Raw genomic sequence first — 144,179 nt, forward strand, 5'->3', positions numbered from 1 at the left:
TTACATAACGGTTCACCATACGTGCATGCTACGGGACTTGCAAACCTCAACACAAGTATTTCTCAATTTCACAATTACTCGACTAGCATGACTCTAATATCACCATCTTTATATCGCAAAACTATTGCAAGGAATCAAACATATCATATTCAGCGATCTACAAGTTTATGTAGGATTTTATGACTAACCATGTGAATGACCAGTTCCTGTCATCTCTCTAAATAGATATAAGTGAAGCACGAGAGTTTAATTCTTTCTACAAAAGATATGCCCCGCTCTAACAAGTATAAGTGAAGCAAAAGAGCATTCTACAAATGGCGGTTGTCTAAGTGAAGAGAAACAGGCAATCCAAACTTCAAATGATATAAGTGAAGCACATGAAGCATTCTATAAAGCCATACTCAAAAGATATAAGTGAATTGTAAAGAGCATTCTATAAATCAACCGAGGGACATATCATACCATCATGGTGCATAAAAAAACCTAAATGCAAAAGACGCTCCAAGACTTGCACATATCGCATGAACGAAACGAATCCGAAAACATACCGATATTTGTTGAAGAAAGAGGGGATGCCTCCCCAGCATCCCCAAGCTTAGACGCTTGAGTCTCCTTGAATATTTACTTGGGGTGCCTCGGGCATCCCCAAGCTTGAGCTCTTGCCTCTCTTCCTTCTTCTCACATCGAAACCTTCTCAATCATCGAACACTTCATCCACACAAAACTTCAACAGAAAACTCGGTAAGATCCGTTAGTATAATAAAGCAAATCACTACTCTAAGTACTGTTGCAAACCAATTCATATTTTGTTTTTGCATTGTGTCTACTGTAATATAACTTTTTCATGGCTTAATCCACTAATATAAATTGATAGTTTCATCAAAACAAGCAAACTATGCATCAAAAACAGAATCTGTCTAAAACAGAACAGTCTGTAATAATTTGAACATTCACCATACTTCTGATACTTGAAAAATTATACCAAAATTAGGGAAAAAAATGTATAGGAAGACAGTGCAAAAAGAATCAGAACCATTTGACGTTCCAGCTAAAAATGTAAAATCGTGCACTACAGCCAAAGTTTCTGTCCTGCACCGTACAAACCATCAAGCAAATGTAAACATCCTAAAGGCAAACCTTGGCACATTATTTTTATAATACAATGAAATTGTACAAGGGGGTAATTATTTTTGTTGAAAGGTTTCTGTAATTAAGATTCACAAAGTTCCCATGGGCATGAACAAAGTTCAAGGACGTCCCCCACTTTCACAATGCTCGTCTCTCTCACTTTCACTTTTCTTTTTGAAAAAGCTTTGGGTTCCCCTCTTTATTTTTGTTGTTTTTAAACTATATGAAAGCACTCAACAGTAATAAATGACTCTCTAAAACTTCCGGGTTGTCTCCCTGGCAGCGCTTTCTTTAAAGCCATTAAGCTGGGCATATAGTGCTCAAGTAATGGATCCACCCGGATCCCAAGGTATATCAAAGCCAATTTTAATTAGCAATGATTTGTAATTTAGTAGTGAGCACAAAGTAACATATATCAAGAAATGACGAAGTCTAACTCTCTTCCTATGCATCGGCATGTCATAAAAGAACAATTCATGCACACATAGTAAAGGCCAATGCATAGTATAAACAGTTTCTTGCAATTTTATCGTATTGGAAACATAGAGAGGTGGAGATATAGTTCCTCTCTCATAATAATTGCAAGTAGGAGCAGCAAGCACATGCATATTATATTCATCAAAATCATCATGTGCAACGGTAAAAGGCAACCCATCAATATAATCCTTAATAAGTGCAAACTTCTCCGATATAGTGTAGTCGGGAGAATTCAAAAAGATAATAGGACTATCATGCGTGGGTGCAATAGCAACAATTTCATGTTTAACATAAGGAACTATAGCAAGTTCATCTCCATAAGCATAATTCATATTGGCATCTTGGCCACAAGCATAGCAAGCATCATCAAAAAGGGATATTTCAAGAGAATCAATGGGATCATAACAGTCATCATAGCAATCATCCTTCGGTAAGCACGAAGGGGAATTAAACAATGTATGAGTTGAAGAGTTACTCTCATTAGAAGGTGGGCACGGGTGATCAATCCGCTCTTCCTCCTTTTGTTCTTCGCTCTCCTCATCATCTTTTTCATCCAATGAGCTCACAGTTTCATCAATTTCTTCTTCCATAGACTCCTGCAAAATATTAGTCTCTTCTTGGACAGCGGAGTATTCCTCAATATATTGTTTAACATAGGCATTAGAAGCATAATTATCATAGCAATATTTAAGTATAGCAAAATTTTCAGATTTGTGAAAGAGTAGCATCATACTTTTCAATCAAAGAAGCAATTTCAAAAGCACCCTTAAAAGCAACAAATTCTTCAATTTGTTGAACATCATAGTAATTATAAACACCCTTAGCATAAGAAGATACGATTCCATTATCAATAAACTCACATTGGTAGGGAAGGTGTTTCTTAGGGTTTTCAGAACAACAAGTAAAATCATATATTTCACATAAATTCCAAGCATAGCATTGCAAACGTTGAATTTGACCCCATAATAGTTTCCCTTTTTCAGATATACGGTGTCGCACATAACAAGCATGCTCATCTAAGGATTTGCCCTCAACTAAGCTAGTTGGGGTTTCAGCACGAGCACATAGGGATCGAAGATGATCCAAGTAATAAGCTTCAGCAGTGTGATAGATTTTGATTGGTTCTTCAACCATTGGTTCAGTAGGTACAACTAATTTTTTTGGTATTTTGCGTTTCCTACCCATAACTAAAGATAGAAAACAACTAAGAACAACAAATAAAAATTACTTAGTGATAAAGCAAACAAGCACACACGAGAATATTCACCCCACGCTATTGCTCCCCGGCAACGGCGCCAGAAAAAGGTCTTGATAACCCACAAGTATAGGGGATCAATTGTAGCCTCTTTCGATAAGTAAGAGTGTCGAACCCAACGAGGAGCTAAAGGTAGAACAAATATTCCCTCAAGTTCTATCGACCACCGATACAACTCTACGCACACTTGACGTTCGCTTTACCGGAAACAAGTATGAAACTAGAAGTACTTTGTAGGTGTTGTTGGATAGGTATGCAAGATAATAAAGAGCAAGTAAATATAAAGTAGGGGCTGTTTAGATGAAGACACAACTAAATTAGTTTTAGTAAAGAGCTTTTGTCAACAAGAAGGTTATTTGTCCCTAGGCAATCGATAACTAGACCGGTAATCATTATTGCAATTTTATTTGAGGGAGAGGCATAAGCTAACATACTTTCTCTACTTGGATTATATGCACTTATGATTGGAATTCTAGCAAGCATCCGCAACTACTAAAGATTCATTAAGGTAAAACTCAACCATAGCATTAAAGCATCAAGTCCCCTTTATCCCATACGCAAACAACCTACTTACTCGGGTCTGTGCTTCTGTCACTCACGCCACCCACCATAAGCAAATCATAAACATATTGCAAACCCTACAGCGGGAATCCCTCACGCTTGCGCGACACGAAGAGCACCATAGGACAGCACCAATAATAAAACATATAACTCAAACCAATCACGATCATCGAATAGCCATTAGGACAAAACAGATCTACTCACACATCATAGGATAGCCATACATCATTGGGAAATAATATATAGCGTTGAGCACCATGCTTAAGTAGAGATTACAGCGGGTAAGAGAGAGGTTACACCGCTGCATAGAGGGGGGAAGAGTTGGTGATGATCGCGGTGAAGTTGTTGGTGAAGATCGCGGTGATGATGATGGCCCCCGTGGCACTCCGGTGCCACCGGAAGCGAGGGGGAGAGAGCCCCCCTCCTCCTTCTTCTTCGCTGACCTCCTCCCTAGATGGGAGAAGGGTTTCCCCTCTGGTCCATGGCCTCCATGGCGTGGGAGGGGTGAGAGCCCCTCTGAGATTGGATCTATCTCCCTGTCTCTCTCTGGTTCTGCGTTCTGTTTTGGCTCTGTTTCACCGTTCCGTGTATATATGGAGATCCGTAACTCCGATTGGCCTGAAACCTTCGCCGTGATTTTTTTCCGAATATTAGCTTTCTTGCGGCAAAAGAAGAGCGTCAACCGCCTTACGGTGGGCTCACGAGGGTAGGGGGCGCGCCCCTGTCTCGTGACCACCTCGGGCACTGGTTCGCGTTGATTTTCCTTCCGAATTTTCCATATTTTCCAAATAAGCTCCGTCCATTTTTATCCTGTTTGGACTCCATTTGATATGGATATTCTGCGAAACCAAAAACATGCAACAGACATGAACTGGCACTGGGCACTGGATCAATATGTTAATCCTAAAAATAATATAAAAAGTTGCCAAAAAGTGTATGAAAGTTGACTAATATTTGCATGGAACAATCAAAAATTATAGATACGACGGAGACGTATCACTGTACTGCTGCACTTAATTCATATGTTGTTGCTTGTGACAGTAGACAACCGGACAAGAATGTGTTTGTGTTGCTTGATTGTTTTGTAGTGCTATTTGCCTCAATAATGAATAATGATTGTTGCTTCACCGATGCAAAACTAACACTATCGCACTAGCCAAATTCAGATACTTGGAAATTTGGATATTAATGGTGCATCATGGACAAAACGTGGTTGTCTAAGCCTAGGTACATCAAAGTTTCCTTTTCCCCCAACTCATAAGCGGTATAATTATGTCATGAATTGTTCTGATATCTCTGTTTGTGGTGATTGGGTAGATGAGTCGACAACGAAGCTCAGCGACGTGATATGGCGCTCGGTGTAGGTGGCCATGGTGGACCTGAAGCTGGCTGAGATAAGCGATGGGGTCAGTGTTGTGCTCCTCCCGTTCTCATTAACCAAATAGTGCAGACTGTGGTTGTATGACTCGTGTATATATCCACTTGGACCACCAAAATCAAACTGATAGCAAGAACTTGATATGGTGCTAAGTTATAGTTCGTAAACAGATCCATATTAGTTTAGAGATCCGCACAAAAAATTTATACATTCAGAATGACCACCAAAATCCAGCAGTACAATTAACTAGATTGGAACAATTTATTTGATTAATATGTGCACATGAAACAACAAATTAACCCGTGTGAACTATCCACATCGGTCTGAGTTATGATGAACTTTTTGATCTTTTTATTAACCACATCAGTGGTCTAAAAGAATTAATGAGTAGCAACACAGACTAAGAAATTGCTATTTATCTTATCTATGCTAAGAAATCGGAGACTGGATTTACCAACATGGAAGGATTCCTCAAGAGCACATTAGCACCTGAAGCTGCTGCTGTCGCAGCTCTACAATTTTTCTTCTTTCTAGACGCCCGACAGCCCGAGCATGCAAGAGCAGCAGCACAAGCAGGTCGTGCTGTGCAACATCAGCAGAGCGCTCTCAGTGCAGCGGAACTACTCGGGCGTCTCTGACGACAGCATATTTGATACTGAAGTTGAAGATTGTAGTGCGGCATTCGTAATAGTAATAATTACATGTAGGCCTATTTTTGAATGCCTATTTTTCAGTTGTTTTGCGAATTAGACCAAAGAGTAATGATTGTTGTTATCTTGTTGTAGATCAAAGATGCCAAGAAGACAACTAATGTGCCAGGAGGTGCAGGTACTAACAGCAGTTGCCTCTACTTGTTGAAGCTTTAGATTTTTATTTCCTCTTTAAATAGATCATAGATGGTAACCTCAGCTTCATCCTCAATGGCTCGTGATATTGTAGTATCTCTTCATCTAATTTATACATTAGAAGTAAACTGAATGTGTCAAGACAATGTACAAAGAAGTGCAACATAACTACATAAGGCCCAGCCATGTTTCCTCTATAGCATATAAAAGTTCAGTACAATCTACTACTGCCAGTTCTTAAATATTATTACAACCTACAACTCTTAATATCTGACAAGCCCATCTCTTTATAAACTACTACGGTCTGTTCTTAAATATAACAAGCTACAACTACTACTATGAGTTGTTAACAGATAATATTGCTGATCAGGAATCCTATCTTATGGTATTTATTGCCAAGTTTGTAGGCATCATCTTATCCTTTATAACCTGTTTCAGACTCACAGAGCTGCCATGTTAGCTTATTAACTTGCCACCAGTCTGAACTTTTGAGCTCCAGAATAGAATATTGTAATTCCGATGGTGTCGTGCGGCTCAATTAAGAAACGATTCTGCGGAAACATATTGATAATCCATGTCCTGATCTTGGTCAAATATGTTACATACTTGAAAATAGCCACATCCTAATTCTGCATCCTTTCCCCTTGCATTAGTTTAGTTTGTTTGTTGCCATACTAAGCTTATTTTTGAGAACGTGTTTTACTCGTCATAAGCATTTCTGTAGCATATATGCACAAGTAGATTTTCTGGGAATGCTCTTGCTAATAATTCTGGGACATGAAACCAATAGGAACTCAAGTGTGTTGATCAAATGATGTTGACAAAAATAGCAGAACATTGTTTCCTGTGGTGATTGATTCCTGTGGAGAAGGAAGCCCGCAACACTACACTTCACCGCATAGGAACAAATATATTTGTGTGTATTCATGGTCATATAATAATGTTACTCTCACATGAACAATCAAGTATAAGCTAGCATGTGCCGCTCTAGCCTAACAATCTTCATATGAGCTTTGAACAACTTTTGGAATGATTGCACTTTCGTGACAAATTCATATGGAATATTTTCAGGTACTTAGCCACACCTAGCATTGGATGTGAGGAGGACTTGGAGTGTCATGGAACACATATGGCTGTTCACAGTATTTTGGACCAACCAACTTCAATCATTTTTCTTGAATCTTATGTGTGTTCTGGACCATTTGGTGTTTCAAGTGTTTTGGAGTAGAAACTTTGTGCTCATGTATGTGATTTGTGTGTTCTGGACCATTGTTTGAATTAGTTCAGACTAGCAAATAGTGGCCCTTTTTATGTGACTTGTGTGTTCTGGATGGTCAAACTATGCTTGTGAACCTGTGTGAATATATATTTATGTATGGTTGTGAACCTATCATCATTGTCCAATATGTGTTCATCTTGATGTTGTTTGTTGATCGCATTTGACATTGTATATAGTATATGTATCAAATCATTGGTTTGACTGTACACTACCTTTCCAACAATTTATCTGCTGGTAAACAGATTCTTGCAGAGTAATTGTCAGCCATGGTTACTACCTAGCTAGACAGAGTAAGTGTAGGCAATTGTACGTACCTAGCTAGACAGAGTATGTGTGGTCCAAGGTATGTACCTATCTAGACAACATAAGTGTCGGCGAAGGTATAGATCTGTCCAAACAGAACAAGTGTCGGCAAAGGTATATACCTAGCAGGACAACTTATGTGTCGCCAAAAGTGGGGTCTATGTTCACACCCTCGCCGTAGCTAGGGTGTATGCCCACAAATCATGTGTCGGGGTAGGTAGGTGTATGTGCACAGGGAAACTGTCGGCACAGGGGAATCCCCGCCTGGGCCGGCCCATACAATAGGAACCTTTTATACTGCGTGTTGTGCTGGGAGAAGAACAACGCACCTATTTGGGCCGGCATGTGTTCGGGCGATCAGTCTTTTAATTTTGTTTCTTTTTCTTTTTCTTTTCCGTCTTTGTATTTTTAAAATAATTTGGGACTTCAAAAAGTTTCAGAAAATAAAAAACTAGAGAATTTTGAAATATTTTTTAATAATTTATAAATATTTGTGGATTGAGAAAATGTTTGTGATTTAAAAAAAATCTCATGTCCAATAAATATTCACAGTTTTGCAAAAAAAAATTTGGGAAACCAAAATAAGTTAATATTTTTTAAGTGTTCGTGTATTAAAAATGTTAATGAAATTGAATAAAATTTCGCCAATTCAAAAAATATTTACGAAATGAAAATACCCAAAAAATTCAAAAACAGATCATGACTTACAAAATAGTTTATTTATTCATAGAATGTTCGCTGATTTATAAAATTATCATGCATTTAAAAAAAGTTTGTCAAATTAAAAAATGTTCATGAATTTCAAAAATTGTTACATCAAACAGTTTCCAAAAAAATGTTCATCGAATCTAGAAATGTTCGTCTATTCGAGAAAATATTTTTAAAAAAGTTTCACAATTAAATAAAATGTTTGCAAATAGTATAAATTTTCATGAATTAAAAAATATTCATGATTTTAGAAAATGTTCGAAAATCTATAGAAGGGTATGCGAATTTGAAAAAAAATCATGATTTCAGATATGTTTATGAATTTTAAAAAAAATGTTCATAATTTTAAAAATTGTTCATGATTTGATGTAAATGAGAGTGATTGTGTATCTCTGTGATAAAGCAAAATATGATCATGGTCATTGAAGATTATGATTATTTTTCTCCCGTTGCAACGCACGGGCCATTTTGCTAGTCATGTTTAAAAGGAGCAAATGCTAATTTATTTTACTACTCCCAAAGTGAAATAAACTAAAATCTCCCAAAGTGGTGCCATATGTCAAGGGACTATTTTACCTTTTCTTTGGTCGCTCACTTTATTACTGATTAAAAGTATCCATCAAGATACAATGTAGATCGGAGGACTTTCTTTTAGCACAGTACAGACGCAAGCACTCATATACACGCGCATACATTCACCCTCATGAATGCACACACGCACACTCTACCCCTATGAGCACCTTCAAAAGACTGAGCCGGCATATCATCTTGAAATTTACGAAGTCACCGTAGGCACCTCGTCATCGATGACGGCCCGCATGAATACCTAGAGCGTACTTAGGGAGGCTTTTTTTCTAATCGATTTAGCGAGTCTACTATGTGACTCGAAATTAGAAAAAAAAATAGTGGGCCGCATTTCAGTGTTCTTCATAGCCTTACTCTGTTGTGTTGAAATGGGCCTATGGGCTCAATTGTGTACCTTAGCTGGAGCCCAATCTTAATAGGTCCACCAGAGGAGAGAGATACACATACATCGTCTGCCCTAACGCTGTCCCCTCCCCACCCACCCTCCGGCGGCGGACACCGATCTCCTCGCCGGACTTGTCCCCTAAACCAGCTCCGCTCCAGATGCTACCTTCCAGATGAAGAAGGAAGATGAAATTCATTCAGCAGTCGGATTCGAAGAAGGAAGGGACAGGTGCCAATTTCGTTCTGTCTTGGGATTCCAAGAGGAAAAAGGAGCTGTTTTTGTATGTCTGCGTCGCGTGAGATAATAGTTAATCCGTCGGCTTACGGATTCTACACCGGCTTGAAGAGGATTCGAAAACCTCCTCCGTCTCCGTCTCTTCTTTTGGGATTGGGATCCGAGGAGGCTATATAATAAGATCAGGCTGGGCGCCGGCGATTGTCGCACACGGAGGGGTCATCCGTTCAAGATTCGTTTTTGTTTGTGTTCTGTTTATCCTCGCAAGTTGGTCTCTTTTGTCATCGCATCAAGATGAAGTTTAACAGGGGTCGCCGCCACCGACGGAACGTAAGTCGTTGCTTATGTTCTGTTATTGTTAATTACTCTATGTTTCATTCATTTTATGAAAGCCAATTTATCGATCTATCACCGATGACTAATCTTCCACCTCGCAAAATGCAGTCGAAGGCAGAAGTTGATAGTGGAGACATGCTAAGCAAGCTGCCTGGCAATATACAAGCTTGTAATGGGGACAGGCTAAGTGAGCTGCCCGCCGATGTGCTGCTCAACATTCTCGAGAGGGTGGGCACACTTGATGCTGTAAGAACCTGCATCCTTTCGAAGAAAATGCATAGGCTGCCAACTATGCTCTCGCAGATCGTCATTGATCTCAGCCCTCGTGATTTGTTTCAAAAAAGTGATGTCGTGGCTGATGTGACCAACAAGATTCTTAGTAGGAGGCCTCCACAAATCACCATTCGCAAGCTGAAGCTCAAATTTGTCTTGAGTCCTCCTTGCTGTCATTCCATAGGCAAATCCGTTGGCCTGGCCATGGCAACACATAAATTTGATGCAGCTGAGTTTGAGATCTTGACACCGAAGGATTCCCATATTTGCACTGATGACCATCGTGTGCTCTTTGCTGACCAGTTCAATAATTTTGTTCGTGATTATCCAGATGCATTTGCTGGTCTCACGCGTCTGCATCTACGGAACATGAGCTTTGGTGAATCAGACATACCCAACATTCTTCGCTATTGCAAGGTGCTGGAGTCACTGTCTTTCTTCATGTGTGGCGCGGGGATCAGTTCGGTGCTGCATGTGGAACATACTCGTCTCACCGAACTTGTTATCTCCTATTGTGAATTCAAAAGAGTGGAGCTCAGCTGTCTACCAAAGCTCCAACGGGTGACCTTTGGTAATTGGACCTGTGGTTGCTCAAAAAAAAGTAATTGGCCCTGTGATGAAAGTCCGCTGATTCTTGGTTTTGTCCCGCAACTTTCGAAGCTAAGCCTTCCTCAAGCTTGTCTTTCACGGAAGACCCTCAACCTAAGCCAGTTGCTTGCTAATGTCCCCACTGTAAGCGATTTGTATTTGGAGTTTCGAAGCGAAAAGGTACTCACTCCAATATCTCTACCACATTATCATTGTATGATGCTTATATGCAATGGTAGTAACTTATGCATCATTCGAGGATTTAATTTATGCACAACTTCTTTTTGTCTGTACCAGGTTTGGATTCGACCAGAATGCCCAAAAGTGCTTGCTCCGGTGCTCACCCAACTACGGTCTGTGAGTCTGGACAATCTTCCCGAAGAATGTGACATCTCTTGGACAATGTTCCTTCTTGAAGCTGCACCATCCGTAGAGGACCTTTGCATCACAGTATGGGATCATAAGTGCCGGAAGGAGTCACAAAAGAGTCGCTCCAGGAAAATGGATGTGCATTGGGAGCCATCTGATCCTGATTTTAAGCACAAGAATCTGGCTAGGCTAACTATCTACGGTTTCCAGTCCGATGACAATTTCATCGGATACGTTAGACGAGTCATTCAAGCTGCGGCGAACATCAGGGAGGTATCCCTGCACGACAGGAAGGTATGCCGATTGTGTTCTGAAAAGTTTCCTCATCTTGGTGTTCGTCCTTCGAGTTATCCACGGACCAGCAAGGAAGTGGATTTGTTGATGAAGAATATGACAGCGGCGGCAACGACTTCTCCTGATATTCACTTCTGCTCATAAGGTGGAGTTCAGCATGTCGTATGTGGTTGGAAGGATTCCCCTATCTCGAAGCCCCCATTAGTAGCTACTACATCGGCGCTATTGCATATTTTGCAGAATGTATCTTGGCTACCAATTTGTTGGAATGACTCATTTAGCTATTTTCGACAAATGAATCGGATAAAATAAGCACGTCTATGCTGTGGTTGTGCAGTAACGTGCTTATGTGAATACAGTCAATATTCAGTTCGAATGGTGCTCTGTTATTTTTCCTATCTTGTATTTTTATGAGAGCCACGTCAGTCGGCACTCGCTGTTTTTCGTGGACGCGCAAACACAAACTCGCTGCTCAGTTCCGGCGCGACGAGGCTAAATTTCGTGTTTTGACCCTTTTCTGAAACCTATTCAAGATCTGACCCTAGGTTGAAAAATTTTCAAGATCTGACCCTTTTGCTACCGCCAGAGTCCATGGCGGTAGGGTCTAACAGCCTACCGCCAGAGACTTTTGGCGGTAGGAAACATCGCTACCGCCAAAGTCTCTGGAGGTAGTCTGCATAACCCTACCGCCAAGGTGCTTGGCGGTAGGCACAAGCACGCCTGTGTTTAATACTTAGGAGGTTTTTGGCGGTAGGGTATGCAACCCTACCGCCAGGGTCCTTGGCGGTTATACCCTACCGTCATGGTCCCTGGCGGTAGCAAAAGGGTCAGATCTCGAAATTTTTTCAAACTAGGATCAGATCTCGAATAGGTTTGGGAAAAGGGTCAAAACATGAAATTTAGCCGCGCGACGATGCACCCCTGAGCGCGTGCTGGCTGGTGTGGGGAGCGGGTATTCTTGGTGCTATGCTTTTGTTGTTTGCATAAAGAAAAATACTGGATCTGGATGCCTCTCCTGCCGCCACCTTCCTCAAGCTCGAGGTTGCGACTGCCGGTTGAGCTCCACCACCTACATTGCTCTGCGCTGCCTCCCACGGCCCCAACGCCGTCTTCCATGACTATGGCACTGTGGCCCCGTCGTCACCTCCCCTCGCCCCCTCCTCTTTGTTTCGGCTCATTTGCCGTCACCACAAGCCTCGCGCCGCCACCATCCCTGAAGTACTGTGTTTGTATTTTTTGAAGGGATTAAGTTTTAGGCGACCCGGTAGATGAACAAAAGTTCAAACCACCCCCCCCCCCCCCAACCCGGACCCTCCAAAATAATCCCCCCCCCCCCCCCGGCCGATCCTCTGCAATCATATGCATGTGAGCGGACAATTTAGGAGGTCACGACTGAGTACATAGACAAATGAGGGCTTGAAGCGGACACGCTTGAACAACGTCTGAATGTGTCCATGTATAAGGAGTCAAATTAGCCTAGTCCGGTTGGAGATGCTCTAAGGGCCCTTTGGAACGCATGATTCTAGAAACGTTCAAATTGAATAAATGTGAAAAGCCATGTCATGTTTCTACAATAATAAGGATTGGATGTTGCACCCGCAAAACGTAGATTTATAGGACACCTTCATTTATTCAAAGAACAGTTGCATTATTAGAATATTAGAAATTTTCCTATGTAGATTGTTCATTGTTTGATTTGTACGACTGTATCCTATATGAATTTTTCAAAGTATTTCCTTTCACGATATTCATACCAAATTTCCATCCGCTTGAATCTCTAGTATCATCTGTTGCTTTTTTCAACGGTATAATTAGGCAAAATTCGGGCAAACAAAATTCTATAGGATTTGAATGAACATGGCACTGTACTCTTGTATTTCCTTCTCTATACTGGCATTTTGAAATCTTGTGAATTAGAAACGCTCAACGTGTTTCTTTGATCCAAGAGAGAAGAAAAAGACAAAGACTTTGGGTGCATCTACTTATAGCAAGTATCTTGGTCTGCCCACCCATGAAGGACGCATGAAAGATAATCAGTTCCAACCAATCATGGAAAGATTCACTAAGAGATGTGCATATTGGTCTGAGAGGTACATGTCATATGCGACCAAAGAAGTTTATGTGAAATCCGTGATTCAAGCCATCCACTTGTATATCATGGGAGTTTTTAAGATAATAAGGGACTTCTGCTTGGGGGGGGGGGGGGGGGGAGGGGAGAGGGGCATTGGAAAGTTCATTGGATGGCATGGGATTAAATGGTCAAACCTAAGAGAGGAGGAGGCATCGGTTTCCGAGATATGAAGTTGTTTAACCAGGCCCTCCTAGCCAAACAGGGATGGCAATTGATTCAGAGACCGGATAGTCTTTGTGCAAGGGTGCTGAAATCGAAATACTATCCAAAATGGGGAGCTCCTCGACACAGTTTTTTGCGGATGTTGAAGGAAATATGCCCTAGAGGCAATAATAAAGTTGTTATTTATATTTCCTTATATCATGATAAATGTTTATTATTCATGCTAGAATTGTATTAACCGTAAACTTAGTACATGTGTGAATATATAGACAAACTTAGTGTCACTAGTATGCCTCTACTTGACTAGCTCGTTGAATCAAAGATGATTAAGTTTCCTAGCCATAGACATGAGTTGTCATTCGATTAACAGGATCACATCATTAGAGAATGATGTGATTGACTTGACCCATTCCGTTAGCTTATCACTTGATTATTTAGTATGTTGCTATTGCTTTCTTCATGACTTATACATGTTCCTATGACTATAATATTATGCAATTCCCGAATACCGGAGGAACACTTTGTGTGCTATCAAACGTCACAACGTAACTGGGTGATTATAAAGGAGCTCTACAGGTGTCTCCGATGGTACTTGTTGAGTTGGCATAGATTGAGATTAGGATTTGTCACTCCGATTGTCGGAGAGGTATCCCCGGGCCCTCTCGGTAATGCACATCAATATAAGCCTTGCAAGCAATGTGACTAATGAGTTAGTTGCGGGATGATACATTACAGAACGAGTAAAGAGACTTGCCGGTAACGAGATAATGAGTTAGTTGCGGGATGATGCATTACGGAACGAGTAAACAGACTTGCTGGTAACGAGATTGAAATAGGTATTGAGATACTGACGATCGAATCTCGGGCAAGTAACATACCAATGACAAAGGGAATAACGTATGTTGTTATGCAGTTTGACCGATAAAGATCTTCGTAGAATATGTAGGAGCTAATATGAGCATCCAGGTTCCGCTATTGGTTATTGACCGGAGACGTGTCCCGGTCATGTCTACATAGTTCTCGAACCCGTAGGGTCCGCACGCTTAGCGTTCTGTGACTATCGGTATTATGAGTTTATGTGTTTTGATGTACCGAAGGTAGTTCGGAGTCCCGGATGAGTTCGGGGACATGACGAGGAGTCTCGAAATGATCGATACGTAAAGATCGATATATTGGACGACTATATTCGGACATCGGAAAGGTTCTAAGTGATTCGAGTATTTTTCAAAGTACCGGGGAGTTACGGGAATACGGGAAAAGAAGTATTGGGCCTCATGGGCCAAGTGGTGGAAGATAGGAGGCAGGACAAGGCAGGGCGCGCGGCCCCCCTAGCCCAAACCGAATTGGACTAGGGGGTCGGGCCCTCCCTTTCCTCCTTTCCTCCCTCTCATTCCTTCTCCCTCCCTTCCTCTTGGTGGACTCCTACTAGGACTTGGAGTCCTAGTAGGACTCCACACGTGGGCGCGCCTCTAGGGCCGGCCGGCCTCCCCTCTTCTCCTCCTTTATATACTAAGGCAAGGGGCACCCAACAGACATAAGTTGATCAATTGATCTCTTAGCCGTGTGCGGTGCCCCCCTCCACCATAATCCACCTCGGTCATATCGTCGTAGTGCTTAGGCGAAGCCCTGCGCCGGTAGCTTCATCATCATCGTCATCACGCCGTCGTGCTGACGAAGCTCTCCCTCGACACTCTGCTAGATCGTGAGTTCGTGGGACGTCACCGAGCTGAACGTGTGCAGATCGCGGAGGTGTCGTATGTTCGATACTAGGATCGGTCGATCGTGAAGACGTACGACTACATCAACCGTGTTGTTATAACTCTTCCGCTTACGGTCTATGAGGGTACGTGGACAACACTCTCCCCTCTCGTTGCTATGCATCAATCACCATGATCTTGCGTGTGCGTAGGAAATTTTTTGAAATTACTACATTCTCCAATAGATGTGTCACCTATTTGGTGTGGCATTGAGTTTGGGCTTGAACTCTTAAAGAAAAGACTCATCTGGAGAGTGGGTAAAGGAAGGAGCATCCAGATCCGAAGAGATCAATAGGTTCCCAGAAAGCGGGGCTTAAAGATGACAAACTTTATCAGGAGAACTAGATTGAGATGGGCTAACCAGCTGATGTTACCCGGGGAGAGGGAGTGGAGTGTACCACTAATTCATCAACTGTTTTACCCTTTCAACGTGGAAACCATTTGTAATATAAAAATCCCCTTGGTGGAGATTGAGGACTGCATTACAAGGCATTACGAAAAATCTGGAAACTTCTCTGTCAAGAGCGCTTATAGATTGGCAGCTCAACCAATGAAGCGGACAATCGAAGTATTTGGGATCTCATTCGGAAAGCAAAAGTTGCCCCAAAAATCAGGGTCTTTGATGGAGAACTGCTACCGGTACTTTGGGAACTAAGAAGAACAAGTGAAAGCGCACTTTGGAGATTGATAGCACCTGCATCATATGTGGCAATGGAGTGAAGGATGAATTCCATGCTTTGATTAATTGCACTAAAAGTAAAGCCTTGAGGCATGATATGAGGAGAGCTTATAGATGCCGGTCAGCTTGGATGGTTTTCCATACTTACTGAGATCAAATCAGTTCTCACAACTTTTGAAAATGTTCTGATTCAGCGTACGACAAGAGAACGAACCAATTGGCCCATGAGCTCGCCGGGCGTGCTAGCTCAGAAGAGGATACAACGCTGATTGGTGATGTCCCGGAGGGGATCAGAGAGTTAATGTACCCTGGATTTTCTCCTGCTCCTTGAGTAATGTTATTACTCATTCTCAAAAGAAAGAAAAAAAAGACAAAGACAAAATACAAAAGATGCATTGAAACTTTCAAAGAAAAGTTTCCACGAGGTTGGACTTCTTTTGGTTTTCTGGTACAAAACTCGTATAATTTTTTCATGTTATGAAATTCCTTCGATGTAATTAATCATATGATCCAAAGGGCACAAATAGGAGTTTTCCTTAGGTTTGCAATACTCCATTTTTTCTCCAAAATTCCTTTGATCCAAGATGTCCTAGTTAATCTTAAGATTTTTAGCAAATCGTGATTATAATTTATTTATTTCAGAAAATAAATATGAGAAACTATCCCAGTGTCACAAACCGCTGAATGCTTATAGAATATCTTGCTTAGGCCATGGATGTGCAGATACTACCAATTGTTCATGGCGCGTTCCATATTTAGTACTTCATTTCCGTCAGGTACAGAGCTTGAGGCTGCCACATCATCTCTATATAGCCAAGATCATCGTTGCATCTTGCTCCAGTATGTTTCCCCGAGGGGTAATCGGTATGTGTGTTCATTTCCGTGGTATCCACAGGTTATTCCATACATTAAGGGCTAGTTTGGTTGCAAGGTAAACAAAACCAAGGTAGCAAACCACGGTCAGGGGATTTTCTAGGGCGGATGAAATCCCCTTCCATCATAGGGATATTTCCACAATCTGTGTTACTCCCTCCGTTCCTAAATATATGACTTTTTGATAGTTCTTTGGTAGTTCAAATTGAACTATCAAAACGTCATATATTTAGGAATAGAGGGAATATGTCATTTGATCACTAGGTGGAGATCGATCGCGAGAAAAGCGAAGGCATGGGTTTTCTCCCTGACCTCTCGAGCCGTAGATTGCTCTCCTGGGAAAGGTTGTGTATCGGGTCTGAAAGTCTTCAGCTTTTAAAGTGACATGATGCCCTGGACTTTGTAATAAGATAGTTGATGCTCTTGCGCAGTTTGCTGCAAAGATGGTTGTTGAATCTCAAGTCATGGCCAGGCGATGCTCCTACCTTAGCGCATTCTTTGGTTGCCGATGATTTTATGCGGTGCTTTGGTTAATGGAATGATCCAATTTCCAGCTCAAAAAAGTGTTCAACACAACACCGCATAGCTTCAGGCTCATAAGTGCAACCATAATCATATCTGCAACCTTTAAAGCAATTTTGAAGCACTTCGTAATTTTTATTTGAGACCACAAAGGCTATGCTATGCATAAACATCCTAAAAAAAAAGGCTATGCATAAACTAAGATTCGGCATATCTCAAACTATATTTTGTGGATACACACGTCACTGTTTATGGCCTTTCTTCAATTTCATTCATAAAGACAATGTAATTTCATAGACAACAATTTGCTTTCAGTACCACATAATCAAACTTGAATATTATCCAAATGAGAAATTAAAACACGATTTTATTTCACCACCTTCCACCATTTGAAAGCAAACATTCAGGAATGGCTACTTCTACTTGTGATGAATCAGCAGGCAACTACTCCGTACTACTCCCTCCGTCCCAAAAATAAGTGTCTCAAGTTTAGTACAATTTTGTATCTGTTTGACAACTCTTTGCTCTGAAGTCGGCCTTACAAGTTCAGTGCTACCGAGTGGCTGAAGCAAAAATCTAATCAACAGAAATATGTTCTTTCACAGTCCAGACCCCTGTGAGCACATCTAATTAACAGGTGAACATCAGAACTTCGAAGCAATGACCATAGATCAAACAGAACATTGCAACCAAATTGAATGCACAAGGGCCACAGCGGAATGCAACAAATAAAGCAAATCTTCACCAGAGTCAACCGGCATAAACCACGAGTATACCACCAGAGTCTACCCAGCACAGAGTAAGTACACGCTACCAGAGTGAACAAGCAGAGACAACGAGTACACACCACCAGTACACACTACATAACAGTATCACCAACTGTTCAATAAACAGCCGACTGGCTAAGGCAAGAGAGTTGACACATTGGAGGTCTACTGGGAAGGACTTCATCTAGAGGATCTGCAAAAGAAACAAGATATGTCAAAAACAGGCAAGACCTCCAAACAATTATCTGAAGATATGTCAAAAATAGTTTATAAACCCTCGCTACTAGTAAGCGTCTGCCTATAACCTTTTTCCTAGTAGTGTAGATGGGCGGCGTACTTCCGCCCCCGCCACGAGGAGCAGCTCACCTCCACCAACAGCGCGCTGGTGAGGGGGCGCCACAACGCCGACGGGCGCCTCTTGTGGTGGGGCGTCCCCGGGTGAACGCTGCACTTCGTCCTCAAGGGCGGCAACCAACCGCCGATCCAGTACCCGGCAAGGGTGCAGCACGGGCAGCGGCGACGTGAAGAAGGAGGCCGTCGACGGCGGCGACTACAGCGCCTTTGGCGCGTTCTTCGACATGTAGGAGGGGCGGCGGACGACAGCGCAGTAGTTTTTATTATGTTTTTAGTTTTGTATTATGTTTTTAAGTTTTTATGTATAAATGTCAATGAAATCGTCTAATATGTGTCAAATTTTGTGTGTTTGGCCGAATTTTGGCCGAGTTTATTTTCCAAAAAGACGGCGTCAGCGTTGGGCTTGGGGCGGCGGTTGGGAGGGGCGAAAATATCGCCGGCGCGCCTGCCTAACCATTTATTCAAATGGGCCTATGGGCTCAAGTGTAGATTAGCCCGAGCCCAAATCTTAACAGATCTACCACAGGGCAGATACACACATGGCATCCTCTGCCCTAACACTTTCCCCTCCCCACCCACACCATCTCCCGGCGGCGGCTACCGGCCTTGTCCCCTAAACCAGTTCGGCTCCAGATGCTACGTTTCTAGATGATGAAGGAAGGTCAGATTCTTTCTGGATTCGGACTGGGAGAAGCAAGAGAAAGGTGCCAATTTCGTTCTGTCTTCGGATTCGAAGAAGAAACGGATCAATTTCGATTTGTATTAGAAAAAGGAGTTGTTTTTATATGTCTGCCTCTCGTGAGATAATAGTAAATCGGTCGGTTTACGGATTCTGTACCGGCTTGAAGAAGATTCGGAAACCTCCTCCTTCTCTGTCTTGGGAGTAGGGAGTGGGATCAGAGTTCTTTTACTAGTAGGATTGGAGGAGTCTATAACAAGTTCAGGCTGGGCGTTGACTATTGTTTCCAGATCATCGTTTCAATACTTACTTTGCTTATTGCATCGCCATGGAGCTTAATAGGGGTTGCTGCGGCCGACGTGATGTAAGTCGTTGCTTGTGTTTTGTTATTATTACTCCCTCCGATCCATATTACTTGTCGCTCAAATGGATATTAGTGCTAGATACATCCATTTGAGTGACAAGTAATATGGATTGGAGGGAGTATTATAATTTTTCATTTGATGGAAGTCAATTTATCGATCCATCATCGATGACTAATTTTTCCATCTGGCAAAATGCAGTCGAAAAGAGAAGCTAGTACCGGGGGCTCCCTAAGCGAGCTGCCTTATGAAGTACAAGCTTGTAATGGGGACAGGCTAAGCGAGCTGCCTGCTGACCTGCTGCTCAACATTCTGGAGAGGGTGGGTATGCTTGATGCAATAAAAACTTGCATACTTTCGAGGAAAATGCAGAAGCTGCCCACTATGCTCTCACAGATCGTCATTGATCTCAGCTCTCACGATCTAGTTCAAATGAATGGTGTCGTGGCTGATGTGACAGACAAGATCCTTAGTACGAGGTCTCCGCAGATCACCATTCGCAAGCTGAAGCTCAAATTTTTCCTGAGCCCTTCTCGCTGTCTCTCCATCGGCAAATCTGTTGGCGCAGCCATGGTGACGCAGAAATTGGATGCAGCCGAGTTTGAGATCTTGTCGCCAAGGGATCTCCATCTTTGCACTGATGCCTATCGCGTGCTCTTTGCTAAGCAGTTCAATAATTTTGTTCGTGATTGTCCAGATGCATTTGCTGGTCTCACACGGCTGCATTTACGGAATATGAGATTTGGTAAATCAGACATACCCATCATCCTAAGCTATTGCAAGGTGCTGGAGTCACTATCTTTCTTAATGTGTGACGCGGGGATCCGTTCGGTTCTACATGTAGAGCATGCTCGACTCGTCGAGCTTGTTATCTCCTATGGAAAATTCAAAACAGTGGAGCTCAATCGCCTACCAAAGCTCAAACGGATGACCTACAATAATTGGCCCTATGATGAAAATCCATTGGTTCTTGGTGTTCTCCCTCAGCTTTCAAACCTCAGTCTTGGTGATGCATGTATTTCTCAGAAGACCCTCAAGCTAAGCCAGCTGCTAGCTACTGTCCCTTCTGTTAGTGATCTGTCTCTGGAATTTCGAAGTGAAAAGGTACGCGCTCCGATAATCTCTATCCCATTCTCATTGTAGTAAATTATTCATCACTTGAGGATGCAATTTATGCACAGTTTGCACTCATTATTAATTTATTATTTTATCTCCCAGATTTGGATTCAACCAGAATGCCCCAAAGAGCTTGCTCCTGTGCTTGCTAAGTTGCGGTTTATTAATCTGGATAATCTTCCTGAAGAATGTGATATCTCTTGGACAATGTTCCTTCTTGAAGCTGCACCATCTGTAGAGGACCTTTCCATCACAGTATGGGATCATAAGTGCCGACAGGAGTCACAAAATAGTTACTCAATGAAAACAGATGTGAAGTGGGAACCATCTAATCCAAATTTTAAGCACAAGAATCTGGCGACGCTAACTATCTATGGCTTCCAGTCCGATGACAATTTCATGGGATACGTCAGGCGTGTCATGCAAGCTGCGGTGAACATCAAGAAGGTGTCTCTGCACGACAGGAAGGTGTGCACGCTTTGCACTGACAAGTTTCCCCATGCTGACGCTCGTCCTTCAAGCTATCCTCAAACCAGCGTGCAGAAGGATTCATTGAGGAAGAAGATCACAGAGGCATCCTCGGAGGCTTCTCGGGCTGTGATTCAGTTCAGCTCGTAAGGTCAAAGTCTTCATAAATCAATAAGTCATTCATGGCATCGCCATGATCTATCCTCTAGGAAGGAGTTTCCCGAACTCCAAAATCCGTTGGTAGTCGTCAGCGCCATTGCTTTTCTGCTGAACCCGAACTTGTGTCGTAGCCTAATTGGCTACATATATATTTGTTGGAACAGCTCATTTATAATCAAAATAAGCACGACTACCCGTGTCCATGTGCCTTGTTGTAAGTGCTCATTCGTGAGAAGGTGGTGCAGCAAGTGCTTTTGTTGAATAAAGTCAATATTCAGTATGAATAATGTTCAATTTGAATAAAGTCAATATTCAGTAATAAGTGTTTATGTTGAATAACGTCAGTATGAATAAAGTCAATATTCAGGAACAAGTGTTTATGTTGAATGACGTCAGTATGAATAAAGTCAATATTCAGGAACAAGTGTTTAGAGCAAGTACAATAGAGCTGAGTCAGCGTGCTATAAGGAATAAACTAATATATTTCTGCTTAGTTGGAGGAAAGAGAAGGAGATAGAGAAGGTAAGCGGGCTCTTCGTGAAGAGCCGGCTCTAGCACGTGCTCCTAGGCACTTTGTGAGAATGAAATGTGGGCCGCATAATAAAAAAATAATACACTCTTTTAATCTATTATTGTACATGTTGGCTATAAGATGGGCTGTAAGATGACATGTCACTGGCTTATAGCCGGCAGCTGACTATATTATTAACCATGTTTATGTTGAATAACGTCAGTATGAATGAAGTCAATAATATTATATATTTGAATAAAGTGCAGTAATAAGTGCGATGAGGTTGCTCCGGCGCAGCTCCGGCGTGGTGACGGTGTGGTGCTCGCCGCTCAATTTTGGTCGGAGAAATTTGCAACAATGGATCAGATCATCAACGGAATCAAGTGCTTGTTTTGTTCCTTATTTGGCCGACTATAACTAGCATGAGTGGGTGCGCTCGGTGTCGGGTTCCAGTTGGTTAATTAGGTTTTTCATATCCTCCAATAATTGCTATGGTTTTGTTGTTAGCATCAAAAACAATTTGCCTGATCCGATTCTAGATGAGCACATTAGTGTGGTACTCGTACTTATTTTTCCAGAAGTAGAATAAGGGCCCCTTCAGAACGCATGATTCTGAAAACGTTACAAAATCCGAACACGTTAGTTCTTCCTCTTTATTACTACCTCCGCCCCAATGATATAAGATGTTACTACAACACATTAAAAAAAACATTGTGCAAAATGCGTTAGTTGCACAAGAAAAACTGGTCTACATTTGTAGCAAGGAAAAAAAATGAGGTAATATCACCGGTGGTGTTTAAACTTGTCACCGATGTTCACTTCAGTTCATGAACTTGAAAAATACACCAAACTAGTTCAAGAACTTGACATGAGCGTGCAAATACGGTGATAATCTCATTAGTAGCCGTATAATGCGTTGACATGGCATTGTATTTTAATTAGCATGCACGTGGCGTGGGGCCCTCTTCCAATAGATGGCTTACTTTATATATGTCTCTATGACCAGTGGGCCCCACATATCAGAATTAAGGAAAATCAACAATAAAAATTGGGGCCACCAGGAATTGAACTTGCAACATCGTCCATGTTGCAATCAACACTAACCACAAGACCACTAATTTTTTTGTCCACAAATGATAATGACACGATATATTATAAGGGAACACGCCTGTGTGGTTTAAATGGTATGCTGTCTGTGCGGCCCATGTTGCACATCTTAGCTGTCTTAATGTTTTTACAGTTTATAAAAAGTATGTCAATTATATGATAATAATAAAAAATAAATTTCAAACTTCGTATATATAAATATTATACATAAAAAATTTAACTTATTTAGCGAAATGTTCAAGCAATTTTTAAAATTATTGACGTATTATTTTTGACAAAACATATAAAATAAATTATTATTCATAATTATTATTTTATTTATACAAATATTTGAATAACTATATGAAAATATTCATAATTCATAAGTTTGTTTTTTTACATTTTTTGTATAATTTAAAAATATTCATAATTGTGCAAAACTAAAATTTTAAATTGTTTTTATAAATATATACATCTGACTATATTTCAATTATATAGAAATTAAGAATATATGCCACCAGTGAAAGCTATCACAAGTGAATATTAATATAAATATTTGTATTCATAATTTTGCATAATTTAAATATAGGCCATGAGGTACGGTTTTTTATATTTACTAAATGTTTTAAATGTAGTCCACATGTAAATAAGTGAATATATTTAAAAAATGTACGCTTTTTAAATAAATTATTTTATTTTTACGTATAATATTTATAACACACGAATATTTTAAACTTACTTTTATTACCGTGATTATAATTTACAAATTAAAAGAAAGAAGCTAACATGTGCAACTGGGCTGCACGGGTCAACGTGTTCTTACACATGATATTAACGGTCGTTATTGTTTTTGGACATGCAAATAGGAATGGCACTATGGGTAAACCAGGTCGTTTTGCTACAGCGACGTCCCAAGTTACGAGTCTTGCTTGCTACAGTTTTTATCGTTCATTTCCCACCGTGCTTACATATGGGGCCTACTACTCATAGAGACCTATATAAAGTCATCCTGTGCGTTCGGTTTACTCGGTTTACATCGTCCGATTTATACGGTTTTTCAGTTTATACGGTATTAATACTTCGATAAATATGGTATGAAATTAAAATACGGTTCGGTTTCGGTATATATTAAATTATTTCGATATGGTTTCTATATATACCATAAAAACCAAAGTTGACGCGAATTTGGAAATGACGCTAATAATAATTAGCAAATTTATGACTCAAAACACATATTATTCTACACAAATAGTATATGACTATATATATATTAGTATATATGCATGCATTGATTCATCTGTTGATGGTTATGAACGTGCTTAGCATTTTAAAAATAGAAAAATGACTATGTTACAAGAAAAAATTATGTGTTTAGTAGTGCATTTGACTCATGTACAAGAAAAATGACAACTTGTATGATTGTTTATCTCAAGAAATATAAATTTATTTTTTACTTCGATTTATTCGGTTAACCGTTCGGTTTTCCGGTATATACCATAAAGACCAAGTTTAAATCGGTATGAAAAGTTCATACCATACCGAAACTAGAAATGTAGCGACCAGATCTCAAACAGTCTGATCTTTGTGCTCCGATGTCATCCCTGGATCAGTAATGCTGACACCACATAGTACTCGGAGGATTTATAGCAGAGTAGCAATCACACACGTATTACATCGAATGTCTCAAAAAAAGAACTTATTACAATAAATATGGCTTAAGGCCATCTAAAAACGATAACAGCGTAAGGCTTGGAAGATAAGTGAGTCCATCAACTCCAACGGCATCACTGAGTATAGAACCACGACCTAAAACTCTTTAATCGTCGTCTGAAAAATCTGCAACATTAACGTTGCAGCCCGAAAAAGGGTCAGCACATGGAATATGCTGGCAAGGTAACACATAGAAAGTAATGGAATGAAACAGCCATATTAATATGCATATTTGGCTGGTGGAAAGCTCTATGGTTACAGTTTTGCGTAAAGCCAATTTTTCCCTACTTCAAAGGAATAAAATTTTAATTACTATCAAGGTGGTTGTTAAACATTGAGAATGGTTGACAACATTCTCAATCCCAATTAAGCATCATAATTAAACATATCCTAACAAAATTTAATTTAGAGTAACATGTTGAGATTTACATGATAATCCAAGTACTAGATACTCAAGATGTCCATAACCGGGGACACGGCTAACCATGATTAGTTTGATACACTCTGCAGAGGTTTGCGCACTTTTCCGCACAAGACTCGATCGCCTCCGTTTGGTTTCTCGCACTACATGGTGTTTGAGAAGACGGATGACCGAGACATAGTCTTTCAGAAGCGCTAGCACCTTACGATCGGGTAGACCGTACCACCTACATCTGCTAGTCTACCACTGTAAGAGTTCGCATAACTTAGTCAATTATGCTAGAGCCCATAATAGCTTGTGGCTGCACACGGAAGTTTCTAGTATGAATAGTCTTATGATCCCTTTGAGCCTGGGTGGCGGTCCAAAAGAAAACAGGCAAGTCCTGGAATACCCAGGTGCCTCAATCCACCCAGATGTGTGTTTAAGTTGCCACCTTAAATAAACCATTAATTATCAATCTCACATCTGTCATGAATATCACTCACCCATTCCACGTCTACTAGCATAGCATGGCATAATAAGCAAACGTAGAAGTAACTCCCAAAGGATTGATAATAAACAGGTAATAGGTACTACCTCATCTACTTCCCATCCCACAATTTAATTAGATTCTAATCATGCAATGTGTGAGGATTGATCTAATGCAATAAAACTGGGTAGTAAAAAAGGTATGATCAAAATGTTACTTGCCTTGCTGATGATCCGGGAAACCTAGCGATGCGAAGTAACAGCGGCGCACTCCGGATACTCTATCGCGGACAAACAAACAAGCATACAATAAGTACTCAAATAATGCACAGATAAAACTCAAATAAGAGATCTAACCAGAAGGTTCAACTTAAGAATTCTGGTTGGCAAAAAGATTCAAATCGAACGAAACAACGAAAGTCAAACGGCGGAAGAAAACAATTTCGTTCTAGTAATCTAGATCTAGGTCAAATTTTACAACAGCAAAATCTTGTTTAAGTTGGTTAAAAGGATAGAGGGTTTCGAGACGAAACTCTAGGCGCTTGAATCGCCTGATTCCGATAAACGAGCGAAAAGTTAAACTAAAACAAAAATCGGATCAAGAATCGCGATCAGAAAAATCGCGGATTTAATCCGAGAAAAAGAAAAACGACGAACACTCGCTAAAAAAATAAACCGGAAAAACTGATCTATTTAAAAAACCGAATCTATTAAACCGACGAAAACCGATCGGTTTTCTATAAAAAAACAGGCGGCGCGGATTACGAGACGGCGGCGAACCTCGGCGGGGCGGTGGCGGGCGCGGGCGGCTGGGGGCGGCTCGGGGCTGGGGCTAGGATTCCTCCCCGGGGGCTGGGCCGGCTTTTAAAGCCTGCCGGGCCAGAGTCCTATCCGGACACGGCCCGGTTAGGTCGGTTCCTTTTTTTAATATATTCCGCTCGGAAGAAAAATAAAAAGAAATACTAAACGGACTCCAAAAATCCCGAAATATATTTTCCCGGGCTTCTAAAATCATGCCCGACAAAGTGAACATTTATTTGGGCCCTAAATGGAATTTTGAAAAACGCATATTTTTCCTAAATTCAAATAAAATACCAAAAAACTCTGAAATAAAATCTTGTTTGATTTTATTATTAAATCCTCAATATTTCTCTATTTTGGGAAAGTCATTTTATTCCCTCTCTCATATTTTTGTAATAGAAATAATTGATGATAATATAAATAAAATCAAATGATCCTATTCTCAAAATTTGAGAAAACTCAAATATGAAAATAACGAAATCCCCAACTCTCTCCATGGGTCCTTGAGTTGCGTAGAATTTCTAGGATCAACCAAAATGCAAAATAAAATATGATGTGCAATGATGATCTGATGTATAACATTCCAAATTGAAAATTTGGAATGTTACAAACCTACCCCCCTTAAGATGAATCTCGCCCTCGAAATTCGGGTTGGCTAGAAAATAGGTGAGGGTGGTCTTTGAGCAAATCTTCCTCTCGCTCCCAGGTGGCTTCATCCTCCGTGTGGTGGCTCCACTGAACTTTGCAAAACTTGATAACCTTGCTGGGAGTAACTCGGCTGGCAAACTCGAGGATCTTAACTGGTTTCTCCTCGTAGGTCAAATCGTTATCCAACTGAATAGTTTCCAAAGACACTGTATCTCTCAACGGTACGTCAGCCATCTCCGCGTGACACTTCTTTAACTGAGAAACATGGAATATATCATGTACTCCTGACAATCCTTCGGGCAATTCCTGTTGGGGAACGTAGTAATTTCAAAAAAATTCCTACGCACACGCAAGATCATGGTGATGCATAGCAACGAGAGGGGAGAGTGTTGTCTATGTACCCTCGTAGACCGCAACGGAAGCGTTGACGCAATGTAGAGGAAGTAGTCGTACGTCTTCCCGATCCGACCGATCCAAGCACCGTTACTCCGGCACCTCCGAGTTCTTAGCACACGTACAGCTCGATGACGCTCCCCGGGCTCCGATCCAGCAAAGCTTCGGGGATGAGTTCCGTCAGCACAACGGCGTGGTGACGATGATGATGTCCTACCGACGCAGGGCTTCGCCTAAGAACTGCAACAATATGATCGAGGTGGAATATGGTGGAGGGGGGCACCGCACACGGCTAAGGAACGATCACGAAGATCAACTTGTGTGTCTATGGGGTGCCCCCTGCCCCCGTATATAAAGGAGTGGAGGAGGGGAGGGCCGGCCCTCTCTATGGCGCGCCCTAGGGGAGTCCTACTCCCACCGGGAGTAGGATTCCCCCTTTCCTAGTCCAACTAGGAGTCCTTCCATATAGTAGGAGTAGGAAACAAGGAAGGGGCGCAGCCCCTCCCCCTAGTCCAATTCGGACTAGGCCTTGGGGGGGGGGCGCGCGGCCTGCCCTAGGCAGCCCATCTCTCTTTCCCGTATGGCCCAATAAGGCCCAATACTTCTCCCGGCGAATTCCCGTAACTCTCCGGTACTCCGAAAAATACCCGAATCACTCGGAACCTTTCCAATGTCCGAATATAGTCGTCCAATATACCGATCTTTACGTCTCGACCATTTCGAGACTCCTCGTCATGTCCCCGATCTCATCCGGGACTCCGAACTCCTTCGGTACATCAAAACTCATAAACTCATAATATAACTGTCATCGAAACCTTAAGCGTGCGGACCCTATGGTTCGAGAACAATGTAGACATGACCGAGACACGTCTCCGGTCAATAACCAATAGCGGGACCTGGATGCCCATATTGGCTCCTACATATTCTACGAAGATCTTTATCGGTCAGACCGCATAACAACATACGTTGTTCCCTTTGTCATCGGTATGTTACTTGCCCGAAATTCGATCGTCGGTATCTCAATACCTAGTTCAATCTCGTTACCGACAAGTCTCTTTACTCATTCCGTAATACATCATCCCGCAACTAACTCATTAGTTGCAATGCTTGCAAGGCTTAAGTGATGTGCATTACCGAGAGGGCCCAGAGATACCTCTCCGACATTCGGAGTGACAAATCCTAATCTCGAAATACGCCAACCCAACATGTACCTTTGGAGACACCTGTAGAGCTCCTTTATAATCACCCAGTTACGTTGTGACGTTTGGTAGCACACAAAGTGTTCCTCCGGCAAACGGGAGTTGCATAATCTCATAGTCATAGGGACATGTATAAGTCATGAAGAAAGCAATAGCAACATACTAAACGATCGGGTGCTAAGCTAATGGAATGGGTCATGTCAATCAGATCATTCAACTAATGATGTGATCCCGTTAATCAAATAACAACTCTTTGTCATGGTTAGGAAACATAACCATCTTTGATTAACGAGCTAGTCAAGTAGAGGCATACTAGTGACACTCTGTTCGTCTATGTATTCACACATGTATTATGTTTCCGGTTAATACAATTCTAGCATGAATAATAAACATTTATCATGATATAAGGAAATAAACAATAACTTTATTATTGCCTCTAGGGCATATTTCCTTCAATTCCAACTTGTAGGCCACTTCTCCCATACGTTCCAAAACTCGATATGGTCCTACAAATCGTGGTGCTAACTTCCCTTTAACTCCAAAATGCTTTGTTCCCCGAAGTGGAGATACTCGAAGATAAGCTCTATCTCCGACTTCGTAAACTGTCTCCTTGCGTTTAGAATCTGCATAACTCTTCTGTCTGGACTGGGCTATCTTGAGCCTATTGCGAATCAATTTCACCTTCTGTTCAGACTCTTTAATCAAGTCAGGTCCAAATAACTGGCGGTCTTCGACTTCGTCCCACGACAGCGGTGTCCTGCACCTCCTTCCATACAAAGCTTCGAAATGGGCCATCTTCAAACTGGTTTGGTAACTGTTGTTGTAAGAGAACTCTGCATATGGCAAATTATCGTCCCAACTAGATCCATAATCTAGCGCACAAGCTCTCAGCATATCCTTCAAAATCTGATTTACTCTCTCGGTCTGTCCATCTATCTGTGGATGAAAAGCTGTACTGAATTCTAGCCTGGTACCCAAAGTTTCGTGCAACTGCTTCCAGAACTTTGAGGTAAACTGGGTTCCTCTATCTGATATGATACTCCTCGGAACTCCATGCAGACATACTATTCTGGTCATGTATATCTTTGCGAACTTAGCACTAGTGTAAGTGGTCTTTACTGGGATGAAATGAGCTACTTTCGTCAATCGATCAACTACAACCCAAATTGAGTCATAGCCTGAACGAGTCCTGGGCAATCCCGTGATAAAATCCATGCCTAACTTATCCCACTTCCATTCGGGTATCGGCAATGGTTGTAACAATCCTGCTGGCTTCTGATGCTCTGCCTTTACTCTCTGGCATACATCACAAACTGCTACATACTCCGCAATATCCTTCTTCATTCCCGTCCACCAGAAAATATCCTTCAAATCCAAATACATCTTGGTATTTCCTGGGTGAATTGAATACGGTGAATCGTGTGCCTCTTGCAAAATCAACTTCCTGATCTCCGGGTTATTGGGCACGTAAACACGGTCTTCAAACCACAGGGCATCGTGCTCATCCTCATGAAATCCTTTAGCTTTTCCTTTGCTCAGTTTCTCCTTTATAGCGACAATCTCTTTGTCAATTTTCTGAGCTTCTCTGATTCTATCCATCAAAGTTGACTGAATCTCTAGTGCTGCTACATAGCCTCTCGGAACTATTTCCACACATAGTTCACGAAGATTTTCTGCTAACTCCTTGGGTATCCCTCCCATCATTAACGTATTGACATGGCTCTTACGGCTTAACGCGTCAGCTACTACATTAGCCTTTCCGGGGTGATAGTGCAATTTCATATCATAATCTTTGATAAGCTCCAACCATCTCCTTTGTCTGAGATTCAATTCCTTCTGTGTGAAAATGTACTTCAAACTCTTATAATCTGTGTACACCTCACAATGGTTTCCAATGAGGAAATGTCTCCATGTCTTCAATGCATGCACTACGGCTGCTAACTCCAAATCATGCGTGGCATTCAACTCATGGGGCTTTAGTTGTCTTGAGGCATATGAAACAACTCTCCCTTCCTGCATAAGCACTGCTCCAAGTCCTCGATGTGAAGCGTCACAATACACCTCATAATCTTTGGTCTGGTCTGGCAAAAATCAACACTGGTGAGGTAACCAAGCGTTTCTTCAACTCCTGAAAACTAGCCTCACACTCCTCCGTCCATATGAACTTGGTATCTTTCTTCAACAACTCTGTGATAGGCTTCGCAATCTTTGAGAAATTCTCAATAAACCTCCGGTAGTATCCTGCGAGTCCAAGAAAACTCCGGATCTCTCCAACTGTGGTTGGGGATTCCCACTTGGTCACGGTTTCAACTTTAACGGGATCTACTGCTATACCTTCTCCGGATATAACGTGTCCGAGGAATCCTACTTCCTTCAACCAAAACTCACATTTGCTGAACTTGGCATATAATTGGTGTTCTCTGAGCTTTCCAAGTACCAAACGCAAATGCTCCTTATGCTCCTCTTCATTCTTCGAATATACCAGGATATCATCAATGAACACTACGACGAACTTATCCAAAAACTCCATAAACACTTTGTTCATCATGTTCATAAAATAGGCAGGCATGTTAGTCAGACCAAATGACATAACAGTATACTCATACAGCCCATACCTGGTGGTAAAAGCTGTCTTCGGAATATCCTGTTCTCGAATCTTCAACTGGTGGTAACCTGATCGCAGATCGATCTTGGAAAATACTTTAGCTCCTTGCAATCGATCAAACAGATCGTTGATCATTGGTAGTGGGTACTTGTTCTTGATCGTTACTTTGTTCAATCCTCGATAATCAACAACCATCCTTAACGATCCATCCTTCTTCTCCACTAGAAGTACTGGCGATCCCCAAGGCGAAGAACTTGGGCGAATATATCCCTTATCCAGTAAATCCTTAATCTGCTTCTTAATTTCCACCAAATCCTTTGCCGGCATCCTATATGGTCTCTTTGATATTGGCCCAGTGCCTGGCAATAGTTCAATCAAAAACTCAATATCTCTATCTGGTGGCATGCCTGGCAACTCTTCTGAAAATACATCAGGGAAATCCCTTACCACTGGTACTTCCTCCTGCACAACTCCTGTCAGGCAATTTACTTGGGTCCTCTTTGGCACATGCGGGGATACATACTTGATCCTTCTCCCTTCTGGTGTGGTAAGCAAAATTGACTTACTAGCACACTCAATATTCCCTTCATACTTTGATAACCAATCCATGCCTAATATCATATCCAATCCTTGAGATTCCAATACTACTAGGTCTGAGGGAAAAACATAGTTACCAATCCTTAATGGTAACCGATCACACCATAGACTAGCCACATACTCTGCTCCTGGCGAGGTTACTAACATGGGTGACCTAAGGGCTTGGGTTGGTAGGTTATACTTATCCACAAATCCCCTTGAGATGTATGAATGTGATGCACCAGTATCAAAAAGAACGAGTGCAGTAAATGACTTAACCAAAAACTTACCTATTACTGCATCGGGCTGAGCTTCAACCTCCTCCACACTAGCGTGGTTCACCTGTCCCCTGTTGAAAGGGTTCGGCTTCTTCCCAGAACTTCCATTGCCATTTTGGCCTTCAAGACATTCATTGGCATAATGTCCTGGCTTCGAACACTTATAGCAAGTGACTTGGCTCAAGTCCTTCTTGGCTGGGTTGATGGGTTGGTGCGGTTCTGGCCGTTGCTTCCTCCATTTCCATTACCATTCTTAGTGCCATTGTGATTGTGCGAGCTACCTCCTCCATGGGTATGCTGAAAATGTCCTCCCGGTCTAGGGGTAAAACGTGGCTTCTGCTGAGCTCCTGAATTGTACTTTCCTTGTCCATACTTCCTCTTGCGATTCTCAATTTGCTGCTGCTTCCCTTCAATCATAAGAGCACGATCTACCAACTCCTGGTAGTTGTTGAAGGTGGCTACCATCAACTGCATGCTCAACTCATCATTCAGTCCTTCCAGAAACTTCTCTTGTTTAGCTGCATCCGTAGCAACGTCATCTGGAGCATAACGTGCTAGCTTACTAAACTCCTCCACATACTGGCCAACTGTCCGTCCTCTTCGTCGCAAGTTATGAAACTCACGCTTCTTCATGGCCATAGCTCCTGCTAAAACATGGGCAGTACGGAAAGCCTGCTGAAACTGGTCCCATGTGACAGTATTGACTGGGAAGGTGGCTGTGAAATTTTCCCACCATGATGCTGCGGGTCCTTCTAACTGATGTGCGGCAAACTTCACCTTCTCTGCATCTGTGCATCCTGCTGTGATCAACTCCCTAGCTGTCTTGCGGAGCCAATCATCTGCTACTATCAGCTCGGTGCTACTGGAAAACACCGGCGGATTCAGCCTAAGAAAACGGGCTAAGTGGTCAACAGGTGGTGGTGGTGGTGGTGGGTTGTTGTTGTTGTTCCCCTGATTCTGATTCTGGACTAGCAACTGCATCAATGTGTTCTGCTGCTGGATCAACTGGGTGAGCTCCAGTGGAAAGGCAAATCCGGGGTCACGTCTCGGAGGCATCTGAGGGTTTAGAAAAGATGAGATATAAGAATAGAGAGGGTCTAAAGAGAAAACACTACCCATATGCACATGAGGCAAAAGCAAACAATTCACTTCAATCAATCAACCAAAGGCATACAATCGATCTAACTATCGCAAAAGTGCTCGGACTACTATATTTACATGGTGGACTACTACTACTGGTGAGGTGGTCTATTAGAAATATTCTACGGTTGTTGACTCCATAATATCTGCTCCAACTTCATCAACATAGTCATCATCGCTACTATCTGCTTCCGAGTTGGTGCCGTCGATGATGATGTAGTCTTCCGGGCTAATCTTCTTGGGTTCTTCGTCTTCCTCTACTGGCGTCGGCCTCCCATAAATATTCCAATCTTCTTTGTTAGGTCAGCATTCTTATCCACCAATACTCGAATTTCCTCTTCATAATCTTCACGTGTCGCCTTGAGTTCTTCCTCCAGTTCCTTGATTCTGGTCTTAGCCTTCTTCAGATCTATCATGTCGGCGCACATCTGGTTCTCCTGTCGTCGAATGTGCTGGTTTAACTCTTGGATAAAAGCTGTAATTGATCTATCATTCCTGGTACTGATCATCTCCCAGTGTTCATCTCGGCGCCCACAAATCTGGTAGATAGTATCCCTGAGATCCTTGCGGTAGACTTCTCCAATGCGTCCCATGGTGATGTGAGCTGCCATGCTCTTTCCTAGACTCCAAGTTGGTGCATCAAAAGAAAATTCTATGGGCTCAGTGACTGGCATGAACGTCCTTCCTGGAACTTGAACTTGAATCATCCAACACTCTTCTTCAGGTAAAGTGGCGTTGTAGGTTCCCGTGAAGCTTGATACTCCTATGTTCAGGTATCTAGTGACTTCCTTCAAGTGGCGTCCAAAGGGTGCATCTTCATCCGGTTGCGTAAACTTGTCCCTTGCTTCCGCCATCCTAAAGAATAGAAAAGATGAGAGGTCAGAAGAAAAGAGAGTGAGTAGTGATCTAGGTCTTTACCTTAGTGGTCGTGTCCTACAGTCAGCGTGTGCTCTGATACCATCTCTGTAGCGACCAGACCTCAAACAGTCTGATCTCTGTGCTCCAGTGTCATCCCTGGATCAGTAATGCTGACACCACACAGTACTCGGAGGATTTATAGCAGAGTAGCAATAACACACTTATTACATCGAATGTCTCAAAAGAGAACTTATTACAATAAATATGGCTTAAGGCCATCTAATAACGATAACAGCGGAAGGCTTGGAAGATAAGTGAGTCCATCAACTCCAACGGCATCACTGAGTATAGAACCACGACCTAAAACTCTTTAATCGTCGTCTAAAAAATCTGCAACATTAACGTTGCAGCCCGAAAACGGGTCAGCACATGGAATATGCTGGCAAGGTAACACATAGAAAGTAATGGAATGAAACAGCTATACTATATGCATATTTGGCTGGTGGAAAGCTCTATGGTTACAGTTTTGCGTAAAGCCAATTTTTCCCTACTTCAAAGGAATAAAATTTTAATTACTATCAAGGTGGTTGTTAAACATTGAGAATGGTTGACAGCATTCTCAATCCCAATTAAACATCATAATTAAGCATAACCCAATAAAATTTAATTTAGAGTAACATGTTGAGATTCACATGATAATCCAAGTACTAGATACTCAAGATGTCCATAACCGGGGACACGGCTAACCATGATTAGTTTGATACACTCTGCAGAGGTTTGCGCACTTTTCCGCACAAGACTCGATCGCCTCTGTTTGGTTTCTCGCACTACATGGTGTTTGAGAAGACGGATGACCGAGACATAGTCTTTCAGAAGCGCTAGCACCTTACGATCGGGTAGACCGTACCACCTACATCTGCTAGTCTACCACTGTAAGAGTTCGCATAACTTAGTCAACTATGCTAGAGCCCATAATAGCTTGTGGCTGCACACGGAAGTTTCTAGTATGAATAGTCTTATGATCCCTTTGAGCCTGGGTGGCGGCCCAAAAGAAAACAGGCAAGTCCTGGAATACCCAGGTGCCTCAATCCACCCAGATGTGTGTTTAAGTTGCCACCTTAGATAAACCATTAATTATCAATCTCACATCTGTCATGGATATCACTCACCCAATCCACGTCTACTAGCATAGCATGGCATAATAAGCAAACGTAGAAATAACTCCCAAAGGATTGATAATAAACAGGTAATAGGTACTACCTCATCTACTTCCCATCCCACGATTTAATTAGATTCTAATCATGCAATGTGTGAGGATTGATCTAATGCAATAAAACTGGGTAGTAGAAAAGGTATGATCAGAATGTTACTTGCCTTGCTGATGATCCGGAAAACTTAGCGATTCGAAGTAACAGCGGCGCACTCCGGATACTCTATCGCAGACAAACAAACAAGCATACAATAAGTACTCAACTAATGCATAGGTAAAACTCAAATAAGAGATCTAACCAGAAGATTCAACTTAAGAACTCCGGTTGGCAAAAAGAATCAAATCGAACGAAACAACGAAAGTCAAACGGCGGAAGAAAACAACTTCATTCTAGTAATCTAGATCTAGGGCAAATTTTACAGTAGCAAAATCTTGTTTAAGTTGGTTAAACGGATAGAGGGTTTCGAGAGGAAACTCTAGGCGCTTGAATCGCCTGATTCCGATAAACGAGCGAAAAGTTAAACTAAAACGAAAATCGGATCAGGAATCGCGATCAGAAAAATCGCGGATTTAATCCGAGAAAAAGAAAAACGACGAACGCTCGCTAAAAAAAATAAACCGGAAAAACCGATATATTAAAAAAAACCGAATCTATTAAACCGACGAAAACCGATCGGTTTTCTTTAAAAAAAACGAGCGGCGCGGATTACGAGGCGGCGGCGAACCTCGGCGGCGCGAGCGGCGGCGGCGGGCGCGGGCGGCTAGGGGCGGCTCGGGGTGGGCTAGGGTTCCTCCCCGGGGGCTGGGCCGGCTTTTAAAGCCCGCCGGGCCAGAGTCCTATCCGGACACGACCCGGTTAGGTCGGTTCCTCCTTTTTTTTTAATATATTTCACTCAGAAGAAAAATAAAAAGAAATACTAAACGGACTCCAAAAATTCCGAAATAAATTTTCCCGGACTTCTAAAATCAAGCCCGACAAAGTGAACATTTATTTGGGCCCTAAATGCATTTTGAAAAACGCACATTTTTCCTAAATTCAAATAAAACACCGAAAAACTCCGAAATAAAATCTTGTTTGATTTTATTATTAAATCCTTAATATTTCTCTATTTTGGGAAAGTCATTTTATTCCCTCTCTCATATTTTTGTAATAGAAATAATTGATAATAAAATAAATAAAATCAAATGATCATATTCTCAAAATTTGAGAAAACTCAAATATGAAATAACGAAATCCCCAACTCTCTCCATGGGTTCTTGAGTTGCGTAGAATTTCTAGAATCAACCAAAATGCAAAATAAAATATGATGTGCAATGATGATCTAATGTATAACATTCCAAATTGAAAATTTGGGATGTTATAAGAAACCATAAAAACCATAAAATTGGTTCAGTTCGGTTTATTTTCGGTATGGTTTTTCGGTTCGGTTTTTAAATGCACAGAGTGAATATAAAGCAAGCCATCTATTGGAAGTGGGTCCCATGCCACGTGTGTATGCTAATTAAAATACAGTGCCACAGCAGCGCATTATATGTAAATGGATGAGATTATCATCATATTTGCATGATCATGCCAAATCTAAAACCAGTTCGGTGTATTTTTCAAGCTTAAGCACTAAAGTGAACATCGATGCCAAGTTTAATCACCACTGATGATATTACCTAAAAAGTTCATATAGACATTCCATTATAATGCTCATTTAAACACATTCTATTGTCGTATGCAACATATGTGGGAAAGAGCGACAAAATGACATCGTCATCACTATTTCAGAACACCTGTGGAGGTTGAACAGGGGAGAGGAGGGGATCGATGCCAGACCGAAGCCGATGATCAACCCTTGCTCGCTTTGGAGCAAAGCATGGACATATGAGCGACCAAATCATGGTAGGAAAGTCCACAACATCGGCAACAGAAGAGCTCTTCGTTGTGTATCGAAGAGCTGACTAGTGGCAGTGGTCGCCTCTCGCAAGGTCCCAATAGAGAAGATTGGTTCCGTGGGTGGGCCTTGCGGCATTGATCGACAACAGTGATGGTCTAGTGGCGTTAGCGGTTAGCCTTCACCGCAGGAGGTGCCAGCTCGACGCGGCGCATGGCTTTGTTTGCCTTCCACTCGGTGCGTCCCCTTGCCATCATTTTCCTAGCTTCCTTTTTCTTGTGTTCTGCCAAATGGGTGTCGGATTGTGAAGAGGCTTCTTGTGATAGTGTTCCCTTGGCCGGATGTTGTTTGTCGGAATGTCTACCTGACATTTGACATCGGCGATCTACCCGAATAGCATGCATTGGTATGTCTACCTGGCCTTTGGACGGTCCGGCCTTGACGGCTAACATGTGCGCTGACGTGCTCGCTGGTTGTACTCTCCCCTGGTCATTGAATTGACTGGTCGGTTCTCTTTGCTTCCCTCTACTCATGCGGTTCAAGTCATTTGTTGTGTGGGTTGCAGTTCGCCTTTCTATTGACCCGGCTGTTTGGTTGTCATGCCCGTCCAGAGAAAGACACAGGCAACGATTATCCTTGTGATGGTTCAAGTCATTTGTTGTGTGGGTTGCAGTTCGCCTTTCTATCGACCTGGCTATTTGGTTGTCATGACCGCCAAGAGAAAGATATGGGCAAGGATTATAGTTGTTTGTTGTTCGTAGATACAGAGGGAAATACAAACGTAGTGCTCGCTCCGCTTCGGCCCAAGCCTACAAGAGACGGGGCTCGCTCCGCTCGCTCGTCAGAGAATAGGCTTTATCTTTATACTTGAATTTGGATCAATAACATAACATTAACATGCTTAAACTGCCTAACTTTCATAAACAATTTACCATTGATGATACAAATGATTCTCATCATGGTGTGGGAGCTTTCTTAATGCAGGATAGACACCCTATGCCCTTTCTCTGTAAAGCATTGGGAAGTAAAAAATCAAGGGTTACCTATGAAAAATAATCCATGGTTATTCTCTTAGTTGTGGACAGATAGAGATCTTACGTGCAACATCAGGATTTTTTTCATTAGAATTGACCACCAAAGTCTGGCTCACTGCTTAGAGAGTGGCCACTTCGATCCAAAACAAGGCATTTGTGAAGCTCATTGGATTACAATACAAAATTGTGTACAAGAAATCAGGTTTCTGATGCGCTGAGATAGAAATATGAAGAAATTGACTGTAATGCATTCTCTACTTGTATTCCATCTTGGATTGCTACTCTCATTGAAGGATACGCCCAAGATACTCAGGCGCAAGAGATTTTAACTAGTTTGGTTGTAGATCCAACTAGCATAACAAATTTTACACTGACTGAGGGCCTCCTCAGGTAGAAAGGTATAATCTATGTGGGCCATGATGCTCTAGTTCAACAACACATACTTCAAGCCCTGCATACTAGTGGCATTGGGGGACATTCTGGTACTACACCCACATATCATAGAATTTAAAGTCTATTTGCTTGTCCTAATATGAAAGACTCGGTGGGGGCTTTTGTGAAACAATGCACTGTGTGCCAACAGGCTAAGATTGAACACGCTAAACTCCTGGGGCTGTTGCAACCACTTTTAAGTGCCAAAATAAGCATGGTCTTGGATTAGCATGGATTTCATTGAAGGACTGCCAAAGTCAACTTTCAGCAAGTACGGGCATTTTATACCTCTCAAGAACCCATATACTACTGTATGGACTACCTGATGTTATTGTCTAAGTTTTTCACAAGCCATTTTTGACAAAACTTGTTCTGATTAACTGACACACAGCTGAATGTGAGCAGTGATAGACAGCCAGAAGTTTATGGTCAAACACAGAGATTAAATAAATGTTTGGAAAACTGCTTGCGATGTTTCGTACTCCCTCCGCAAAGAAATATAAGAGTGTTTAAATCACTAGTTTAGTAATCTAAATGCTCTTATATTTCTTTACAGAGGGAGTACATGCTTGTCCTCATAAGTGGGATCACTGGCTGCCCCCGGCTGAGTTTTGATACAACACCACTTATCATTGAGCTTTGAATACCACACCCTTCAGAGTATTATATGGCAGAGATCCGAAACAGTTGGCTGTTGAGGCTGTTCTTCATACAACAACATGCTAATATGAACATTGCCATTCAGAATGAACTTCTCAAAGCTCAGCACAGAATAGAGGTGAAAGGTGACAAAAGGGAGATCTGAATGACACTTTAATGTGGGTGAAAAGTATACTTGAAGATCCAGCCTTATGTTCAAGTGACAATCACGCTTGAACTAACCAGAAGTTGGCATTTAAGTATTTTGGTGTCTTCCTCATACTTCAACCAGTGGGGCAAGTTGCCAAAAAGGAAATAAAAAACTAAATCACATGTTAGTAGGTTTCGATGAATCAATTTTTCACGAAGAACCCGCGGGAAAAGGAAATAAAAAACATAAACAAAAAAAGGGGAAAAGGGGAAAAGGAAAACAATGAAACCCCCAAAAGACCGAAAACCGGAAATATCTGGAACGGAAAATAAAATCGCACCCCCGAAAGCATGGTTTTTCCCACTTATTTTGAAAAGCACATATGTGTTTTTCCTCTTTTTCAGAAAGCATATTTTTGCTTCTCGCGGAAGCACATGTTGTGTTTTTTCTTTCATAAGAAGCCCATATCGTGCTTTTGCTTTTTCGGGGAAGCACAATTATGCTTTTCCCTTTCTAGGAAGCACATGTTGTGCCTTTTTCGGGGAAACACAACTTTCTGTTTTCCTTATGGAGAAGCAAAGACTGTGCCCTTTCCTTTTTAGGAAGCACTTTCTGGAAAAAAAACATGGTTTCCTAAAAAAACAAATAAATGTTTTTACAACAAAACATATAAAAATCAAACAAAAACAAAAACACACCTAAAACCCCAAAACACATGAAAAACTGAATTCCTAAGGGTGTCCCCAGTGCCGAGATATATGGTGATGACTGGGCGCACCACTTGATGCACTCTCAAGGCCCAAAAGTGACCTCCGTGTTAATCTAAAAAAAGTGACCTCCATGGGAGGCCCTAAAGGGGGAGCGCCGCGAAGACCCGAAATGTGCACCACCGCTCCCCACACGGCATTTTTTGGGCCGGCCCATGCGGGGCGGGGTGCTAATTCAGGAGCTAAAAAATTCAATTAAAAGAAGATCTTCAAAAAGAAAATTTGAATTCAGAAAAATGTTCATGTTTTAAAAAATGTACGTGAGATAGTAAAATGTTTGCGGATTCAAATATGTTTACATATTTAGAAAACATGTTAGGGAAATAAAAATTTGTTCATGATTCTCAAACAATGTTCGCATATTAAAAAATGTTCAGGACATCAAAGAAATGTCCATGTATTTTTAAAAATCTCCATAATTCAATTTTTTGGCCAATTTCAAAATTGTTCCCAAATTTTACAAAAAAAATCTCTTCAAATAATGGCTATGATTTCCAAAAAGTGTTCATGCATTTAAAAAATGTTTGTCAAAACACATGTTTTTTTCTGAAAATTACAAAACAAATTCCGAAATTTGAAATAATGTTTACCGGTTAAAATAAATGTTTTCAAATTTTTATCCAAATGTAGGAAAATTTTAAAAATGATGTTGATTTTAGAAAATGTTCACAATTTTTTTAAAATGTTCACGGTTTAAAAAATATATTCGTTAATTAGAAACATGTTCATGATTTCGAAAGAAATCATGATTTCAAAAAGTGTACATGAATTTGAAATATGTTCGAATAATGAAAAAGAAAAAGGGAAGAAAGTAAAAAGGGAACAAGAAAAACCTAAAATGAAAACAGAAAAAGATACCTTAAAATAAAAAGGAAAGCAAACAAGAAAGAAAATCGTAAGAAAAAGAAAGGAAAAAAAGGTAGAGGATGAAACCCGGAATGGGCTGGCTGAAACAGAACCGGGCCATGAAGGGGTATGCGCTAGGTTGCTATTCAATAACCTACACGCCAAATATAACCGGGCCACGAAGGGGTACGCGCTAGATAGTTGCTCTCACTCTAAATAGGTTTTGCTAAGTGCAAATGCCTGTTATGATGCAGCATGATACTGCTGGTGGCTTGCGGCCCGCTGGGTTCTAGCATGTCATGGCAAAATGGCTGAGGAGCGAAAATTGCACGCACCGTCAGCTTGGGGAGCAACTAACCAAGGAGCGCTCCTTCGGAAGCCTCTCCAACGATCATCTAGGATGGGCTGAGAGCACGTCACTTGGCGCGCTCTCAGCCGCCGCCAAGTGTCGCGCTTTAGGAGCTCCCTTCGATTTTTTTTAATTTATCCACACACATTTTCGACTTTTTACATGGTTTTCCCTCCTTTTTTGGTTTTTTGGGTTTTCACCGCTCTTTCTTAGCTTTTCGACATTTTTTTTGAAAAACAATTGTGAAAAAATATGTTTTTTTCTTTAGCGAGGAGCACGGTTTTGCTTCAACGAGAGGCACGGAATTTCTTTCGCGAGAGGCACAGTCGTGCATCTCGGAAACGAAAGAAAATACGTTTTTTTCCTTACGCGAGAAGCACGGTCGTGCCTCTCAGAAATGAAAAAAAATGTTTTCTTTTTTTTTCTCCTTTCACGAGAGGCACAAATCGTGTTTTTTTTTCTTTCATGAGAGGCACGGGTTACTTCTGATGGAGGGACAGATTAATTTCCCCTAGAGGCACAATCATGCCTCTTTCGGAAAGGAAAAAATATGCTCCCAGTTCGGTTTTATCGTCCGGCTTTTTTGTGAAAAAAAAAGTTTGTCAAAACCTATCTACATGAGATCTAGTTTTGAAGATCCTCGATGTGAGGAATCTAACGAGGCACATCATGGAACAGTGCCCACAAGGGATGTGTGTGTCGGAGATTAAGGCTCGTGAGAGTGGAAGTAGCACTGAATAAGTTCCTTCCAGTCAGCGGAGCAGGCGGGTTGTGCCTACAATGTGACGACGGTACGCCTCCATGGTGGCCGAGCAAGGAAAAATTTCCCCCTCGGCAGCGTCGCCGTCCCAAAGTTCGTCTCGTTTCCCTAATGTTTCCTTCCGCGAGGAATGGGAGAATCGGGAGACCTTCGAGAGGATCAAGGTCGTGCACGCCGACGAGGCCTACCACTAATACAGAATTGAACAGTACTTATCGACCAATTCATATCATCATAGGCGGGCGACTGGCCTGTCTATTCCTCGGGGTCAGTGATGAAAGATTTATCACAGATGATGAGTCCCTTTAGTTATCCGGTAACGGGTAGCAGAAAGGTTCTCTGCCTCTTTCCACAAAGTGTGACCCTGAGTTATCGAACCCATGAGAGGACGTGCACTGTAACAAGGGTTTGTACCAAGCTTTTGTGAGAGTATTAAATTCCAGTTTTTGGACCGGAACGTTATCACCCTTTCAGCTAAAGACTTATAATAAAAACAAGCATGAGTATGAGGACTTGATTCTTACAACCATATGTCTGTGGTTGGGATCACCATGATATGAATTTGTGCTCCGAAAGACACCGTTAAGATGTATTTGCAACCAGACAAGGTGGGGGTGTATCCAAATTACATTTTGACCCGAACGCGCCATGCATCAAGAGTTAGTTATCCAACAGTATGCCCTATTTGTCGCGCGGGGTTACCTCGGTTATTAAGATAATCAAACATGAACATTGGACGTCTAATGACTACACTGCATGTATCTCAAAGGATTGGCTTCACACTACTATACTAAACACAAGTTCGGGCACACCATGTCAAGAGTCCCAATAAAATTCACTGAATATAGGCATGATCACCGGCTAAAGTTGAGGCCAAAACTTTTGGAAGAAGGCTACCGAAAGGCCATCAGGGCCAGGCGCCGAACCTGCCATCATGGCAACGACCCCCCATCCCACCTCTTTTGGCAAGAATGGCAGCTCCCCATTCTCAAGGTCAGATACCTTGACCGCCACAGGCCAAAAGTCAACCGCCAAGAAAATCCCATCGCGGGGTTCCTCAAAATGTTATTTTAGAGATAATCTTTTTTTCCTTTTTTTCTGGTTGCCTGGACTAAATTGAAGTTGGGATCCTACATTAAGGTTATGAAGATCTACCTATTACAAAATTATACGGATCACATCCATGTTAAACTGTTTTCTTGCCATAAATTTGCAACTTTTTTGTGAGAAATAAATTTGCAACTGTTTATATGAGCACAATTCTAGAAGTGCCCATTTCCCCCCTTTTGTGGCCTCTGGTACTTATTTTAGGTACAAGTTCAAGATTGGTGTCCCACACGATGTCTTCGCACCACAATATTAGACTAGGGGTACGATGCTTGGGTGGAAGTACTTGGTGGTAAAACTCGTATGAGATCAGCTTAATTGCAGGAATATGTCTGACAGTTTATTCTCCAAAAACATCATGTGCATATTTCTTTTGCTGCTTTATCACACTCAAAAGGCGCAAGTGCTAATTTATTTAAGTACTCCCAAAATGAAATAAATTAAAATCTCCCAAAGTGGTGCCATATATTAGGGGATTGTTTTGCCTTTTCTATATGTAAAGTTGTAAACACGCTCACTTTATTGATTAACAATATCCATCAGGATACAATGTAGATTTTTTTTTTGCATAATAATACGTGTCTCATTTATATGTCATACTCCCTCCGTTTCATAATATAAGGACATTTTCGACAGAGGGATTACAATTTAGATCAGGGGACTGATGGAGCCATAGATGACCCCCTCAGGAATACCTAGAGCGTATTTAGCGAGTCTATGTGCCTCGAAAGTGGGAAATCTTTAGTGGGCCGCATTTGAGTGTTCTTGATAGTTTTACTGTTGTATTGAAATGGGCCTATGGGCTCAATTGTGTAGATTAGCCCGAGCCCAATCTTAATAGGTCAACCAGAGGAGAGATATGCATACATCGTCTGCCCTAACGCTGTCCCCTCCCCACCCACCCTCTGGCGGCGGCTACCGATCTCCTCCCCGGACTTGTCGCCTAAACCAGTTCGGCTCCAGATGCTACGTTCTAGATGATGAAGGAAGGTCAAATTCTTTCTGCAATCGGATTCGAAGAAAGGTGCCAATTTCGTTCTGTCTTCGGATTCGAAGAAGAAACGGATCAATTTCGATTTGTATTAGAAAAAGGAGTTGTTTTTATATGTCTGCCTCTCGTGAGATAATAGTAAATCGGCCGGTTTACGGATTCTGCACCGGCTTGAACAAGATTCGGAAGCCTCCTCCGTCTCCGTCTCTTTTTTGGGTAGTATCGGAGTTCTTTTGCGAGTAGGATCGGAGGAGTCTATAACAAGTTGAGGCTGAGCGTTCACCATTGTCGCGATATCGTCGTTTCAGTAATTATTATCTCTGCTTATTGCATCGCCATGAAGCTTAATAGGTGTCGCCGCGGCCTTAGTGATGTAAGTTGTTTGATGTTTTGTTGCTGTAATTTTTCATCTGATGGAAGTCAATTTATCGATCCATCGCCGATTACTAATTTTTCCATCTGGCAAAATGCAGTCGGGGACAGGAGCTGCTAATGGGGGCTCGCTAAGCGAGCTGCCTGCTGAAGTACAAGCTTGTAATGGGGACAAGCTAAGGGAGCTGCCTGCTGACTTAGAAGCAGGCAATAGGGACAGGCTAAGCGAGCTGCCTGCTGATTTGCTGCTTAACATTCTGGAGAGGGTGGGTACGCTCGATGCTGTAAAAACCTGCATACTTTCCAAAAAAATGCAGAAGCTGCCCACTATGCTCTCGCAGATCGTGATTGATCTTAGCACCGATGACTTGGTCCGAATTCACACCGTCGTGGCCAATGTTACGAACAAGATCCTCAATGCAAGGTCTTCGAAGATCACCATTCGTAAGCTGAAGCTCAAATTCTTTTTGAGTCCTTCTCACTGTCTCTCCATCGGCAAATGTGTTGGCCTCGCCATGGCGGACCAGAAAGTGGACTCAGCCGAGTTTGAGATCTTGACGCCCACGAATGGTCATCTTTGCACCGAAGCCTACCGCCTGTTCTTTGCTCAGCAGTTCAATGATTTTTTTCGTGATTGTCCAGACGCATTTGCTGGCCTCACGGGGCTGCATCTACAATACATGAGGTTTGGTGAATCAGACATAACCAACATCCTAAGCTATTGCAAGCAGCTGGAGTCACTATCTTTGTTCATGTGTGACGAGGGGGTCTCTTCGGTGCTGCGTGTAGAACACGCACGACTCGTGGAGCTTGTTATCTCCCATTGTGAATTCAAAACAGTGGAGCTCACCTTTCTACCAAAGCTCCAGCGGATGACCTTTAATAGTTGGCCCTCCTGTGCTGAACATCCCTTGGCTCTTGGTTTTGTCCCTGAGCTTTCGAAGCTGAGCCTTGCTAAGGCATGTTTTTCACACAAGACACTCAAGCTAAGCCAGCTGCTTGCTAATGTCCTCTCCGTAAACGATCTATCCCTAGAATTTCAAAGTGAAAAGGTACTCACTCCAATCATCTCCATCCCATTCTCATTGTATGCCTATTATATGCAACAGTAGAAACTTATGCGTTACTTGAGGATTCAATTTATGAATGACTTGCTCTCATTGTAAATTTGTTTTATCTGTCCCAGATTTGGATTCGACCAGAATCCCCGAAAGTGCTTTCACCTTGGCTTGCCAAACTACGGTTTGTGAATCTGGACAATCTTCCCGAAGAATGTGATATTGCCTGGACAATGTTCCTTCTTGAAGCTGCACCGTTTGTGGTGGAGTTTTGCATCACGGTATGGGATCATAAGTGCCACATGGAGTCCCAAAAAAGTTACTCCGAGAAAACTGATGTGAAGTGGGAGCCATCTGACCCTGATTTCAAGCATAAGAATCTAGCCAAGTTAACCATATATGGCTTTCAGTCCGATGATAACTTCACAGGACACATCAGGCGTGTCATGGAGGCTGCTGTGAATATCAAGGAGGTATCTCTGCATGACAGGAAGGTGTGCAAGGTTTGCGCCGTCAAGTTTCCTCATGTCGAGGTTCGTCCTTCGAGTTATCCACGGACCAGCGATGAGAAGAATTTGTTGAGAAATAAAATCACAGAGGCGTTGCCGAAGGCTTCTCCTGCTGTGATTCACTTCCACTCATAAGGTCAAGTTTTACAAATCAATAAATCATTCACGGCAGCCATGATTTATCCTGTGTGTGGTTGGAAGGAGTCCCTGAACTCCAAAATCCAATTAGTAGCCACAGCATCAGTATTTTCTGCTGATGAAGCTAGCTAAGCTTGTATATTGCCTAATTGGCTGCCATGTAAGAAATGCAATATCCTTGCTACCAATTTGTTGGAACAACAACTCTTTTAACTATTTTGCTTGTTCATGTATCTTCTTTTAAGTGCTCTTTTTTCTGCTGTGGTCGTGCAGTAAGTTGCCTGTGTTGAATACAGCCAATATTCAGTACGAGTAATGTTCTGTTTTTTTTTCTGTCTTTCATATATGATAGCCACAGCAAAGTTTGCTGAGAATAACAGTATTGCTGGAAAAAGAAATACATGTAGAGAAAAAAAAATCATGCGCAATGTGGTGGTTGCCAGCGCCACTCTGCCGCTGAGATGGTCTCTGCTGATCAACCAGTTCATCGTCGATCTCTGTACCTTGTGGTGAAATTCGATGTGGTAGTGCGAGATGTTGGGTTAGCGAAGCGTAATCAGATTTGATTGTCTCGATCACAAGATTTGTCTGTCGTGATTTGGGGTGTTTCACATGCCTCCTGGAGCAAACAATTTGTCGATTTTGCTGCATTCAAGATGTATATCATGGATTGCGAATGAAGAGCACAAGACTACATGTGCCGAGCATGAACAGTTAAAGATCCGCGGCACGCGCTCGTACAAGGACGAATTAATATAACAACCGTTGAGTATCCTCGCATACACACTTTGCTACGAATTTCAAAATCAACAAGAACTAATGTTTCACAATATTCAAATACAGTTAATCTAGTGAACATTAGGACATGCATTCATGGTGCAGTCCATGATCTGAACCAAATTAGGGGCAGCAGGATCACTGCACTTACCATCAGCCACACACAGGCCAAAGTTTCAGCAAGAAACCACCAAAAACAGGAAGATAGACAAACTGCAGCAAACCACAACAAGGAAATGAAAACATGGCCCAGACGACTGCAAATCTAGATATTCGGTCCAGGGAGAAAACCAGTTGAACACAAAAAACCATGACATAAGCTAGTGACAATCAGAGCAGTGATTGTTTATTTCTTGATACCACATCCAAAAGCCATCAGAACAAACAAATAACAGATTGGAAAAAATAAATCTGAGCAGCTTCCCTTTATTGAAGAATCATTTCAAGATAGAACATTTACAGAAACACAAGTGTGAAAGGAGAAAGTATGCGGCGGTTAGGTAGCTCCAGATCATTAGTTAGTGCTCGAATGACACAATTTCAGCAACATTTTCTTTACACCTGCGAGAGCTGTTGTGGAAAATTTCATTTCATGGGAAGTTGTGCAGCCATTCCTAATTATGAACAGAAGTGCAACCGATGATACACTCATGATGCTAGTTATCAGGATACTACTGCACTATATGCACAGATGAGAAATCAGAGAGGCCCAAGAAGCTCAAATACCTTGCACTAATTCAGAAAGATACTAATTCAGCCATGGTTTCATTTGAGAAAGCCCGGGAACCATAGAGCATAAAATGAACTGCACTCAGATAAATTAGTCTGACACCCACAACTCATACATATTATCAATTTTGTGCAGATAATTATCTAAGCAGACATGAGCTCTGGGATTACTCTGTTTTTGCATAACAAGAAGTTTGCATGAAACGATGTCAACTTTGTGCAGATAATTATCTCAATGTATGATAACCTGATCGCAACAATCATTCAGCAGATCAAATTTTATTCCCAAAACCACCATCAACAACAAAAGACAGATGTCCTAGTATAGAGAGATGAAAACAAAATCTGTCTGGTCAAAACTATGTGTACAGCAGGGAAAACTGTGTATTGTTACTAGCTAGGAATTCAACACCTGATGCAAAAAAAAGGCTAGGTTTCTAATGGCATGCCTAGATACAACGTTTATATTTCTAATGTTTATAGGCATCAAACATAGTAAATCGAACAATTGTTCCTTTTCTCTATGGGATATCAAACAATTATTCCTGGTCTTCCCCTAAAGCTGAACCTGTTGCATTTCTCGTACTGTGAGCCATACTAAATAGGCACAGAAGATTGACTACAAATTCATGGAAGCTGCAAACCTAATGGGTGCTAAACTGCTAATTAACAGGATTTAAAAAAACAGCTAACAACATGGCAGAAAACCCAAAACCCAGCCATGGCAAATCACCCACAAAATAAACTTGCAGATATGGGAAAACATAAGCACCATGATAGGTCAAACAGATACTACAAATTCTCAGTCAAAAGAGAAAAATGAGGTCAGGTGATATGTCATGCAAAATAGATCAAAAAAAGGATTGCAGGTAACCATAAGAACTTAGTCACTTCAGATCAGAAGTTATATCATCATAGTATAGCTCAATTCAACCTCCCAGAGCTAGTTCAAGACAACCTTATAGCAGTAGCATATTTCAACTCAAGCTAACAGAGTTTGTATTATTGAATTGAAAAAAGCATCCTTCCCAGCATATTTTGCCTTGAAACTCGCGGTTGACAGAAATGTTGAAGACTTGTCCTACATAGGATCACACATTTTCATTACACATCATTAGTAGGAATTCAACAGAATTAACAATAACTAGAAAGAACCACCTTTGTGACATGCAAAATTTAGATTCACACACAGCAATTTTTAATTTTGGATTGAAAGAACTTTGATGTGACAGGCAAAACACGCTTGCAACATTGTCTCCATTACAGCCAAAAGAGCAGCCTAACCAGCATAGGATCATCACTAGACCTCAACTACATTGGACTAAAACAGCCAAAGAAATTATCAGCCAACAAGACAGATTGAGGCAAACTCTGATGCACCCAAAGGAATGATTCACACAACAAATATGAAAAACTCACCTGCTTTCAAAACTCTACAACATCCTCATATACCAAACTTAGACGTCCTTGGCAGCCTTGCCGTTGAAGAGACCTACGCAATGAAGTCAAAATTTTTAGGGAAAGAATCTCGTTACGTATTTAAGCACACAAAATTAGAGAATGGTCCTACCCGCAAACTCAATGTACTCAAGCGACGATAGGAACTCATGATGTGAAACCACATTAAAGGTAAATTCCTCATGAAACAACAGCTCCAGGTCTAGAGGCAATAATAAAGTTATTATTTATTTCCTTATATCATGATAAATGTTTATTATTCATGCTAGAATTGTATTAACCGGAAACATAATACATGTGTGAATACATAGACAAACTTAGTGTCACTAGTATGCCTCTACTTGACTAGCTCGTTAATCAAAGATGGTTATGTTTCCTGACCATAAACAAAGAGTTGTTATTTGATTAACGGGATCACATCATTAGGTGAATGATCTGATTGACATGACCCATTCCATTAGCTTAGCACCCGATCGTTTAGTATGTTGCTATTGCTTTCTTCATGACTTATACATGTTCCTATGACTATGAGATTATGCAACTCCCGTTTGCCGGAGGAACACTTTGTGTGCTACCAAACGTCACAACGTAACTGGGTGATTATAAAGGAGCTCTACAGGTGTCTCCAATGGTAGATGTTGGGTTGGCGTATTTCGAGAATAGGATTTGTCACTCCGATTGTCGGAGAGGTATCTCTGGGCCCTCTCGGTAATGCACATCACATAAGCCTTGCAAGCATTGCAACTAATAAGTTAGTTGTGAGATGATGTATTACGGAACGAGTAAAGAGACTTGCCGGTAACGAGATTGAACTAGGTATTGGATACCGACGATCGAATCTCGGGCAAGTAACATACCGATGACAAAGGGAACAACGTATGTTGTTATGCGGTCTGATCGATAAAGATCTTCGTAGAATATGTAGGAGCCAATATGGGCATCCAGGTCCCGCTATTGGTTATTGACCGGAGATGTGTCTCAGTCATGTCTACATTGTTCTCGAACCGTAGGGTCCGCACGCTTAACGTTACGATGACAGTTATTATGAGTTTATGCATTTTGATGTACCGAAGTTAGTTTGGAGTCCCGGATGTGATCACGGACATGACGAGGAGTCTCGAAATGGTCGAGACATAAAGATTGATATATTGGACGGCTATATTCAGACACCGGAAGTGTTCCGGGTGATTTCGGAGAAAACCGGAGAGCCGGAGGGTTACCGGAACCCTACCGGGAGAAGTAATGGGCCATATGGGCTTTAGTGGAGAGAGAGAGAGGGGCTGCCAGAGGTGGGCTGCGCGCCACCTCCTCCCTGGTCCGAATTGGACTAGGAGAGGGGGGCGGCGCCCCCCCCTTTCCTTCTCCCTCTCCACCTCTTTCCCCCTCCTAGTAGGAGTCCTACTCCTACTAGGAGGAGGACTCCTCCTTGGCGCACCACACTTGGCCGGCCGGCCTCCTCCCCTTGCTCCTTTATATACGGGGGCAGGGGGCACCCCTAGACACAAGTTGATCCACGTGATCGTTCCTTAACCGTCTGCGGTGCCCCCTGCCACCATATTCCACCTCGATCATATCGTTGTAGTGCTTAGGCGAAGCCCTGCGTCGGTAGTACATCATCATCGTCACCACGCCGTTGTGCTAACGGAACTCATCCCCGAAGCTTTGCTGGATCGGAGCCCGGGGAGCGTCATCGAGCTGTACGTGTGCTAAGAACTCGGAGGTGCCGGAGTAACGGTGCTTGGATCGGTCGGATCGGGAAGACGTACGACTACTTCCTCTACGTTGTGTCAACACTTTCGTTGCGATCTACGAGGGTACGTAGATAACACTCTCCCCCCTCGTTGCTATGCATCACCATGGGAGTAGGACTCCCCTGCGCCTCCTCTCCCTGGCCGGCCGGCTCCCCCTCCTCCAACCTTTATATACGGGGGCAGGGGGCACCCCAAGACACACAACTTGATCCTTGAGATCGTTCCTTAGCCGTGTGCGGTGCCCCCTGCCACCAAATTCCACCTCGATCGTACCGTTACAGTGCTTAGGCGAAGCCCTGGGTCGGTAGTACATCAAGATCGTCATCACGCCGTCGTGCTGCCGGAACTCTTCCTCGACGCTTTGCTGGATCGGAGCCCGAGGAACGTCATCGAGCTGAACGTGTGCTAAGAACTCGGAGGTGCCGGAGTAACGGTGCTTGGATCGGTCGGATCGGGAAGAAGACGTACGACTACTTCCTCTACGTTGTGTGATCGCTTCCGCAGTCGGTCTGCGTTGGTACGTAGACAACACTCTCCCCTCTCGTTGCTGTGCATCACCATGATCTTGCGTGTGCGTAGGAAAATTTTCGAAATTACTGCGTTCCCCAACAGTGGCATCCGAGCCTAGGTTTTATGGTTTGATGTTATATGCACGAGTAGAACACAAGTGAGTTGTGGGCGATATAAGTCATACTGCCTACCAGCATGTCATACTTTGGTTCGGCGGTATTGTTGGATGAAGCGGCCCGGACCGACATTACGCGTACGCTTACGCGAGACCGGTTTCCCCGACGTGCTTTGCACAAAGGTGACTTGCGGGTGACTGTTTCTCCAACTTTAGTTGAACCGAGTGTGGCTACGCCCGGTCCTTGCGAAGGTTAAAACGGAGTCAAATTGACAAACTATCGTTGTGGTTTTGATGCGTAGGTGAGATTGGTTCTTACTTAAGCCCGTAGCAGCCACGTAAAACTTGCAACAACAAAATAGAGGACGTCTAACTTGTTTTTGCAGGGCATGTTGTGATGTGATATGGTCAAGACATGATGCTAAATTTTATTGTATGAGATGATCATGTTTTGTAACCGAGTTATCGGCAACTGGCAGGAGCCATATGGTTGTCGCTTTATTGTATGCAATGCAATCGCGATGTAATGCTTTACTTTATCACTAAGCGGTAGCGATAGTCGTGGAAGCATAAGATTGGCGAGACGACAACGATGCTATGATGGAGATCAAGGTGTCGCGCCGGTGACGATGGTGATCACGACGGTGCTTCGGAGATGGAGATCACAAGCACAAGATGATGATGGCCATATCATATCACTTATAATGATTGCATGTGATGTTTATCCTTTATGCATCTTATCTTGCTTTGATTGACGGTAGCATTATAAGATGATCTCTCACTAAATTATCAAGAAGTGTTCTCCCTGAGTATGCACCGTTGCGAAAGTTCTTCGTGCTGAGACACCACGTGATGATCGGGTGTGATAGGCTCTACGTTCAAATACAATGGGTGCAAAACAGTTGCACGCGCGGAATACTCAGGTTATACTTGACGAGCCAAGCATATACAGATATGGCCTCGGAACACGGAGACCGAAAGGTCGAGCGTGAATCATATAGTAGATATGATCAACATAGTGATGTTCACCAATGAAACTACTCCATCTCATGTGATGATCGGACATGGTTTAGTTGATTTGGATCACGTGATCACTTAGAGGATTAGAGGGATGTCTATCTAAGTGGGAGTTCTTAAATTTGATTAATTGAACTTAAATTTATCATGAACTTAGTACCTGATAGTATCTTGCTTGTTTATGTTTGATTGTAGATAGATGGCTCGTGCTGTTGTTCCGTTGAATTTTAATGCGTTCCTTGAGAAAGCAAAGTTGAAAGATGATGGTAGCAATTACACGGACTGGGTCCGTAACTTGAGGATTATCCTCATTGCTGCATAGAAGAATTACGTCCTGGAAGCACCGCTGGGTGCCAGGCCTGCTGCTGGAGCAACACCAGATGTTATGAACGTCTGGCAGAGCAAAACTGATGACTACTAAATAGTTTAGTGTGCCATGCTTTACGGCTTAGAATCGGGACTTCAACGACGTTTTGAACGTCATGGAGCATATGAGATGTTCCAGGAGTTGAAGTTAATATTTCAAGCAAATGCCCGGATTGAGAGATATGAAGTCTCCAATAAGTTCTATAGCTGCAAGATGGAGGAGAACAGTTCTGTCAGTGAGCATATACTCAAAATGTTTGGGTATAATAATCACTTGATTCAATTGGGAGGTAATCTTCTAGATGATTGCGTCATTGACAGAATTCTCCAATCACTGCCACCAAGCTACAAGAGCTTTGTGATGAACTATAATATGCAAGGGATGAACAAGACTATTCCCGAGCTCTTCGCGATGCTGAAAGCTGCGGAGGTAGAAATCAAAAAGGAGCATCAAGTGTTGATGGTTAACAAAACCACTAGTTTCAAGAAAAATGGCAAAGGGAAGAAGAAGGGGAACTTTAAAAAGAAAGGCAAGCAAGTTGCTGCTCAAGAGAAGAAACCCAAGTCTGGACCTAAGCCTGAAACTGAGTGCTTCTACTGCAAGCAGACTGGTCACTGGAAGCGGAACTGCCCTAAGTATTTGGCGGATAAGAAGGATGGCAAGGTGAACAAAGGTATATGTGATATACATGTTATTGATGTGTACCTTACTAATGCTCGCAATATCACCTGGGTATTTGATACTGGTTCTGTTGCTAATATTTGCAACTCGAAACAGGGACTACGGATTAAGCGAAGATTGGCTAAGGACGAGGTGACGATGCGCGTGGGAAACGGTTCCAAAGTCGATGTGATCGCAGTCGGCACGCTACCTCTACATCTACCTTCGGGATTAGTATTAGACCTAAATAATTGTTATTTGGTGCCAGCGTTGAGCATGAACATTATATCTGGATCTTGTTTAATGCGAGACGGTTATTCATTTAAATTAGAGAATAATGGTTGTTCTATTTATATGAGTAATATCTTTTATGGTCATGCACCCTTGAAGAGTGGTCTATTCTTATTGAATCTCGATAGTAGTGATACACATATTCATAATGTAGAAGCCAAAAGATGCAGAGTTGATAATGATAGTGCAACTTATTTGTGGCACTGCCGTTTAGGTCATATCGGTGTAAAGCGCATGAAGAAACTCCATACTGATGGACTTTTGGAACCACTTGATTATGAATCACTTGGTACTTGCGAACCGTGCCTCATGGGCAAGATGACTAAAACACCGTTCTCCGGTACCATGGAGAGAGCAACAGATTTGTTGGAAATCATACATACAGATATATGTGGTCCGATGAATATTGAGGCTCGTGGCGGATATCGTTATTTTCTCACCTTCACAGATGACTTAAGCAGATATGGGTATATCTACTTAATGAAACATAAGTCTGAAACATTTGAAAAGTTCAAAGAATTTCAGAGTGAAGTTGAAAATCATCGTAACAAGAAAATAAAGTTTCTACGATCTGATCGTGGAGGAGAATATTTGAGTTACGAGTTTGGTGTACATTTGAAAAATTGTGGTATAGTTTTGCAACTCACGCCACCCGGAACACCACAGCGTAATGGTGTGTCCGAACATCGTAATCGTACTTTACTAGATATGGTGCGATCTATGATGTCTCTTACTGATTTACCGCTATCGTTTTGGGGATACGCTCTAGAGACGGCCGCATTCACGTTAAATAGGGCACCATCAAAATCCGTCGAGACGACGCCTTATGAACTGTGGTTTGGTAAGAAACCGAAGTTGTCGTTTCTAAAAGTTTGGGGCTGCGATGCTTATGTGAAAAAGCTTCAACCTGATAAGCTCGAACCCAAATCGGAGAAATGTGTCTTCATAGGATATCCAAAGGAAACTATTGGATACACCTTCTATCACAGATCCGAAGGCAAGACTTTTGTTGCTAAATTCGGAAACTTTCTGGAGAAGGTGTTTCTCTCGAAAGAAGTGAGTGGGAGGAAAGTAGAACTTGACGACGTAACTGTACCTGCTCCTTTATTGGAAAGTAGTACATCACAGAAAACTGTTTCTGCGACACCTACACCAATAAGTGAGGAAGTTGATGATAATGATCATGAAACTTCAGGACAAGATACTACTGAACCTCGTAGTTCAACCAGAGTGAGATCCGCGCCAGAGTGGTACGGTAATCTAGTTCTGTAAGTCATGCTACTAGATCATGATGAACCTACGAACTATGAAGAAGCGATGGTGAGCCCAGATTCCGCAAAATGGCTTGAAGCCATGAAATCTGAGATGGGATCCATGTATGAGAACAAAGTATGGACTTTGGTTGACTTGCCCGATGATCGGTAAGCAATTGAGAATAAATGGATCTTCAAGAAGAAGACTGACGCAGACGGTAATATTACTGTCTATAAAGCTCGACTTGTCGCAAAAGGTTTTCGACAAGTTCAAGTGGTTGACTATGATGAGACCTTCTCACCCGTAGCGATGCTTAAGTCTGTCCGAATCATGTTAGCAATTGCCGCATTTTATGATTATGAAATTTGGTAGATGGATGTCAAAACTGCATTCCTGAATGGATTTCTGGAAGAAGAGTTGTATATGATGCAACCGGAAGGTTTTGTCGATCCAAAGGGAGCTAACAAAGTGTGCAAGCTCCAGCGATCCATTTATGGACTGGTGCAAGCCTCTCGGAGTTGGAATAAACGCTTTGACAGTGTGATCAAAGCATTTGGTTCTATACAGACTTTTGGAGAAGTCTGTACTTACAAGAAAGTGAGTGGGAGCTCTGTAGCATTTCTGATATTATATGTGGATGACATATTACTGATCGGAAATGATATAGAATTTCTGAATAGCATAAAGGGATACTTGAATAAGAGTTTTTCGATGAAAGACCTCGGTGAAGCTGCTTACATATTAGGCATAAAGATCTATAGAGATAGATCAAAACGCTTAATTGGACTTTCACAAAGCACATACCTTGACAAGATTTTGAAAATTTTCAAAATGGATCAAGCAAAGAAAGGGTTCTTGCCTGTGTGAAGTTGAGTCAGACTCAATGCCCGACCACTGCAGAAGATAGAGAGAAAATGAAAGATGTTCCCTATGCTTCAGCCATAGGCTCTATCATGTATGCAATGCTGTGTACCAGACCTGATGTGTGCCTTGCTATAAGCTTAGCAGGGAGGTACCAAAGTAATCCAGTAGTGGATCACTGGACAGCAGTCAAGAACATCCTGAAATACCTGAAAAGGACTAAGGATATGTTTCTCGTATATGGAGGTGACAAAGAGCTCATTGTAAACGGTTACGTTGATGCAAGCTTTGACACTGATCCGGACGATTCTAAATCGCAAACCGGATACGTGTTTACATTAAACGGTGGAGCTGTCAGTTGGTGTAGTTCTAAACAAAGCATCGTAGCGGGATCTACATGTGAAGCGGAGTACATAGCTGCTTCGGAAGCAGTAAACGAAGGAGTCTGGATGAACAATACTGGTGCAATTGCCTTGGCAAAGGAATCCAGATTTCACAAGAGAACCAAGCACATCAAGAGACGCTTCAATTCCATCTGGGATCTAGTCCAGGTGGGAGACATAGAGATTTGCAAGATACATACGGATCTGAATGTTGCAGACCCGTTGACTAAGCCTCTTCCGCGAGCAAAACATGATCAACACCAAGGCTCCATGGGTGTTAGAATCATTACTATGTAATCTAGATTATTGACTCTAGTGCAAGTGGGAGACTGAAGGAAATATGCCCTAGAGGCAATAATAAAGTTATTATTTATTTCCTTTTATCATGATAAATGTTTATTATTCATGCTAGAATTATATTAACCGGAAACATAATACATGTGTGAATACATAGACAAACTTAGTGTCACTAGTATGCCTCTACTTGACTAGCTCGTTAATCAAAGATGGTTATGTTTCCTGACCATAAACAAAGAGTTGTTATTTGATTAACGGGATCACATCATTAGGTGAATGATCTGATTGACATGACCCATTCCATTAGCTTAGCACCCGATTGTTTAGTATGTTGCTATTGCTTTCTTCATGACTTATACATGTTCCTATGACTATGAGATTATGCAACTCCCGTTTGCCGGAGGAACACTTTGTGTGCTACCAAACGTCACAACGTAATTGGGTGATTATAAAGGAGCTCTACAGGTGTCTCCAATGGTAGATGTTGGGTTGGCGTATTTCGAGAATAGGATTTGTCACTCCGATTGTCGGAGAGGTATCTCTGGGCCCTCTCGGTAATGCACATCACATAAGCCTTGCAAGCATTGCAACTAATAAGTTAGTTGCGATATGATGTATTACGGAACGAGTAAAGAGACTTGCCGGTAACGAGATTGAACTAGGTATTGGATACCGACAATCGAATCTCGGGCAAGTAACATACCGATGACAAAGGGAACAACGTATGTTGTTATGCGGTCCGACCGATAAAGATTTTCGTAGAATATGTAGGAGCCAATATGGGCATCCAGGTCCCGCTATTGGTTATTGATCGGAGATGTGTCTCAGTCATGTCTACATTGTTCTCGAACCGTAGGGTCCGCACGCTTAACGTTACGATGACAGTTATTATGAGTTTATGCATTTTGATGTACCGAAGTTAGTTCGGAGTCCCGGATGTGATCATGGACATGACGAGGAGTCTCGAAATGGTCGAGACATAAAGATTGATATATTGGACGGCTATATTCGGACACCGGAAGTGTTCCGGGTGATTTCGGAGAAAACCGGAGAGCCGGAGGGTTACCGGAACCCTATCGGGAGAAGTAATGGGCCATATGGGCTTTAGTGGAGAGAGAGAGGGGCTGCCAGAGGTGGGTCGCGCGCCACCTCCTCCCTGGTCCGAATTGGACTAGGAGAGGGGGGCGCCGCCCCCCCTTTCCTTCTCCCTCTCCACCTCTTTCCCCCTCCTAGTAGGAGTCCTACTCCTACTAGGAGGAGGACTCCTCCTTGGCGCGCCACACCTGGCCGGCCGGCCTCCTCCCCTTGCTCCTTTATATACGGGGGCAGGGGGCACCCCTAGACACAAGTTGATCCACGTGATCGTTCCTTAGCCGTGTGCGGTGCCCCCTGCCACCATATTCCACCTCGATCATATCGTTGTAGTGCTTAGGCGAAGCCCTGCGTCGGTAGTACATCATCATCGTCACCACGCTGTTGTGCTGACGGAACTCATCCCCGAAGCTTTGCTAGATCGGAGCCCGGGGAGCATCATCGAGCTGTACGTGTGCTAAGAACTTGGAGGTGCTGGAGTAACGGTGCTTGGATCGGTCGGATCGGGAAGACGTACGACTACTTCCTCTATGTTGTGTCAACACTTCCGTTGCGATCTATGAGGGTACGTAGATAACACTCCCCCCTCTCGTTGCTATGCATCACCATGATCTTGCGTGTGTGTAGGATTTTTTTTGAAATTACTGCGTTCCCCAACACTAACACCCATGGAGTCTTGGTGCTGATCATGTTTTGCTTATGAGAGAGGCTTAGTCAATGGGTCTGCAACATTCAGATCCGTGTGTATCTTGAAAATCTCTATGTCTCCCTCCTTAACTTGATCGCGGATGGAATTGAAGCGTCTCTTGATGTGCTTGGTTCTCTTGTGAAATCTGGATTCCTTTGCCAAGGCAATTGCACCAGTATTGTCACAAAAGATTTTCATTGGACCCGATGCAGTAGGTATTACACCTAGATCGGATATGAACCCCTTCATCCAGACTCCTTCATTTGCTGGTTCCGAAGCAGCTATGTACTCCGCTTCACATGTAGATCCCGCCACGAGGCTCTGCTTGGAACTGCACCAACTGACAGCTCCACCATTCAATATAAATATGTATCCGGTTTGTGACTTAGAGTCATCCGGATCAATGTCAAAGCTTGCATCGACGTAACCATTTACGACGAGCTCCTTGTCACCTCCATAAACGAGAAGCATATCCTTAGTCCTTTTCAGGTATTTCAGAATGTTCTTGACCGTTGTCCAGTGATCCACTCCTGGATTACTTTGGTACCTCCCTGCTAAACTAATAGCAAGGCACACAACATTGCATACATGATAGAACCTATGGCTGAGGCATAGGAAATGACTTCCATTTTCTCTCTATCTTCTGCAGTGGTCGGGCATTGAGTCTGACTCAACTTCACACATTGTAACACAGGCAAGAATCCTTTCTTTGACTGGTCCATTTTGAACTTCTTCAAAACTTTATCAAGGTATGTGCTTTGTGAAAGTCCAATTAAGCGTCTTGATCTAGCTCTGTAGATCTTGATGCCCAATATATAAGCAGCTTCACCGAGGTCTTTTATTGAAAATTCTTATTCAAGTATCCTTTTATGCTATCCGGAAATATCATTTCCGATCAACAATATGTCATCCACATGTAATATCAGAAATGCTACAGAGCTCCCACTTACTTTCTTGTAAATACAAACTTTTCCAAAAGTCTTTATAAAATCATATGCTTTGATCACACTATCAAAGCGTATATTCCAACTCCGAGGGGCTTGCACCAGTCCATAAATGAATCGTTGGAGCTTGCACACTTTGTTAGCACCTTTTGGATCGACAAAACCTTCTGGTTGCATCATATACAACTCTTTTTTAAGACATCCATTAAGGAATGCAGTTTTGACATCCATTGGCCAAATTTCATAATCATAAAATGCGGCAATTGCTAACATGATTCAGATAGACTTAAGCATCGCTACGGATGAGAAGGTCTCATCGTAGTCAACTCCTTGAACTTGTCGAAAACCTTTCGCAACAAGTCAAGCTTTGTAGACAGTAACATTACCGTCAGCGTCAGTCTCCTTCTTGAAGGTCCATTTATTCTCTATGGCATGCCGATCATCGAGCAAGTCAACCAAAGTCCATAGTTTGTTCTCATACATGGATCCCATCTCAGATTTCATGGCCTCAAGCCATTTCGCGGAATCTGGGCTCATCATCGCTTCCTCATAGTTCGTAGGTTCGTCATGATCAAGTAACATGACTTCTAGAACAGGATTACCGTACCACTCTAGTGCGGATCTTACTCTGGTTGACCTACGAGGTTTGGTAGTAACTTGATCAGAAGTTTCATGATCATCATCATTAGCTTCCTCACTAATTGGTGTAGGAATCACTAGAACTGATTTATGTGATTAACTACTTTCCAATTCGGGACAAGGTACAATTAGCTCATCAAGTTATACTTTCCTCCCACTCACTTCTTTCGAGAGAAACTCCTTCTCTAGAAAGGATCCATTCTTAGCAACGAATATCTTGCCTTCAGATCTATGATAGAAGGTGTACCCAACAGTCTCCTTTGGGTATCCTATGAAGACACATTTCTCCGATTTGAGCTTGAGCTTATCAGGTTGAAGTTTTTTCACATAAGCATCACAACCCAAACTTTAAGAAACGACAACTTGGGTTTCTTGCCAAACCACAGTTCATATGGTGTCGCCTCAACGGATTTAGATGGTGCCCTATTTAACGTGAATGCAGTCGTCTCTAAAGCATAACCCCAAAATAATAACGGTAATCAGTAAGAGACATCATAGATTGCATCATATCTAATAAAGTACGGTTACGACATTCGGACACACCATTACGCTGTGGTGTTTCAGGTGGCGTGAGTTGCGAAACTATTCCACTTTGTTTCAAATGAAGACCAAAATCATAACTCAAATATTCACCTGCACGATCAGATCGTAGAAATTTTATTTTCTTGTTACGATGATTTTCCACTTCACTCTGTAATTCTTTGAACTTTTCAAATGTTTCAGACTTATGTTTCATCAAGTAGATATACCCATATCTGCTCAAATCATCTGTGAAGGTCAGAAAATAACGATACCCGCCGCGAGCCTCAACACTCATCGGACCGCATACATCAGTATGTATTATTTCCAACAAGTCTGTTGCTCGCTCCATTATTCCAGAGAACGGAGTCTTAATCATCTTTCCCATGAGGCATGGTTCGAAAGTATCAAGTGATTTCAAAAGTCCATCAGCATGGAGTTTCTTCATGCGCTTTACACGAATATGACCTGATACGTCTCCAACGTATCTATAATTTTTGATTGTTCCATGCTATATTATATTCTGTTTTGGACATTATTGGGATTTATTATACACTTTTATATTATTTTTGGGACTAACCTATTAACCGGAGGTCCATCCCAGAATTGTTGTTTTTTGCCTATTTCAGAGTTTCACAGAAAAAGAATATCAAACGGAGTCCAAACGAAATGAAACCTTCGGGAACGTGATTTTCGGAACGGACGTGATAGAGGACTTGGACTTGGACCCTACTTTCAGTGCATTCAGCAGTAGACGGGAGATTTACATGGCATACGGCCATAATCATCACATGCAGAAACTACTTTCAGTGCATTCAGCAGTAGACGAGAGATTTACATGACATACGGCCATAATCAACACATGCGGAAACTACTTTCAGTGCATTCAGCAGGAGACGAGACATTTACACGACATACGGCCATAATCATCACGTAGTTCACTTCGGTAGAGACAATGGATTATTTTATAGAAAAACAAGGTTCTTGATACTGGACTTGAGATGCTAGTCAAAATCTTCAGGCCTTCGATGCTGATGAGCCTGCATTAGAACAAACAAGATTGTCAAATAATATCTACATCAAAGTCTGGAAACTACGCTTCTAAACGCATTCCACAAAGAAATCAGGAATGCAAAATGCAGAAACAAAGATCAACGACACAAGATCTAAATGACCAATAAATATTCTAGAAGCTAAAACCAGTTCTCAAGTGGGGTCAACTTTTCGCTACAGTATGGTTAATGCGAGCAGAGATGGTTAAAAGAATATTACAATTAATGTTTCATTATTTTAACATTTTACACAAAAAACTTGACTAGTTCAGAATTCATAGTGGTTAATGCGAGCAGAGATGGTTAGATTTTTTTTACAATTATTGTTTCATTATTTTAACATTTTACACAAAAAACTTGACTAGTTCAGAATTCATAGTGCAGGAGCACTTTTTCAGAAGTCACTTTCCAAAGATGTAGTCCTTGTGAACTCAGCACAGCAAAGCAGAAAGAAAAGAAAATTAAATCCAAGGTGATCATGAGATACCTTGGTTATTTTAAGTTAGAGAATATGAGTTGCTGTCACATACAAACATTGAAGGTGTAATTTTATAGCATATACCTTCCTTAAGATCTAATCCAGCATAAAGGGACAGAGGATAAAACACAGACGCTTCAATGGCAATAACTTCAATATGCAAACTATATTTATCTTTAATCTGGCACACAAAAGATATTAGTCGTCTAATCCCATTTGCTAAGATATTTTGGTAAATTTAGGATGTATAGGCAATGAAAAGGCACTTTTAAAGAGGCATTTTCTCAACACAAGTCCCTTATGTTCTCATCATAGCAAACCAAGTTGATCTAGCACATAAAAGGTAGGAGTATCAGTCATCCAATCCCATTTGCTAAGATACATTGGTCAGTTCAGAATGCATAAGCAATGAACACAAGTCCCTTCTATTCTAATCACAGCAAACAAAGACCATGTTGTTTATTTAAGGAGTCAGGGTCACCCATGTAAGCAAATAAGCATATAATAAAAACCATGTGATCTCATCACAACAACAAACAGAAACAGTAGCAATCTAAAGATCAACCCTAGGTTCGATCCATCACATACCAGAAATAGTAGCAATCTAAAGCTCGACCTTGTCGTCGTCCTCTCCACCAAGCTTAGCTGTGTAACAATGAGAACTATTAGAACTAGTAGAAATCTAATTATGCTTGAAAAAAAACTACAAGTTGCATACCCGCAAGAAGGCCACCCTCATACTCAGTGTATTCCTCAGGAACATCTCCGCCATCAATGGGGGCGACCTCATTCAGAACTAATGCTTCCACGTCATCATCCTCGACATGTTCCTCCTCTGCTGTGTAACCAAAGAAAAAAATATTAGAATTTAATGAGCAATCTAACTATCCTTGACAGAAAGAACAATCTATAAATTGTGTACCCTGGTACTCAATTCCCAGCTCTGGAACATCCTCATCAATGGCAACCCCCTCCACTTCATTCACAGCAATTGGTTCAACGCCATTGTCCTCGAACAGCTGCTCCTCTTCCTCCACACCATCGTCCTCGAACAGCTGCTCTATGTCTTCATTTGCCTCAGGGAAACCAATGATAACATGGCCTGAAAAGTGAAAAGGATTTGTGGAGAGACTACAGTTAGTACAGCAAATATGTTACTAGACCTGTAAACTAACATATGATAGCTTCCAGTGTGCAGCAAAGAATAAAGAGGCAGCAAGTTCAAAAACTCACCATGGCGGGACCTATACGCACGGTTGTGCTTCTTGCGAGGGGTGAACTTCGGCACATGGACAGGAGCTTCAACCAGATCATACCAGTGATCTGCAAGTGATAAAGATCAGTCAAACTAACATAAGCAATGACAATAAAAAGGAGAACTGAGTCTGAATTTGCTCTGACCTGGAAACTCAGGGTAAAACCGGTGGCATCCGGACAAGGTAAACTTGGTGCACAGATCAGCCATCTTAGTGATCTGATGAAAATGCTGTCAGTTAGTCAATAATCATGAATTCAAACAGATCAAACTTAGTATGGCCTGCAGCCTACCACGCACCCAAATCAAAACCCTCCCGTCCCTGCTCCCAAATCTCAAAATCAAAGCAGAGGGACCAGTGGGTTCGTAGGAAAAGTGGCCTCAAGGTTACAGAATTTAAAAGGAGATCTAGACTAAGGTGGGTAAACCAACTGATGCATAAAGATAAAAAGGAGTGCAATGAGGCTCTGATACACCAACTCTTTCACAACTATGATGCGGAGGAAATCTGTAAAATCAAAATCCCCCAGACTGATGTTGGGGATTGCGTAGCGTGGCATGAGGAGAAGTCTGGCGTATTTTCTGTTCGCGGCGCCTACAAGCTGGGTTCACAGCTGAAGCAGCAAAGTAATATGACGGCCTCCAGTTCAGTTCGTGATGCAAAAGACAGGAGCATATGGGATTATATTTGGAAAGCTAAAGTGCCAGAAAAAGTTAGGATATTTGCTTGGCGGGTAGCCACTGAAACTCTGCCAACAAAAGAAAACAAGTCGAAAAGAGCGCTTGAGGTAGACAGCATCTGTAATATCTGTGGCATTGAGACGGAGAATGAATTTCATGCAGTGGTTAACTGCACTAAAGCCAAAGCGCCAAGGAGTGAAATGAGGGCATTTTGGGAACTGCCTGATGAAAATCGTTTTCGATTCACGGGTAATGATTGGTTACAGAACCTTCTCGGATCTTGTACTTGAGAAGAACGCTCTCGGATTCTCCTGCTCCTGTGGTGAGCCTGGTGGCTGCGGGAGGATTGTGTTCACGCAAAAGGGAGAGCGCTGGTTGGCCAGTCTGTCCAATTTCTAGTTAAATATGCAGAAGAAATCGGCAGTGGGATGCGCAGTATGGAGCTCCAGAACAATACTCAGGTGACTAATCAGTGCGACAGTCTTCCGATGAGTGTGAGGAGGACAGAGACTAAGAAGGGGAAACAGACAAGTGAAATGAGGCAACACTGCAGTCGAAGTGAGCGTCGTTTGGACAGTGTCCATGCAGACCTGTCGACGTGTTCAATGCAGCAAAACGTTCTGTCTGGGGGAGGCCAATGGAAATCACCGCCGGCAGGTTTCTGGAAACTGAACTCTGACGCATCTTTCATTCGGAGTTCCGGGGAAACGACTGCAGGTTTTATCGTCAGAAACTGCTTGGGCCAGGTCCCTGTTTCTGGGGACAGCGTATGCCGGCGTGCAAAGATGCAGAAGAAGCTGAGTTAACTGCTGTTCTGCATGGCCTTTTGGAGTCAAGTAAAAACTACAGGGGGGCGGTGTGTGTGTGGAGACGGACTGCTCCTCCATCCCTGCTATTCTGAATACCAAAACTAAAAACCAATCAGCACTATTGCCCCTCGTCATTGATATACGGGACCTTATGAATTTGTTCAAGGAGGTCACCATCACTGCCGTAGGAAGATCCAGCAACAGTATGGCTCATAATATGGCTGCGTTTGCCAGAATTCATGGAGATCACAAAGCCTTTGGAGATGTCCCTCTCGCTCTAAGAGATTCCCTTGGAACGAGAAAACCACAACACCGAAACTCTCGGAGCACCCCGTATCCTCTAGATTTGAACAACATTGGCACTCTCGGGCAGGCCATACCCTTTCCGACGGAAAAAATATCAGATCGAAACTATCGCCGTCGCACGTGCCCACGACGTAGCCCGTATGCCCTGGATTCGAACCGAAAACCCCAGCCCTCCAGCCCAAGCTAAAACCCTAGATTCCGACGAACAAGAACGATGGACTTGGAATCGTGGAACGTACCGCGCGGTCCACCGCTGAACCGAAGAGAAGAGAGGAGGAAGTCGGCCGGTCGGCTTCGTCGTCGGCGGCGGCGGCAGAAAGAAGACAGGAGAGCGGAGATGGGTGGGAGAAATGGGGAGGAGGTCGCTCGCTGGTGTGGTGGGCGTGCCTCGTCGCCACTCCACTTTTTTTTGGGCTTTGCGTTACTGGGCTAGAAGCTCGCTGGACAGGCCTACTCGGCACTTGTTCATCTTCACTTGACTTAATATGTTTAAAAAAAACTTGACTTAATAATATGTCTCAATTGTTTCAAAAATAATATGTCTCAAAAAAAACTTGACTTAATGGTGATCCTCAACAAAAAAATGGTGATCCTAAAGAAATTGTCTTTTTTAGACATAAAAAATTGACTTAATGGTCTGCCTAAAAATATTTTGAAAAAAATTATCTGCCAAAATATAATTGACTCTACTAAAAGAATTGACTTACATAAAAAAATATGCATTGACTTGGGTTGTTAGCTAGTTGGTCGATGATCCAGATTTTTTACGGACAAAGCAAAATACATTGTTACAAGATTTGAAGGAGATGCAAATTTTCAATCAGAAAAGGTGCAGAGCAATTCCTTTGAGTCAAATATACACGTGGCGTGTGAAAAAAAAATCACTAAGGGTCTAAATCCTCCAAATTTGTGTGCCAACCTTTTGAGTCAAAAAAAGGGGTAGTTCTGACAGGCAAAAACGCTGAAACAAAATCCGCGTTGCTATCTTCCCTTCACGAAGAGGCAAATGTTTCTACCCGCCCTTGGTCACCGATGAGTGGTGATCTCCACCCCTCTCCGCCCACTGCTCTGGCTGGTTTTGGGGGGGGGGGGGGGGGGGAGGGGGGGGGAGGGGGGGGGGGTGAACTCCCACTGCTCTCCCTCTTGTTCCATACTTACATAGCTTTGTCTTCATTAGGAGCTCCAATTTGGTGAAGTTGGTGATGCCATGAATAAAGTGGCCTCGGCCTCTTCCTTATCACGACGATGTTTTCCCTTATGGTGCCGCTGAGCCAATGGCCTCGTCTGCTTGTCGTCTGTTCGGAGCGGCGGACCTTATGTTTTTCGTGTCTGGCAGTTGTCGCCTTTTGTGGCTGCGCTGGCAACTAGTGGTACAAGGTTGGTGGCATGACAATAGCGGTGGGATGCGTCACATCTGAATCCAGGTCGGTGTGGGGTACGTCCTCGTCCAACCCGCCTCAAGCACATTCTGCGGGACTGTGTCTGGCATTGGCTTGGATTTTGATTTATTGGTGCTCTGCCTCTTTTCTCAGTGTGGTGCGCGTATCGCCTTTCATGTATGTATGAAGGTGTAGTATGTTTAATTGATTAATATAATGTGTGCAATCAAAAGGGGTAGATCTAGGGCCCGTTTGAAATGCATGAACCCAAAACATACGAATATGAATATGTGTAAAACACATGAATTAAGATATCATGTAACCTGAATTTGTCCGGGAATCTAAACACGGGAATAGTCCAACACCACCGTTTGGATACAACAAAGGGAAAACACAAGAATTCTAGACATAAGGAGGAATCTAAACACACGAGGCCTTACCTCATGTTTCTTTTCTTCCAAAATTCGTATGGATCGCCCTTCCATACGAACTTCCAAGGAACCTTGGTGAGCCATTCCTTTGTTCCAAAGGGCACCTTAGGATGTATATATTTTTCTTGTAGGAATTCAATCCTCCAAAATTCCTACCCCCTCTAATCCAACCATAATTTAAAACCGTGACATTTATTTTGGATCGGAGGAGTACAATTTTCTTTGTTCCAAACAGGGCCCTAACGTTGCGCCATAGTTTACAAAACAACCTGCAAATTAAACAAATCAGGAAGAAAATAGATCAACAAAAGCATTCTGATCAAAATCCAACACAAAAGAGGTCACAAATCTGAAAGAAAACGAAGGTCCTGATCTGATATGTTCTTCATTCATCATTAAAAATAGAAACCAGTCCCCCTTGATTTTAAGACGAGAGGATTAACTAGTTTCTATGATATGATGCAGAAAGTTACAGCAAGAAACGCGTAAAAGAAATGCATAAAAGAGAAATATGTTGTGTGGTATGGTTGAGGGAGGAAAACAGAGAAGAAATGAGGCATGGGAGAAGGGCACTGGAGTCCTGGCCTATTTAGAGCATGTACAACTGAACCTCTCAAAACTGCCTCATACGCCCGGACGAGCCGTCCGATCACTGTTCGATCATGATTTTTTGACCCAGACGGACTCCTTAAACAGGCCTCAAACGCGCGCGTTGACCGGCACCCCTCATATCCAGCCCAAATATGGGGGCGGATATGGGGGCGCCCGGGCACGCCCGCCACGTCGGACCCGACAGCCCGACCCCACCCCAAATTGCACCAAATCCACCAAACCCTTCCTCCTCCTCCCGCCGCCCTCAACCATTCCCGCGCCCGAACCCTCGGCGTCCTCCACCCTTGCTCTTAATCCTCACCTCCGGTCCCTATCCAACGCCGGAGATGTTGTCCAGCCCGACCCACACCGCCACGATGGAGACGCGATCCGCCTCGTCCGTCGACGACATCAATTCGTCGGCTGCAACTTGCAAGGCGGAGAATGTCGCCCGCAAGTTGGGCGACGCAGGCATCGAGAGAGGGACGCGGCGGCGGTGATGCAGGGAGGTTCAGACATGGTTGTGATTTTACACATGGTGGACGTTTGAGGGGCTGGATTTGGCAAAGTCCGGCTGCAGATGCTCTAATGGGCTATACTAGCTAGTTAGATACAGTAGTATTTTGGGTAGTGTTGACTAGTATTTTGGAAAAAGTTGACTATAGTATTTTTTGGATTCGAGGGCTAACTATAGTCTTTTGTGGCCGAAGTCTACAAGTAAAAGGGCCAAATCTATGTACTTGGATGATTATGTAAGAACAAATTTCAGTGTTAAGTGCTTCACAAAATTAGTTTGTTCAGACCTACAAAAGACTTTGTATTGAGTTCAACTTTCTGTTGTTGTTTTCCTGAACCTGTTAACTGAATATTGTTTGAGAGGTACTACCTCTGTAATCTAAAAGTGCACAGGTGGTAGCATTGTTTACAGAGGGAGTACATAATTATGGCTCATGGCTCAGGTTTTCCTTTTTGCTTGATATTTCCTGTTTGCTAAACTGAACTGTATTGTGGCAGTGTTGTTTACATCATTGTAATGTTGTCGTTTTGCGGAACTGCTGCTGTATTGTTAACTGAACCGATGTTCTGCTCTGTTCTCTGCCTCAAGAAACCGGACTCTGAAATCGAACCGAAGCGCCTCTGTTTCTGCAGTTTCCCCTGTCTACATGTTGGGTCGCTTGGCTGGCTGTGAACTGCTGCCGGTCGTAGGATTGATTTGGCGATGGGTGTAGGGAGCGAGGCAAGGCACGCCGTGACCTGCCTCTGGCAAGGCAAGGGATCTCAGTTCATTTGGCTTGAGGTACAGGAGCAGATTTTCCACACTTCAACTTTTTGTGTGAGAGAGACCACTTGACAGAAGAGACTTTGTCGACCAACTCCTCTGGTAAGAGCTGAGTATCTTTCATCATCAGCCTCCAGTTTACTAAGCTGGTTGGACCTTGGACGCCACCAGAAACAGGTAAGATTTTAGGGGACAGTAAAAATTGTTCATCATCAGCTTCTATGTCAGTATAAGGCCCATCAGCAGTGTTTACAGTATGCAAACCTTATTGCAGGTTTTTGTCAGGGAGGGAGTCAGGCAGCTCAAGGAACCTACTAGATGTTGATGTGCAGTCGGTGCAGGAGTTGCAGTCAGAGAAAAGGAAGAACGCCCGACTGATTGAAGCCTCTGAATCCGACTCATCACGCCGACCTGACACTGCAACCACTGCGCTTCCTACCTCGGGCACGTACTAGTATACAAGACATAAGGGCATCTCCAGCCGTTCGGCCCCCCAGGGAGCCTAAATAAAGCGACCTGGGGCGTGCCGGCGCTAGTTCGGTCCCTGGGGCGACCTAGCTCCCAGTCACGCCCCCAAGCACCGGCCCCAAGATACGGAAAATTTAAACTTAGTCGTTCCCGCTCTCAAAAGACGCCACAAATCCGGCGATCGGACGTAGTCTGGCGTCACAAAAAACAAGCACGCCGCAAGTTCGCGTGCGCAATGATTCACTCGGCGGGGTCGGCTCCAGGCGTTGACGGAGTCGGCGTGCGTGGGCTCGGCGGTGTCGGAGCTGCTTCGGTGCTGGGCTATGTCGGCGCGGCTTCGGCACTGCTGGGCGGCGATGTAGAGGCGTCGTTCGGGCTTGGCGTCCGTGTGGTCGTGGGCGCGGGAGCTTGCGTCGTCGGCGTCGTCGGTGTTGCCGTCTGCATCTGGTTCAGGATGAGGCCGCGCTCCGCCATGTATCACGCCCTGAGCTGCTCGTCGTTGCTCTGGAGCATGTCCGCCCCGCCCATCAAAAAAGTCATGTCGGTGTTCCTCTTCTTCGCGGCGACGTTCGTCCGGAGCAGGTCGAGCTTGATGGCGCTGTTCTTCATCAGCAACGACCACCGCGCCTCGGTCTTCTCTTCACGTAGGACGGCCCGGGCCTGGGCGTCGGCGAGGCAATGCTCGATGGACTCCTGCACTCGCGCGGTTGCCGCATCGGCGTTTTCCCCTTCTTTGCCAATTTGTGGCCGTCCGGCCGCCCCTCTGACGCGTCCGGAGTCGTCGCGTCCGGCTTGTATGTCTCCTTGGCCTTGTCGAGGGCACGCCGGACTTCCGCCCACTTCTCGCACTTGTCAATGCGCTTGTAGACGTGGAGGTGTTTGAAGTCGGCGTCTTGGTTGTCGCGCCGATACATGGTGAACATACGCAGCAGCTGCGCCGAGGAACAAACAGTTGGCGGGCGGCGGGCGTAGACGACGAAGAGGTGCGGGCGAACGGCGTGCGTACCTGATCCTCAACGCTGGCGCCGCTCTCCGGGCGAGCCGCGACCTCCTCGACGATTCCATGCCATTTGTTGCACGCCAACTGGATACGCCCCCAATGGTTCGCCATCGCCTTGGAGCCGCGCTGCATGTAGACGCCTTTGAAGTACGGGTCGACGAGCTTCCGCTCGTCGAACTCGGCCTTGATGCGGTCCCAGTACGTCTCCAAGCTCTGGTTCGCGCCGGTGGTCGGGTCGAGGCAGACGACTTTCCATGCTTCGGCGAGGCATTCCCCCTCCTTGGACGTCCACTTAATGCGCGGTTCGCCTGACCTAGCCGCCCGCTTCTTCTTCTTCTGGCGCCCCTTCGTCGGAACATGAGCCGGCTCCTCCTCCTCCTCCTCGGGTTCCTGCGCTTCGTGCGCGTCCTCGCCGTAGACGTAGCCGAGCTCGGCCTCCATGTCGCCGCTGAGATCCACTACCTCGTCCTGGATGGCGAACCCGGGAGACGCGGCGGCCGCGGTCGATCCTGTCGCGATGATGTCGTCCATGTCGGCTCCTGTGTCGTCGATGTCGCCGAGGTGCGAGAAGGGCAGCGGTCCACGGCGGAGATGGGGCGTCGGTGTGGACGCGTAGGCGGCGGGCGGCGAGTAGTTGTATGGAGGGTACTGCACGCCGACGAAGGCGGGCGAGGGTGTGCGCGTCGCGGGGTGGCCATGGGGGAAGGTCACGTTTGGGTTGAACCCACCATGCGCGTCGCCGTCGGCGTAGCCGGGCGACGACGAACCCCATGGAGATTCGACGCCTTGCTGTCCCCAGGGCGCATACTGGGTGTGGTTGACGACGGGTGGATTCATCATCCCCGCCTGGTCGACCGATGAGGAAGCCGCCGCCGCGCGCGCCACGTTGTCGCGGGCCTTCTTGGCAATGGCCCTGTTCCGCCGGTCGGCGGTGACTGCGTCGCGTCGCTGAACTTCCACCCTTCACTCGGCGTTCGACAGGCCCGGTGGCTTCGATGGCGGCGCCCTCGGCTTCCTCTGCTTCATCACGGTGCCAGTCGCGGTTGCCGCCGCGCGCGGCATGGCGGCGACTGGAAGGCGAGCGGGAGGGGGTTTGGCGGGAGAAAGGGAGGGAATGGCGGGAGAAAGGCGAGCGAGCGGGAGAGATGCGAGGGAAAAGCGTCAAAAAACGGCGGGAAAAGGCCCTCGGGTCGCCGCCAGGGCGGACCCACGCGCCTTTTTCGCTTGTGCTGGCTCCCCAAGCGCCCCCCAGGGCGCCGGGTTCGGCCTGGGTCCGCCGGCACCAGTTTTGGCCTGAGCCGGCGAAAAACGGGCTTCTGGGGGCGTGACTGGACTGTTTTTTTGACGCCAGCGCGGCAAAATCGTCTGGGGAGGGCCTGTTGGGAGCGCGGCTGGAGATGCCCTAAGTGTCACTGCGCTTCCTGCATCAAGTATCACTGCACCGATCTTTACTACTTCCTCCTTTCGCAAACACTCATTTTTGTAATTCAGATGTATGTCCACACATTCTAGTGTGTTTGTTCACTCGTTTGAGTCTGGATTCGTGCTGTATTTATCATCTTCCTACTGATTTGACATTACATACGTTCAACGAAAAAAAAAAGACATGGAATTCGTCGTTTCCTTACGAAATTTTGCATGCAATCATTTTCGAGCAGCAATTCAGTGTAAAACGTGGCAGCAGACATGACCAAAAGCAACCAAACCCAGGACGAAAACGAAATGAGCTTCTAGATGCACCAAAGTTCGGTCCAACGGCTGGATGGAAGCGATGGCACTTGCTGAAAATTCTTCTTGTCCCTTGCTCCACCTCACTGCATTTTGTTTCTCTCCTACCCGTCCCGTCCTTGTCCTCTTTCTTCCCTCCTACCACCTGGCCACATCGCCGCCATTACTTCCAAGTTCGAGCTACGCCACCACACCGCTACATATGTCGCATCCACATCGCCAGCACCGAATCAACCTTCCATCATCCATTCATCGGGTTCACTTCTTTCTCAGTTGAAGCATCCATGGATGTAGAAGGAGCAGCAGGCAGGGGTCCCGTCTTCCCGGTGCCGCAGCGGCGGGCCCCGGCGACGGCGCTGCTGTTCCCGCCGCCACAGACACCATTCACACCTTACTACTACTCGTCGTCTTCATCGTCTTCTCCGGCGACGCCGTCCCGCCTGACGCACCACGTGACGCTGAGCCTCACCAGCCTGCCCATCCTGGTGCTCACCGTGCTCGGCATCCTCACCACCTCCGCGCTGCTCCTCACCTACTACGTCTTCGTCATCCGCTGCTGCCTCACCTGGCACGCCACCACCTCCGACCACGACTCCGGCGCGCCCAGAAGCCTCGTCATCTCCCTCACCCGCCGCCGCCATCGCCGCAACAACACCGCCTCCGACCACGAGCTCCCCGTGGTGCACGGGCCCGCGCCCGACGAGCCACGCGCCGGGCTGGGAGAGCCGGCCATCCGGGCGCTGCCGGCGTTCAGGTACAGCAAAGCCGCCAAGGACGACGCGAGCGAGTGCGCCGTGTGCCTCGGCGAGTTCCAGGAGGGGGAAAGGGTGAGGCTCCTGCCGGGCTGCCTCCATGTCTTCCACGCCGAGTGCATCGACACTTGGCTCCACGACTGCGCCAACTGCCCGCTCTGCCGGGCAGCCATCACCGGCACCACCGGCAAACAAGCTCCGTTGGTAATGGACCGGCCGCCGAGAAGCGAGGAGGTGGTCATCCAGGTGCAGGCTGCCGGCACAGGAGAAGAAGAAGACACAGTGACACGGCAGCAAGAAGACGGCGCGGCGGCCTCGAAGAGCAGCGCTCACTTCCATGGAGAATGCAGCGGCGGCAGCAGCAATGAAGAAGCACATTGTAGTAGGTAGTGATTTTGGTTAGTTGCATCACTTGGCTTAGGCAAAACAAAATTCTTCAGAGCATGAGAACTTCAGAACAACATGAGCTGCTGCTCCTACTGTAAATGAACAACCACTTACCTGATTTACTGTAATATTTGGATGAGAACAAACAGGAATAACAAATATTCTTCAAATTCTTACAAAAAAAGATTGGCAAGCAGTGTGAAGAAGCAGAACACAAAAGGCAAATAAGCTGAGGGTGGTGGAATAACTGTGACCAAGAAACTGAAACTTCGGACGCATGCCAAAGAAGAACATGAAGTTTAAAGGAAAAAGGCAGGACTTGTGTGGCCCTTTGAGCTCACTGTGATATCCTGATCCTAGCACAGGCAGCAAAGTCTCACCAAAACCTTATTAAGACACCAACAAATGTCAAGATCTCGCCCTCCGTTACATCGTCAGGGCCCAGGGGCTTCTCACTGGTCACAGCAAAATGGCTGTCCACCAAACGTTGATTTCTGGGACTCGGATATTTTCATACTCATACTCTATAGCATGGAAAAAATCCTCACCCAATAGTTCAACCAAGTTCCTATTCTTCATCATTGCCAAATAAAGTCTGGATTACTTTAGATAGAATGTCGGATCTGCTAGATGGTACAGGAGGCTACCTCCTGCGCTAAATTTACAGCCAAAATTTCTTCTACTGCAGAACAGCAAACTGGCATCAAAATAGAGGAAAGAAAAGGGTACACGACGCGAAGTTCCTAATTACTGTTGTGCGATTTTCGCCGGATCAGAATCGACTTCCTGTTCCTGAGGTTCAGGCAACGCAATTGCTTCAACACCAGGTGACATGAATGCTAGGGCCTTTATCTTGATCTGCTCGTAGAGACGAATGGCTTCCCTGAGCTCGTCCGCACCACTGGGACCATGGTTTCGCCATGAATCAATCACTCGCTTTTGGAACTCCATAGCCAGGGCATAGCTGCATTTAAAAAGAAGAGGATAGTACTGATCAACTCAAAGTCAAAAGGCATAACAAATTACTGCCATTAGTCATTACAGGGAAGCATCGTTTCTCAATTAGTCCCAAGACTCCAGCTAAAGAGGAAACAACACCCCGCATACAACTGTGTGGTTATAATACCAGCTCGCCACTATGGTGCATGCGCACCTTGTTCATGCAATTTTTTGGAGTTGTGTTCAGACTTGAAGGTGAACCTTGGTAAATGTGTGGCTTACCCAATTAGCTAGCATGGTTTGGATTTGAGTGATATCCTCTCGGTCTTTGGAGGTCAGATGGGCTCTCTGCCATGCAAGTACCCTGGGCTTCCCCTTGGTTACAGAAATCCTAGGAAGATTGATTGCCACCCTTTATTGGACGAATTCTGTGGAAGGTTAAAGCTCTGGAAAGGAAAGCTCATGTCTAGGGAGGAACCTTTGGAGCTCGTCAATTCAGTGCTTTCTGCCCTCACCACTTAGTAATTTTCACTGCTTTTCCTCCCTCTAAATGGATCATCAAGAAGAATGACAAGATCAGGAGAAGTTTCCTTTGGTGTGCGGATGAGAATGCTAATGGAGTAAAATGTTTGGTTAACTGGAAAAAAGTGTGTTCTCCTAAATCTTGTGGTGGTGTGGGTGTCAAAAACCTAGATTTCTTTAGCCGGGCATTGCGTCTGACATGGTTGGGACAAGGAGGATCGACCTTGGAAGGGTTTCACTGTTCCCTGCAATGAGACTGATCAGCAGCTCTTTGCTGTGTGCACCAACATTGAGATTAAAAATGGTGTGCAGGCTTCATTCTGGTGGCTACAAGTTGGTGCACTCGAAGAAAAACAATTTTTTTTTAGCAAACTGCTCTCAAAGATTTTGGCCTGATCTTTATATGCTGGCAGCTCGGAAGAACTTTTCTGTTAGAGAGGGGATTATGGAGGAGAAGTGGATGAGAGACCTTCATAGAATTAATTCCGAAACTCAAATGGATTGTTTTATTCAGATTTGGGCTATGCTGCAGAAGAAAAAAAAATAGAACAACAGGGGAGGAGCCCCGCGGCATTATTATTAAGAAGGAAGGTGTGAGACACCAAGTTTTAAATACCCGAAATAAATTCTGCCCACAGGATTCGAACTTGGGTCTGCCAAGGCACACAGCCGTGCTCTTGCCACTGGGCTAGGTGCCCATGAACTATGCTGCAGAACATTCAGTTAGTTCACAGCCCAGATACCATTCAGTTAGTTAACAGCCCAGATACTATCTCTTGCAAGCTGAAGTCTACCGCCCAATACTCCGCTGGGTCAGCATATAGCGTTCATTTCATTGGCAATATCAAGAATAACAATCTGAAGAAGTTGTGTGACTGTGAGGGCTGAAGGAAAGGTGATTGAATTGGCAGCTCAATTCATGCTTCATTGCCCTTTTGTGAAGGAAGTTTGTTTATGTTTGCTTTATCACTGTTGAGAGTATCGGGGATCGCCTTGAATACAAACACTGTCAATAGTTGGTGGTGAAAATCTTCCAGAGCTATAAAGAATCCTGGCGAAGACATCACGTTTTGGCGGTGGTTTATGTGGGTTGGCACCTTTGGAAGAAGTGCAATCGTATAATTTTTCAAAATGAGTCGTCCTCGGTTGTAGCATTGGTCCGTCCTGATCTCAAGGCCCTTGGGCAGGCGTTTTGAGAATAATGGCCTTAGTTTAGTTGTTCCCCTTTCTTCTTCTTTGTCAGGTTGATCTCAGTTAGTACAGTATTCCCTCTGCTTAAATGAATTTGGCAGAGCTCCCCCCCCCCCCCCCCCCCCCCCCTCTTTCCTTCTAATGTTACCTATGTACTAGCACCCAACAGTCTGTACTTCTACAGTGTTTGCCAACAATCTTTAGCTTAGCATTTGTTGCATGGTAGCATGTAAACTTAGCTAAAACGCAGGAATATGCAAAAACAAACCTACTTGCAGATTAACATGCAAATTATCTTAGACAACCATTGAATTTTCTGCCAGACTAAAAGAAAGAAATCATGTTCCTGTTTGAGTGAACGCCCATTTGAAAAGAAAAGTAAACAGAAATGGTAGTACCTTCCCATCGTGTTGTATGCATTGGCGAGGCTCTGGCAGGTCTCAATTGTATCTGAATGGTGAGGCCCTAAGGAAACATCCATGACTTCCTTTGCCAGTGCAAACATCTGTGCAGCAGACTGGGGGCGGTCCATCTCCATGTACGCAGCCCCCAGGTTGTTATACACATACCCTACCCCATAATGCTTCGGCCCAAAACTTTCTTTCATCCTCTCCACTGCATCCTCCAAATATGGGACGGACTCGGTCACCTTCCCTGTCAGAAGCAATAGCCATCCAATCTTAGCTGCGACATTCCCCTCCAAGTGTTGTGATTGAGGGATCCTCTCGAGCATCCCCAAACTCCTCTTCATCAAAGATATTGCCTTGTCAAATTCGTTCACCATCTCGTACAGTGAGGACACTTCAAGATACGCTTCGGCCACCTTGTCAGGTTCAGACACTTCCTTCTTTTCTAGAATGTCGCAAGCGATCTCCAAGCACCTCTTGGTGTGCCCGACCTTCTCCTGGTTGGCGAGCGCCTTGGCCATCGATATGAACACTAGAGCTCGCGCATCGCTGTCCTTCTCCACCTTCTTAGCGACAGCCTTTAGCACCCTTATGGCCTCATCAAACTTCCCCATCGCAATCTTGATGTTTGCCGCGTCAATCTCAGCATGAATGAGATCGGCGCCGGCCACGCCCCACTTCTTCATCACTTTCTGGGACATCTCATTCTGCTCGAGCGCCTGTTCGTGCTGCTCCAGGCCAGTGTATATCACACCGAGCAGCCGCCTGTCGTGCGCAAGCTCCACCGAGTTCTTGCCCAGCGTCGACTCGTGCAGCTCCAGCGCCTTCTGGCAGAAGGGCAGCGCCTGCTTGAAGTCAAGCACGGAGGCGTGCGCCTCCGCCAGGTCCCGGTAGGCCGCGCCGAGCTCCCGGCTGCCCGGCGGCAGGATGGACTCCTTGAGCTCCACGCTGGCGCGCAGGTCGGCGAGCGCCTCCTCCCGCCTCCCCAGCGCCGTCTTCACGTTGGCGAGCTGCAGCCGCACAGCGTGGGCCACGGGCCTCACGTCGAACCCTTCGGCATCGGAGTCGCCGCCCTCATCCCCAACGGCGGCGTCTTTAGCCGGGAGAAGCGGGGTGAGGAGGCGGAGGGAGCGGGAGAGGAAGGAGAGGGCATCGTGGAAGCGGGTGAGATCGAGGGAGGCGGAGCCGGCGAGGTGGAGGGCCATGGCGAGCGAGACGGCGTCGGAGTCCGACGACGCCCCGGAGGACCTGGCGCCCCCGGCCTCGAGGATCCCGACGGAGCGGAGCGCGAGCTCGAGGACGCGGGAGGGGTCGGCGGAGGCCGAGGAGTCGAGGTGCTGGCCGAGCTTGAGGCAGGCGAGGGCGAGCCGCTTGTCGGTGGGCGAGACGGCGTTCTCGAGGCGGGAGAAGGCGGCGAAGAGGTCGGTGGTGGTGGAGGCCGCCTCGAACGCTTCCTCGGCCGCCTCCGCGAGGACGCGGGCGGACGCGGGGAGCGCGGGCGGCGGCCGCGGGGAGTAGTGGCGGCGGGGATGCGGGAGCAGAGGGTTTAGGGGCTTGGGCGCGGGAGCGGGGGCGAGGGTCCGGAGGCGCTGCCTGAGGACGAGGGAGGCCGCTCTGCGTAGCGCCATGGCGGACGGCGACCGATCGCGGCGGCTGCGGCGGCGGTGGCCGGCGGTGACGGGGCTAGAGCGGAGTGGATGGGTAGGGGATGGTGGAGTGGGCTGGGCTGCTCTAGGCTTTCGATACGAGCTCCTAAACGTGATTAGGGCACTAGGTTTTGGGCCGTTCTAGGGGGCAGGCTTTTATTCATCATCATTTACTATCCAGCCCGTTTCCGGGTGCCACTAGTTAACGAGCGCTACTTCGAGTGCCTCGCAATGATCAGCGTTACTTGGCACGTTCTCAGCTATTCGCCACGTGTCGCGCTCTGGGCGCTCCTTTTGGATTTATTTTTATTTTTCCGCACGCGTTTTCGACTATTTAAACGGTTTTTTTCTAATTTTTTCCGGCGTTTTGGTTTGGTTTTTTTTTGAAAAAACGTGTTTTCTTTTTTTTTTCTTTCACAAGAGTCATGGTTTTCCTTCCACGAGTGGCACGGTATTGCTTTCGCGAGCACGGCCGTGCTTCTTGGAAACGGAAAAAAAACGTGTTTTCTGTTTTTTTACGAGAGTCACGGTTTTGCTTCCGCGAGAGGCATGGTTGTGCTTTCGCGAGAGTTACAGCCGTGCCTCTCGGAAACAAAAAAAAAACGCGTTTTCTGTCTCGCGAGAGTCACGGTTTAGCTTCCGCTAGAGTCACGGCCGTGCCTCTCGAAAACGGAAAAAACGTGTTTTATGTTTTTTTCCTTTCGCGAGAGTCACAGTTTTGCTTCCGTGAGAGGCACGGGTGTGTTTTTGCGGGAGTCACGGCCGTGCCTCCTCGGAAACGGAATAAAACATGTTTTCTCTTCTTTTTTTTTCTTCCGCGAAAGGCACGGTTGTGATTTCGTGAGAGGCACGGGCGTGCCTCTTTCGAAAAGGGAAAAAACTTGCTCCAGGTTCGGTTTTTCGGCCGTTTTTTCATGAAAAAAAAGTTCGTCAAAAACCTATCAACATGGGATCTAGTTTTGAAAATCTCGACGCGAGGAATCCAACGATGAAAGCGATTTAAGATTTTTCGCACGGTTTGAGAGATTACTCCTCAACTAGTGATTTCGCCCATTTCCTCTCAAAAAAGGAAGAAAAACTATCCAGCCCACTTGGACATTCTGTACGGATGATCTTTGGGAAAACCTTGTTTGACGCATTTTGCATCAAACCTGTCAGGGCACACACTTCGCCCGTAACTGGGCCGACCCTTTTTCTTCTTCTTTCTTCCTCTTTCGACCGACTCCACTGTAGCCCGACTAGTGCAAGCATTTTTACTTGCTCTCCTTCCTTCGCCACACGACCCGTCCTCTTGATTCTTCTGCTTCTTCATCTCGATTCGTTGTCGGCGTCATTCATTCCTCCTTTGTTCGTCTCGAGGTGGTAGGCGTTCTGGTTCTTCTTCATCTTCTCACCCCTCCACCTTCCTGCAAGGCTCTCAGATGGTATTTAGGGTTTGTTGATTTGTACTAATTTTGTTGACAGAAGATGTTTGGCGACTAAGTTCCGAGGAATAGCCCATAGCTGTCATTCCTTCCTCGTTCGTGCGTCTCGGGGCGGTAGGTGCTCTGGTTCTTCTTCATCTTCTCACCCGTTCCTGAAAGCCTCTCCGATGATAGTTAGGTTTCCTGATTTTGTTGGCAGCGGACAGCTGTGTTTTGGCGACCAAATTCAGAGGAATAGCACTTAAGTTTGTGATACTTGGTTGAGGTTCATCAAATCCGGTGTTCCCTGTTTGATTTTTATTCCAATTTTATAGTTTCCTCAACTGCACCTGGCTTTGTGTTTCTTTTGTGTTTTTAGGTTCGGGTGAGAACTAACATACCGTGGTTGTTCTGCAGGGTTGAAGGCAAATCATTACAACAAGTACGAGGTCAACTATTTTTGTTCTAGTGCTTCACAGTTTTGTTTATAAACCTTGCATGGATATGTTATAAGATGTTTTGGATAGGGCTAGAGAAGTGAGCAAACATGTCCCTACAATTGTGAAGACATTCTTAAATCTTCCATCTATATACTTATGCACTGGTGATAGTGTTGTGGTTCTCTTCTAGTTTAGAACTAGAAGTTATACTTGAGTTGTTATAAGATGGATCTTGTGTGGTACTATTTTACTGTTTAGTCCTGGTGTTCGGTAGTTTTGTTTTTGGTCATAGGCCAGAGGTTGAACTTGAGTTGATATAAGAGTGGTGGTTGTAGATATAAGACACAATCCAAGCATAAAAGATGAACTGTTGTAGTGTTTTGTGTGGTTGCTTGTAAGATGTGGTGTTTATTAGTTTTTGTTCTGTTTTAAGATGTGATGGAACTTGAGCTTGAACTGTTATAACTACGGTTAGGAGTTAATTTATTTTGTAGGTATGGTGTTATCCAGGAGTGAAGCATGATTTGTCAAGTATGGCTATTGTAGACCTTTTTGGGTCATAATCCAGGGACTGGTGGTTGATTTTCTTAAGCTAAGTAGTTGTAATTTTTTTGTGATAATCCATAAGTGGATTTCTCTCTTTCTTTTCGATGTGGTCATGATCCATGGCTTGAAACATTATTCAATTGTTATACTATTTTAGGTTTTTCTGGCTTATACTTGATAATACGAATTTTACTGCTTTTTGTTAATGTATTAATGAATTCAGTCTCATACTATTTAATACCTTAACTTCAAAATAATATAATTATTAGTGATACTAATTAGTGCATGTGTTCTCCAAAGCATGGCTGGTCACCACCTTACTTTATTTTTAATTTTTATACAATATGTGCTCAATAATCAAAATGCCTAGAATTCACAGATTTCATGTCGGTAATTTTAAGCACAAAATCTCTACTATTAGATGGAATAAGGCAATTGCAAATTAGCTGACAAACAAAAAGAGTATGTTTCAGAATATGAGCTTGACAGTCTTCTGAAAACTCATGCTTGTCTAATTATTCCTATATTCCAATTTTGCAATGGATTGCTGACCATTTGAATTGTAATGGTACTGAATTTTTCAAAAAAAAGATAACCTATTTAAGGAGAGAAAATGGTAACTCGACTGTTTGGCATACACTTTGGTTCTTTACTTTTCCCGCTCTTGAGGGCAAAGATAAAGTTGTTGTGGCAAGAGTTTTAGAGCTTCGTTCTCAATACCTTGATGGATAGAAGAATATACTACTACAAATGATGAAGAATGATCAGACTGAAGAAGGTTTTATCCGCAGCTTCATGTTTTAGTTCTTTAACACTATATACGCTGGTGCCAGAACTCTATGGTGATTAACAGCGACGATAAATAAATTATTAAATTATAAAACTTTATACTTATCGGTAATTCTTTCTACAGTCCTTTAACTTTTTTATTAGTTAGCCTGATTAACCATGTCATAATATTTCTACTTTAATAATAATATGCAATATTGTTCTTATATAGTCTTAATATTCATCACATAAAGCTTATTTGGCTACATTTAAAATGGGGTTTATAGCTTAAATTGTGTTAATTCGAGATGTTGTTTTAAAAGATCTCCCGTTAGACTAAACCATCTTAAGTCTGAGAAAAAAAAAAGCCTTATATACCTATGCACAATTTGTGGCATTTGCATGAATTATAGTGTCTACATATATGTGTGCGAGGCCACATATATGTTAGTATCCTTGAACATCTTGGTATTGAGATCTAAAGCATATGGTATAAGATACATCTTGCTCGTGGTTTCTAGTGGATTATTATGGTTTTCGCAAACCGAGAAGTATAGAGCCTGGAGTATTTAATGTTCTCAAGTGGATATTGTGATCGAATTGTTGGCATTGGTTTTCTTGGTTCATTCTCGATCAAATACGTCTTACATCTTCACATGTGGCCAATAATGTAACATCAACACATGATTGCTACGATTGTTGATATTAGAATTGCATTAGTTTTGACGAAGGCGGAAATTTTCACATTGCCTTTTCTTCTTAATTAGGCCATAAATATGGGTCATAAGGTTGAAAATTCAACTCTCCACATAATTCAGAAGTTGACAATGTGTTTCGACACATGTGCTACCTACCATGATGGAATTGGTTATCTAAGCTATCAAGCCTTGTAGGCTTTTGATACGAGCTCCTTACCGTGAGGCACTGCTTCTCTTGGTTGTTGATTGGAGCAGACTTTTATTCATCATCATTGACACCAAGCTCGCTCCTTTGAAAAATGAAGAAGAAAGTACCTAGCGGAAGATAATCTTTGAAGTGAATTTTGGTCTAATTTACACTCTCAAGTATAATAATGTATCAAATAGACCATCCCATTGGTCGGTTTTCAAGCTATTCTTCCATACATTTTTGGTGGTTTTGAGCCAAGTAGATGTTGATTAGTACTTTGACCTCATTTTGACCGGCTAGACACCCCCTTTCTTCCTCAAGTCTTCCTATTGTAGCTCTAAGTCATCACTTACGTCATCAAGTCTGACAAGGGTGCCATTTTCTCAACTAATTGTGCCTACGAGTGGTCGCAAGGATCTTCAGAGTCAAGTAGTCTAGCATGCAACTTCATGCAATCGACAGTGGAAAACTTGCGGTGGTGATGAGAGAGGTAGTGGATGCCCGTGCAGCCGTCGTGCCTAAACTCTTATTTCTCAAGAGGAAAAGGGTTTCACATATGGCAGAGAATGAGAGGTCACACATGGACGTCTCCTCCATGTAAGGAGGGTCAATGAAATGACCACATAAACCAATGTCTCGTTAGTTCGAAAGACTAAGGGGCATATTAATCAAGTATTGTATATTTAAAGGTGTAAATTCGACAAAATTATGTTTGAAAGGGTTATTGCTCTGCTCATATACATTTGTGGAAGGAAGTGTACCTCTCTTGATAAAGGAAAACCATTCAACCCACTTAGACTTTTTTTTTAATGAAAGTCGGGTGTAGATTTTTGCCATCTTCTTGGAGCGGTGAGATTAGAGTTTCTTGTCATGTGGCGAGATTTGGTGTTAGATCTACGCAAGAGTTCAACGGCGATGACTGCGGCTCTAGGGCGCTGATCCTTAGGGGGCACGTGAACAATAACTTTCTAACTTCCCTAAGGGGAGTAGTGGTTGCTCGGTGGTCTCGGAATCTCGATGTAATATCTATCATGTTTGGGATACTTTGTGAAATTTTATAATACATTTGATTCTTTAAAAAAAAATTGCACCGACAGAAGAACATTCCTGCTAGTGGATGTGATCATGTAAACGGGGGTGATCCCATTGGGTTTGCCTAGCTGTGATGCACCATGGATAGATAGCTCATCCCATCGCATGATGCAGACACGCATCGAACATTATTGGTGGTAGATATGATTGAGCCTTTTTTTTTAGCTTTTTTTTTCCGGGTGGATGTGGATTAGCCTTGCTAATGATGAATTAATTGCTTGTTCTCTTACTCACCACAACTAATTTTCTCACTTACTAGAACTAATTACCCCCATTAACAAAGCCTCATTGTAATTTTAGCATCCATTCTCTCAAATATACATTTTATATTATAGTAGTACTAGTATAGGAGCAATTGCAATTTTGCAATATGATCAATAATCTCATCTTGTTCTTGCACTGACTGACCACCAGCAAGATCATCTCCCTTTCTCATAGCTGCTGCAGGCCGTCGGAGAAGGATGCGGCGAACCGCGCCATGTCGGCCTCCGGCAGCGCCACGCCGACCTCGATGCCGCGCTGCCCGTCGGTGCCCTCGGCCAGCGACACCGTGCCGGGGGTCTTGTCGATGGACACCAGCTCCACCTTGCTCGGCCGCCCCAGCCCGAAGTCGGTGTCGTACACGCCGTACCGCGGCGAGCCGCCCACGGACATGGGCCGCCGCGGCACCAGCGACAGGATCTTCTGGAACCACCCCTCGGCGCCCGCCAGCACGCCGTCCCCGTCCAGCGCCCGGATGGCCGCGCCGATCGCCGCGGCGGCGGCCGTCACCCCGTCCGCGCCGAGCAGGTCGCGCGTGCTGACCTCCACGAAGCAGGGCCGCAGGCAGTTGCCCAGGTACTCCTGCGGCACCGGCGGGGACAGGCGGCGCCGGCACTCCACCGAGAAGAGCAGGTGCGCGCGCTCGTCGGAGGCGGGGGAGGGGGCGTCGGCGGAGCAGGAGCGCGCCAGGCAGGCCCACGCGAACGCGCACGCCACCGTGAACGCGGAGCAGTGGGTGGTCGCGTCCTTGGCGTCGGCCGCCACGCGCTGCTTCAGCTTGTCGATGCAGCCGCGGGCCAGCGTGAACGACCGAATGACCAGCTTGGGCGGCGGGCCTACCGGCGCCGGGGGTGGAGGAGGAGGCCCGTTGGCCGCCAGCTGCCGCATTTCGTCGAGCGTCCTGGCGGCAAGCCCTCGGGGGTCCGCGATGACCGCGCGGTCCAGGAAAGGCGGGGGCGGCAGCGCGGCGCCGGCGTCCTCCCCACCAGAGGCCAGGCGGCAGTGGCCGGCCCAGGTCTTGACGAAATGCATGTAGCTGGAGTCATCGCAGGCGACGTGGTGGATCGACACGCCGACGGCGACCCCGCGCCCGGCGAACACGGTCACCTGGACCGCGGCGAGCGCGAACCCGCCGTCCCCGCTCCCCTCAACCACCGGAAGCCGCGGCACGAGCGAGTAGAGCCGGGCGACGTCGCGGGGCCCGTCGCCGGAGAGCTCGTCGAAATCATCCTCGCTCTCGGCGACGGTGAGCTCGACGGTGTCACCGCCACCCCCTCCTCCCGCGGGCAAGAAGAACTCGTACCCGCCGCCGTCCGGGCAGGGGCGGACGCGGCCGAGGAGCGGGTAGAACTTGCCCAGCGCGGCGGAGAGGGAGGAGACGAGGCGCGGCAGGAGGGCGGCCCGGAACTGCTCGGGCGGGTGCGGGTAGGGGTAGAAGAAGACGCGCTCCACGGGGCCGGTGAAGATCCAGGGCACGTCGAAGAAGGTGAGCGGCAGCGCGGCGCCGCTGCCCCCGCAGCCGTCCTCCGCCGCGACGGCGAGCGTGTCGAGGACCCTGGTGGCCATGGGAGGGAGGGAGCTCGACTCGAGATCCCCGCGTGCTCCTCCCCTGCTCTTCTTGCCGGCGTTGGTGGAGGGGGAGTGGGGGAAAGATGGGAGCTTTAGCGATTCAGATCCACCAAACTCACGCACCTCACCGAACAATCCAAATTGCTGGTCGCTGGTGGTGGTTGGCAGATCAGATGAGCTCGCCCGCTCCCTCCCTCCGGCTCTCTGTCCGTCGGTCGCTGTCGTGTGCGTGTGTGTCTTCCTGTTGTTTATTGCTGTCATGGCTCTGCTTTTCTGAATGTTCAGAACAGTGGCGGACAATCGCACACGGGGAACAGACTGCAGTAAAGGTTCAGAGAATAACCTGACAATCACACGGGAAACAGTGGTGGTCACATGAAAATTCTTGTTAAATATCCTCTCAAGTTTTTCGCTTGTGACTGTAACCCTTACGAGGTGTTTCAGGGCAGCAGTTAATCGGGTCAATGGTGCAGTTGGGCCAGTTAGGTTAGGTTAGATACCTAATTTCAGAGAGAAAATGCTGACAGTAGTGTCGTTTGGCACATGCGCTTGTTGCAATCAATCATGGATGGATTGGAGGCTGTTTCTTTCTGGCTTTCAGCTCTCCCCGTGTCCACAGGAAAAGAATCTGTCAGAGTTTCATGGTTTCGCCAATCGGATCATTAGCAGCTGCCAAGGCCTTGAGGGCCACCATTGCCACTGAAGCAATTGTGAAGGAAATAGCAAGGCTACCACCGAATGCAATGGATTGATGGTACGAGTGCCGGTAGGCAGCAACGAAGGGAAGTTGCTTCCACGTGAAGGGATGGGCTACCAACCAAGTAGGCGTTGAGAGACATTTTAGGAGAACACTAGTTATTTAGGGAGCGTTCGGTTCTTCTCCGCTCTCTCAACTCTGCTCCCGGAGCGGACCTCACTTTAACAGAGCTGCGAAGACCGAGCTCCACCAACTCTGCGGAGTGGAGGAGCAGAGAGATTACGAAAGGGGCCTTAGCTTAGTTGTTAGGGGAAAAAAACCAGCCTGTAGACAAAACTTCAAGACATATCTTTTGGAGAATACTAGTAGAATGTGCAGCATAGGTTCCAAACAAGGAGAAGAGAAGACAACGTCAGTGAGTGAGTGATTCCGGTAAAGAATGCAGAGAACGAACTGACAATCAGAGGAACAGTTGTAAACAGAATGCAGTGCCGAGGAGCTCGTCACATGAATATTCTCCTAAGATATCCTCTTGAGGTTTTGCACTGAAGACTGCAGGGCAGCACACTTAATCAGGTTCAGCACCGAGGATCAATGGTCCAGCTGGGCTCTGAAAATGCAAGGAAACATGATGGAAAAGTTAGGTCTCTGCTTAAAGGTAAAAAATGCTGATAATATGCTCCAGCACATGTGCTTGTTACAATCAATCATGGAACTGGAAGCAATTGTGAAAAGAATCTGTCAGAATTGCATGGTTTCGCGCCAATCGTATCATTACCAGATGCCAAAGGCCTCGAGGGCCACCACCGAGACTGAAGCAACTGTGAAAATGACCGGTGAAGGTAATAGCAAGGCTATTAGAAGCACCAAAATGCAATGAATGGTCAGTAACAGTATCAGTAGACGGTAACAAAAGGAACTTGCTTCCATGTGAAGGGATGATCTAGCTATAGTGTCAAAAATGCTCTTATATTATGGGACGAGGGAGTAGCTACCAACAAAGATGATCCAGGAGCATCTCCGGCACCGACGGACTAGCGAAGAGAAGCTAATTTTCATGTTCCTTCTTCTAAATTTTCGATAATATCTTGTAACTGATAACGTATTATTAACGGCTATGTTCCGAGTGATCATATGATTATTCAGAAAAAAAATTCTTCTTGCAACACTCTAATCGCATCTAACATTTGTTGGGGTTAGCAGTATCCGTGACAAATAAATGCTAAATTTGTCCACATTAATGAAAAACTATCCTATGTCACTATAATCGGGACATGCCGTTTAATTTGTTGCTGATCCAAGAGCTGCCACTATGAATATTCTCCTGAGACATCTCTTGAAGTTTTGCACTGAAGACTCCAGGGCTGCACTTAATTCAGGGCTGACGGGTCAATAATGCAGTTAGGCCGGTTTGCTAGGTTCTGGAAATGCAAGAAAACAGGAAGAAAAACCAGGAAGGGTTAGGTATCTTCTTTAAGAGAAAAATGTTGAAAATATGCTTTGGCACATGTGCTCTTATAGTATTGGTTACAATCAGTGGATCGGAAGATGGTTCTGGCTTTCAGCTCTCCTCATCTCTACATGAAAAGAATATGTCAGAATGGCATTATTTCGTCAATCACATCATTAGCAGATACCAAAGCCTCGACGGCCGCCACCGCTACTAAAGCAATTGTGAAGAGGACTGGTCAAGGAGACTAGATAACACAGGCTCATTTTCTATATTTAATTATATCTTGTAACTAACAACATTTTTTTAACGGCTATATTCGGACCGCATTTAACATTTGTTGGGGGATACCATAAGAAAATAACTACTACCAATATGTAAGACAAATAATTAAGGTAATTTTGTCCACAATGCAAAACTACTACTCCTACCTTTTAAAACTGGAAAATTGCTCAAAGCCACCACAGTCAGCGACAGCCATCAATATAACTACTGCCTTTGCAACTCTGTTTAAAACACGTTGCTCTCTAGGCAAGTTGTTGCAAAAAGTATGAATGCTCTTTGGAAACGTTATGGCAGAGGAATTCCTATGGCAGATGGGCTTGCGAAAGTTTTGACAATATTTTTGACAGATGGGCTTGCGTGTCTGTAATGCGAGGCCATTCGACATTTTCAACTGAACCGAGCACGACCTGGTTAGCTCAACCTCTCTCGTCGTCCTGTCAATTATCTCTTTGCTCTCGCGCCCACCGCCACTGTGCTCTCTTTGGCAGCACTAAAGATCCAATGATTTAGTTAGGCCAGTTAGGTTAGGGATATGAAATTGCTCCGTCTCTCTGTCTGTCACTGTCACTCTATATCCGCTCTTGTGCTTGTGTCATCTTCGTTACCCTTTATTGCTATCGTATCCATGGGTACTTGTGATGTCTCTGTTTTCTGAAGGTGCACAACAGAAGGTTCCTATGTAGGTGGAAAAGAGAAGCAGAGGTTTTTATGGGTACTGCTGATGGCTCTGTCTTCTGAATCTGAATGTGCTTCTGAATGTGCAGGTAGGACACTGTTAGTGAGTGCAGTGAACCAACATTTGCACAGAGAATAAACTGAAACTGCACTGTCGACTACCTCATCACATGAATATTCTTGTAAAAATACCCTCTTGAAGTTCTTTTGGCCTGTAACTATAACCTGCAGATTGTAAAACTTCGTCAGGTTCAGCACTGAGGTCAACAGGTTATAGTCACAAGACAACAGGAGGGAAAATTAAGTCTCTGCTGTAAGAAAAAAAAATGTTGTCTATGCTTCGGCACATGTGCTTGTTACAGTCAGTCATGGTACTGGAGGCTGTTTCTTTCTGGCTTTTCAGCTCTTCTCAACTCCACAGGAAAAAATATCTGTCAGAATTGCATGATTTCGCCAAGTCCTCCTGGAGGACCTGTTGAAATATAGGGTGGGCTTTAGGCCCACTTAACAATTTCAGAAAATCCCTAAGGGCCCATTCATGCTTGGCAAGGGAAGTGGTGGGAGTTTAGTCCCACATTGCTAGTTGGAAGAGATGAGCACCAATATATAAGGTGAGCTCTTCCACCACTAGTACGTGGAAGTGTGAGAAGGAAGAGAAGCTCCACACGCGCGCTCCTCCTCCTCGGGAATCTCGCCGAGCCGAGTTTCTTTTTGTCGCGCAGAAACAGACACAATTGGTTGCGAATGAAACGATAATTACGGGCCGTTAATGAGAATGAATACGAGCTGAAATGCCTGTATTAAGTGGTCTTAAGTACGGGCATTTCCAGTCCTTCATTGCGGGCGTTTATGGCCTTTATTATGTACGTTTCTTTTCTAACCGCCCGTGTGTCCGTGCCTATATATTGGAGGGGGTCGCTCCTCTCTGAAATACAGTACACAATCCCTGCGCACCTGCCTAGTCGTTTCCTTCACTGTTGCTGCCTCCGGTGATCCCATTCCGTCCACCGCGTACACGGTGTGCGGGAGAGCAGGCCTCCGAAACCTCGCCCTCTCGAGATCCTGTACGGGAGAGGGGCGATTAGGTTTTTGGGGAGCGTCTTGTACGCGACTGCTCAACTTCGATCGTCTGCTTCCTCTTCTTCCGCGTCGTCCTCGTCATCATCATGTCTACTGAAGCTGAACAAGCTGCTGCCGCCAAGAGGGTGGCCGATGAGGCTGCCGCCGCTGCTGCTTCAGAGGCGGCCGCCGCCGCCGCTGCTGCTGCTTCGGCCAACTGGCCTACTGGAGGGTACTATATGCTTATCCCTCTCCTACTTACTTCCATGTGCATAGTACTAGCGATTTCTGTAGGTGATTCCACGATTTGCCTAGTATTGCATAGTTATATGTTCAAATATCAGTATGTCCACATTATGCTCATGTTTTATTCATGGATTAATTTAATCGGAAAATTGCCTAGATCCCTAACAATCCAAAAACCTAAAATGTGTAGGCAATTTTCTATTCAAGGTTTTGCTGCTACACTGAAACCTGCCCCGTTTACGGGGACATACTTTAAGCGTTGGCAGACCAAAACCATCTTATGGCTCACGGCGATGAACGTGTTCTGGGTCGCCAGTGTCACTCCCACTGGAACGATTGCTCCTGATCAGGAGAAGGCGTTCAGGGAGGCAACTGTCGTCTTTGTTGGAGCAGTTCTGAGCGTGATCGGAGATAAGTTGGTCGATGCATATTTACATGTGCGGGTTGCCAAGGATTTGTGGGAAGCACTCGAATCTAAATTCGGTGCAACTGATGCTGCAAGCGAGATGTATATTATTGAGCAGTTCCACGATTACAGAATGGTTGAAAACCGTTCTGTTTTGGAACAGGCTCATGAAATACAATGCATCGCCAAAGAGCTTGAGCTCCTGAAGTGTGAATTACCGGGCAAATTTGTCGCGGGATGCATAATCGCTAAGCTGCCAAATTCCTGGAGAAACTTTGCCACCACTCTGAAACATCAGAGGCGTGAATTCTCAGTGGAGGATGTCATCGGTCATCTGAGTGTTGAGCAGAATTCGAGAGCAAAGGACTCGCATGGAAAAGGAGAAGGGACTTCAGTTGCCAATGTGGTACAGAAGAACTTCAACTTCCACAAGTCCAAAGGGAAGATGGGTGTCCAACAGAATACCAACTTCAAGAAGAAGGGCAACAAGACCTTCAAGAAGGATAAGAAGAAGAGTGGCTGTTTCACTTGTGGTTCGGATGAACATTGGGCTAACAAGTGCCCAAACAAGTTTAAGAAGCCAGGGCAGGACTCCAAGACTGCCAACATGATTGTGAGCAACAATGAAAGTAGGGCATCTGGGTACGGTAATCTATTTACAGTATTTTCAGTAAGTCAATCTACCGATTGGTGGATTGACACGGGTGCAAATATTCATGTGTGTGCTGACATCTCATTGTTTTCTTCTTATCAGGCCACAAGGAAAGGCTCCGTACTGATGGGAAACGGCGCGAGTGCTTCTGTTCATGGTGTTGGCACGGTCGATCTGAAGTTTACTTCGGGAAGGATCATGCAGCTCAAGAATGTGCAGCATGTCCCCGCAATCAAGAAGAACCTAGTTAGTGGCTCCCTTCTTTGCAGAGAAGGATTTAAGTTGGTCTTTGAGTCTAATAAAGTAGTTGTTACGAAATATGGACTGTTTGTTGGAAAAGGTTATGAATGCGGAGGTCTGTTCCGTTTTTCCCTTGCTGATTTCTGTAATAAAGTCGTGAACAATATTCATTCGAATGTTAATGAAACAGAAGTTTGGCATTCACGTCTTTGTCACATTGGTTTCAGTTCTATGACACGGTTAGCAAAACTAAATTTAATCCCAAATTTCACTTTAGCCAAAGGTTCTAAGTGCCATTCGTGTGTGCAAGCAAAGCAACCTCGCAAGCCCCATAAAGCTGCGGAGGAGAGACACTTGGCACCATTAGAACTCATACATTCTGATCTGTGTGAGATGAATGGTGTGTTGACTAAAGGTGGAAAAAGATACTTCATGACGCTGATAGATGATTCCACTAGATTTTGCTATGTATATCTGTTAAATACTAAAAGTGAGGCTCTACACTACTTTAAAATCTATAAAGCAGAAGTTGAGAACCAACTTGAAAAGAAGATTAAACGAATCCGGTCTGATCGTGGTGGAGAGTACTTCTCTAATGAGTTTGATTCCTTTTGTGTGGAACATGGTATTATTCATGAGAGGACGCCTCCCTATTCTCCCCAGTCAAATGGGGTTGCCGAACGGAAAAATCGTACTCTAACAGACTTGGTTAACGCCATGTTAGATACAGCGGGTTTATCCAAGGCATGGTGGGGGGAGGCTATACTGACATCATGTCATGTCCTGAATAAAGTTCCGACAAAGGACAATGAGATTACTCCTTACGAGCAGTGGGAGAAGAGAAGAACAACACTCTCATACTTACGTACATGGGGCTGTTTGGCGAAAGTCAATGTGCCAATTCCCAAAAAGCGTAAGCTTGGACCAAAGACGGTGGATTGCGTTAATCTGGGCTACGCTAAGAATAGCGTCGGCTATAGATTTCTAGTAGTGAAATCCGAGGTACCTGATGTGACGGTCGGTACAATTATAGAGTCTAAAGATGCTACATTCTTTGAGGATATTTTTCCTATGAGAGATATGCCAAGCACTTCTAGACAGGAATCAGAGGAGACTCCTGAGCCTGCCATTCCTATGGAACATTATGAACAAACACCTGATGAAAATTCTGAGGAGGATGACGAGGAAACCCTTGGTAGGGGTAAGAGACAGAGGACTGCAAAGTCTTTTGGTGGTGAATTCCTCGTGTACCTCGTGGATGATACTCCCACTTCTATTTCAGAAGCCTATGCATCTTCAGATGCTGACTACTGGAAAGAAGCGGTCCGTAGCGAGATGGATTCCATCATGGCTAACGGGACATGGGAAATTACTGAACGTCCCTATGGCTGTAAACCATTGGGATGTAAGTGGGTGTTTAAAAAGAAGCTTAGGCCTGATGGTACTGTTGAAAAGTACAAGGCTAGACTGGTGGCCAAGGGCTATTCCCAGAAAGAAGAGGAAGATTTCTTTGATACTTATTCGCCTGTGGCCAGACTGACCACCATTCGAGTGTTACTCTCGTTGGCGGCCTCGCATGGTCTTCTTGTCCATCAAATGGATGTTAAGACGGCTTTTCTAAACGGAGAGCTAGACGAGGAAATCTATATGCAACAGCCCGATGGCTTTGTGATAGATGGTCAGGAAGGAAAGGTGTGTAAGTTACTGAAATCTTTATGTGGCCTGAAACAGGCGCCTAAGCAGTGGCATGAGAAGTTCAATACAACTTTAACATCTGCTGGCTTTGTTGTCAACGAAGCTGACAAATGTGTATACTATCGCTATGGTGGGGGCGAAGGAGTAATACTATGCTTGTATGTTGATGACATACTGATACTTGGGACTAACCTCAAAGTCATCGAGGAGATTAAGTCATTTCTATCTCAGAATTTTGAGATGAAGGATCTTGGTGTGGCTGATGTTATCTTGAATATCAGGCTACTGAGAGATAACGAGGATGGGATTACGCTTCTGCAATCCCATTATGTTGAGAAAATTCTGAGTCGTTTTGGATATTCAGACTGCAAAATTTCTCCTACCCCATATGATTCTAGTGTGCGGATTCGAAAGAATAAAGGCACAGCTAAGGATCAGCTGAGATATTCTCAAATTATTGGTTCACTCATGTATCTAGCTAGCGCCACAAGACCTGACATCATGTTTGCTGTGTGCAAACTAAGCCGGTTTGTTTCTAATCCGGGTGATGAGCATTGGTGTGCTGTGGAGAGGATTATGCGCTACTTGAAAGGTACTGTGAACTATGGACTTCACTATACCGGACAACCATCTGTACTTGAAGGGTATTGTGATGCAAATTGGATCTCTGATGCTGATGAGATGAAAGCCACAACGGGTTATGTGTTTACCCTTGGAGGTGGTGCTGTTTCCTGGAAGTCTTGCAAGCAAACGATCCTAACAAGATCGACAATGGAAGCAGAATTAACAGCATTAGACACATCTAGTGTCGAAGCAGAATGGCTTCGAGATCTTTTGATGGACTTGCCGGTGGTTGAAAAGCCAGTACCGGCTATTCTTATGAACTGTGACAATCAAACTGTAATTGTCAAGGTAAAGAGTTCAAAGAACAACAAGCAGTCCAACAAATTCATAAGAATGAGATTAAAAGCTGTCAGACATTTAAGAAACTCCGGAGTGATAGCATTGGATTATATCCAGTCGGCTAAGAATCTGGCAGATCCCTTTACCAAAGGGCTATCACGTGTTGTGATAGAAAATGCATCGAGGGAGATGGGTATGAGACCCACATGAGTTACCATGGTAGTAACCCAACCTACGTGATCGGAGATCCCGTGAAGTAGGATCTGGGAAAACAAGCTAGTGGTGAACAGAGGAGAGTAGTTTACTAACCCACTCCGTTGGAGATGCAGTACTCTCAGAAACTGTATGGCAGGATGACTTTTGTCTTAATGTGTTCCAAAGCTTGTATAAGCAAGACGCTATCCTACAGAGCGATCTTTGGAGGAACACACCTATATGAGCCCGACTGCTGGTCACAGTCTATGAGATTAGGGTGATCTCTAGTAAGCTCATGAATAGGCCAGGAGTGTGACTAATATGCTCCACCCGAGGGGTCATCCTTCGGCAGCCTAGTACTGGTAAAACATTTGGTGAAACTACTTTACGCCAAACTGACAATTCAAGGCATAGTCCATTGTTCGTTGTAAAGAAGTGTAGCTATCTGTTCTAGGTGGATGTTCAACCCTAACAGGTCTCCACTGAAAATACCGGTATATCAAAACAATGTTGGAAACAGAGGACAATTTTATGGGCCTTTGGGATCTGGTGGGGGATTGTTGAAATATAGGGTGGGCTTTAGGCCCACTTAACAATTTCAGAAAATCCCTAAGGGCCCATTCATGCTTGGCAAGGGAAGTGGTGGGAGTTTAGTCCCACATTGCTAGTTGGAAGAGATGAGCACCAATATATAAGGTGAGCTCTTCCACCACTAGTACGTGGAAGTGTGAGAAGGAAGAGAAGCTCCACACGCGCGCTCCTCCTCCTCCGACGCACGCACGCCCGCCTCGTCGCGACGCGACGCGGCGCGGGTTGCGGGAATCTCGCCGAGCCGAGTTTCTTTTTGTCGCGCAGAAACAGACACAATTGGTTGCGAATGAAACGATAATTACGGGCCGTTAATGAGAATGAATACGAGCTGAAATGCCTGTATTAAGTGGTCTTAAGTACGGGCATTTCCAGTCCTTCATTGCGGGCGTTTATGGCCTTTATTATGTACGTTTCTTTTCTAACCGCCCGTGTGTCCGTGCCTATATATTGGAGGGGGTCGCTCCTCTCTGAAATACAGTACACAAATCCCTGCGCACCTGCCTAGTCGTTTCCTTCACTGTTGCTGCCTCCGGTGATCCCATTCCGTCCACCGCGTACACGGTGTGCGGGAGAGCAGGCCTCCGAAACCTCGCCCTCTCGAGATCCTGTACGGGAGAGGGGCGATTAGGTTTTTGGGGAGCGTCTTGTACGCGACTGCTCAACTTCGATCGTCTGCTTCCTCTTCTTCCGCGTCGTCCTCGTCATCATCATGTCTACTGAAGCTGAACAAGCTGCTGCCGCCAAGAGGGTGGCCGATGAGGCTGCCGCCGCTGCTGCTTCAGAGGCGGCCGCCGCCGCCGCTGCTGCTGCTTCGGCCAACTGGCCTACTGGAGGGTACTATATGCTTATCCCTCTCCTACTTACTTCCATGTGCATAGTACTAGCGATTTCTGTAGGTGATTCCACGATTTGCCTAGTATTGCATAGTTATATGTTCAAATATCAGTATGTCCACATTATGCTCATGTTTTATTCATGGATTAATTTAATCGGAAAATTGCCTAGATCCCTAACAGGACCACCGCCGCGACTGAAGCAATTCTGAACTCTGAAGAAGCACATTCAGATTCTCGATGAAAAGCTATACACCTTTTCAAACGAGTAAAACTAGTTAGGTTCTGGATGTGAAATTGCTCCATGCTGCGTCTGTCGCTGTCACTCTATAGTGCTATCGTATTCAGGGTACTGCAGATGGCTCGGTTTTCTCAACGTGCGAAACAGAAGGTTCCTACGTAGGAGAAGAGAAGGCATTGTCAGTGAGAAAACTGTGTTACAGATGAATGTGCAGCAGAAGTTCCAGAAGAGAAGACAGTGTCAGTGAGTGATTGCAGTAAAGAGGCAGAGACAGTCAATCATGGAACTGAAAGTAATTGTGAAAAGAATCTGTCATAATTGCATGGTTTCGCCAATCGTATCATTATCAGATGCCAAGGCCTCTGAGGGCCACCACTGAGACTGAAGCAATTGTGAAAATGGCCGGTGAAGGAAATAGTGAGGCTATCAGAAGCACCAAAATGCAATGAATGGTTGGTACAGTAGACAGAAACCAAAGGAAGTTTTCTTCCATGTGAAAGGATGAGCTACCAACAAAGCTGCACATTGGGTCTCTGCAACTGCAAGCAGTACACTACAGGGAGCATCAGAAAAATAGATGAAACATGACATCCATGAACGAAAAACTCATTTCTTGCACCGTACACGACATTGCAAAATTAACAATACGTAGAACGGCAAGGGGTGGTAATATGTCCAATTGCAGGAGCAAAGTTCAGAGATAGTTCTGCACAAAGTAACTAAGATGGCATGCAACGATGAACGATCTTAGAGAGATAACAAAACCAGCGATTATCTTGGACCACTAGAAATAAAAACAGAAGAGGCTGAAGCTGCAGAAGAAGCATTCATTTAGAGCCTGAAACAAAAGAGGGCTTCAATTTCAACAGTACAAAACTAAACAACTAGTTAGTGCCAATAAATTTACACTTGACCTCTGTACCACCAATCGTCTACCAGGTTAAAAAACTGATTTGTTCTAAGAAAAACACTTGATATACTAGGTGAATGAATAGATGACCTCAATGGCACATTGCAAACTTCAAGTGTCCATCAGTTAGCTAAAGATTCAACTTACGAGGATCTGAAGAGCCACCAAACCCCGGCTCTCAAGAACAAGGGACAAGGCCAAAGAGACAACCAGGCCCGCCGGAGCAGACCCCATCCTCCCGTCCTCCCCAACCTTGTCTCCCAGGCGCATACTGATCCATCCTGCCAAGCTTAAAAATGGATAGTTCATTGATGAATGGTAAACTACAACTTTAGTACCTGAGAAGGATAAGGATGGAGTGATTGAGCTCCACAACCACTGCTCGAGCGTGTATTAGGAGGGCGATGCTCGTTCTGTACTCATCGTCATGCTCCACGAACTCAACCATGCGACGAAGGGAGTCGATATTCTGTTCGGAACCAGCATCAAGACCCACTTTGCCAGGCCTAATTGGCCAAGCGTCTTCAAGCGTATCGTAGTCAACCATGAGAACCAACGTGTCGGTACGTCTTCTCGCTGCCATTTTCACATTGATCTGGTACTACAAATGTTGGTGACTAATTATCATCGTCTGCTAACGCATCTTAATTTAATTCTGCTTCAGGGGTTTTCTACTGTGGCGAGCCTGTTCCTGTGGCGCAGCTGCGGCAGTTGTCGGCAGACTTCACCCACAATACAAACACAAAGTTTGACTTCCACAAGGAGAATCTCTAATTATACATGTGTACCTAATGGAAGAACCTGTCTATGTGTGGTCTACTTCATAATAAGGTAGAGAAATAGTAATACATGTTTTTATTTGGAGCGGTTTAGACACTTTGGCAGTATTCGGAATCGCTCCGCTCTGCAACTCAGCTCCCGGAGCGGGCAGCGCTGTAGTTGAAACTCAGGGAGCTGCACTTTCCTCGCTCCCAAGATTCCTGGAATGGGTGGGTTTCCGAACAGGGCCTTTATCACGAGATCTTGATTAATGAATGAATGGCGAAACTGGTGATGCTTTCGGCTTGCTCTGCTCTAGGCCCCAGCTCCAAAAATATCACATCTGAAAATCAACTCGGACAAACAAATCACATCTAAAAATCACCTTGAGCGTGGGAGGTCGAACAAGCGGTGGTTTGCGAATCAAAATAACTAAAGTACAGAGCTGTATACTATTCTCCATCACAATTGTACTTCTTCCAAGGGAATTACATTACCACAAGAATGTTGTAAGACTAACTGACTAAAGAACGTAATGTGCAAATAAAACTGCAGCAAGGTGGCCGGTCTGGAGTTTCTAAGATGAACGAGACATTTTTCTGGGCGGGAGTGCATCAACGTAGCAAGGACGGTAGGGGAATGCATGGTCAATGTCTCTAGCTTGTTGGTGATGTTTCTCAGGATAAATGTAACCTCCTAGGTACTGCATCCCAGAAGTGTGGAGATGATATGTCCCCACCGTCTCGCTAAATTTGAGAAGAAGCGCATCCTTGTATGGATGGAATCCGACAATACTGCAGCCAAACCCCCAAAGGTCTTCGTCTGGAATTGTAATGTTATCATAGTCAATGAAGTTGTGCTCGTTCGAGTTCCATGAGTAGTCGGAACCGTCTCTACTCTCCAATTCCTCCTGATCACCGTCCTCGTCCTCGGAATCGTCATCACCATCATCCACATTGCTATCGTGTTCCTCTTTCTCTTCACTTTGTGCCTCATCATCATGATTGTCATCATCATCATCATCAACATAGCTATCTTGTTCTTCCTGCTTTTCACCTTGTGTGTCATCATCATTATCTTCTCGTTCAACCTCTTCATCTTGTGCCTCGTCATAGTTATCTTCGTCCTCTTCCTCTTCACCATCCTCGTAGTCTCCGGTCCCATCATCGCAATCATCATTGATTTTCTCATTGTTGCCATGTTCGAATAGGCTGATTAAGTCTTTGTTGCTCTCAGCCACTTCCCATGTCATCCTTGGTTCCATCCTTGGTTGACTGTTCAGATATTTCATCATACGGTCATGCGCTTTGAGGTCGGCACGGTGAGCCAATGTCCATCCCAGCTGATCATCGGCTAACTCCATTAGATCCCATACTTCAAGCAACAAATCTTTGACCACGGCATAGCGGATCCCTCTATTGCAGCTCCCTAAGTACCTTGTTGGCAGTGCCCATTGATACAATCTCTCGTGGTCACAAGGATGCCCTGGAAGCTGAACCATCTGGTATGTCCCCTCCGAGCAACGCAGGATCATGAGGACACCACTATGGCAGTGCACGTAGAGTGAGCCATGCCAGTACTCGGCAGACCACCACGTGCGCTGGTCCTTACAGCGCGGTGTGGTCACCACATCGTAGAGGTTTCCTGAGGCGCAGCGCCCTGGCATGAACTTCCGGCTCTCCCACTGGCCTGTCCGTGAAGAGAACACCAACACGTGGAATACATTCTCCTTGGGCATCTTTGGGTTGGGCTGGCTCGCAGAACCGGCTGGCTCTTCCTTTGATTCAGAGAATGGTTCATCTTCTCCAAACAAGTTCAGCAGCCACGTGTCCTCCCAATCGATCCAGCACGGGCACGGTCGACATTTGGCGCGTGGCCGCTCATCTTCCTCGTTGTTCCGATCTAGCTTTTCTGTGGGAAAGAAGAACACCTCGTGGTGCCGCGACACGGCCGGGTCAAAGGCGAGGAACATGCCCTCGACGCTGCATGGCCAGCGCGTTGGCGGACATGGCAGGCGGGCATACCGCGACGTGGCTGGGTTGCACACGTAGGGAATCATGTTAGGATTGAACGAGCGCTTCCCCGTGACGAGGAGCAAGCCGTTGCAGTGCTGCTTTACATGGCAATCCCAATGGTCCCAGAAGAGACGCCGGTAGCCCGGCACGTGGGCGTCGCCCGACGGCGGCGGGCCGAAGAAGGCGAAGTCCGGGTCGTAGCCGTGGTAGGTGGCGAAGACGCCGGGGAACACGGGCGGGAAGACCTGCGGGAGGAGGAGGGTGTGGGTGTGAGCGCCCACGAGGTCGCGCCACGCGCGGCAGACGCACCTGGACACGGCGAGGGCGCGGCCGGGGAGGCGCCTGAGGATTTCGAGGAGGAGGTCGCCGGGGAGGGCTACGCCGTTGCCGTCCATCACGCCGACCGGGTCGCACGTGAAACTCGTGGTGGCCGGCGCTGACACGAGGCGATAGAGAATTTTTCTTTTTTTGAGGGATCTAGCGCTAGAGTTGTTGCAAATACAAGCGTATTGCTCAATACGAATTGTAATCGTAGTGGGCATTGCTTCTTTTTTCTTTCGTTTTTGATTTAAGGCACGTAGTGGGCATGGCTGCCTTGTATACGACCGTCTCGCCCCGCGAAAAAACGGGAGCTCCTATTCGCTGCTTGCAGGCGCTGATAGCTTTTTTTAAAACAATCTCACGAAGTTTCATTAAGCCATCACAACGTTTACATAGACAAAAGGAAGTCCAACCTAACAAAACATGACGGCCAGACCGTACGTAAAGAGAACACATGCTTCGCTAAATTGTGAGCTTCCGCATTGGAACTCCAAAATTCATGAAACATCAGAATGTTGCTTGATCTCCTCAATGATTGGCCTATATGTAGCAACACCTTCCTGCTTAATTTCATTGACAACCACCTTGCAATCAGAGAGGCGACATGCATATGCTTCAAGTTGAGATCCTATGCCAGATCAAGGGCCTCTCGTACAACTAGTTCTTCGAGTGTAGTTGGATCGTTGAGGCTCCAAGGACAGCTCCTGAGTGGTCCATGCTTATGGCGCCCACTGCTTCATATTCTCACGACGTGTTATGCTGCCAAAATTTCTAGCCAAATTTTGCCCAACTTGTTTAATTTTTGCCTTGTTTGTAATAAAACCAAAATTTTGTGCTCTTGTCTGCAAGATCCTAGGGTCTTGGCTGAAATTGCAAGATTGATACCCCATGTTTTTGGACATCTGCCAAATGGTCGAAATGTTTTCCAAAGCTTCTATGACCAATTCAAAGCAGCATGCCAAGTTGTTTGAATTTTTGACAAGTTTTACATTTTCTGGAGTTTTCTCAGTGAAAAAGGGTCGATAAAATGGCCGGCTGTATCACAACGTGTAAATGGTGTTGAAAGTCATTCAAACCTGGTGCCCCTCTAATGCGAAAGGTTGGGGTCATACCAAGAATATCCAAAAAAACAGCATGTTCAACGTATGTAGTCCACATTGGATGAAATCTGTAATGAAAAGACTTATATATGTAGGAACGGAGGGAGTAGATTATACAAAGAAGAAGAAGAAAAAGAAGAAGAATGAAAAAGGAAAAGAAAAAAAAATCATCCTAACGGACAATCCTCCTTGCCAACCTTAACCTTGCTGCATGAATGCTCTTGTACATACTTAGAGTAAGCATCTTCTACCGCTTGTCTAGTCTTAAATCCTCTGTGGCTGCTGTTGCCGTACCCCGAAATTTGTTTGTTGCAAGCTTCCCATGAACTCTAAACCCCTGAAAACTACCTTCGAACACCGCATACCACTTGCAGTGCAAACGAGCAATAAGTTGAAGCAACAAGCATTAGAACACACAAACAACAAGTAATGAGGAACTCTAGGAGCAAGCAATGGAGCAGAAGATTATTAGTAACGCATGCATGATTATAGCAAGTCGCGTGCACACCACCACCCACGGCCGCCTTGAGCAGGAAGTTGTAATCTTCATGCCGCTTGTGCACAGTGAAACTCCCGCTATAAGGATTGGCCATGTAATGATCCGTGTGAGACGAATTGCAGATAACAAGCTTGAGCGGAGAGCCATCACGGAAGACGACATCGGCGCCCCCCGCTTGGCCGCTAGAGTTCCCCCGCCGTCCAAAAGGAAGAAAGAGGAACCAACTCATCTCCCAACCTCGCCCCTTCTTCCCCCACGGCGGCCGCAGGCTGGTCCGGCCTCCCACCCGACCTCGTCCGCCGCGTTGCCGACTCTCTCCTCGCCACCAACGACCTCGATTGCTACATGCACCTCCGCGCCGCCTGCCCTGGCTGGCGCGCCGCCACCGACGACCCCAAAAGCCGTGGCACCGACCGTCGCTTCGAGCCGCGCCGGTGGATCCTCCTCGACGAGGTCTTCCAGAGCGAGGGTGAAGAGATGCTCTTGTGCAATGTCGACACAGGCCGCTTCCTCCGCAGAAGGTTCCCCATGCTCCGCGACCACTACGCCGTGGCAGCCACTCACAACGGCTACTTCGTGCTGGCGGACAAGAGTCCTCCTCACACGGCCAGCGTCCTCAACCCTCTCACCGGCGCTATCGTCCGTTTCCTGGTACCCGTGCCACAGCAGATGGGTGCTGCCGACGTCGTCTTCCGTGACGGCTCTCCGCTCAAGCTCGTTTTCATCTGCAACTCGTCTCATGCGCAACATTACACGGCCAGTCCTGACAGTCAGAGTTTCACCGTGCTTGATTGTGGACCGGATTATAATTTCTTACTCAAGACGGGCGTGAATGGTGGTGTGTACGCGAGTTTGAACAAAGCTGCCACGTTTGCTATTCTATTCACCTACCTGGCAGCCTATCATTTCCCGCCTGGTTTGAGTACAAGCATGTTGCTTGCCAATGTTTTCTCCGGCTGCACATATGACAGAGACGACGATCGATGTTTTCTAGTCGGATTGGATGGACATATGTTGCTCGTCTTCAGAAAACGTACAAGCATCTTTCCCGGTGTTCTCAGATTTGACACCGTGACCCGCCAGTGGCCAGCCCGTGCCTATGTGGAGCATCGGCAGGTTTGCCATCTTCGTTGGGCATCGGAGGTGTGTGGATGTGGATGCTGATAAGTTCCCAGGCATTGAGCCGAATCGCGTCTACTTCACTCGACATCTGGATCGGTCCGCTTGCATCTGGAAGTATAACTTCAAGAGGATCAAGGCGATATTTGACGATGTCGATTTCTTGGAGCAGGACGATCGGTTTACCCTCGTCGCCGACCGTCCTTTCACCATCATCCATCTTCTCTCCAGCTACACCATTAACATGCCAGATTCTCAACTGCCCTTCTAACAAAAGCCATAAGGCGCCGGCATGTCAACTCTGGGGACAGTGGTCTCGACAACCGACCGATAAGGTTGTGCTTTTGCCAAGTAGTAATTGTTCCTAGTCATTTTCTTTTGCTATTTTGGTTTGCCTTGCCCTGTTACGGGTAAGACACATGTTGCTTATAGGATAGATCACCTGTGGTGGAACTACTGCTTTCTATCTCAAAGAGTACTACCTAGCTTATGCTACATCTATTGTGCTTGATGCTATCTTAGGTCTTTGTCCACCTAGGGCATCTCTAGCCGTTGGCCCCCCAGGAGGCGCTAAAAATCGCCCCCGGGGGCGCACCGGCGCAAAACGTGCGCTGGGGGCGTGATGCCACCCAGTCGCTGCGCCCACGGATTTTTTTGGAAAATAAAGTGCGGCACAAACATGGCGCAAATTCAACCATTTTCGGCGAGTTCATACATACTTCGGCGACTTCAAACCAAATTCAACCAAACACGACACAAACGCACATATTTAAAATATTTTACAAAAAGAAAAAAACACACTACTAGGCCCGCCCGCCATCTCGCTCGCCTCGCCGCTCCTCGCCGCCCGCCGCCCTTGCAGTTCTACATGCCGAGGAGGCTGTAGAACCGCGTGTAGTCGCCGCCGCCGCCGCCGCCGTCGTCGTCGTCATCGTCGTCGCCGTCTTCGCCGTGGCCGTCGTCTCTGCTGCAACCCTCCCCCGGCTGGCGCGGCAGGTTGGACGGTCCCGCGGCGTCCTCGTCGTCGTCGCTGTCGAGGATCACGACACCGTGCTCGTCCTCGCGCCCACGCTTGCGGGTGGCGATCTCCTCCAGGGCCCGGGTCTGCCGGACCATCTCAGTCCGGATGTAGTCGTCGCGCGCCCACCGTAGGGCGTCCTCGTCGGAGAAGCCGCGCCGGGCTATCTCCTCGTACTCCGGGGGGTGGCTGGGCTCCGGTTTGGGCGCACGAGGACGAGGCGGGGGCGGAGTCGGCGATACGGACACCGGAGCCGCGGGTGCGCCGGCTGACAGGCGTGTCGTCCTGGGGCTCCGGCTTGACGGGGCGGAGGCAGGGAGAGCCGGTCGACCGAACGGACTGAAGGAAATATGCCCTAGAGGCAATAATAAAGTTATTATTTATTTCCTTATTTCATGATAAATGTTTATTATTCATGCTAGAATTGTATTAACCGGAAACATAATACATGTGTGAATACATAGACAAACAAAGTGTCACTAGTATGCCTCTACTTGACTAGCTCGTTAATCAAAGATGGTTATGTTTCCTAACCATGGACAAAGAGTTTCATTTGATTAACGGGATCACATCATTAGTTGAATGATCTGATTGACATGACCCATTCCACTAGCTTAGCACCTGATCGTTTAGTATGTTGCTATTGCTTTCTTCATGACTTATACATGTTCCTATGACTATGAGATTATGTAACTCCCGTGTGCCGGAGGAACACTTTGTGTGCTACCAAACGTCACAACGTAACTGGGTGATTATAAAGGTGCTCTACAGGTGTCTCCAAAGGTACATGTTGGGTTGACGTATTTCGAGATTAGGATTTGTCACTCCGATCGTCGGAGAGGTATCTCTGGGCCCTCTCGGTAATGCACATCACTTAAGCCTTGCAAGCATTGCAACTAATGAGTTAGTTGCGGGATGATGTATTACGGAACGAGTAAAGAGACTTGCCGGTAACGAGATTGAACTAGGTATTGGATACCGACGATCGAATCTCGAGCAAGTAACATATACCGATGACAAAGGGAACAACGTATGTCGTTATGCGGTCTGACCGATAAAGATCTTCGTAGAATATGTAGGAGCCAATATGGGCATCCAGGTCCCGCTGTTGGTTATTGACCGGAGACGTGTCTCGGCCATGTCTACATTGTTCTCGAACCGTAGGGTCCGCACGCTTAAAGTTACGATGACAGATTCATTATGAGTTTATGTATTTTTGATGTACCGAAGGTTGTTCGGAGTCCCGGATGTGATCACGGACATGACGAGGAGTTTCGAAATGGTCGAGACATAAAGATTGATATATTGGACGGCTATATTCGGACACCGGAAGTGTTCCGGGGAAGTTTCGGATAAAACCGGAGAATCGGGGGGTTACCGGAACCCCCCGGGGGGTTAATGGGCCTCATGGGCCTAAAGTGGAGAAGAGGAAAGGCAGCCAGGGCAGGCCGCGCGCCCCCTCTCCCCCTAGTCCGAATTGGACAAGGAGGGAGGGGCGGCGCCCCCCCTTTCCTTCCTCTCCTCTCTCCCTTCCTTCCCCCTCTCCTACTTGGACAAGGAAAGGGAGGGGAGTCCTACTCCCGGTAGGAGTAGGACTCCTCCTGCGCGCCTCCTACTACGGCCGGCCGCACCCCCCTTGGCTCCTTTATATACGGGGGCAAGGGGGCACCCTAGTACACACAAGTTGATCTTCGTGATTGTTCCTTAGCCATGTGCGGTGCCCCCCTCCTTGATATTATACCTCGATCATATTGTAGCGGTGCTTAGGCGAAGCCCTGCGACAGTTAAACATCAACATCGTCACCACGACGTCGTGCTGACGAAACTCCTCCCCGAAGCTTTGCTGGATCGGAGCCCGGGGTGCGTCATCGAGCTGTACGTGTGTCAAGAAATCGAAGGTGCCGGAGTAACGGTGCTTGGATCGGTTGGACCGGGAAGACGTACGGCTACTTCCTCTACGTTGCGTCAACGCTTCCGCTTCGGTCTACAAGGGTACGTAGACAATACTCTCCCCTCTCGTTGCTATGCATCACCATGATCTTGCGTGTGCGTAGGAATTTTTTTGAAATTACTACGTTCCCCCAACAGTGGTATTAGAGCCTAGGTTTTATGTGTTGATGTTATATGCACGAGTAGAACACAAGTGAGTTGTGGGCGATATAAGTCATACTGCTTACCAGTATGCCATACTTTGGTTCGGCGGTATTGTTGGATGAAGCGGCCCGGACCGACATTACGCGTACGCTTACGCGAGACTGGTTTTACCGCCATGCTATGCACACAGGTGACTAGCGGGTGTCAGTTTCTCCAACGTTAGTTGAACCGAGTGTAGCTACGCCCGGTCCTTGCGAAGGTTAAAACAGCACCAACTTGACAAACTATCATTGTGGTTTTGATGCGTAGGTAAGACTGGTTCTTGCTTAAGCCCGTAGCAGCCACGTAAAACTTGCACAAACAAAATAGAGGACGTCTAACTTATTTTTGCAGGGCATGTTGTGATGTGATATGGTCAAGACGTGATGAGATATAAGTTGTTGTATGAGATGATCATGTTTTGTGGAAGTTATCGGCAACTGGCAAACGCCTTATGGTCGTCTCTCTATTGCATAAGATGCAAGCGCCAAACAATTGCTTTACTTTATCGCTATGCGATAGCAATAGTTGCAAGAGCAATAGTTGGCGAGACGTCCACGTGACGACACATTGATATAGATCAAGATGATGGAGATCATGGTGTCATGCCGGTGACGATAGAGATCATGACGGTACTTTGGAGATGGAGATCAAAGGCACAAGATGATCATGGCCCTATCATGTCACATATTTTGATTGCATGTGATGTTTATCTTGTATACATCTTATTTTGCTTATTTCGACGGTAGCTTTATAAGATGATCTCTCACTAAATTTCAAGATAAAAGTGTTCTTCCTGAGTATGCACCGTTGCCAAAGTTCGTCGTGCCCAGACACCACGTGATGATCGGGTGTGATAAGCTCTACGTCCATCTACAACGGGTGCAAGCCAGTTTTGCACACGCAGAATACTCAGGTTAAACTTGACGAGCCTAGCATATGCAGATATGGCCTCGGAACACTGAGACCGAAAGGTCGAGCGTGAATCATATAGTAGATATGATCAACATATTGATGTTCACCATTGAAAACTACTCCATTTCACGTGATGATCGGTTATGGTTTAGTTGATTTGGATCACGTGATCACTTAGAAGATTAGAGGGATGTTTTTCTAAGTGGGAGTTCTTAAGTAATATGATTAATTAAACTTTAATTTATCATGAACTTAGTCCTGGTAGTATTAGCATATCTATGTTGTAGATCAATAGCTCGCGTTGTTGCTTTCATATGTTTATTTTGATATGTTCCTAGAGAAAGTTGTATTGAAAGATGTTAGTAGCAATGATGCGGATTGGATCCGTGATCTGAGGTTTATCCTCATTGCTGCACAGAAGAATTATGCCCTTGATGCACCGCTAGGTAACAGACCTATTGCAGGAGTAGATGCAGACGTTATGAACATTTGGCTAGCTCAATATGATGACTACTTGATAGTTTAGTGCACCGTTCTTAAAGGCTTAGAATCGGGACTTTAAAAACGTTTTGAACGTCATGGATCATATGAGATGTTCCAGGAGTTGAAGTTAATATTTCAAGCAAATACCCGAGTTGAGAGATATGAAGTCTCCAACAAGTTCTTGTTGGAAATATGCCATAGAGGCAATAATAAAAGCATTATTATTATATTTCCTTGTTCATGATAATTGTCTTTATTCATGCTATAATTGTGTTATCCGGAAATCGTAATACATGTGTGAATAATAGACACCAACATGTCCCTAGTAAGCCTCTAGTTGACTAGCTCGTTGATCAACAGATAGTCATGGTTTCCTGACTATGGACATTGGATGTCATTGATAACGAGATCACATCATTAGGAGAATGATGTGATGGACAAGACCCAATCCTAAACATAGCACAAGATCGTATAGTTCGTTTGCTAGAGTTTTTCCAATGTCAAGTATCCTTTCCTTAGACCATGAGATCGTGTAACTCCCGGATACCGTAGGAGTGCTTTGGGTATACCAAACGTCACAACGTAACTGGGTGACTATAAAGGTGTACTACGGGTATATCTGAAAGTGTCTGTTGGGTTGACACGGATCAAGACTGGGATTTGTCACTCCGTATGACGGAGAGGTATCACTGGGCCCACTCGGTAATGCATCATCATTATGAGGTCAAAGTGACCAAGTGTCTGGTCACGGGATCATGCATTACGGTACGAGTAAAGTGACTTGCTGGTAACGAGATTGAACAAGGTATTGGGATACCGACGGTCGAATCTCGGGCAAGTAACATACCGATTGACAAAGGGAATTGTATACGGGGTTGCTTGAATCCTCGACATCGTGGTTCATCCGATGAGATCATCGAGGAACATGTGGGAGCCAACATGGGTATCCAGATCCCGCTGTTGGTTATTAACCGGAGAGCAATCTCGGTCATGTCTACATGTCTCCCGAACCCGTCGGGTCTACACACTTAAGGTTCGGTGACGCTAGGGTTGTAGGGATATGTATATGCAGTAACCCGAATGTTATTCGGAGTCCCAGATGAGATCCCGGACGTCAGGAGGAGTTTCGGAATGGTCTGGAGGTAAAGAATTATATATAGGAAGTGCTATTTCGGCCATCGGGACAAGTTTCGGGGTCACCGGTATTGTACCGGGACCACCGGAAGGGTCCCGGGGGTCCACCGGGTGGGGCCACCTATCCCGGAGGGCCCCATGGGCTTAAGTGGGAAGGGACCCAGCCCAAAGTGGGCTGGGGCACCACTTCCCCCTAGGGCCCATGCGCCTAGGGTGGGGAAACCCTAAAGGGGGGCGCCCCCTTGCTTGGGGGGCAAGCCCCCCACCCCTTGGCCACCGCCCCCCTAGGAGATTGCATCTCCTAGGGCCGGTGCCCCCTAGGCCCCCCTATATATAGTGGGGGGATGGAGGACCTCTTACCTTTGCCTTTGGTGCCTCCCTCTCCCTCTCCAACACCTCCTCCTCCTCCATAGAGCTTGGCAAAGCCCTGCCGGAGTACTGCAGCTCCATCACCACCACGCCGTTGTGCTGCTGCTGGAGCCATCTTCCTCAACCTCTCCTTCTCCCTTGCTGGATCAAGAAGAAGGAGACTTCACGCTGACCGTACGTGTGTTGAACACGGAGGTGCCGTCCGTTCGGCGCTAGGATCTCCGGTGATTTGGATCACGTCAAGTACGACTCCCTCATCCCCGTTCTTTGAACGCTTCCGCTCACGATCTACAAAGGTATGTAGATGCATCCGATCACTCGTTGCTAGATGAACTCATAGATGGATCTTGGTGAAACCGTAGGAAATTTTTTGTTTTCTGCAACATTCCCCAACAGTGGCATCATGAGCTAGGTCTATGCGTAGTTCTCTTTGCATGAGTAGAACACAATTTATTGTGGGCGTAGATGTTGTCAACTTTCTTGCCGCTACTAGTCTTATCTTGCTTCAGCGGTATTGTGGGATGAAGCGGCCCGGACCAACCTTACACGTACGCTTACGTGAGACCGGTTCCAGCGACTAACATGCACTAGTTGCATAAGGTGGCTGGCGGGTGTCTGTCTCTCCCACTTTAGTTGGAGCGGATTCGATGAAAAGGGTCCTTATGAAGGGTAAATAGAAGTTGACAAATCACGTTGTGGCTTTCACGTAGGTAAGAAAACATTCTTGCTAGAACCCTATTGCAGCCACGTAAAACTTGCAACAACAATTAGAGGACGTCTAACTTGTTATTGCAGCAAGTGTTCTGTGATGTAATATGGCCAAAGTTGTGATGAATGATGAATGATATATATGTGATGTATGAGATCATGTTCTTGTAATAGGAATCACGACTTGCATGTCGATGAGTATGACAACCGGCAGGAGCCATAGGAGTTGTCTTTATTTTTTGTATGACCTGCGTGTCATTGAGAAACGCCATGTAAATTACTTTACTTTATTGCTAAATGTGTTAGCCATAGTAGTAGAAGTAATAGTTGGTGAGCAACTTCATGAAGACACGAAGATGGAGATCATGGTGTCATGCCGGTGACAAGATGATCATGGAGCCCCAAAATGGAGATCAAAGGAGCTATGTGATATTGGCCATATCATGTCACTATTATTATTTGATTGCATGTGATGTTTATCATGTTTTGTACATCTTGTTTACTTAGAATGATGGTAGTAAATAAGATGATCCCTCATAATAATTTCAAGAAAGTGTTCCCCCTAACTGTGCACCGTTGCGACAGTTCGTTGTTTCGAAGCACCACGTGATGATCGGGTGTGATAGATTCCAACGTTCACATACAACGGGTGTAAGACAGATTTACACATGCAAACACTTAGGTTGACTTGACGAGCCTAGCATGTACAGACATGGCCTCGGAACACAGAAGACCGAAAGGTCGAGCATGAGTCGTATAGAAGATACGATCAACATGAAGATGTTCACCGATGTTGACTAGTTCGTCTCACGTGATGATCGGACACGGCCTAGTTAACTCGGATCATATTATACTTAGATGACTGGAGGGATGTCTATCTGAGTGGGAGTTCATTGAATAATTTGATTAGATGAACTTAATTATCATGAACTTAGTCTAAAATCTTTACAATATGTCTTGTAGATCAAATGGCCAACGTTGTCCTCAACTTCAACGCGTTCCTAGAGAAAACCAAGCTGAAAGACGATGGCAGCAACTATACGGACTGGGTCCAGAACCTGAGGATCATCCTCATAGCTGCCAAGAAAGGTTATGTCCTACAAGCACCGCTAGGTGACGCACCCGTCCCATAGAACCAAGACGTTATGAACGCTTGGCAGACACGTGCTGATGATTACTCCCTCGTTCAATGCGGCATGCTTTACAGCTTAGAACCGGGGCTCCAAAAACGTTTTGAGAGACACGGAGCATATGAGATGTTCGAAGAGCTGAAAATGGTTTTCCAAGCTCATGCCCGGGTCGAGAGATATGAAGTGCCCGACAAGTTTTTCAGCTGTAAGATGGAGGAAAATAGTTCTGTCAGTGAGCACATACTCACAATGTCTGGGTTACATAACTGCTTGACTCAGCTGGGAGTTAATATCCCGGATGACGCAGTCATTGACAAAATCCTTCAGTCGCTTCCACCAAGCTACAAGAGCTTTGTGATGAACTTCAATATGCAGGGGATGGAAAAGACCATTCCTGAATTATTTGCAATGCTGAAATCAGTAGAGGTGGAAGTCAAAAAGGAACATCAAGTGTTGATGGTGAATAAAACCACTAAGTTCGAGAAAGGCAAGGGTAAGAAGAACTTCAAGAAGGACGGCAAGCGAGTTGCCGCGCCCGGTAAGCAAGCTACTGGGAAGAAGCCAAAGAATGGACCCAAGCCCGAGACTGAGTGCTTTTATTGCAAGGGAAGTGGTCACTGGAAGCGGAACTGCCCCAAATACTTAGCGGACAAGAAGGACGGCAAAACAAAAGGTATATGTAATATACATGTAATTGATGTGTACCTTACCAGTACTCGTAGTAGCTCCTGGGTATTTGATACCGGTGCAGTTGCTCACATTTGTAACTCAAAGCAGGAGCTGCGGAATAAGCGGAGACTGGCGAAGGATGAGGTGACCATGCGCGTCGGGAATGATTCCAAGGTCGATGTGATCGCCGTCGGCACGCTACCTCTATATTTACCTATGGGATTAGTTTTAAACCTCAATAATTGTTATTTAGTGCCAGCTTTGAGCATGAACATTGTATCGGGATCTCGTTTAATTCGAGATGGCTACTCATTTAAATCCGAGAATAATGGTTGTTCTATTTATATGAGAGATATGTTTTATGGTCATGCTCCGATGGTGAATGGTTTATTCTTAATGAATCTCGAGCGTAATGCTACACATGTTCATAGTATGAATACCAAAAGATGTAAGGTTGATAACGATAGTCCCACATACTTGTGGCACTGCCGCCTTGGTCACATAGGTGTCAAACGCATGAAGAAGCTCCATGCAGATGGACTTTTAGAGTCTCTTGATTATGAATCATTTGACACGTGCGAACCATGCCTCATGGGTAAAATGACCAAGACTCCGTTCTCAGGAACAATGGAGCGAGCAACCAACTTATTGGAAATCATACATACTGATGTGTGCGGTCCAATGAGCGTTGAGGCTCGCGGTGGCTATCGTTATGTTCTCACCCTCACTAATGACTTGAGTAGATATGGGTATGTCTACTTAATGAAACACAAGTCTGAAACCTTTGAAAAGTTCAAGGAATTTCAGAGTGAGGTTGAGAATCAACGTGACAGAAAAATCAAGTTTTTGCGATCAGATCGTGGAGGAGAATACTTGAGTCACAAATTTGGCACACACTTAAGAAAATATGGAATAGTTTCACAACTCACGCCGCCTGGAACACCTCAGCGTAATTGTGTGTCCGAACGTCGTAATCGCACTCTATTAGATATGGTGCGATCTATGATGTCTCTTACCGATTTACCGCTATCTTTTTGGGGCTATGCTTTAGAGACTGCCGCATTCACTTTAAATAGGGCTCCGTCGAAATCCGTTGAGACGACGCCGTATGAATTATGGTTTGGGAAGAAACCTAAGCTGTCATTTCTAAAAGTTTGGGGATGCGATGCTTATGTCAAGAAACTTCAACCTGAAAAGCTCGAACCCAAGTCGGAAAAATGCGTCTTCATAGGATACCCTAAAGAAACTATTGGGCATACCTTCTATCTCAGATCTGAAGGCAAGATCTTTGTTGCCAAGAATGGATCCTTTCTAGAGAAAGAGTTTCTCTCGAAAGAAGTAAGTGGGAGGAAAGTAGAACACTGGTAGAAAAAGGGCCTATAGTCCCGGTTCGTAAGGGCCTTTAGTCCCGGTTCCTGAACCGGGACTAAAGTGTCGGTACTAATGCCCCGACCCTTTAGTCCCGGTTCAATCCAGAACCGGGACTGATGGGCCTCCACGTGGGCAGTGCGCAGAGCCCAGGCAGGAGACCCTTTGGTCCCGGTTGGTGGCACCAACCGGGACCAATAGGCATCCACGCGTCAGCATTTCTGTGGCTGGGGTTTTAGTTGTTTTTTTGAAGGGGGGGGGGGGGGGTGGGGGTTTTGGGGGGTTAATTTAGGTGTTTCATATATTGTGTTAGCTAGCTATAATTAATAGAGAGAAGTGTCCTCTCTTATGTCCGTGCTTGGTCGATGCTATGTACTATACATTCATATAGAGAGGACTAGACACGCTGGCTAGCTAGTAAGCAAACGAAGGAAATAGAAGATCGTGATGAACATATATGCATACAGAGAGAAATGATATCGACCACCTCTCTTTCTCCGAGAGATTGGTCGAACAATAAGTTCTCGTATATCTATCTGACACTACCGGCTACATATATACAATAATTATCTCTTACAAATATAATCATACGGACTCAGGGTCCACATAGAATTCTCCGTTTTCAGGGATCACGTGGTCAAGAAAGAATGCCGCCAATTCCTCTTGAATTCGTCGCATGCGAGCTGGTGCTAGGAGTTCATCCCGCTTCCGAAACATCTAATTTAAAGAAGGGGGTCAATACATATATATATATGAATGAATGAAACTCAACACAAATGATGGTAATAAAATAAAATTGTGAATGTTGTTATTTACGTACTTCATATTGTTCTTCAGTGTAGCCCCGCTCACAGGTCGTGTGGCGGATGGACTCGCAAACATAGTATCCACAGAAATCATTCCCTTGTTCCTGCCACAACCACTTTACAAGAAATAGAGGTTAATCAAACTGATAAGCAAGAATGCCAAATGGTATTGATGAAACTAGCGCTTGAATGACTAGTAGATGCGCTTAAAATGCTACTATAGTACTTACTTTCGGGTGTCTAAATTGCAGCTCCTTCGGCAGTCCCGGAGCTTTTCTGGTGAATTTTCTCCAAACCCTGCCGGAGAAAGAAAACAATTACTTGATATATCAGGAAATGAACAAAGTTGCTGATATGGTGGATAATGATCGATTTAACTTACTTCTCGAGTATTTGAGTCATGTCTGCATAGTCCTGGGGATCTTTTCGTCTTGAGTCTAAGACGGTTACTAGTCCCTGCTCAAGCTTAATATGTAGGAGAATATAGTGGAAACTGCACACGCATGCATAACTCATCAATTACATTACTATAACCTTGACTAATATATAAGGGAAACCGAATACGCACAAGACAGTAACACTCACTTGAAGTTGTAAGGAAAGAGTATTATATCTTTGTTTTGATTTATTACCAACGATCGTAGCAAGTTGGCCTCGGTATCTGCGGCATGAAATTTAACCTGAGTTGCATCTATGAGATATGTGTTAATGAACCCAATATCACCGACTTGTCTTTTCTTCAATTCGGCGATCTTCAATCTGCATAATATAGTGAGGATGATTATAAATACATGCAATGAAAGAGCTAAGCTATATAGAGAAACTTAATGACAGAAGTAGTACTACTTACAGACAGTAGCAGGCGACCGTTGTTTTATCGAGGGCCAATTGATTGAAAAACTGATAGAACTCCTCAAATGGAACAGGCAACAGATCAATTCCAACGAGGTCATGCTCCTTTTTAACTTTCACATACAAAGTACTCCTCCCCCCAGAGTCTCTGCAGATTTTCAAGTACCAATCATGCAATCTTCGCATCATCGTTGATAGAGATCTTTCATCTTTGACGAGAGGCTTCCCGTACTCGTATCTTTGTATCTGCATGTCCATGGGTTCATAATGTACTTCGTCGGGCAGGTAATCTGCAAGATTGCTATAACCGGGCACCATCCTCGGATCATTAGCGACGTTGTGGCTAGGCACCTTGAGCGGGGGGCACGATTGCTTTGCTTGTTCGCCGAGCTGGGCAATTTGTTTCCCAGCTCGTCATTCTTTCAGCCTTTGATCACTGACAGTACTTCCCGACCGCTCCGCTTCGGCAAATTCCTTTCCAATAATGCGGTCATAGTTTCCTTTCGGCAGAGACTTCGGTGGTTTTGTCAGGGCAGCCAGAGTGCGCTTCACTTTCACCCGATCTACCTTCTCCTCCGGAGGTGGATGTTTCTTTGCTTTCACCCCTTCAAAGAAGTTCCTCACTTCTTCTCACGCGATCTCGGCGTTCTCCTCTAGGGTCCTCTCATATGGTAACTTGTCTGGAGTCTTCAGAGAAGGACCGAATCTGTATGTCCTCCCGCCTCTGGTTGTACTGCTAGACGCCGGCCGAGCAGATGGAGCGGTTGTCTTCTTTACTTGCTTAAGAGGCGGAGGAGAAGGACTACGACGCGCCGGAGCAGCTGGAGCGGCGGCAGGTCTCTTCCGCCCTTGCTGACGAGGCGGAGAAGGAGGAGGCTGGCTGCTCGGGCGCGTCGGCGCAGGCGGAGAAAAGGCGGAGTGCCGCCACGCGCCGGAGAAGGAGCCGGCCGAGGGCCCTGATCGTCACTCGTCGGAGGAGGAGGCGGTGGAGGCGGAGTGCCCTGACTTGCTGAAGGAGGAGGAGGAGGCGGAGGCGTCCAGTTCGGAAGGTTGATGAGCTCCTTCCGCCATAGGCATGGAGTCTTCAGAGCAGACCCCAGCCGAGTCTCCCCTTCACCGGTAGGGTGGTCAAGCTGGAGGTCCTCAAATCCCTCCGTTATCTCATCCACCATCACCCTAGCATATCCTTCTGGAATAGGCCGACAGTGAAAAGTTGCGCCGGGTTCAATAGGATAAACAGAGCCAAGAGCCGCCTTGACCTTCAAATTCATCCATTGCGTCATAAGGTGGCAATTTTGAGACTCCGTTATAGCATCCACGGGATAGCTGGCAGGAGCCGTCAAGGCATGCTCCGGCTGAAGCAGCTCGGTGGAAGCCACGCTGCTTCTGCGCTGAGATGGCGGGGTAGCTTCGGGGGAGGCTTCGGCAGTACGTTTGCTGCGATTTGCTTCTCGTTCCTCTATCGCGTCTACCCTTGCTTGCAGCGCCTGCATTTGGGTCTGCTGCACTTTTTTCCTCCTCTCATGGGATTTGTAACCGCCTGCGTCCGGAAACCCAACCTTCCACGGAATGGAGCCTGGCGTGCCTCGTGTCCGTCCAGGGTGCTCAGGATTCCCGAGGGCCATTGTGAGCTCGTCGTTCTCTCTGTCTGGAAAGAACGTCCCTTCCTGCGCTGCTTCGATATACTGCTTAAGCTTACTGACTGGTATGTCCATTTGATCGTTCGTCCAAATGCACTTCCCTGTTACAGGGTCCAAGGTTCCGCCAGCCCCGAAGAACCAAGTCCGGCAACGGTCTGGCCAGTTAATTGTCTCTGGTTCGATCCCTTTATGAACCAGATCATTCTCAGTCTTGGACCACTTAGGCCGGGCTACGAGGTAGCCACCTGACCCCGTGCGATGGTGAAGCTTCTTCTTCGCAGCATTTTGCTTGTTTGTCGCCGACATCTTCTGACTCTTTTCTGATGTCTTGTAGGCCACAAATGCGGGCCAGTGATCTCTGATCTTCTCATATCTTCCCTTGAATTCTGGTGTCTCATTATTTTCGTCAAACTTATTCAGCTCTTTCTTCCACCTCCTGAATAGTTCTGCCATCCTCTTCAGAGCAAAAGACTTGATTAATTTCTCTTTAACTGGGTTCTCTGGATTATCCTCAGGTGGTAGGGTGAAATTTGACTTCAGCTCAGTCCAAAGATCATTTTTCTGCATATCATTGACATAAGACACCTCAGGGTCTTCTGTAGCCGGCTTAAACCATTGCTGGATGCTTATCAGGATCTTGTCCCTAACCAGAACCCCGCACTGAGCAACAAATGCGCTCTTTGTCCGGAGGGGTTCAATAGGTTGGCCGTCGGGCGCGATTGCTATGATCTCAAACTTTTCATCCGAGCTCAACTTTTTCTTCGGGCCTCGTCTCTTTACCGAAGTTGTGCTCGATCCGGAGGGCTAGAAAAAAGAACAAAGACTTAATTAATATGTGTACATACCAAAACAATGAATGCATCAATCAGCTAGTCAGCATAGGCTTAACTAATATATATACCTGGCCGGACTCGGTTCGGTCACCGGAGCCGTCATCACGGTCTCCTTCTTGCACCGGCATTGGGTCACTGGAGCCGTCCTCATGTTCTTCTTCTTGCACCGGCATTAGGTCACCGTAGCCAGCTTGTTCACCCTCTCCTTCCAGACCATCGGTTTCGTTGAGAAACAACGAGATGGCATCACTTCCTTCTGCGATTATGTCCCTCAACAACGCTTCTTTTGTTGCTTCATCTAGGGCGGTGTCCATAGTTTCTACAAATATTTACAACATGGCAATTATTATTCAAACATGACAGATGGATATATTAGTGCCAAACGTAGAACTAGCTACCTAATCATAGTAAGCTATCGGGAGGGGGTATATATGGACAACGATGACACTACATCTATGTCCCTCGACGACCCTCGTTCCCGATAAAAAAGAGGAAGAAGAAGAAAAAAAGAGGAGAAGAAAGAATATAGGAGAAGAACTCCTCTATTCTTTCTTCTCCTCTTTTTTTTTCTTCTTCCTCTTCTTTTTTTATCCTCTTCTTCCTCTCATGTTCGAGAGGATCGCCGAGGGGTTCGGGAGGTTGCCTAGTGTCAAAGGATTCAACAAAACCATGTCTTCATCATTAGGCGAAAGTAACATGTGCATGATGGTACGAAGCTCTTCAAAGTTGTTCTGGAACGGAGTCCCAGATAGGATAATTCGCTTTTTGGTACAAAGTTTAGAAAGAGCCTTCTGAATATCGCTATTTGGAAGGCCTTTGCTGAATTCGTACCAAAAGGCGGATTATTCTATCCGGGACTCCATTCCAGAACAACTTTGCAGAACTTCGTACCAACATGCCCTGGTTACTTCCGGCTAATGATGAAGGCATGGATTTCTTCAATACTTTGACACTAGGAAACCTCTCTCGACCCCTCGGCGATCCTCGACCCCTCGAACCCTCGACGACCCTGGAACCCTCGACCCCTAGACGACCCTCTTCTTCCTCTCATGTTCGAGAGGATCGCCGAGGGGTCGGGAGGTTGCCTAGTGTCAAAGGATTCAACAAAACCATGTCTTCATCATTAGGCGAAAGTAACATGTGCATGATGGTACGAAGCTCTTCAAAGTTGTTCTGGAACGGAGTCCCAGATAGGATAATTCGCTTTTTGGTACAAAGTTCAGAAAGAGCCTTCCAAATATCGCTATTTGGAAGGCCTTTGCTGAATTCGTACCAAAAGGCGGATTATTCTATCCGGGACTCCATTCCAGAACAATTTTGCAGAACTTCGTACCAACATGCCCTGGTTACTTCCGGCTAATGATGAAGGCATGGATTTCTTCAATACTTTGACACTAGGAAACCTCTCTGGACCCCTCGGCGATCCTCGACCCCTCGAACCCTCGACGACCCTGGAAACCTCGACCCCTAGACGACCCTGCTGGAACCCTCGACCCTCGACCCTATAGAACCCTTGAACCCTCGACCCTAAAACCCTTGACCCTTGACCCCTTAACGACCCTCGACCCTCTACCCTAGTTCCCGACCCTCGACCCCTCAAAGAGGAGAAATAAATAAGAAGAAGAAAAAAGAAGAAAAAGAATTTCTATTTTCTCTTCTTCTCCACTATTCCTTTCTTCCTTCTCCTCTTCTTTTTCTTCTTTTTTCTTCTTCTTATTTATTTCTCCTCTTCTTTTCCTCTCCTCTTCTTCTTTCTTTCCTCTTCTTATTTTCTTCTTTCCTATCCTTCTTTTTCTAAAATTGTAATTTTTGCATATATAAAACTTTTCTAAAATTGTAACTTTCTATATAAAACTTTCCTATCGGGAGGGGGAGAAGATTGAAGAAAAAAAGAAGAAAAAAGAGGAGAAGAAGAAAGGAATAGAGGAGAAGAAGAAAAAATAGAAAAAGAAATTTTTTTCTATTTTTTCTTCTTCTCCTCTATTCCTTTCTTCTTCTCCTCTTCCTTTTCTTCCTCTCCTCGTCTTCTCCTTCTTCTTCTCCTTCTTTCTCTACTTATTTTCCTTTTCCTTATTTTACTTTTTCCTCTCCACTAACATAAAATGCACTAACCTAAAATGCAACAAACATAAAATGCACTAAAGAGGCTCAACTAACCTAAAATCAGTGATAAAATGCACTAACCTAAAATCGATATCTACTAACAACTTAAAAAATTAATACATATATGAAAAAATGCATATATGAAAAAAAACATCATCATATCATCAACAGAAAAAAAACATCATCATATCATCAACAGAAAAAAAACATCATCATATCATCAACAGAAAAAAAAACATCATCAACATCATCATATCATCAACCTAAAGGGCCGGCGCGGGGCGGCGACGGGCTCGGGGCGGCGACGGGGCGGGGCGACGGCGGCGGGCTCGGGGCGGCGACGGGGCGGGGCGACGGCGGCGGGCGCGGGGCGACGACGGGCTCGGGGTGACGGCGCGGGGCGACGACGTACGGGCTCGGGGCGGCGGCGGGGCGGGGCGGGGCGACGGCGGGGCGGGGCGACGGTGGCGGGCGCGGGGCGACGACGCGGGGCGACGACGGGCTCGGGGCGGCGACGACGACGACGGACGGCCTGGGGGCGTCGGGGCGAATGGGAGCGGTTGGCCAAAATTTCACAAGTGTTGGTTTATATAGCCAGAGCAATGGTCCCGGTTCGTGCTACGACCCGGGACTAATGCACCTTTTAGTCCCGGTTGGTGCACGAACCGGGACCAAAGGCCAATTTTCGGCAGCCGAAAGGGCGGGAAGCGAAGGCCATTGGTCCCGGTTGGTGGCACCAACCGGGACTAAAGGGGGGCAATGGTCACAGTTGGTGCCACGAACCGTGACCAATGCCCCCTTTAGTCCCGGTTGGTCCCACCAACCGGGACCAATGGCCTTGTGCTGCATCGCTAGCTGAAGTTTAGTCCCACATCGCTAGCTGAAGGGCGCCGACACTTGTTTATAAGCGCTGTTGTGCCTCCCCATTCGAGCTCCTCTCTAATGCAGGCTTTCGGGCCTAAACTTGCTACTGCCTGTGGGCCTATTGGGCCTCTGCGGGCCTGAATCCTGGCCCATGTAGGGTTTCTAGTCGTATTCAGGCCGTGGAGGCCCAGTAGGTGGCATTTTTTTGGTTTTTTCTTTTTTATTTCTACATTTTTTTGGTTTTTTATTTTTTTATTTCTACTTAAAACTAAATACTTACAGTTTTTTAGTGATTTCTTTTTGCTTTTAGGTCACAAAAATTATAAACTTTCTGTTAGTGCCATTAGTTTTAAATTTTGAATAGTTTAAATTTGAATTTTTAAAAATTTGTGTGAATCACTAGTTTATGAATAACTTTACTATAAAAATAGAATTTTTTTCTATTTATTTTTTATTTATACTTACAACTAAATACTTATAGTTTTTTAGTGATTTCTTTTGATTTTAGGTCACAAAAATTATAAACTTTCTGTTAGTGCCATTAGTTTTAAAATTTTGAATAGTTTAAATTTAAATTTTGTAAAATTTGTGTGAATCACTAGTTTATGAATAACTTTACTATAAAAATATAATTTTTTTTCTTCTTTGCTATTTATTTTTTATTTATACTTACAATTAAATACTTATAGTTTGATTTTAGGTCACAAAAATTATATTTTTTTTGCTATTGAAGAATATTATAGTTTTATCTTAGTTGATCATAACATAATATTTTAATTGATTGTTTTTATTTTCATAAAAGTTTTGTAGTTCATTCTGTTTGCTATTAATTCATTATTTGAGCTAAAAAGTAGAGAGGGTTACGACAAAAACTTGATGCACTTCGTGTACAAAATGGACAATCACTTTCGAAGTATCAAAGTTTCGAACCATAAGACATGAAAGCATTTCAAATGAACTCTGAAAAAGTTGAAAGTTGGGATGGTATCATAATTTCACCCACATAGCATTTGCTTATTGCGGGAGAAAGTCTTCACTTTTTCTTCGCTTGTGTCATTTGCTTATTGCGCCGTAACCATGGATAATCTTTATTGTTTATCAGGATGCTTGGGTTAGCCTTGACATTGAAGGGAGGAATTTCATGAAACTTTTCATAATCTTCAGACATGTCTGTCTTGCCGTCCACTCCCAGGATGTCCCTTTTTCCTGAAAGAACTATGTGGCGCTTTGGCTCATCGTATGATGTATTTGCTTCTTTATCTTTTCTTTTTCTCGGTTTGGTAGACATGTCCTTCACATAGATAACCTGTGCCACATCATTGGCTAGGACGAACGGTTCGTCAGTGTACCCAAGATTTTTCAGATCCACTATTGTCATTCCGTACTGTGGGTCTACCTGTACCCCGCCGCCTAACAGATTGACCCATTTGCACTTAAACAAAGAGACCTTAAAATCAGGTCCGTAGTCAAGTTCCCATATGTCCACTATGTAACCATAATATGTGTCCTTTCCGCTCTCGGTTGCTGCATCAAAGCGGACACCGCTGTTTTGGTTGGTGCTCTTTTGATCTTGGGCGATCGTGTAAAATGTATTCCCATTTATCTCGTATCCTTTGTAAGTCAATACAGTCAAAGATGGTCCCCTGGACAACAAGTACAACTCATCACAAACAGTGTTGTCACCTCTGAGACGTGTTTCCAACCAACTGCTGAAAGTCCTGATGTGTTCACATGTAATCCAGTCGTCGCACTGCTCCGGGTGTTTGGAGCGCAGACTGTTCTTGTGTTCATCGACATACGGGGTCACCAAGGTAGAGTTCTGTAGAACTGTGTAGTGTGCTTGAGACCAAGAATATCCGTCCCTGCATATTATTGAGTCTCTTCCAAGAGTGCCTTTTCCAGTCAGTCTCCCCTCATACCGCGATTTAGGGAGACCTATCTTGTTAAGGCCAGGAATGAAGTCAACACAAAACCCGATAACATCCTCTGTTTGATGGCCCATGGAGATGCTTCCTTCTGGCCTAGCGCGGTTACGGACATATTTCTTTAGGACTCCCATGAACCTCTCAAAGGGGAACATATTGTGTAGAAATACGGGCCCCAGGATGACAATCTCGTCGACTAGATGAACTAGGACGTGCGTCATGATATTGAAGAAGGATGGTGGGAACACCAGCTCGAAACTGACAAGACATTGCGCCACATCACTCCTTAGCCTTGGTACGATTTCTGGATCGATCACCTTCTGAGAGATTGCATTGAGGAATGCACATAGCTTCACAATGGCTAATCGGACGTTTTCCGGTAGAAGCCCCCTCAATGCAACCGGAAGCAGTTGCGTCATAATCACGTGGCAGTCATGAGACTTTAGGTTCTGAAACTTTTTCTCTGGCATATTTATTATTCCCTTTATATTCGACGAGAAGCCAGTCGTGACCTTCATACTGAGCAGGCATTCAAAGAAGATTTCTTTCTCTTCTTTCGTAAGAGCGTAGCTGGCAGGACCTTTATACTGCTTCGGAGGCATGCCGTCTTTTTCGTGCAAACGTTGCAGGTCCTCCCGTGCCTCAGGTGTATCTTTTGTCTTCCCATACACGCCCAAGAAGCCTAGCAGGTTCACGCAAAGGTTCTTCGTCACGTGCATCACGTCGATTGAGGAGCGGACCTCTAGGTCTTTCCAGTAGGGTAGGTCCCAAAATATAGATTTCTTCTTCCACATGGGTGCGTGTCCCTCAGCGTCATTCGGAACAGCTAGTCCACCGGGACCCTTTCCAAAGATTACGTAGTGTAAATCATTGACCATAGCAAGCACGTGATCACCGGTGCGCATGGCGGGCTTCTTCCGGTGATCTGCCTCGCCTTTGAAATGCTTGCCTTTCTTTCGACATTGATGGTTGGTCGGAAGAAATCGACGATGGCCCAGGTACACATTCTTCCTGCATTTGTCCAGGTATATACTTTCAGTGTCATCTAAACAGTGCGTGCATGCGTGGTATCCTTTGTTTGTCTGTCCTGAAAGGTTACTGAGAGCGGGCCAATCGTTGATGGTCACGAACAGCAACGCCTTAAGGTTAAATTCCTCCTGTCTGTGCTCATCCCACGTACGTACACCGTTTCCATTCCACAGCTGTAAAAGTTCTTCAACTAATGGCCTTAGGTACACATCAATTTCGTTGCCGGGTTGCTTAGGGCCTTGGATGAGAACTGGCATCATAATGAACTTCCGCTTCATGCACATCCAAGGAGGAAGGTTATACATACATAGAGTCACGGGCCAGGTGCTGTGATTGCTGCTCTGCTCCCCGAAAGGATTAATGCCATCCGCGCTTAAAGCAAACCATACATTCCTTGGGTCCTTTGCAAACTCATCCCAGTACTTTCTCTCGATTTTTCTCCACTGCGACCCGTCAGCGGGTGCTCTCAACTTCCCATCTTTCTTTCGGTTCTCACTGTGCCATCGCATCAACTTGGCATGCTCTTCGTTTCTGAACAGACGTTTCAACCGTGGTATTATAGGAGCATACCACATCACCTTCGCAGGAACCCTCTTCCTGAGGGGCTCGCCGTCAACATCACCAGGGTCATCTCGTCTGATCTTATACCGCAACGCACCGCATACCGGGCATGCGTTCAGATCCTTGTATGCACCGCGGTAGAGGATGCAGTCATTAGGGCATGCATGTATCTTCTCCACCTCCAATCCTAGAGGGCATACGACCTTCTTTGCTGCGTATGTACTGTCGGGCAATTCGTTATCCTTTGGAAGCTTCTTCTTCAATATTTTCAGTAGCTTCTCAAATCCTTTGTCAGCCACAGCATTCTCTGCCTTCCACTGCAGCAATTCCAGTACGGTACCGAGCTTTGTGTTGCCATCTTCGCAATTGGGGTATAACCCTTTTTTGTGATCCTCTAACATGCGATCGAACTTCAGCTTCTCCTTTTGACTAATGCATTGCGTCCTTGCATCGACAATGACCCGGCGGAGATCATCATCATCGGGCACATCGTCTGGTTCCTCTTGATCTTCAGCAGCTTCACCCGTGGCAGCATCATTGGGCACATCGTCTGGTTCCTCTTGATCTTCACCAGCTCCCCCCGTTGCAGCATCACCGTATTCAGGGGGCACATAGTTGTCATCGTACTCTTCTTCTTCGCCGTCTTCCATCATAACCCCTATTTCTCCGTGCCTCGTCCAAACATTATAGTGTGGCATGAAACCCTTGTAAAGCAGGTGGGAGTGAAGGATTTTCCGGTTAGAGTAAGACCTCGTATTCCCACATTCAGTGCATGGACAACACATAAAACCATTCTGCTTGTTTGCCTCAGCCGCATCGAGAAACTCATGCACGCCCTTAATGTACTCGCGGGTGTGTCTGTCACCGTACATCCATTGCCGGTTCATCTGCGTGCATTATATATAATTAAGTGTCCAAATTAATAGAAGTTCATCATCACATTAAAACCAAAGTGCATACATAGTTCTCATCTAACAACATATAGCTCTCCAGAGCATCTAATTAATTAAACCATACATTGAAACTATGTAAAACATTTCAATGCGAAAACAAATGCGATCATAATCGCAACCAAGGTAACAATTGATCCAACGGCATAATGATACCAAGCCTCGGTATGAATGGCATATTTTCTAATCTTTCTAATCTTCAAGCGCATTGCATCCATCTTGATCTTGTGATCATCGACGACATCCGCAACATGCAACTCCAATATCATCTTCTCCTCCTCAATTTTTTTTATTTTTTCCTTCAACAAATTGTTTTCTTCTTCAACTAAATTTAACCTCTCGACAATAGGGTCGGTTGGCATTTCCGATTCACATACATCCTAGATAAATAAAATCTATGTCACGTTGGTCGGCATAATTTTCATAAACAATAAATGAACCAATAGTTATAAAGATAATATACATACCAAATCCGAATCATAGACAGGACGAGGGCCGACGGGGGCGGATACCAAAACCATCGCACTATATAAGATGCAATAATAAATGTAAGAAAATGATACAAGTATCTATCTAAACATACAAGTAAGAATATTTTTCCTTTCAGAAAGAAGATAAGAACAAGAGGCTCACCACGGTGGTGTCGGTGATGAGATCGGCGCGGGTGATCGACGGCGGTGAAGACGGGGACGGGGCGTGACGGACCGCTAAATCTAGACAAATCTCGAGGAAAATGGAGCTTGGAGGTCGAGCTTCGAGAGGAGAAAGCTTAAGTAGTGTGGCTCGGGCATTCCATCGAACACCTCATGTGCATAGGAGGTGAGCTAGAGCACCACAAAGCCCTCTCCCCCTCGGCCAGAAAAAACAGAGCACTGTGCTCTGCTCTTGCGCGAGGGGGTATATATAGGCACCTCATTGGTCCCGGTTGATGACAAGAACCGGGACTAAAGGGAAGCCTTTGGTCCCGGTTCAAGCCACCAACCGGGACCAATGGTGGTGGGCCAGGAGCGAGGCCCATTGGTCCCGGTTCGTCCCACCAACCGGGACCAAAAGGTCCAGACGAACCGGGACCAATGGCCCATGTGGCCCGGCCGGCCCCCTGGGCTCACCAACCGGGACCAATGCCCACATTGGTCCTGGTTCTAGACTGAATCGGGACTAATGGGCTGAGCCGGCCTGGACCATAGCCCTGTTTTCTACTAGTGGAACTTGATGAAGTATTACCTCTTGAACCGGAAAATGGCGCAACTCAAGAAAATGTTCCTGAGGTGCCTGCACCGACTAGAGAGGAAGTTAATGATGATGATCATGAAACTTCGGATCAAGTTGCTACTGAACTTCGTAGGTCCACAAGGACACGTTCCGCACCAGAGTGGTACGGCAACCCTATCTTGGAAATCATGTTGTTAGACAACGGTGAACCTTCGAACTATGAAGAAGCAATGGCGGGCCCGGATTCCGACAAATGGCTAGAAGCCATGAAATCCGAGATAGGATCCATGTATGAAAACGAAGTATGGACTTTGACTGACTTACCTGTCGAGCGGCGAGCCATAGAAAATAAATGGATCTTTAAGAAGAAGACATACGCGGATGGTAATGTGACCATCTATAAAGCTCGGCTTATCGCTAAGGGTTATCGACAAGTTCAAGGGGTTGACTACGATGAGACTTTCTCAACCATAGCGAAGCTAAAGTCCGTCCGAATCATGTTAGCAATTGCCGCATTCTATGATTATGAGATATGGCAAATGGACGTCAAAACGGCATTCCTTAATGGTTTCCTTAAGGAAGAATTGTCTATGATGCAGCCGGAAGGTTTTGTCGATCCTAAGAATGCTGACAAGGTGTGCAAGCTCCAACGCTCGATTTATGGGCTGGTGCAAGCATCTCGGAGTTGGAACATTCGCTTTGATGAGATGATCAAAGTGTTTGGGTTTACGCAGACTTATGGAGAAGCCTGCGTTTACAAGAAAGTGAGTGGGAGCTCTGTAGCATTTCTTATATTATATGTAGATGACATACTTTTGATGGGAAATGATATAGAACTCTTGGACAACATTAAGGCCTACTTGAATAAGAGTTTTTCAATGAAGGACCTTGGAGAAGCTGCATATATATTAGGCATCAAGATCTATAGAGATAGATCAAGACGCCTCATAGGTCTTTCACAAAGCACATACCTTGATAAGATATTGAAGAAGTTCAATATGGATTAGTCTAAGAAGGGGTTCTTGCCTGTGTTGCAAGGTGTGAAATTGAGCTCAGCTCAATGTCCGACCACGGCAGAAGATATAGAAGAGATGAGCGGCATCCCCTATGCCTCAGCCATAGGTTCTATTATGTATGCCATGCTGTGTACCAGACCTGATGTAAACCTTGCCATAAGTTTGGTAGGTAGGTACCAAAGTAATCCCGGCAAGGAACACTGGACAGCGGTCAAGAATATTCTGAAGTACCTGAAAAGGACTAAGGAAATGTTTCTCGTTTATGGAGGTGACGAAGAGCTCGTCGTAAAGGGTTACGTCGACGCTAGCTTCGACACAGATCTGGATGACTCAAAGTCACAAACCGGATACGTGTATATTTTGAATGGTGGGGCAGTAAGCTGGTGCAGTTGCAAGCAGAGCATCGTGGCGGGATCTACATGTGAAGCGGAGTACATGGCAGCCTCGGAGGTAGCGCATGAAGCAATTTGGGTGAAGGAGTTCATCACCGACCTAGAAGTCATACCCAATGCGTCGGGGCCAATCAAACTCTTCTGTGACAACACTGGAGCTATTGCACTTGCCAAGGAGCCCAGGTTTCACAAGAAGACCAGGCACATCAAGCGTCGCTTCAACTCCATTCGTGAAAATGTTCAAGATGGAGACATAGATATTTGTAAAGTACATACGGACCTGAATGTAGCAGATCCGTTGACTAAACCTCTCCCTAGAGCAAAACATGATCAACACCAGAATTCCATGGATGTTCGATTCATCACAATGTAACTAGATTATTAACTCTAGTGCAAGTGGGAGACTGTTGGAAATATGCCCTAAAGACAATAATAAAAGCATTATTATTATATTTCCTTGTTCATGATAATTGTCTTTATTCATGCTATAATTGTGTTATCCGGAAAAAATAGTTCCTCATCAATATGTTGCCGGCATCGATCTTATTTCTCCAAATTTTCTGACGACCCATAATCGAACCACCGTGCTTCGGCTTTTTATTGACATGCATAGCTAGAATCATTGCAAGGTCCTCCTCTACAATATCAAATTCTTCGTCGGAAGAATCATAGACAAACTCATCTATAATATTGAATTTAAACTAGTCTATAAAACTACAAACAACATGCACCAAATTCATCTACAAAATGTGAAGTTGAAGCAATACATACCTTGCAGGCGTTTTGTCAAACACCTTGTCGGCGCCGAGCGGCAGTTGGCGGCCAGGCGCTGTTCGTCGGCGTGCTCGAGGGGCGGCGGCGACGAGAGGAGGTGGAGAAAGCAGCGGCGGCGTGCGGGGATATGCCGGGGAAGCGTCATCGGGTCGCCGGAGTTAATGGGGAGGTGCGGGCGGCGGCGCCAGTGGCTGGATCCGGCGGTTGGTGGGAGTCACGCATGAGTCGTCGCTATCCAGCACAGTAGAGCGGGCGCATGAAATAAGCGGCAAGCGATACCGTTTTGCTTCGTGCGTTGAACCAATTATAGCGCACGCATTTTTTGCGCGTCCACTGGAGCGCAAGAAACGGTTGCACGCGCAAAAAAGGCAATTTTTCCAGCGCGGCGCTAAAATCGCGCATCCGTTGAAGATGCTTCAATGAAGGTATTGATCATCCGTTGGAGATGCTTCAATGAAGGTATTGGCAGTGCATGCAGCGGGGCCTCCTAGTGGAGGTAAATGAGTAGTAAATGACAACAAATTGCGCCAACGAGTAGATGGGAGTGCCCAAATTAAGTCCGCCGTTTTTCCAATAAAACTGAAGGTGAAACCAATCGATCCAGCTTCCGGCGTACGCCTCTCAATAAACGCACGCAGCAAAATCTTTCCTCTCTCCCATGTCCCTATCCATCCATCCATCCATCCATCCATCCATCTCACCACCGGAATGATGGAGCCCTCCAAGATTTCTGATGCCATTGTAGCCGAGTCCGAGGAGAGGTCATATGCCTTCAAGATAGACGGATACTCAAGAACCAAGCGGCTGGCAAAGAACGACGACAGCATGACTTCTCCCCGTTTCTGCGTCGGAGGTCACGACTGGATCCTGAGGTACTACCCGAAAAGTTTCCATGTAGTATCCGTCTACCTGGTTCTCGATTCTGCTGATGCAAAAGATGTGAAGGCAAAGGTCAGGTTCTGTTTACTCGACAAGGATGGCGTCCCGGTGCCGTCGTACAACCACACCTTCCAAGAAAATGTCTTTCAAGTAGGAATGAAAATGGAGTGGAAAATTTCCGCTTTTCCGGAGGAAAAATGAAAATAGAAAAGAAATATGAAAATGAAGACGGAAATTTGCAAAATGGAAATGGAAATTTTTATGCGGAAACGAAAACAAAAACGGAACGGTGTTTTCCGGTGGAACAACCGTGGAACGGAACTTTCTGTTTCCGTGAATATGGAATTTCCGTTTCTACTATAGGAACATGGCCGCTTTGTAGCCCTGCTACCAAACAACACACAATGAGCACAATAAGCAGAATGGATCATTTGAGAACGAACTTTTACTACCGCACACGTACTTAATTAGACCCTATACGGAGTTGTCATGTACTGCTACAATACTACCCTATGTTGCTAACACAACCATATTATTTCGTAGCCATGTTAAAAATTCCTTAAATTTGTTTGTTTTTTGTGTGTATTTCTCTATGATTCAAAGGGGTTGTAAGTTCCAGTCAACATGCAGTTTTGTTTCTGTGTCCGCTCTGTACTTGCTTTGTGTCTGTTTCCAGTAGTATTTCCGCGGTTTCTGTATTCGTTTCCGCTTCTGCCAAAAATAAAAAAACAAATATGGTAGCACGCAGTTTCGTCCGTTTCCGCTTCGTTTTCATCCCTACTTCCAAGACAAAGGATCATCCCAGGGTGTCGTCGATTTCATCAGGCCTGAGGTTTTGGAGCGATCGCCTCACCTGATGATAACCGACTGCTTCACCATCCGGTGCGACGTCACGGTCATGAAGGAGTTCAAGAGCCAAGAAAATGGCCGGTTCGTCGAGGTCCCTCCCAGCGACTTGCATCGGCATCTCGGAGACCTCCTACAGAGCGCGGATGGAACGGACGTGACCTGCAGTGGCGCTAACAACACCAGAAGAACATGGTGATGGCCCGGACCCAGCCACAGCACCAACACCTGCAGAAGATGTTAATGGCATGGGCCATAGCGAACCGGTAGCAACAGGTGTGGTTTCAAGGGCTTCGGTTTGTAGCTGGTTATCCAAGATTTGCAGCAGCCGCCAGCTTGATAATGTCAGCGTTAAGGTTCCAGCAGGGATTGGAAAGCTAACGGCCTTGCATACTCTTGGTGTTGTACACGTCAATGTTACACGTCAATTTTTACATCCCTATAGTTCAGAACCCTTTAAAGAGAACGGGGCCTAAATCCAGAGGACGTAAATATCCTCTGCAGGGAGTTGAAAGAGAGAGATGGCTTGCATCGTCTTTGTGTCAAGCCGGCTGGCGCGCTTGAAATAATGTTTCCCGGATATATACATCGTCTTAGTGCTACATAAACTTGAAGGTCTTCGAGATTGATTGCACCTCCTGCCCTTCCCACGGTGAAATACATTTATCTTTTGAAAGAGCAGCACTGGTGAACTTTGTTGAGGTGCTGAAGGTTCACTGCTCTAGTGGGTCATCTTTGCGTCTTAAGAAACTAGCGAGTCTCGAGGAAGTGTGGCTAAAGGGTTCGTACAGCGATGTACTCAAGCCAATTTAGCAGCAACTTGCCGAGTGGCCCAAAGACGAGCTTACCTCGAGGTGCGCCTACTCACTGCTTTCCTCCGACCATGAGCTTGACCTCAGTGCAGGGTACATCTGGGGCTCCAAGGCACCTATCAAGGTTAATATCTTCGGCTTGCTCCTCTCTCGTGACAGGCTAAGCACGATGGCGAACTTAAATCGCAATACCACCATCTCGGGGTTGTCTTCCCCTCGCTACGGCATCTCTTTGGAGGACGCGACGAACCTCGCCCTCCTCTGCCCATATACAGCCTAGGTTTGGTTCCGCTTGGGTCTTCAGGTCCCTCTTGCCATCGATCTCATCTGGTATACTCCGACACCGGTTGGCCTCGACATCAAACACTTGGCCTACCGTCGCCCTCGCCATCCTCTGGAAGTTGTGGGACTCCAAGAACGCTCGTGTTTTCCGTAACAAGATGCACTCCCCTTAGGCTGGTCACAATGGGGAGGAACTTAGGAGTAACATCACACACTCGAATACAGCTTTACTTATGTGGCACATATTTAATGAAGAGAGAGGTGTTTGTGGTAACTAGCTAAGTTACCGGAACATCACACACTACAAAAAACAATGAGTCTATAACCTAATAAATACATCGTTGCATGACACTACATAGATGTTCCTACCCACTATGGAGGTAGTAACATAGTCTAGGTAAGTGTGTAAGTTACTAGCTTATGTTCTTGCCCATTGCGACCAGCCTTAGATACTATTAGGAACATCATTTCAGATTTTACACTTTGGGCCTTCAGATTTAAGGACCCCGTTAGTAGGGAGGCTGCCTTGTCTTGGTGCATGTACCTCTCCTTTCGTTGTAATCCTTAATGCAACTTGCCCTTGGGCTTTTGAGTAATATATTCAGGTGGGACCCCCCCCCCCCCCCCCCCCCCCGGCTGATTGTTCAAAAAAATAGGCACAAAGCCGTCTATTTACTTGAGGCAAATTTTCTGAGATACAACAAGACATATCGCAACATTAGAATGTATTTCGTAAATCACAGCAGCTTGTAGGTATTTCAGCCGTACATATCAGAACATTATTGTTCTACAACACCTTTACATATATTTTTTTTAATGAGAAAAACTGTACATGTACATGATGGGGATAAAAATAGGACCCTGATAAGCGACACACTTGTGGCACGAACACATTGCAACTCCGAACAGTTTGATGACAAGTTTAGTGACGTGAGGATGACAATTTTCATTGTCAAGCATGAGAATTTTTTTTCGGATGGCAAGTTTTAGTTTTTTTTTGGTTTGTTTTTGCTTTTTGGATGACAATTTTAGCAGTAAAAAAGCCAGGGCTGGAGTGCTTCGTGCCAGCAGTGTGGCACTGATCATTGGGGTAAAAATAAAATAATTGGTAAATTCTAAAGGTGAGTTATGTGTCTTGATTCTCCATTTGCTCTATGCAGGAGAAGAGAAGGCATTGTGGGCCGGTGAGTGCGGTCTTGAGCTTAGTAAAGAAACTTGTGCAGAGAGAGAGAGAACAATAAACTGGCACCACACACACCATGGTGGAAACAGTTTGCAATGTTGAGCTCATCAGATGAACATTCAGTTGGTGCATGGCAATCAGTCACAACATTAGCAAATATCCTCGTTTTGCCTCGAATTCTTTCTTCTAAAGCTGCATTTTTTTTCTGGGGACCTGCAGGTTATTTCCGGGGGAATCATGTTAATTACTGAACAAAGAAAGTAGGAAAACTTAGGACTCTGATTTCAGGATTTTCTCTGTGATGGGGTGATGGACCAATGCATCTCTGTGAGAGGACAGATAAAGCCGACGTTCCTTTCTGGATCCAACCGGAGGCGGTTGCCCCCATAGCACATAGCAAAACCTTCAAGTTCCAGTGTAGTAAGATCTCCGAGCATCGCAGTGTACTGGCGTCTCTTCGTGGAGGTAAACGAGTAAATTAATGAGAGGCAACGAGACCGAGAACATGCAAATGAAGTCCGCCGTTTTCATTAAAACTGAAGGTGAAACCAATCGATCCAGCTTCCCGCGTACACCTCTATATAAACGCACGCAGCAAAACCTTTCCTCTCTCCCACAGTCCCAGGTTCCCATCTATCCATTCATCCCACCACCGGAATGGCGGAGCACTGCAAGATTTCTGCTGCCATTGTTGCCGAGTCCGAGGAAAGATCGTATGCCTTCAAGATAGACGGATACTGGAAAGCCAAGCGGCTGGTCAAGAACGGCGAGAGCGTGACTTCTCCCCCCTTCTGCGTCGGAGGTCACGACTGGATTCTGAGGTACTACCCCAAGATTTTCGATCTAGTAACCGTCTTCCTGGTTCTCGATTCTGCTGATGCAAAAGGCGTGAAGGCGAAGGTCCGATTCTGCTTACTCGACAAGGACGGGGTACGGGTGCCGTCGTACACCTTCCAAGAAAATGTCTTCCGAGGCAAAGGATCATCCGGGGGCGGCGTTGGCTATTCCATCAAGCAGGAGGACCTGGAGCGATCGCCGCACCTGATAGACGACTGCTTCACCATCCGGTGCGACGTCACGGTGATGAAGGAGTTCAAAGGCAAAGAAAATGGCCAGTTCGTTGTGGTTCCCTCGAGCGACTTGCACCGACATTTCGGCGACTTTCTGAAGAGCGGGGATGGAACGGACGTGACCTTTCAAGTCGATGGCAAGACCTTCTCGGCCCATCGGTCCGTGCTTGCTGCTCGGTCGCCTGTGTTCAAGGCGCAGCTCTTCGGCGCCATGAAGGAGAGTTCTGATGATCTGATTATGGTCGATGACATGGAAGCCGACGTGTTCACATCATTGCTCCATTTCATATACACCGACTCGCTCCCGCAGATGACCCGTGAAGGAGACGATGTGGTGGCAGCTAGCCATCTCCTTGTAGCGGCGGACAGGTATGACGTCCAGAGGCTGAAGCTCATCTGCGAGGAGAAACTGTGCAGCCACCTTGACACCGATACGGTGGCAACCAGTTTGGTTCTGGCTGAGCAACATAGCTGCCATGGGCTCAAGGAAGCATGTCTACAGTTCCTCGCTTCTCCGGCCAATTTGGAGGCGATGAAAGCAAGCGATGGCTACGTGCATCTCAAAAGCAGTTGCCCGTCTGTTCTCAAGGAACTGATTGCTAGACTCCTGCCTGCTGAACTGAAAGCGGCCAAGGATATTGTCATGGCAATTTAGTACTCGTACTAGGAGGATTAGAGCGCTTTGCATCCATCGATGACATGGTCCACACAGTCTATGCCACACTGGCTATCTATTTTTGAGAGGTCATGACTTGTCACCATCGTCCACATCGATAACCATTGAAGTCTATGCTCTGGTTATATATATATGCTTTCTATTTATTTTTGAGAGGTCCAATGTTGCAACCTAACATGAAAAATACTATCAATATCATAGATAATAATAATTTCTTTATATATTTAAGAAACTGTTCTTTTACAACGTAGAGTTCACTTCACTCAAAAGAGAAGTGGTAAAGCATATTTGAATCACTCGAGAGATTTCTTATTGTTGCCATGTGGCTGCTGAATTGCTGATGGCTCGGTTGTCTTCTCTGCGTTCTGAATGTGCAGCAGGATGCTGTCCAATCCAGGAGGACAGAAGACACGCTGTCGATGAGCGGGTGAAGTAAAAAAATCCCCTTGTGCACAGAGAATAACCTGATACCACACATACAACCCACAGACTCTGCAGTGTTGAACTCATCAGATGAATATTCCATTAGCATCTCGCAGTAAAGTGACAATATTGCCAAATACCCCCATATACTGTTAGTCTAGCATATGACAACAGCTTGTAGGTTTTGCAACAGTACATATGACAACATTACTGTTCTACAGTACTGTACATGTTGGTGGTAAAAATATTAATAACACAGAATAAGATAGTCAGTAAAATCTGATGGTAAGTTTCATGTCTTGATTGTCCATTTATTCTATGCAGGAGAAGAGAAGACATTGTGAGTGAGGCTGTAGAGAAACTTGCGCAGAGAGAATAATAACTGAAAACACATGCATGGCATAGCGATAACACGTTGCAGTTTCGAGCTCATCAGATGAATATTCAGTTGGTGTCTGCCAATCAGTGACAGCATTATCAAATATCCTCTCATATACTCTTGAAGTCTTGCTTCTGAGTTCTCACTGTAAACCTGGAGTTTCTACTTTATTTTTTGCATGAGAACCTGCAAATTATTTCAGGGAACATTTAATCATATGAATTACTGAGGATCCATTGCCCAGTTAGGCCCTAGAGATGCAAAGAAAGGAGTAAAAAATAGGTCCTACTTTAGCAAATTATTTTGACATGAATAGTGGAACCCAGCATAATAATGCCAGGAATTTATTTCAACAATGCGCTTTGGCACATGTGCTAGATGCAATCGAGCTCTCTTAATTTGATTCTCTCACCAAATAAATGCAAAGAAAATATAGTTCTCATAGCTGCAAGTATTTTTGCTGATCATAACAATAAGATCAAAAGTTCAAAAAAAACAATAAGATCACAGATTACAGAGATAGAAAAATGCAATGGAGGATGAGTGAGTCTTTCCATGGATGAAACCACAATATCAGTCATCATGACACTTTGTCGGTGTGGCTGAGCTGGCCTTTGTGTTGCTTATTTTCATGGGTCACGTAAAGACTAGGTGAGCAGGGAATTCTCAAGAAAAAAGAAAAGTAGGTGAGCCGGGAGCAGACGCTCCATGCCTCCTCGGAGTCTTCCTATTCCCTTCCCATTGTGGGGAATAGTCGGGTGAATGCGTGAAGCGTCTTACATGGGTGTGAAGCAGGCAAGTAAGACTCTGAATTTTATGTTTAGAAAAAAATATTTTATTCAAAAGGTTTTTAAAATATTGTAGAAAAAAGTTTTAAAAAGGAAAAGTTATATTGCAGCAAATGAGAAAACGTTCATGTACGCACATAAAAATATTCATATATAAAATAAAATGTTAATGTATTAAAATAATATTCATGCATTAAAAAAGGTTTAGGTGTTTTTTAGGAAAAAATCATGGATTTCGAAAAGTCTCATGATGCTAAAATTGAAACCGGTGATGTTCTGATGCTACAGGCTACATCCCCAACACTTAATATACAAACAACCGAGTTTATATAGAATTCATAGACCACAACAAGAAGGGGGGGGGGGGGGGGGGGGATGTCCCCCTCCCTCGATTTATATGAGTCTGATTCACCTGCAGAGACTCCTTCTCGCCCGCTCTTGTTTTTCGGTCGGCAACATCGTTTGCTCCATATATTAGTGTTCGATGGATTCTCCCCACGCTACTCAACCACATTCTACGGGAGACATCTGCATTGCTATATTCAAGTACAGTGGTAACTAAACAAGATCTGCCGTTAAAAAAATAAACATTATTTGGCTATGTGAGTGTTTGCAGACAAATACATTCATTTGTGGCAGTACAACAAAGAAAGAAGGCCTTCAGAAAAAAATGAACAAAGGAAATCTAGAAGAGACGTAATGCAACAACCAATTTCTCTGATTCCAATGTGCTTGGAAAAGGAGGTTTGGGAAAAGTCTGCAAGGGTATATTGGAAAATGGCAATGAAATTGTTGTCAAATAGTTTACTAATGATTCTGGACAAGGCATAGAGTTGCTTAGAAATGAAGTAAATTTAATTGCCAGTTTGTAGCGTTTGCTTCTCATATATAAACTAGTATAACGCCCGTGCATTGCCACGGGCTCTTCAAAATTTATAATCAGTATCTTTCATTTATCATCCCCTCATATTGGGTGATTATGGGGTGCTCTAATTAGAAACACAATAATCAAATATTAGGAAATTTCACCGAACGAACAACAACGAATAATACGATATCTATCAAACGAATAAAATGAGGTCATATTTTTGGTCCGTCATGCACTTCTGTTGAAAAGTGCCTATCCCTTTTAGAATCAACCCACTGTTTGCTCGCACGCAAAAAAAATACATCTCTAAAGTGGGGACCCATCGGTGCCAAAAAGAACTCAAACTCCTATCCAATCTCGACTTCGTGCTCTTCCACTTCCATTGATGAAGATGGGACGTTAAGGGTTTCATCATGATGACCTCAAGCAGCCGCCGACATCCCTCCCCACATCTACCCCTACCCCCTGCTGCCGCTTGCACTGTCCTTACTCCTCGAGGGAGCTAGGGACATAATGTTCTCTAGGATGGGCATGACCAGATCCACGAGGAGGCCACATTCTTCCATGGGAACTCAACCAAGCACACCACCCTCCGCAACCATCCAATCCCAGCCTAACAAAGTCAAGACCCGCCATCAATCCACAAATCAGGCTCGCCGCATCCAGGTTCACTGCAAGTCCGCGACGAGTCTGTAGTCGACATCTTGACTTTGGCTATCCCCACGGAAGAATCATCAGATCCTGCTTACTTTTACCATCACTTCGTCTCTTCCCAAGGCAGCGACACCACCCAGCCAATCACCATCACCGCTTGCGGCTTGCCTACATAAAATTATGAGAAATCCCCACGGCGGTGCTGTAAGATCGCCTTGGCGACCTCGACAGTGACCGACTGGTCTAAGATCTAAGCTAGCCGCTCTTTGTAGAAACCAATAGAAGTAAGCATGTGACTCAGATTTGTTTTTTGGTGTGCATGCGTTTCTTGCTGCCCACCAGCTCTTGTCTACAACTCGTCTATCTCTGTACCAGCTCTTGGTCTACAACTCGCTTATCTCCATGCTCGAGACGACCAAGCTCGATGCGCAAGCCGCATACGTCTGCTAGAGCTATATCCAGGCCCTATGATTTTTGGATCACTGGCACTATGGGTGCCAGGACCGGAGTCGCCCTCATCCACCAAGTGGATCAAGGAGGCCTACCACCTAGACTCTACATCACAACATTTTGTGTTTTCCTATAAAAAGTAAAGAACCTTCTCTAATAAATGTAAATATAACCTTTTGGTTTTATAGTCTCAACTTTCCTACACTCCAATACCAGAAGGATTTCTTCGTTTTGAATGTCATTCACTTAGAAAGGTAGTAATACAATCTGTGATATTAAGGCAAATTATTAGTCATATTAAAGTGCAAAAGGCCCTATAGGAGTCAAAGCATGAATTTTATGGTTATACTGTAATTTGCAAGATCTGAGATTTATGCAAGTGTACAATTAGAGAAGAGCCAATTAAATAGATTTTCACATTCAGAATAGTACGATTAGCAGTAGCACTTCAATTTTTTCATGTTTGATCAGCTTGCTAGGTGGTTATCACTAAGCATGTTGGAACGATGAGCATAACCTAACTTAGTTCAGTACGTGTTGCTGCAAATTAGTTCAGTACGTACGAAGCTGTTGCTAATTTCAATGCCTGGCTGTTGCAAGTTTCTAATGAAAAAGTACTTCAGGTCAAAGGTCAGGGAATATACACTTTTGTTATCATGGTTGTTTCCTTATAATGAACAACTTTGATCACCACTTCAGCAGCTACTATCTATAAAAAGACATTAGCTAAGTAGATACAGGCAAAGAAAGCATGTAGGCAACACCAGAATTAAAAACATCCTTCTCAATGGAGCTCGTGCAGTTCGGAAGACCCTAATGATCGATGAGGGACCCCTCCGATGGTAGCATGGCATGACAATTGTCGTCAATGACGACACCCAAAGTACCTTGCACAATCCATCGATCCAGTTCGGAACAATCAAGCACATACCTTGCAAAGTGATGTGGATCTGAAGCAGAGGTGGGAAGGTAAAGACTCAGGTGAGGTGGAATGAGACGTTGATATAGACGTGCACGCATGAGAATAAGGCGGTGCCCAGGATGGATCTCCATCGGAGGAGGCCGGATCCGCTGGGGAGGAGGTCGCTGTAGTACCTGCCATCTGTGCGATGGATCACGGGGCTGGCAGGCAGGGGGAGGGGATAGGAGGGAGCGGGTGGGCTAGAGCGCAGATGGCGGGTGCCCCCGACGACGGTTGGGAAGGATGGTGGAGGAGGTGGATGAGGATGGCGGCGGCGTCTGCGGTTGCGCCTCGTCCGCAGCCGTGCTGGTGGTGGTCGATGCGAGAGCCGGATGGCGTCGGCCAGAATCAGGCAGGGGTGACAAAGATTTAGAGGAGAGAGAGAATGGAGGCGATGAGCGATGGGAGGAAGGGCCACCGACGATTGGGGTGGCCTCAGATCCGCCCTCCGTGGCCGCCTATTTCATGGGACGAACACCCGTGCTCACCGTCGGGCTCGCCTTCGGCCGCTACCTCGCCGACATTCACGACGTAGAGCCCCTTCCTCCGATCCCATTTACCAGGGAGGCAGCGCCATCTTTCATCGCAGAGAACGAGTCCACACTGAGATCCCAACCAGATCATGATTGCGCCTCCCCAAACCGCAGCGGCACATCCCACTCCATCAACGACCAACCTATATGAGGCGGAGGGTCAGTGTAGGACGCGAGCGCCGTCACCATGGACGTGGGGGACGCCGTAGGTGGGAAGGAGGCGGCGACGGCGTCTGTGTCAGGAAGATCGCACGACGGTGGCGGCGTTTACTCGAGGGGATCGAGAGGAGCTGCGTTTGGTGCCGGGTGGGTTCTTTGGTGCGTGCGTGGGGCTGGAGATTGTGATAGGTGATCAGGTGAGGGCGTGCCATACCTGGATCGATAGCCTTACCATACCTGGTGGTAATTTAAATTTATTACCATATTCGATATTTCCCGAGTTATGGCCTTACCATACCTGGATTGATAGCCTTTGGGGTAATTTAAATTTATTACAATATAATTACCATATTCAAAATTTCCTGAGTTATGACCTTACCATACCTGGATTGATTTATTACTATACGTGGATTAATTATGATTGATTATCATAAATACGTTGGTGTGTGCGTGGGGCTGGAGATTGTGATAGGTAATCAGGTGAGGGCGTGCCATACCTGGATCGATAGCCTTACCATACCTGGTGGTAATTTAAATTTATTACCATATTCGATATTTCCCGAGTTATGGTCTTACCATACCTGGATTGATAGCCTTTGGGGTAATTTAAATTTATTACCATATAATTACCATATTCAAAATTTCCTGAGTTATGACCTTACCATACCTGGATTGATTTATTACTATACGTGGATTAATTATGATTGATTACCATAAATACGTTGGGTATTGCCGGTCAGACGAGAAAAGAGAAAAACCGGTGGGAGGGGCTGGTGGGAGGTGGGACGAAGAAAAACCGGTTGAAAATAAACCGGTTGAAAGTGGGGGGGGGGGACTATTCAACCAATTCGTCCATTAGGAGTAGAGATACTTACCTAACAAGAGTCTGGTCGCCTTCCTTTTTGGTATGTTTTGATCACTTGTACCTTTTAGATTGGCAAATGATATTGTTTACAAGTAACTTATGCTTATTGGCATTTGAACATGCTACAAGAAAATCATTGCTTGATTGGGCGACTAGATTCAATATAATAACCGGGATAGTGAGAGGACTTCTGTTTCCCCACCAAGATTCAAGTGTAAAGATAGCTCATATAGATCTCAAAGCAGACAACATCTTGTTGGATGCAGAAATGAATCCCAAGATAGCATATTTCAGCATGTAAGAATCTTTGGGGGAAACCATCAACAGTAGAACACAAATTGTGTTGTTGTGACATTGTAAGTGGATTCTTATGTAACCCTTACAATATGGATTTCTTGCCATGGTTTAATTCAATCCCTTTTCACCCGGGAAGGGGGGGGGGCAATGGCCCCCTCTCCTGGATTTACATGAGTCCTACTCACTTGCTCTTGCTTGCCAGGCGACAACATTGTTTGCACCATGCATAGGGGTTCGATTACGACATTCAAATACAGAGGTAACTAAACAAGATCTCTTGGTTTAAAATGTACACATTATTTGCCCAACTGATTGTTAGGAGGGGAAATGTGTTGATCTGCAATAGTCCACCGAAGAACGAAGGCCTTGGGAAAAAACAAACATTTTAAATTCAGAAGAGAAGGATCACCGGATAAAAGCTGGAATTGACATTTGCAACACCAATTTTACCGATTCCAATGATATTATTTGACAATTTATAATTTTCATAATAATAATAAAATTATTTTTACAAAAGGAGATTCTATGTATTCTAGTACGAAAAGCGTTCTTGTATTCCTGTATTTCAACATATACTTAAATTTTCTTTTTTTGAAATGTCAATGCATGCCAATACAAATATACGTAAAACCTTATATTTTTTTCAAATGTTAAAAATAAAATATAAAATAAACTTAAATAAAAGGATTGCATTTTAAAATCTAAATAAAAATTAGAAAAATGTGACAAGAAAAAATAACAAAAGATAAAAATAGAAAACAAAAGCAAAAGGAGAGAAACTAAAACTTGGGCCGTCCTAGTGAGGGGCATGTTAGTGCTCACTGCGATTCTTCCCTTAAATGCAGAGAATGGGCTTAACCAGAATAATGCCCTTCCCTAAAAAGTATTGCTTTTCCAACAGTTTAATTCCAAAACAAAGTGTTAATTTGTCACCATTTTCAAGCAATGGGTATCATATAGTAGTTTTAGTTCCGACGACCAAGCAACATTGTTTTAGTGAAGTTACCCCATAGACAAGGCTCCAGATTTAACGAGGGCTAATTTGAGAAAGAACTTAAGAGCAGCAACGGCCAAGAAGCTGCATTTGGCTTTGAGCTCTCTGCTTAGTTTGATTCTCTCATTTGGATCATGTACTTCATAAAAAAAAAGTTAAGAAAATACAGCGCCCACAATCGCAAATATTTTACTAATCAGATCATTTTGTAGAGACCAAACCTTTCAAGAGACTGAGGACCATTGCTGCGACTGAAGCAATTGCGCGGAGGCAACAGTACAAAGGACTGGATAAGGAGACAGGGCTCTCCGCTCTCGAGTGCACAAAATACAGTTGCTGCAAGTATCAGTAGCCTGCAACAAATTAAAAGGGGGTTGCTTTGATTGGAGGTGATGAACTAACTAGTACTCCCTCCGTCCGGAAATACTTGTCATCCAAATGGATAAAAGGACGTATTTAGTTCTAGATACATCCTTTTTCATCCATTTTAATGACAAATATTTTCGGACGGAGGGAGTACTAACAACCAATAGCCGCTCTCTAAGAGGACAGATAACAAAAAATGGCTGTGATGCCTATTTGGTTTAGTTATAGGAGCTGGTACTGTGACTGAGAAGATGCAAATTGTTAGTGTGCATAAGTAGGATGGCAAAAGGTTACAGTAGGTGTAACAGGCCCATAACCTCACACACTGATTTTCCGTCCTGTGCTACTTCAGTAGAGGATGAGGGAGTCTTGTCTATCAAAATTTCATCGCAACATCGGTCTTCATTATTTATTTATTTTGAGACAAGCAACATCATCAGTCTTCATGAAACTGCAGACTGCGGGCGGTGTGGCTGCAAAGCTGGCCTTTATGTTTGGGCCATTATTATGTACTCCCTCCGTTTTTAAATATTTGTTTTTCTAGACATTTCAAATGACTACCACATACGGATGTATGTTGACATATTTTAGAGTGTAGATTCATTCATTTTGCTTCATATGTAGTCACTTATTGAAATACCTAGAAAGACAAGTATTTAGGAACGGAGGGAGTATGCATATTTTTTTTCATGGTCCACGACCCATTTGACACTTGACCTGGAGCACTGGACAGTCAGTTATGAGGCCTTTCTTAAATCTCCAGGGAAAAATCGAGCAAATGCCTGGCTTACATTTTTTTTTTGAGGGGTATGCCTGGCTTACATGGGAGCTCCTTATATGGCGCAGCACGCACAAGCGAGCGGATGCCCATGCACCCCCCGATGTCCCCGCGCAAACATTTTGGGCCGGCCCATGAGCGGCAGCGGGGAGCCCCCTATTTTCTTGTTTCGTTTCCATTTTTTATTTATTAAATAATTCTTGATTTTGAAAACTTTCCAAAATACATCAAAATGCGATTTTTTTTCAAAACAGTTTGTGGAGCCAAATAAATGTCCCTGAATTCGAATAATGTTCATGATGTTAAAAAATGTATGTGAATTTGGATATTGATGAACATTTTTATCAGCTGAACAAATTTTGAATTCGATGAACACTTTATGAACTTGATGAACAAATTCTCAATTCAAGAACATTTTCTGAAAAAATAATCAGACAATTTTTTTATAAAATGGATGAACATTTTTTGAATTTGATGAATGTTTCAAAAAAATTATGGTGAACATTTTTTGAATTAGATGAAAAATTTTCATTTTTTTAACTTGATGAACCAATTCTCAATTCTAGAAAACTTTTTTGAAAATTCGATGAACTTTTTGAAAACATGGTAAACATTTTTTGTATTTGATGAACTTCTTTCAAATTATGGTGAACAAATTTTGAATATGATGAATACATTTTTAATTTCATGAACAAATTTTGACTCTCATCATATTTTTTGAATTTCATGAACATTTTTTTAATTCGGTGAACAAAATATATGTTCAAGATTTGAAAAAATATTCAGAAAAATGAGAAACAAAAATAAGAAGAAAAACGGAGATGAAGAAGAAATTAAAAATCAAAAAATGAAAACAAAAAAGGAAAAACAGGAAAAGAAACATACAAGAAAAAAAACGGGGGCCCTTGCGCTCGACATAGCCGACCGTGAATTTTGTATTTCAGGATTATTTGTTTTGGTTATAAGGTTTTAAAATGTTTTAAAAATAGATTAAAAACGAAAAAGGTATATTATATATTTTTATAAGAAAAAGCCAGATTTTAGAAAATGAGCAAAACAAAACATGTATGCAAATAAAATTTTAATATATGTAAATAAATGTACATCACATATTTTTAGAATGTTTATGAATAAAATAAATGTATTAACTTTAAATATTATATAAAAAATCATGTATTTTTTAAAATATATATACATTCATGAATTTAGATAGAGACTTTGAACTGTATGCTTAGTGTGTTTGGATAATCCAAGTCAGGTTACATGGTGTAAATGGCTTGCAAGCCTTAGTATTGTCATTCGTGTTTTGAGCCGGCTTGCATGCCGTGCATATAGTGGGGTGTGAGTCAGATAGGAATAGATGATTAGGAATTACTCTCTCCGTAAAGAAATATAAGAGTGTTTAGATCGCTAAAGTAGTGGCCCGAACGCTCTTATATTTTTCTTTACAGAGGGAGAAGTACCTTAGTCTAAGTCGGCTAGCTCATTCGTAGTTAGTTTCTGTTGTTAGTCCGATGTGTGCATGTATAAACATCGTGTTGCTATGTCCGTGTGTGTATGTTCCGGTCCGGTGTTTGTGAGGGTGCCGGTGAGATATTGAGTGTTACAACTAGTTTGTATACACCGAGATGATTTGTGTGTACGTGACTAGTTGAAACTGCCACACGATCGTGTGTTGGATCCTTGGAAAAAGCTAACGTATCAGTGTGTTCTCGAGCGATATTTGGAGCCAACAAGAAGAGAAGGGGTGGGGTGGGGGTGGGGTGGGGGTGGGGGGTTATGTCCCCCTCCCCTCGATGTACATGAGTCTGACAATGCTTGTATACTGGAAAATGGCGATGAAGTTGCTGCCAAACTACTTACTGGTGATTCTAGACAAGGTATCGAGTGGCTTAGAAATGAAGTAAATTTAATTGCCAAACTGTAGCACCTCTTCTTATGTATGAATGCCTACCTGACAAGAGCCTTGTGATTTCATTTTTGATATGTTCTAATCACTTGAACTTCATAGATTGGCAAATGATATTATTTATAACTAACTCATGCTTTTGAAATTTGAAGATGATACTAGAAAATCATTGCTTGAGTGGCCAACTAGGTTCAGCATAATGAAGGTGGTCGTGAGAGGACATCTGTTTCTCCACCAAGATTCAAGTGTAAAGATAGTTCATAGAGATGTCAAAACAAGAAATATTGGACTTTGAATGATACACTTAGTAGTGTATTCTTGAGGGATATTTTGAGCCGGCAAGAGAAGAGGGGCATATGCCCCCTCTCCTCAATTTACGTGAGTCCGACTCAATTAAGGCATCCAAAAAGCAACGAACAAAGGAAATCCAAAAGAGGCGGACCACCGGCAAAAACCTAGAATTGCCATTTATCAGTTTAAACTAAGGATAGATGCAAATTTGCCTGACGAGCTTCTACTAATACATACTTTTTTATTTTTTATAGCATTTGGCAAAGATGTACCTTTATTCCATACAAATTTAAATTTTAACAATAGAAAGTATTTTAGCATTGCAAAATGAATCTTTCGTGTATTTTAAGTAGAAATTCATATGGTCATGTGAATTTATGAATTATTTGAAACAATATTCATATACTTAGAAAATCTATACTTTTTTAGAAAATGTACATGAAAATGTCAAAATAAATGTAGTTTTCCAACAGTTTATTTTTGCTTAGAGCGGAGAATAGGATTCACCGAACCTCCGCCATTCCCTAAAAAAGGATGGCTTTTCCAACAGTTTAATTTCCAGACAAAGTTTTTATTTGTCACCAGTTACAAACCAAGGGTACTCTACAATCTTAGGTCCAACGACCAAGCAACATTATTTTTGCAAAGTTGTCCCATAAACAAGGTTCCAGATTTAATAAGGATTAATTTCAGAAAGAATTTGATAAGCAACATGGTGAGCAGCAACGGCCAAACAGCCTCTGGAGCCGAAATGATGGTGGAGGCGCCACAAGCACAATTTCCAAGGCACCTGTTTCATCATATATATTCCATCTCATTTGTCTTCTTTTCCTCAAGCTTTTTCTGCTTGGAACAAACTATACTAGTGTTGTTTTTATTATCATCCTCTCCAATTGCAAGCCATGTTGGAAAGGCCTCTTCCCTCTTCTTTTGGTCCAAGACTGAACCAAAAGCAGCTGCACACTCACAGAGAAAGCAGCTCTAATTTCATTTCCCATCAGTTGTTTGTGGCTTGGGATTAGTGCTAAAGCTGTCTGTGATTAGTGGGGCCTAATCACCCTCAAGTGCCATAATAAGCCTGCCTTTTGTGCTCACCCTTGTTTGACCAAATGACTAGCTTCTTGACCAGCTGAGTCCAAACATATTCTACTTATACATTCCCTATTGCTTGATGCTAGTAGCCAGCAGCAGTGCTTACAAAACACAAAGTGACAAAAGCAAACAAAACTAATGAAATTTGGCTTCAACTTTAAGAGACAGTCCCATCACATTCTTCATTTTTTGTGTTCCTCGTCCATTGACTAATACAAACTGTGTAAAGGGAAGAAGAGAACACACCAGAAGCTCTTCTCAACTT

At 44.6% G+C, this 144,179-nt stretch overlaps 8 protein-coding genes, 1 long non-coding RNA gene and 1 pseudogene across 10 annotated transcripts; 6 read left to right on the forward strand and 4 right to left on the reverse strand.

Annotated features, from left to right (window-relative positions):
- The first annotated feature begins 8,962 nt into the window (after positions 1–8,962).
- Positions 8,963–11,394, forward strand: LOC123129035 (uncharacterized). Its single transcript, XM_044549174.1, has 3 exons — positions 8,963–9,468; positions 9,583–10,515; positions 10,633–11,394. The coding sequence occupies exons 1-3, from the start codon at positions 9,433–9,435 to the stop codon at positions 11,140–11,142; spliced, it is 1,479 nt and encodes a 492-aa protein (XP_044405109.1). The 5' UTR covers positions 8,963–9,432; the 3' UTR covers positions 11,143–11,394.
- Positions 11,395–18,781: 7,387 nt separating this feature from the next.
- Positions 18,782–46,197, forward strand: LOC123129036 (uncharacterized). 2 transcript variants are annotated; one of them, XM_044549176.1, is made up of 4 exons: positions 18,782–18,947; positions 43,921–44,260; positions 44,361–45,311; positions 45,446–46,197. In XM_044549176.1, the coding sequence occupies exons 2-4, from the start codon at positions 44,225–44,227 to the stop codon at positions 45,959–45,961; spliced, it is 1,503 nt and encodes a 500-aa protein (XP_044405111.1). In that variant the 5' UTR covers positions 18,782–18,947; positions 43,921–44,224; the 3' UTR covers positions 45,962–46,197. The 2 variants fall into 2 exon arrangements, with proteins under 2 accessions (XP_044405111.1, XP_044405110.1); XM_044549175.1 differs by lacking the exon at positions 18,782–18,947 and having other exon boundaries at positions 43,764–44,260.
- Positions 18,947–21,230, forward strand: LOC123129038 (uncharacterized). The gene is made up of 3 exons (XM_044549177.1): positions 18,947–19,286; positions 19,486–20,388; positions 20,503–21,230. The coding sequence occupies exons 1-3, from the start codon at positions 19,251–19,253 to the stop codon at positions 21,016–21,018; spliced, it is 1,455 nt and encodes a 484-aa protein (XP_044405112.1). The 5' UTR covers positions 18,947–19,250; the 3' UTR covers positions 21,019–21,230.
- A 2,120-nt stretch (positions 46,198–48,317) lies between the features above and the next one.
- On the reverse strand, positions 48,318–49,131 carry LOC123131368 (uncharacterized). The gene is made up of 3 exons (XR_006464163.1): positions 49,041–49,131; positions 48,890–48,962; positions 48,318–48,551 (listed from the first exon to the last, which is right to left on the reverse strand). It is a non-coding gene; the product is annotated as an uncharacterized lncRNA (long non-coding RNA).
- Positions 49,132–61,032: 11,901 nt separating this feature from the next.
- On the reverse strand, positions 61,033–65,331 carry LOC123131369 (uncharacterized). The gene is made up of 7 exons (XM_044551059.1): positions 65,137–65,331; positions 63,248–63,320; positions 63,080–63,169; positions 62,769–62,948; positions 62,565–62,684; positions 62,435–62,491; positions 61,033–61,356 (listed from the first exon to the last, which is right to left on the reverse strand). The coding sequence occupies exons 2-6, from the start codon at positions 63,309–63,311 to the stop codon at positions 62,451–62,453; spliced, it is 495 nt and encodes a 164-aa protein (XP_044406994.1). The 5' UTR covers positions 63,312–63,320; positions 65,137–65,331; the 3' UTR covers positions 61,033–61,356; positions 62,435–62,450.
- A 6,588-nt stretch (positions 65,332–71,919) lies between these two features.
- Positions 71,920–73,375, forward strand: LOC123129040 (RING-H2 finger protein ATL1-like). Its single transcript, XM_044549179.1, has one exon. It carries the CDS (start codon positions 72,058–72,060, stop codon positions 72,913–72,915), a length of 858 nt encoding a protein of 285 aa, XP_044405114.1. The 5' UTR covers positions 71,920–72,057; the 3' UTR covers positions 72,916–73,375.
- An 89-nt stretch (positions 73,376–73,464) lies between these two features.
- On the reverse strand, positions 73,465–77,701 carry LOC123129039 (protein KINESIN LIGHT CHAIN-RELATED 1). The gene is made up of 2 exons (XM_044549178.1): positions 75,963–77,701; positions 73,465–73,876 (listed from the first exon to the last, which is right to left on the reverse strand). Exons 1-2 carry the CDS (start codon positions 77,597–77,599, stop codon positions 73,660–73,662), a joined length of 1,854 nt encoding a protein of 617 aa, XP_044405113.1. The 5' UTR covers positions 77,600–77,701; the 3' UTR covers positions 73,465–73,659.
- A 5,327-nt stretch (positions 77,702–83,028) lies between these two features.
- Positions 83,029–84,860, reverse strand: LOC123129041 (coumaroyl-CoA:anthocyanidin 3-O-glucoside-6''-O-coumaroyltransferase 2). The gene has a single exon (XM_044549181.1). The coding sequence runs from the start codon at positions 84,843–84,845 to the stop codon at positions 83,187–83,189; it is 1,659 nt and encodes a 552-aa protein (XP_044405116.1). The 5' UTR covers positions 84,846–84,860; the 3' UTR covers positions 83,029–83,186.
- Positions 84,861–100,309: 15,449 nt separating this feature from the next.
- On the forward strand, positions 100,310–101,746 carry LOC123129806 (uncharacterized; annotated as a pseudogene).
- A 29,272-nt stretch (positions 101,747–131,018) lies between these two features.
- Positions 131,019–132,086, forward strand: LOC123131538 (BTB/POZ and MATH domain-containing protein 2-like). Its single transcript, XM_044551181.1, has one exon. It carries the CDS (start codon positions 131,019–131,021, stop codon positions 132,084–132,086), a length of 1,068 nt encoding a protein of 355 aa, XP_044407116.1.
- The last annotated feature ends 12,093 nt before the right edge of the window (positions 132,087–144,179 follow it).

This window comes from Triticum aestivum, chromosome 6A (genome assembly GCF_018294505.1).
Source record: "Triticum aestivum cultivar Chinese Spring chromosome 6A, IWGSC CS RefSeq v2.1, whole genome shotgun sequence".
NCBI classification, from domain to species: Eukaryota; Viridiplantae; Streptophyta; class Magnoliopsida; order Poales; family Poaceae; genus Triticum; species Triticum aestivum.

Coding starts and splice junctions, on each gene's coding strand:
- LOC123129035 (XM_044549174.1), top strand. CDS start 9,433: ATGAAGTTTAACAGGGGTCGCCGCCACCGACGGAAC. Junction 9,469..9,582: donor GTCGCCGCCACCGACGGAAC/GTAAGTCGTTGC, acceptor CGCAAAATGCAG/TCGAAGGCAGAAGTTGATAG. Junction 10,516..10,632: donor TGGAGTTTCGAAGCGAAAAG/GTACTCACTCCA, acceptor TGTCTGTACCAG/GTTTGGATTCGACCAGAATG.
- LOC123129038 (XM_044549177.1), top strand. CDS start 19,251: ATGGAGCTTAATAGGGGTTGCTGCGGCCGACGTGAT. Junction 19,287..19,485: donor GTTGCTGCGGCCGACGTGAT/GTAAGTCGTTGC, acceptor GGCAAAATGCAG/TCGAAAAGAGAAGCTAGTAC. Junction 20,389..20,502: donor TGGAATTTCGAAGTGAAAAG/GTACGCGCTCCG, acceptor TTTATCTCCCAG/ATTTGGATTCAACCAGAATG.
- LOC123129036 (XM_044549176.1), top strand. CDS start 44,225: ATGAAGCTTAATAGGTGTCGCCGCGGCCTTAGTGAT. Junction 44,261..44,360: donor GTCGCCGCGGCCTTAGTGAT/GTAAGTTGTTTG, acceptor GGCAAAATGCAG/TCGGGGACAGGAGCTGCTAA. Junction 45,312..45,445: donor TAGAATTTCAAAGTGAAAAG/GTACTCACTCCA, acceptor TATCTGTCCCAG/ATTTGGATTCGACCAGAATC.
- LOC123131369 (XM_044551059.1), bottom strand. CDS start 63,311: ATGGCTGATCTGTGCACCAAGTTTACCTTGTCCGGATGCCACCGGTTT. Junction 63,170..63,247: donor GTTTTACCCTGAGTTTCCAG/GTCAGAGCAAAT, acceptor TATCACTTGCAG/ATCACTGGTATGATCTGGTT. Junction 62,949..63,079: donor TGCGTATAGGTCCCGCCATG/GTGAGTTTTTGA, acceptor TTCACTTTTCAG/GCCATGTTATCATTGGTTTC.
- LOC123129040 (XM_044549179.1), top strand. CDS start 72,058: ATGGATGTAGAAGGAGCAGCAGGCAGGGGTCCCGTCTTCCCGGTGCCG.
- LOC123129039 (XM_044549178.1), bottom strand. CDS start 77,599: ATGGCGCTACGCAGAGCGGCCTCCCTCGTCCTCAGGCAGCGCCTCCGG. Junction 73,877..75,962: donor GCATACAACACGATGGGAAG/GTACTACCATTT, acceptor TTTTAAATGCAG/CTATGCCCTGGCTATGGAGT.
- LOC123129041 (XM_044549181.1), bottom strand. CDS start 84,845: ATGACAGCAATAAACAACAGGAAGACACACACGCACACGACAGCGACC.
- LOC123131538 (XM_044551181.1), top strand. CDS start 131,019: ATGGCGGAGCACTGCAAGATTTCTGCTGCCATTGTTGCCGAGTCCGAG.